Genomic DNA, 142,283 nt, shown 5'->3' with positions numbered 1-142,283 from the left:
CTGTCGCAGGGCCAACACACAGGGACAAACAACCATTCACACTCACTCGCACATTCACAGCTAGTGGCAATTTGGATTAATCAATTAACCTATCCCCACAAGCTGCATGTCTTTGGACGGTGGGAGGAAGCCGGAGTACCCGGAGAGAACCCACGCAAACACGGGGAGAACATGCAAACTCCACACAGAAAGACCCCGGCCTGATGGTGGAATTGAACTCAGGACCTTCTTGCTGTGCGGCAACAGTGCTAACCACCGTGCCACCGTGCACGGTGGCACAGAATAGACAATATAAACATATTTAAAATTAAAGGAATTCATCCACGTACACAGATTTCCTACACAAACGGATATACCTGTTGTTCCATATAGGGGTGTTGTGAGGAGTAAAGTTATGTTTATAGATTAATGTCCAGTCGAGAAGGACCTGCTGATGGAAAGCTGAGAGTTTAACAGGTAACGAACTGCAATCAAGGTCACAACGTAACAAAAAGTCTATTCCACCCGGAAGGTTGCCGGTTCGAGCCCTGGCTTGGACAGTCTCAGTCGTTGTGTCCTTGGGCAAGACACTTCACCCGTTGCCTACTGGTGGTGGTCAGAGGGCCCGGTGGCGCCAGTGTCCGGCAGCCTCGCCTCTGTCAGTGCGCCCCAGGGTGGCTGTGGCTACAATGTAGCTGCCATCACCAGTGTGTGAATGGGTGTGTGAATGGGTGGATGACTGGATATGTAAAGCGCTTTGGGGTCCTTAGGGACTAGTAAAGCGCTATATAAATACAGGCCATTTACCATAAAGATCGTCTAATTTAGTTTGTAACTCCATCAATTTATTCTTCTCTTGCACGTTTAGTTTTTCTTTACTACAGCACTGAGTTATTTCACGAAGTAAATTACTTTCATATTCCCGTTTTCCCTGTTCAGTTCTTTGCAGAATTTTATAGTGAATTCTCTGATTTTGAATTTAACAAATTCCCATTTCTGTATATTACCCACTACTGAGTCATCATTTTTTATATCTGTAATTGTATGTCTAATTTTATCACAATACTCGTCCTTATTTAAAAGGCTGGCATTAAATTTCCAATATCCCCTGCTACTACGTCTCATCCTTGTTGGTGCTTTGGAGATTTTAGATTGTGAAGTACACCTCAAAATTTAATCGCTCACTAACCAATAATCAATTCTTGACCTGCTTCCTCCATTAGGTTTAAACCATGAATAACTCTTAACTCCAGGATTCAAACTTCTCCAAATGTCTGTAAAATTATTATCACTAGAGACGTTCTCAATAATGTTATTCTGTTGCCTCCTTCCTAAGCGAGGAGGCCATCTGTCCATCCATTCATCTGGTGTCATGTTCCAGTCTCCTCCTACTAGGATGTAATCTGTGGGGTACATAACTTTAAACTCTGAAATAACTTTTGTTAGATTTTCCAATAGACTTTTATTTTGACCCTCGTTATTATGTCCATAAAGATTCATGACAATTAGAAATATACCTTTGCACTTCAAAACTACAGTCAACCAATGGCCCTCTCTATCAGCTTTGTAAGTTATGATCTCGCCTGGGAACTTATTAAAACAAATCGCCACACCTCCAGATCTGTGAGATCCACGACTGAAAACAATCTTTCTCCCCGCTGGCTGTTCTCACTATTCAATTCAATTTTCAATTCAATTTTATTTATACAGCGCCAAATCACAACAGCAGTGGCCTCAAGGATGACAAACCATCCTACTTTGGCAAAACGTCCTACCGTAAGTAGTTTATGCACATTTCTACTGTCACAGAGCAATTCCAGCACGAATTTAAGTAGGTATGATGGAGTGCCTCTCAACGTTACCCTTCAGAGTATGATTGTAGCCCATATTCATGAAGCCAGGATGGTTTGCCACTTCATTTTACCCGATAAAGTATGCTTGTAGGTAACATTCACAAAAGTAGCATGGTTTGGCACTTAATTTTACCCGTCAGAGAATTTTTCTAGCTGTTATTCACAAAGGTAGGATGGTTCGCCTCTCAATTTCGTGTTGTACGCATGCGCAGAAACAACGGGTAGGATGATTTGTCAGGTAGGATGGATTCCCAGAACACCACTTCCTCTGGAAAAACGGGACACATTACATCAGAAAAAGTGTATTGATGAATGACTATGAACACGGTGGTCTCAATGTTTTGGATTTTACTACTCTAAACAATACATTTAAGATTAATTGGGCGAAACATATCCCTAAAAATCAGGTCTCCATCTGGAATTGTATTCCTCACTACATTTTCTCTAAGTTTGGGGGTCTAAGTTTTGTCTTAGGTTGTGATTGTAATATAGATAAGCTTCCAGAAAAGCTCTCGATGTTTCACAAACAAGTTCTATTAGCTTGGTCCCTTATATATAAACACAACTTTACACCCCATACGTATTCAATTTGGAATAACAGGAACATAGTGCATAAAAATAAATCATTATTTTTTTCTAGGTGGGTTGAGAAACGGATTGTTTTAGTGAATCAGCTGTTTAATCCTAATGAGCAGCTTATGTCTTATTCAGAATTTTTAAACACCTATAAATTTCCAGCCACATCCAAAGACTATGTCATATTATTTGATGCAATACCTACGGGTATTATAATGCTTTTTAAAGGTATTCAACCTTGCATATCATCTGTTTCTCTCCCCAACCCTTTAGATTCACACATAGGAAGAATCTGTCTAACAAACCACAGTAAAAGTAATAAGAATATTCGTGCTTTGTTCCAGACAGAATCTCTAACTTTCCCACATGTGGTCTCTTATTGGAATTTCTTTGTCAGTGACATTAACTGGAAAAGAGTATGGACAATTCCTAACAAGTATCTGGTAACGAATAAAGTGAAGGAAGTCTCATTTAAAATACTGCATAAATTTTATCCTGCTAATCATTACATGACGAAGTTCAAAAGGGACATAAATGTGAACTGTGGATTTTGTGGAAGCCATCCTGAGACTGTGCAGCACCTCTTCTGGATCTGTTCATGCGCTGGAACATTTTGGAAAGACTTCAGTAGATTCATTGCTGGACATCTCTACAAAGACTTTACTGTGAAACGGGAAAATGTTGTATTTTGTTTCTTTCGAAGGCAAAAAAAAGAAGAAGTTTACTTTATAATAAACTTGTTAGTTATCTTAGCTAAATTTTATTTTCACAAATGCAAATACAGTAACAAAAAACCTAATTTTAAACATTACTATAATGATGTTTTATGTTACATAAAATTGATTTGTGGATCACTTAACAAAAAGGCTGTGAAAACTATTACTGTTTGTAGTAATTACAAATTATTATTTTTTTATAATTCAAGTATTTATTAGATTTTGCATTTTATGACAGCAAATACAGAGATGCAACAACCAAAAGCAAGAAGCAAACAAACAAAAACAAACAAGATAAATAACTAAAATAAATAAATAAATTTAAAAAAAAAACACAACGAAACAAAACAAAACAAGTGAGGTTTTAACATATGTTGTATTAAGCTCAAATGTCCAAGTCAGGTAGACATGTAGGTGCAAAAATTGTCCCACTGTTCCAGCGCAGCTTCCGTCACATGGTGTATTTTTCCCAGCATCTTTTCGCATGCAACATTCCCAATCATTCTGTCTTTCCACATTTTAAGCGTTGGAATATGAGAGTCCTTCCAGTGTTCCAAAATGACACGGGCACATGTTACCAATGCAGTACTTAACAGGGACGTGCAGGGGGGGGGGGGGGGCTAGAGGGCAGGGACGTGCAGAGGGGGGGGCTAGAGGGCAGGGACGTGCAGAGGGGGGGGGCTAGAGGGGCTTGAGCACCCGCCCCTTTCCTGATGGGTGCCCAAAGTGCCCTTTTGTTGAGGCAACTTTTAAATTTTTTTTATTTATTTATTTATTTTTTATGTGTGTGTGAGTGCGGAGTCCTGTCTGTGCCCCTCAACAATAATATTTAACTATTAATCACAGTTTTGCTAAATAAAAGGATCTGGCTTGCATCAGTCACATGATCACATTTAACCAATGATCGCCCTCGACGGCAGAACGCGCTGGTTACGAGCCGGGAACGAGCTCACAAAGAGCACGCGCTAACCCTAACCCGGTCCGGAGCTGTAGGAGAAACACAAGTTAACTCAGAGACACAGACTGATGCGACACAACCAGGAAGTAGGTGTACAGCGTGCACTGTAGTGTGTAGCACCCAGGAGTATTAGCTTATTACGTACACGTTGGTAAGCTGTCTTGTTGCAACTGACGAACTGAAACAAACGAGCGTGCTGTGTGTGCAACAGCGCGACAAACATTACCTGTCCTTTTATTAACTGCACATGTAGTGCTGGTCACAGCTGCTGGCTACCTGTGTAAGGCTGTCATGGGTCTGTAGCTCTGTCACCGTGTTAGGGAACATATTTAGTTTTAAAGTATTTAGAAACATATTTAGTTTTAAAGTATTTAGAAACATATTTAGTTTTAAAGTATTTAGAAACATGTTTAGTTTTAAATTAAGTTTCTGGGCATTTCCTGCCTTTCTGGAGGGATTATATTTCACTAAAAACGATCTAATATGCATGTCCACATAATTGTGCATTATTATAATTATAATATATTAAAAAACACACGCTGTATTTTAAAGAACATACATTAAGAAGCAGATTATATTAGATTTATATTTTAAATAAGACAAAAGTTGGATTTTACAGCAGTAAAATGATTGTATCTCTACAGTTTAAAGATGTAATAAGCTTTGCCCTGCACAGAGTGGATAGTGAAACAAATGGAATCATCATAAATACATTATTTCATATTTATTACTTCCCCCTCCTCATTGCTTTATTATTGTAGCTCTAGTAATAAATAATAATGTAAGGATTCTGGATCAGCACCATGATGCCCAAAGTATATACAGTATTCTGAAGAAGGTCTAAAATGTCACTGTGTGTGCATGTGTGTGTTTTATGTATATGGATTATTTTAAATTATTACTCATGATATAACATTGTGCAGACATGGCTGGTAAGGACATGAGGAGGAAACAGCAGGAGCTGTGTGAGGCTACTAAAGGCAGGGCTATAACATTTTTCTGTCATCATTTTATTATAGATTAAGTGCAGGAGTTGTTAGGTGTGGATAATTAGATTATAGTTTATTGCAATAGCAAGTTGTGCCTTGTTCTCACATAGACAGCAAGTGGAGAGTGATATATGAAATGATGGAAGGAAGGAAGAAGAGAAGCAAAGAGTGATTCACAGGCAGAGCCTAAATTATTTCTCACAGTTTGTTGTGTCCTTATGGTTCCAAGCGCTGTCACCAATCTTTGCATTTAGTTATTATCTCATGACACTTGTTTAATCAGCTACCATCTCTCCTGTGGACTTTTTACTGTCTACAGTCTCAGATCAACACAGCCCTGCCCTTCCCATATTAGATTCTTGATGAATGTGTGTTGTTGTTATTCAGCCTGGTTCAATGTGCCCCTTTTTAACTTTGAGCACCCGCCCCTTTAAACCTCTCTGCACGGCCCTGGTACTTAACACTCTAAACTGGTGTTTACTTAATTGCGGCACCTCTCCTTTGTCTCCTAGTAAACATAATTTAGGTGATCTGGGTAGGTTACAAAGTGTCCACCCCTGCAAATAATTCAGTACAGTGTTCCAAACTGGAAAAACCAGCGGGCATTCCCAGAGGGCATGTATCAGAGTACCTTTGGCTTTTTGGCATTTCCAACACAAGTCATCTCTACCAATCCCCATTCTATACAGCCTTGAAGGAGTATAATAGTATCTGTTAAGAATTTTGTATTGAATAAATTTTCCCCTGGCTTCCCTAATGTATAATCCATTGTTCGACAATATAGAATCCCATGTATCTTCATCCATTGTACGCCCTAGATCCCTTTCGCATACTTTTTTCAGGCTCTTATTTATATTGTTTTTAATCCATGGGCAAATATTATACCATTTCGCAGCTGTGCACAGAAATGGGGGTAGTAGCATGAAATTCTCTATCGAGTTACTTTCACATGTTATTGTAACTCCTCCTTTTAAACAGTTTCTTATTTGCAAATACTTCCAGAAATGACTGTTACCCTCTAAACAAAACTTTTTTTTAATATCCTCATACGACATGAAAACACCCCCTTCAAATAGGTCACTAACAGTTCTGATACCTCTTCTCACCATTGTGTCCAATAAACAGTCTGCTTACCAATTTTAATTTTAGGGTTATACCACAAGGAGGCATACTTCTGTACATATGGCACAAGTTTATATTTCTTATGCCCCTCCAACCACACCATTTTCGAAAATTTCAAAATAGGGTTTTGCGTCTTACCGTGATTATTCACTTTTTGTGATAAAATATCAATTGGTGTGAATGGAGATGCAAGCTCTTGTTCTATTAAAATCCAGTCTACATTATTTTTCCCTGCCCAATGTTTGCCTAATCTAGCCATTTCCAAAGAGATACTATAATACTCTATATTGGGCAGGGCTAGTCCCCCTTCTTTCTTAGATTGGGACAGTCGATTTATGTTAATACGGGGTTTACCACCCTTCCAAAGAAAATCTTTTATTATATTATTGTAGCTTTGCAACATCCGTCGCGGGATACACATAGGCAGCATTCCTGTATAATAGTTGATGAGCGGTGCCACAACCATTTTAACTGTGTTCACTTTTCCCCACAATGTCAAATTTAGTTTACTCCATTTACCCAAGTTTTTATTGATCTTGTTTAATAATTTTCCCGTACTGTTAGCCATAATATCCTCAATATTGGGGTCCAATTCAATTCCAAGATATTTCATTCCCTTGTCCACCCACTTAAAGTTAAAGCCCGATATAAAGTTATGACTGCAAGCCTGGGAAACTGGCATCGCCTCTGATTTATGCCAATTAATTTTGTACCCCGAAAACATTGAGTATGTATTAATCACCTCTAATAGTTTTGTGATAGAATTAGTTGGGTCTTGGTTTAATATCACCACATCATCTGCATACAGGAATAATTTGTGTTCTCTGCCTCCCCCAAATACACCTTTAATCTCTGCATTTTCTCTGATTTGAATAGCTAATGGCTCTAAAAATATTATAAATAGCAATGGGCTTAAATTGCATCCTTGACGTGTTGATCTGGAAATACTAAAAAAAGGAGAAAGTACCCCATTTGTAAATACAGCTGCTTCTGGACCAGAATACATGGTTCTAATCCATCTGCAAAAATTGTCACCTATTCCAAACTTTTCCAGGGCTGTGAACAGAAAGTTCCACTCCACCCTATCACAAGCTTTCTGTGCATCTAAAGATATAGCCAATACAGGATTTGTGTTATTTCTATTCAGCCACAGCAGGTGTAGTAATCTCCTCATATTATCAGAAGCAGATCTATTCTTGATAAACCCTACTTGATCTTGATGAATAATTTGTGGTATCACAACCTCCAACCTTGTTGCTAAAACTTTGGATAGAATTTTGCAATCCACATTGATTAAACTTATTGGTCTGTAATTACCTGGATCAGTTAAATCCTTGTCGCCTTTTGGAATTAGTGATATTACTGCCTGATTAAAACTTGCAGGGAGTCGTCCAAATTCAAAGGCTTCATGTAATACTTCAGTTAGAAAAGGACATATCAAATCTATAAATTTATGGTAAAATTCTGCTGGGAATCCATCTATTCCTGGTGACTTCCCAGCTTTCATTGCACGGATAGCTTCTTTTACTTCTACCTCAGTTAGTGGAGTTTCCAATTTGTCCCTACCCTCTTGTGAGATTTTTGGTATTTTCATTTTATCAAAGTATGTACTCAGCAGATCCATACTTACTTTGTTATCGGACGTGTATAAATCTTGATAAAATATTTTTAAAATTGTGTTAATCTCTGAAGAAGATGTAACTAATTTATCATCCTTTTTAACTGCCGTAATAACATTCTGATTGTCCATTTGCTTAAGTTGTCTGGCTAATAGCCTGCCTGTCTTTTCACCATTCTCATAGAAATTAGTTTTAAGACGAAAGAGGGCATACTCTGCTTTTTTGTTATAAATTTTATGAAGATCATATTTAAGCTGGCAAATCTCTTTAAATTTATTATCATCAAATTTTCCTGCTAATTGTTTTTCCAATTTACTTATATTTTCCTCCAAAGTTCTTATCTTTTCCTTATCTTCTCTATTTTTCTTAGAACTATAGCCTATGCACTTTCCACGAATAAATGCCTTCAAAGCATCCCATACAATAGCCAGCCTGTCCGTAGATCCAACATTCACCTCTAAAAAATATCTTATATCCTCTTTTAGGGTTGATACAAATTTTTCGTCCTGCAATATGCTTGAGTTTAGTCTCCACCTACCCGTTCTGTTCTTTTCGACATTTAGATTTATGTGCAATTCTACTGGTGCGTGATCTGTTAAAGCAATCACACCAATGTCACAGTTTACTACTAAATTGACACATGATTTAGAAATCAAAAAATAATCTATTCGGGAATATGTCTTATGCGAATGAGAGTAAAAGGTGTATTCTCTTTCCATAGGGTGAACAAGCCTCCAAATATCTACCACACTGAGATCTTCTTTTAAAGCATCTATCGCTGTCCCAGTTCTAGTACTTGAAGTTGCATTAATGGCACTTCTATCAATATATTCATCCATCACATTATTAAAGTCTCCACCTAACAAGATCTGGCCCTTCATGTTCCCTAGCATCTTGTTAACCTCATCCATAAAATTAGGTTCATCCCTATTTGGGGCGTAAATATTGCACAGAACAACCTGAACTCCATTAATGAGAGCCTGCAGAGCCAACACTCGCCCGTCTTCATCCCGGCTTTCCTTCAATAATACAAAGTTTAGTCTTTTATTAATGAGTATCATGACACCACTGTTAGGTATTTTAGTACCATGGTAGCATTTACTGGATATTGTTTTATAGTGACATTATGCAGGAAAACTCTGTCATTCAATAAGGCCCCTTTTGTTTTAGTTATTTTTCTCTTTGACCCAAGAATTGATGTGTGAGAATCACAGGCTGGTACAAGGTTGAAATACCACAGAGATCACTCCCTCAGCTACATTAGTTTCTTAATCTTTTAGACGCCTGTTGAAGGCCAAATGGTTTGTTTCAGATTTCACTAATGTAAGAACTCTTCGTTTTGTGCCTTGAAAATATGTCGCTGAGATAATCACAATTGTAGCTGAACTAATAAACTACACAAAGGATGCTTCTTCACCCAAGGGCAGGAAGACGCTGCCTTATCTTGGTCTGTACTGGTTTAAACTGATAATCTGCTGTCTCATGAATTTTACCCTCTATATAAACTGTTGTACTTGTGAATAAAGTTGAGTCACTTTGGGAAGACAATCTAAAGCAGTCTCTGTTTTCTTGTTCTCCCAAGCTGCTCCCGAGCTGCTCGTACTAACACGCTGAATGGCATGCTTGAATATTACTTGAGAATATATTTGACTGTGTTACAGACTAAGGGACATTCTCTGCTGATAGGTGAAGGTACATTCTCTGCTGATAGACGTCCACGCCTCGGAGGAAGCCGATCCACGGAGTAGGCCCTGGAAACAGTTTCCTTCAATTTTGGTGTCAGAAGTGGGATCCTGACGAAGGTAGGCACTTGTCTTTTTATTTTATAAGACTGTGTTATGCCTTTCTCAGTGATCCACATAGAAACGGGATACGCTGACGAGGCCTTCTTCAGTGGCCCACATAGTAACAAGTGGGATACACTGAGGAGCCTTATTTAGTGGCCCACGTAGAAACACAGGAAGTTGCCTGTTGTTTTGTAAATAAAAGCAGAAAGGACACAGGAAGTTGCCTGCTGTCATAAACTAAGAAGTTGCTCACCAGCAGAAAGGACACAGGAAGTTGCCTGGGGTCATAAAACGAGAAGTTGCTCGTTAAAAAGTGAGAAGTTGCTCACTAAAAACATAAAATTGCTAGCAAAAAATCAAGTAACCTCAGGTGTGCCACAGCAAAAATAAAAACTAACTTAAATCCTTCAAAGCGTCTAAACCCCTCTGGAAATCACTGACCATGGGTCAGAATAATTCAAAGACCTTAGACGGGTCCGATAAAAAATCAAAATTAACTGTAAAACCGAAAAAAATAAAATATAAAATCACAAATAGCGGCTCAGTACGACTCCCACTTCCGGTTACGTTTAACCCACGCTCGCGAATCAATGAAGACTTCCATGATTTTGTATCCAGAACATGCGGAAGTGCTTACGTGACTGATTTCGTCTCGAACTTAAGAACTATAACTTTAATGCATCCTAATGTATTTCCGGAGCCCTATCCCGAGCGATTATCGCCAGAAAACAGGTCAGTAGAAATGTTAAATACTATTTGTGATAAGAAAAGTAGGCTGATTAAAAAGTCCTGTAAAAAATATATGATAGAATGTCGTGATGTGACCAATCGCATGCTACCACTATGGAAAAAAGGACCCGAGCCAGACGTAAATGCTTTAAATCAAGCCAGTGTAGGCTCTAGTAAATCCACTGCAGAAAAAACTAGCCTTATATGCCCATCCGTTCAACCTACGGCTCCGCCGCCTTATGATGAAAAAACAGAATTAATAGCTGCTGCGGCGGCTGCACGTCATCAGCGCGTATATCCTGATATAACATCAGAATCCCAAAGGAGTGAGGAAGGCACTGAAATGACACTTAAATCAGAAGAAGATGACTGGTTTAACCTAGATCAAAGACAGGAACGAGAATACACTGAACGAGAAAGAGAGTTACAGGAACATAAAAAGCAAACAAAACAGTTAATGACAGAGTGTGAGGAAATCATGAAAGATCCTTTAACTGAACGTACGGAAGCTGAACTGCAGGAAGCCGTTTCTGTCATAGATAATCATGTTCAGCGCCACACTAGAGTAGCGAATGGTTTAACTGTGCCAAAAGCAATAACTAACACCAGAAATTTAATAAGGAACTACTTAAAGCAGAAAAAAGAGGAAAAAACTCAAGAGGGCCCCCACAAAAACACCCGTTATAAAGAAAAGCAGGGATCACAATTTAATGACGTCAGCACCTCCCTCCCGTTCATGATAATAGGGGACATGTGTTGCATTCAACCCCCTAAAATTTCAGAGTTAGCAGCAACCATTAAAGAACTTCCCGATCCTCTACAAAATCCTACAGCCTTTGTTTCTGCATTACAGAGAAGTACCAGATACCACCACTTGGGTGGGCCTGATTATAGATATATATTATGTCAACGAATCCCAGGTGTGACTGAATCTCAGCTTATTGAAGAAGTAGAGGAACTAGACCCTAAAAATGACCAAGCAGCCAACACCACCTCGTTTTTGTGGATAAATGATGACAAAATCACAGCCTTTTTTCAAAATCTAAAGAGATTTCTGCTCACAATGTCTAGAGATAAAATTGATTTAAATGCAGTAACCATGTGTAAGCAAAAGCCAGATGAATCCATTCTAGTGTTTATGAAACGTTTCACACACTGCTGGACTAATGAGGCATGCATGCCTGAAGGAGGAAATGATCAGATTTTCATAACAACATTCTTAAACAATATTCATCCAGAATGTTCACAACTATTGAAGCTGACTGCCACTGATAATCTCTATGACATGAAAATAAAGAACTTTATCACACTTGTCAAAACAAAAGCTGGTGCAGATCTTTTCCCCAACAGCACGAAGGCTAAAACTGTTAAGATGTTGTTGAACTTTGATGTTGAAGGCTCAGAGGAAAGTGAAAAAATGATGTATGCAGGGGCCCCGTCCCCTCAACAAGCGCAGCAGGGAGATTTCAGAAGGAGAGATAGGAGTGGAGACGTATGTTTTTATTGTGGAATAATAGGACACTGGAGGAGGGAATGCAAATCAGCGGCACATAGGTCTCAACCACAAAACACAGGACCAGCTCCTGCCACTAGGCGTCAGCAGAGCTCTTACAGACAAGGTAACTGGCAACGCAGACAGGAATCACATCAAAGAAACGGCCCCTTTGCACTTAGGCAGCAACCTTATAATCCACATTTTAATCCCCACCCATATGATAACGAAAGACTGGACCGACAATAGGGAGGCCCAGGTGATGATGAGGGACAGTGTGAAGCACTACACACGATGCTGCATTTGCAATTGTCCCGTAACACAGAAAGCTTGCCCATGTTAGATATAGAGATAGGTGAAAAGATTTATTCCTTTTTAGTTGACAGTGGAGCCACTAAAAGTTCACTGTCTGGAAAATTCTATAGTGGGCCTGTTTCCTCTGTGTGCATCAACACCATGGGAATAAACGGAACTCTAGTGCAATGCCCCAAAACTCATTCTCTAAAGACACGCTGGGGCCCAAAACCAGATGAAATTACATATCATCCATTCATAATTATTCCAAACTCGCCTGTGAATCTATTAGGCAGAGATTTAATGGCAAAAATGAACTTGTGTATTTCATTTAACACAAAGGGTGAAATGTTTGCAGATATTGATAACAGCTATGTTTTCTCTGCCCTATGCACCGACACCATGGAGAAGGAACATCCTCTGTGTCAGCTGGACGCCTCAGCGGAGAATGAACTCAATATCCATCTGACTGGTATCCCACGTCACACTCTGTGTCAAAAACATGTGCAAACACCGTTACCAGGTAGCCCCATGCCTGGAAGCCACATATTAGTTTCTCTCACACTGTTCAACAACATGATAACTGCTCACACCAGTGAAGGCCAAACAGTGGTTTTGTCACATAACTCAGACATAGGCTATGACATCACTGCACCATGTCAACACATAGATCTAACCTACCCCATACACTGTACTATCTCTGCTGTCACATTGCCAGCTGAATATCAAAACATGACATTATGGTCAAGAGGTGAGAATGATGTAGGATTTATCGACTGTACACCTTATCATGCTCAGCTGAAAAACAACAAGCCGGTATATGTCAAGCAATATCCCATTTCCGCTGAAAAAGCCGCAGCCTTAGACATCATCATAGGAGATTTATTGACAGCTGGAGTAATAAAGCCCACAGTATCTCCATATAACACTCCTGTCAATCCTGTGCCAAAGCCTAACAAACCTGGCGTATGGCGTTTCACACAAGACTTAAGGCAAGTTAATGCAGTCATTATGCCTCTGCCACCTATTGTCCCAGATGTTCCCAGCATACTGACATCTATTCCAGCAACAGCTACACATTTTACTGTGGTGGATTTGTGCTCCGCCTTTTTCTCAGTACCTGTGCATGAGGACACACAGCCGATATTTGCTTTTACACATAGAGATAAGCAGTACACATGGACTCGCTTACCCCAAGGCATGGTAGACAGCCCTGCGGCTTTCTCAATGGTAGTACGTGCTACCCTGGACGGCTTCACTCCTCCAGAGGGCTGTACTCTGATCCAGTATGTAGATGATCTCCTCCTCTGTGCTGAAAGTGAAAAACTATGTCAAACTGCCACACACATGCTACTCCAGCACCTCCAACAGACTGGCCACAAAGCATCAGCAAAGAAAATGCAGTACTGTCAGACTTCTGTTCAATATTTGGGATTTACACTGTCTCACGGACAACGTTCCATGACTACAGACAGGGTCAAAGCTGTGACCTCTGTCCCTAAGCCCACTACACAGAAAGAAATGCTGTCTTTCCTAGGCATGGTGAACTATTGCAGACAGTGGATACCAGACTGTTCTTTTCATGACCACATTCTGCGTGAATGCTGCAAAAAAGACAAGCCTCCTCGAATACTGTGGTCCACAGAAATGACTGCCTCTTTCAATGCATTACAGGGAGCGCTGACCTCCGCCCCTTGTTTGGGTCTGCCTGACTACCACTTACCGTTCCACCTGTACGTCACAGAGGACGGCACAACCTGTGCAGGTGTATTGGCCCAAGAGCATGGCTGTGGCTACCGTCCAGTAGCCTTCTACTCAAAGGTGCTGCCAGCAGTTGTTCAGGGGATGCCGGCCTGCCTGAGAGCAGTAGCAGCTTGCTCTATCATGATAAGGGACTGCGAGAAGCTCACACTCTCACATGACACTATTCTACACACCAATCACCAGGTCACGACCATTCTAGCAAACATAACTACACAACACATGACCGCACAACGTCGCTCAGGTTATGAAGCTACACTAACTTCAACAGCAAATCTCACTATAAAAGCAAGCAGCACACCCAATTCGCCAGCACACTTACTCATTCGTATGCTGTGTTCCTCTGACCGACAGGATGGTTCAGACGACCCTGACGATCATGATTGTATGACACGTATACAGGAATCCACAGCACCACGCCCAGACTTAGAGCAGACACCAATCCCAGACTCAGTCATTGTTTATGTGGACGGGTCCTGTTCAAGACCAAATGACAACTTATTTCTTTGTGGCTATTCGGTGGTGACATTGCCTGACATCATACTAGAGGCTCACTCATTACCATTTCACTCAGCACAAAAAGCAGAGCTCATGGCTTTAATACGCGCCTGTGAGTTACATGTGGATAAGCGGGTAACAATTTACACTGATAGCCGTTATGCATTCGGTGTGGTGCATGACTTTGGCACATTGTGGAGACAAAGAGGATTTAGATCTGCTGATGGAAAATCGATCGCTAATTCTGACCTTGTTCAAAGACTTTTGCAGGCTATACAGCTGCCATCGGCAATTGCAGTTGTTAAAACGAAGGGGCACAGCACGGCTGACACAGACGAAGCAGTGGGAAATGCTCTTGCAGACGTAACCGCGAAAGCAGCTGCTGCCTCACAGCAACCACCCAGAAGGGAAGTATTATCTTTGCCTTTACAGCTGCCACTTGTCACGCTCCCAGACTATTTAGAAACAAATGTTGACCTAAAATTCATACAAGAGCAAGCCTCTGCCTTAGATTACACTTACTGGGAAAGTAATGATTGTACCTTAGATAACAGAGACGGCTTATACAAAAACCTTGAGGGTTTGATTGCCCTCCCATCTTCACTACTGCCAATCCTTGTCCGCCATTTTCACGGTGTGAGTCATGTCGGACAAAGAGGGGTAATAGGAGCAATAAAATCAAGATTTGTAATCGAGAAAACATCACACGCAGTAAAACGCATATTAGCAACCTGTCTAACATGTGCACGAACTAATGTAGGAAAACCAAAAGCAAAACATCAGCATTTACCACAACCAGATTTCCCATTTCATACATTACAAATTGATTTTACACACATGCCAGCACAAGGAAGCATCAAGTACTTACTGGTAATAGTGGACCAATTTAGTAAATGGGTAGAAGCTTACCCAACATCAAAAGAAACTGCAGAAGTAGTCTGTCAAAAGTTGTGCAATGAAATAATACCCAGATTTGGAATACCTCACCAAATTAACAGTGATAGAGGACCTTCATTCACATCAGAAGTAATTCAAAAGTGTGCTAAAACTCTAGCAATAGACTGGAAATATCATGTGCCATACCATCCTCAGAGTTCAGGAGTTGTAGAAAGAATGAATAGGACCATAAAAAATCGCCTGACTAAAGCAATGATAGAAACAGGAATGACCTGGATCAAACTACTTCCTCAAATCCTCTGCGAGATTAGAATGACTCCATCCGCAGCAACCAAATTATCTCCATTTGAAATAATCATGGGAAGACCGTTTCCAACACCATGGTCAGCCTCCAGAGGGGCACCGCTATTGGAAGGGGACATAGACACTGCATTGTCTGACTATGTTCATAACCTGGTAGAAACACTGAATAATAACTATCAGAAAGTTTGTCTCTCTCAGCCTCTCCCTTCCACAGATCCAACCCATCCGTGGAAACCAGGAGATGCGGTGTTGGTAAAGTCGCTAAAACCAAGGGCACTCGGGGAGGCCGCGTGTTCCAGCCCCCAGACTGTACTTGCAGTGACGAGAACCAGCATCCTAACAGACGGACAACCTCAGTGGATTCATGCCAGCAGGGTTAAGACCAGCCCCACCAAACCACCTAAGGCGTCGGATCAAGTAGATGACGTCTCAGGCGAGCCAGCGCCCGGATTCAATACACCTATAGATGACGACTCAGGCGAGCCAGCGCCCGGATCCAATCCACCTACACACACACAATCACTGATTAACACACAACGCCTGAAAGAGCCAAGACTCAGAAAGCCCTTTGATCCCCCGCCTGAACAACAACAAGGTACTCGAACATCCAGCAGGAACAGAAAGCCTAGAGTACCACACAATGTCTAACCTGATAAAGATAGACTCGTTTCATCCTGATAATGGAGAAAATGAAATGCCCATTGTCATAACACGACGCTTATTCTGTGTCTCTCGAACCTGGGACCAGGCCAGGAGACGACTAAAGAACTGTCTTTTTTATATATTTAGGTTATTAATCATATCTACTGCATTAACCTTAGGATTTTTATTTACTATTTCGTATTGTAAAGTGCAACCCTGTTCACGTTCCTGCAGGCCACATTTTGCTGACAATACCTCATGCTCCACTTGGCAAGACACCCACCTAGTACACTCGTCACGTTCTCTAAAATCAGTAGAAAGCAACACAGACACCACCAATAAACCATCTTATGCACCCCCTAGAACAGGAACCAACGCCTGGTATGACAATGCCAGAACAGCCGCTCGTGACTTAGGAAACAGTAACTGTTATGTCTGTTCAAAGGGTAATCCAGAACAGGTCATAGTGGGATATCCAATTTCAGGTTTTCCCTTAACAAAGATGCTATTCAAAAATGATAAAAAGGGGCCCTTAACGGTAACCCTGATTGAAGCGCTGCGAGTAGAACTAAGTCCTTTAGATTGTTTATTCATATACACAGCACAAGTCTCTAGTAAGGATGTTAGCATGATTAATGATTCTACCCACCCCTGCAACCAAATGAAGCGCCCCGAAGACCGCACTGAACCTCTTTCGCCCCCAACACAGGTGCGCCATCACCCAAATATCTTGATGACATGCATACACCGACCAAAACTTGAAAACATAAATTATGACACACAAAACTATACGTTCTTTTCTGACTCTCCAGGAGCACGCTGTAACGAAACATGGCTAGCAGCGAGTGTTGACAGGACACAATATAAACATATGTTTTCTTATATATATGCATATATAAGTACGCATTCAGATAACTCAACAATCCTGCATTCGCCCAACACACTAAACGACTCGTACTGGGGAGGCATATTAAAAGGCTTTACGGCTTCGCGCCTGACCAGACCAATCCCACATGCTTATTGGATGTGCAATAATACTCTTAGATTAGCCTTACCTGTTAATTGGACCGGTACCTGCGGTCTAGTAACTTTAGCTCAAGAACTACTGATACAACAAACCTCGGATCTGCCTGTATCCAGCAGACGGACGGAACGCTCCGCTTATTCACATAACGTTTACATAGATGCTATAGGAGTTCCACGCGGGATACCAAATGAATTAAAGGCACAAGGAGAAATATCAGCAGGGTTTGTCTCAATACTACCGTGGATACAGGTGAACAAAAATGTAGGCTGGATCAATTATGTTTATTACAATCAGCAAAGACTTACTAATTTGACCAATACGGCCCTTAAAGCCCTAGGAGAACAGATGTCTGCTGCCTCCTTAATGACCATGCAAAATAGAATGGCCTTAGATATGCTGTTAGCTGAGAAAGGAGGTGTTTGTGCTATGTTTGAAGATGTTTGTTGTACTTTTATTCCCAATAATACCGCCCCTAACGGTTCATTTACACAAGCTATGAATAAACTTGAAGCATTGCAGATAGAACTAAGAGCCAATACAGGTCACGGTCAGTGGCTAGACAAGTGGATGCAGGACACGTTTGGAAAATGGAAGGAACTCATTGTAGCCTTTGTAACAGTTGTAGCATGTATTATTTTGTTTTTGATGATTATTGCCTGTTGTGTGATACCCTGTGTACGCTCAATGATAACCCGTATAGCTACCAGTACAGCTACTTCAATGTATTTGCAATTAGCACAAATTGATCCTGAGGATATGCCAGATGTTACCAATGATGTTCCTGATGTGTATATTGAACATTAGGTTGTGAACTATGACATTTTATGATTTGCTTTTTATATTATGTTATTACATTTGTGATTTTTCCTTTCTATTTGAGTTATTATTTTTAAAAAATAATAAAAGAGGGGAACTGTTAGGTATTTTAGTACCATGGTAGCATTTACTGGATATTGTTTTATAGTGACATTATGCAGGAAAACTCTGTCATTCAATAAGGCCCCTTTTGTTTTAGTTATTTTTCTCTTTGACCCAAGAATTGATGTGTGAGAATCACAGGCTGGTACAAGGTTGAAATACCACAGAGATCACTCCCTCAGCTACATTAGTTTCTTAATCTTTTAGACGCCTGTTGAAGGCCAAATGGTTTGTTTCAGATTTCACTAATGTAAGAACTCTTCGTTTTGTGCCTTGAAAATATGTCGCTGAGATAATCACAATTGTAGCTGAACTAATAAACTACACAAAGGATGCTTCTTCACCCAAGGGCAGGAAGACGCTGCCTTATCTTGGTCTGTACTGGTTTAAACTGATAATCTGCTGTCTCATGAATTTTACCCTCTATATAAACTGTTGTACTTGTGAATAAAGTTGAGTCACTTTGGGAAGACAATCTAAAGCAGTCTCTGTTTTCTTGTTCTCCCAAGCTGCTCCCGAGCTGCTCGTACTAACACGCTGAATGGCATGCTTGAATATTACTTGAGAATATATTTGACTGTGTTACAGACTAAGGGACATTCTCTGCTGATAGGTGAAGGTACATTCTCTGCTGATAGACGTCCACGCCTCGGAGGAAGCCGATCCACGGAGTAGGCCCTGGAAACAGTTTCCTTCAACCACGACTCTTGCTTGATCTTGAGTTATGAAATACTTTCCCAACCCAATCCCTTTTTAATTTCAATGCTTCATTTTCATTCGCAAAATGCGTCTCCTGGATGTATGCAATATCAGCATTATGAGACTTGAGGTAGCTAAGCACTTTTTTTCTTTTGACTGGTGTGCCACAGCCATTTATATTCCATGACACAATATTAACGTCCACATTCCCCATGACTATGCCATGTTAAGGTATCTATAAGCCTTATATCTTCCAACCCATAACCATTTAACCTGTGCTGATAACCCTGCTTGAACCAGAACATAAGTTTAAACAAGAACAGTACCTCACCTATAGAATCTCTACCAAAAAAATAAAAAACAACGAACATAAAAAAAGAAATAGCGCCGTCCAAAAAAGGAACATGACAGCGCAAAAGCCCCGTGGGCAAAACTGTCTCTGGTCCGTGATGGTCCCGTGGACAGTGAACTGCTGTCCTCCTGCTGTCCCGTCGACACCCCAGGGAGCCCGCCCCCGTCTTATGAAACTATTAACGATGCGCTCCCATGCACGTAATTTAGCTTATTAACCCCTTACTCCACCACTTCCTAAAAGTTCTCACGCACGAATTTCTGGGGAGAAAAGCTTCCTCTGCGCCGCTCGCTCCGCGGTCATATCTTCATAAAATGACAAACGACAGTTCTCCCACAGTATTCCTTTCTTCTGTTTAGCGGTCATGATAACTTTTTGTCGTGCAGTGTAACGGAGAAATCTCACCAGCACGACTCGAGGTGACTGACCAGGTCCCAGGCGTGGTCTCGTACTTCTGTGGCATCTTTCCAGCTCATATTCCTCCCCCCGTAGACCTAGGCCATCCGCGAGTATCTTCATCACATAATCATTTATGCTGCCACCACTTTCCAGACCCTCTTCCAGACCGATAAGCCGAACATTCAGTAATTACAAATTATTGAATGTATGTAATTCTTTGTATTACACCCCCTGGCATATGTTAATTTTGTTCTGGTTGTATACATGTTCTGTATACTGTTTCTTAATAAAGTTTAATAATTGAAAAAAAAAAAAAGGATTCCCAGAACACCTGTTGTTGGGTGAAAGCTAGATTACCGCGTGTGTGTGTTTGAGAGTGGGATCGGTAGAGGTGATGTGACGTCATCCTCTGACCCGCGCCGCTCTCCGTAGTCACGTGGTCGAACACGGAAGTGGCGTAAACACGAGGAGCGGCGCAGCACAGTCGGTCCAGAAGGTTCAGCGCTCACCTGTGCACGTGTAAGAGGCTTTGATGTCATGGCGGAGTCGGCGTGTGTACCTGGGCAGTTTGATGACGCGGAGGAGGACAGGTGAGTGAGTTTGTTTGTTTTGATAATGCGCTGTAAACAGTGAGGCTGTACCTGGCTAAATCACCATGGTAACGCGTCACCACTCCATAGCAGGATTCAGTCTTATCCAGGTAAGCTCAGGTGTAGCCTGGGTTTCAGCAGCTGATGCTCTGATGCTTTCATGTGTGAGCTTTTCTGTCGCGGTTACTGACGCACCTTACACACACACACTCAGTGTAAGTCTCCATGGCCGTACTGTTGGTGTTTCAGTCCCATACAGAAACCAGCCTCTCACCATCAGGGCTTCTTGTTTCAGGCCAATATTTGCAGGTAAAATTCATTAATATTTACTACATAAATACAATCGACAGGCTTCAGGGCACAAGAACAGAACCACAACTTTAACCCACAGAGGAGCTCTGATAGCTTCACAGAGGGGACCAGTTCACAGCTCGGGCCTCTGCCTTCCTGACCATCGGGGCACCAGGGCTGCCTCCTCTTTCATCATTACATCTTGTTTGCTGTATGAGTAACTTTCGCAGAGATTTCAGCAGCTCTGACTGTGTTTTTGTTGTTTGTTTGTTTTTGTTCTGCAGCGTCAAATCAGTGGAGCTGACTCGCATCAGTGATGCACTGCCTTCATCAGAGCAGCAGGATTTCAGTGAGGAGGATGAGGATGAGGATGATGATGAGGATGAGTGGGCCTGGAGCTCAGCAGCAGATCTGGCCAAAAGATATAACCAGGCAGCGGGTGGCTTTCAGGTAAGACAGGAAGTGAGTAGAGGTGGAAGAACCAACAGCCTTCCAGGTGTAAAAGGAGATCAGCTGATGATGTATGTGTTGAACGCCTGATTATGCAACAGAGGAGCTAACAGAGGAGCTAACAGAGGAGCTAACAGAGGAGCTAACAGAGGAGCTAACAGGGACTAACAGAGGAGCTAACACAGGAGCTAACACAGGAGCTAACAGGGACTAATAGAAGGACTAACAGAGGGACTAACAGAGGAGCTAACAGGGACTAATAGAGTGGCTAACAGAGGGACTAACAGAGGAGCTAACAGGGACTAATAGAAGGACTAACAGAGGGACTAACAGAGGAGCTAACAGGGACTAATAGAAGGACTAACAGAGGGGCTAACAGAGGGACTAACAGAGGAGCTAACAGGGACTAATAGAAGGACTAACAGAGGGGCTAACAGAGGGACTAACAGAGGAGCTAACAGGGACTAATAGAAGGACTAACAGAGGGGCTAACAGGGACTAACAAAGGAGCTAACAGGGACTAATAGAAGTACTAACAGAGGGACTAACAGAGGAGCTAACAGGGACTAATAGAGTGGCTAACAGAGGGACTAACAGAGGAGCTAACAGGGACTAATAGAAGGACTAACAGAGGGGCTAACAGAGGGACTAACAGAGGTGCTAACAGAGGAGCTAACAGAAGGACTAACAGAGGAGCTAACAGGGACTAATAGAAGGACTAACAGAGGGGCTAACAGAGGAGCTAACAGGGACTAATAGAAGGACTAACAGAGGAGCTAACAGGGACTAATAGAAGGACTAACAGAGGAGCTAACAGGGACTAATAGAAGGACTAACAGAGGGGCTAACAGAGGAGCTAACAGGGACTAACAGAGTGACTAACAGAAGAGCTAACAGGGACTAACAGAGTGGCTAACAGAGGGACTAACAGAGGAGCTAACAGGGACTAATAGCAGGACTAACAGAGGGGCTAACAGAGGAGCTAACAGGGACTAACAGAGTGGCTAACAGAGGGACTAACAGAGGAGCTAACAGGGACTAATAGCAGGACTAACAGAGGGGCTAACAGAGGAGCTAACAGGGACTAACAGAGTGACTAACAGAGGAGCTAACAGGGACTAACAGAGTGGCTAACAGAGGGACTAACAGAGGGACTAACAGAGGAGCTAACAGAGTGACTAACAGAGGAGCTAACAGGGACTAACAGAGTGGCTAACAGAGGGACTAACAGAGGAGCTAACAGGGACTAATAGCAGGACTAACACAGGGGCTAACAGAGGAGCTAACTGAGGAGATGAGTAGTTCCTTGGAGGACTGTTTCTGTGCAAAGCTAACTGAACCTTGCGTTATATTAACATAATTATAAAATGATAGATAGATGGGAATACAAATATGTCTGTGAAGGTTCTCATGGGAATACAAACTTTAGTCTATCTTTGTTTATACAGCTTGAATCAGAATAAAAAGCATAGAAATAAAAACAAGTCTCTATTTCCTGTTGCCTACATTGTAGAGGGGGACTTTGTCTCCAAACAGGAATATGTGTACAGTCAGAGGTTAATGTGGATTCAGCAGGTGGAGGAACCTTTAAATCAGCTGTCATGTCTCAGTGTGGGGGAAAGACTGAAAGTCATTTCCACTGAGAGCTCCAGTAGTTTCTTAGTGTGCAGGCTGTGATCAGCTGACCTGCTGCTCTCTGTGGATGTACACACCTGGATTCATCCAGATTTGAGCAAATGTAAAATTCATATTGTTGAGTCGGGGTTCTTTCCATTTTAATTCATTACTTAAACATTTAATTATTTAATGGGCTATTTAATTATTTTTGGTACTCCTGGCCCTCCATACCTTGGTATAAGCTAACTGTGAGCATGAACCCACAGCCGCTGTGCAGCAGTCACACACTCTACTGTAAACCCATCAGTGCAGCGAACTCACCTGTTCATCCTGCAGAGGATTCTCATGCAGCCTTTAAATGACAGTCTGCCTCAGTTTGATTAGTAGCAGGTTTATGAACAAACACAATGTGACAGATTTAAAACCACGAGGACTTCCATGTGAGCTTTAAATGAGCGTCCTTCTTCCTCTCCTGTCCTTCTTTCTAATCTGTCTCCATCTCTGAGTGAAGTAGCTTTCTGTCTTTTCTCTCCCTGTCAAATACAGCAGCTGGACCTTTAGCTGCAACACACTGTGAGACAAACTGCATGTTTGTTGAGCTGATAAGTGTCAGCTAATAGAAATGAGCTGACAGCGTTGCTCCTCTTCTGTAGTGCTAGCTCGATGCCAAAGAGTGTGTGTGTGTGTGTGTGTGTGTGTGTGTGTGTGTGTGTGTGAAATCAAATCAAATCACTTTTATTGTCACATCACATGTGCAGGTACATTGGTACAGCACATGTGAGTGAAATTCTTGTGTGCGAGCTTCACAAGCAACAGAGGTGTGCAAAATACAATAATGTAAACAAGCAAAATACAAGAATGGCTACATCTGAAACTAATAAATATATGTACAATATATAATAGTATATGCATTTCTGGATGTGTATACTAAATATTTTTCTACGTGTGTGTGTGTGTGTGTGTGTACACATATTTTACAAATTAAATAGAGTAAACAATAAATAAAATATATAAAATAAAATATACAGAGTTGAGACATGTGCAAAACAGTGGCGTTACTGTACAGTATGGAGTGCATAATGTTAAAGTTCCAGTAGTGAAGCTGAGGTGTCTATGACGTGTTCAGCAGTCTGATGGCCTGGTGGAAGAAGCTGTCTCTCAGTCTGCTGGTACGGGACCGGATGCTGCAGAACCTCCTTCCTGATGGAAGCAGTCTGAACAGTTTCTGGCTGGGGTGACTGGAGTCCTTGATGATCCTCCCCGCTTTCCTCAGGCAGCGCTTCCTGTAGATGTCTTGGAGGGAGGGAAGCTCACCTCCAATTATCCGTTCAGAGCACCGCACTACTCGCTGGAGAGCTTTGCGGTTGTAGGCGGTGCTGTTGCCATACCAGGTGGTGATGCATCCAGTGAGGATGCTCTCAATGGCACAGTGATAGAAGGTCCTGAGGATGCGGGGGCTCATGCCGAATCTTTTCAGTCTCCTGAGAAAGAAGAGGCGCTGCTGCGCCTTCTTCACTGTTTTGTTTGTGTGTACTGACCACGTAAGATCCTCAGCCAGGTGTACGCCAAGGAACCGGAAGCTGCTCACTCTCTCCACAGCAGCGCCGTTGATGGTGATGGGGGTGTGTACTTCTCTGCACCTCCGGAAGTCCACTATCAACTCCTTTGTCTTTGCGACGTTGAGGGTGAGATGGTTGTCTTGACACCAGTGGGTCAGGGCGCTGACCTCCTCCCTGTAAGCCGTCTCATCACCGTTGGTGATAAGACCCACCACTGTAGTGTCGTCCGCAAACTTCACAATGATGTTGGAGCTGTTAGTGGCTGTGCAGTCGTAGGTGTAGAGTGAGTACAGGAGAGGGCTCAGTACACACCCCTGTGGAGCACCAGTGTTCATCTCCTCCACACATCACTCACTCACTTGGACACTAGAAGGGGGAATTATGTTAAAATGCTCTTCATAGACTACAGCTCTGCATTTAACACCATAATTCCCTCCACACTCACCACCAAGCTGGAGCATCTGGGACTCAGCTCATCTATGTGTCAGTGGATCTCCAACTTCCTAACTGGCAAACCACAGGCAGTAAGGATGGGCGGACATCATCATCATCATCATCATCATCATCATCGTTTATTTGTATAGCACTTTAAGAACACACCAGGCAGACCAAAGTGCTGAACAACACAGATCAAAACAACAACCAAATTAAAAATACCATAAAATCATTACAAACAATAAAATAAATAAGAAGGTGTCAGTTTCCTACAGAGTTAAAAGCCAGGGAATAAAAATAGGTTTTCAATCTGGACTTAAAGACCTGCACTGATGACGCTTGTCTAATTTGGAGGGGAAGGTTATTCCAGAGCATCGGAGCCGCAATTGAAAAGGCACGGTCTCCTCTGCATTTCAGCCGCGACTTAGGGACCGACAGCAGCAGCTGCTCAGCTGAACGGAGCGAGCGAGGAGGAACATGTGACTTCAGCAAGTCAGTTAAGTACACAGGAGCCAGACCATTTAAAGATTTAAAAACCAATAAAAGGACCTTAAAACGAACCCTAAAATCAATGGGAAGCCAATGCAAGGACATGTCTCAGCCTCCACCACTCTCAGCACTGGAGCCCCCCAGGGGTGTGTTCTGAGCCCCCTGCTGTACTCTTTGTACACATATGACTGTGTGGCCACTACCAGCTCCACCACCATCATCAAGTTTGCTGACGACACCGTCGTGGTGGGCCTGATCTCTGATAACAACGAGACGGCCTACCTGAAGGAGATTAGGAATCTGGAGAACTGGTGCCAGAGGAACAACCTCCTTCTAAACGTCAGTAAGACAAAGGAGCTGATAGTGGACTTCAGCACTAAGCAGGAGAGGAACTACCAGACCCCCGTCATCAACGAGTGCCCAGTGGAGAGAGTGGACAGCTTCAAATACCTCGGAGTTCACATCACGCAGGACCTGTCATGGTCCTGTCACATCAACACCGTGGTGAAAAAGGCCCGACAGCGTCTCTACCACCTCAGACGCTTGAGAGACTTCCAACTGCCCTCCAAGGTGCTCAGGAACTTTTACTCGTGCACCATAGAGAGCATCCTGACGGGAAACATCTTAACCTGGTTCGGGAACAGCACCATGCAGGACAGACGAGCTCTACAGAGGGTTGTGCGGTCAGCTGAGCGCACCATCCGCTCCGAGCTCCCTGACCTGCACTCAATCTACAGCAGGCGGTGCCGGACCAAGGCCAGGAAGATCGTGAAGGACCTCAGCCATCCCAACAACAGACTGTTCTCTCTGCTGAGGTCAGGAAAGCGATTCCGCTCCCTGAAGACCAACACAGAGAGACTGAGGAGGAGCTTCTTCCCGCAGGCGATATGGTCTCTCAATCACACCACCACACAGTACTGACCCACACATACAGTTCTTACACACACACTGGACTTTCTGGACTTTGGTTTTGCACAACACTGGTCACTACATTCTTCATTTCCAGTTAATACTTGTACAGCTGCTGTTATTGTGTATATATTTATTTATATTTAGATTTCTTTATACATTCTTATATAGTTCTATATTGTGTATTTTGTTGTACAGTTATTTTATTTTCAACTTTAATTTATATTTTATCTTATTCTTCCCAGTTAAATTTACCCTTCATTCTAATTTGTGTTGTACAGTTATTTCATTTTTAACCTTAATTTATATTTTATTCCTTCATAGTTAAATTTACCCTTTTTAATTTTTCATATTTATTTCCTGTCTTATTCATAGCCTTTTCCTTTTTTGTTCTCTTTAGGTCACGAGCAGTTGTCCAAGCATTTCACTACATATCGTACTGTGTATGACTGTGTACGTGACAAATAAAATTTGAATTTGAATTTGGGGGATGAGGTGATGCTGCCCAGTCTGACCACTTGGCGTCTGTCAGACAGGAAGCTAAGGATCCAGCTGCAGAGGGAGCTGCTCAGTCCTAGATCCTGCAGTTTCCTGTCCAGCTTCGAGGGAACGATGGTATTGAATGCTGAGCTGTAATCTACAAACAGCATCCTCACATACGTGTCTCTCTTCTCCACGTGTGACAGGGCAGTGTGTAGTGTCAGGGCTATGGCATCATCAGTGGACCTGTTGTGGCGGTATGCGAACTGTAGAGGGTCCAGTGAGTCGGGTAGTGCAGAGCAGATGAAGTCCCTGACCAGCTTCTCGAAGCATTTGCTTACGATGGGGGTCAGGGCTACAGGTCGGCAGTCGTTCAATGAGGAGATGGTGGAGGATTTGGGTACAGGGACGACGGTGGCCATTTTGAAGCAGGCTGGGACTACAGACAGAGAGAGGGAAAGGTTGAAGATGTGCGTGAACACTCCAGCCAGCTGAGCCGCGCATGACTTGAGGACGTGGCCGGGAATCCCGTCCGGACCAGTAGCTTTGCGTCTGTTCACCTTCCTGAAGCACTTCCGCACATCCTCCTCAGACACAGTGTGCGCACTGACGTCATCCGCGGTGCGCACACTGTCCGGTCTCATGGTGTTCGCTGTGTCGAATCTAGCGTAGAATACGTTTAGATCCTCACACAGAGAGGCCGTGGTCTGCGGTGTGCTGGTTTTCCCTCTAAAGTCTGTGATCGTGTTTAGTCCCTGCCACATACTCCGAGGGTTGTCAAACTGTTGCTCCACCCTGTCCCTGTACTCACGTTTGGCTGCTTTGATCGTCTTCCGGAGTTGGTAATGTGCGTGTTTGTAGTCCGATGTGTTCGCGGAGGCAAAGGCGGTGCTCCGTGCCGCCAGTGCCGCGCGAACATCTCCGTTAATCCAGGGTTTTTGATTTGGGAAGGATTTAACTGTTCTGGATGGGACGACATCTTCCACGCATTTCCTGATAAATCCACAGACTGAGTCTGTGTATTCATCAATGTCCCTAGCAGCCACGTGAAACATTTCCCAGTCCGCGTGATCAAAACAGTCCCGCAGCGCAGACTCCGATTGGTCCGTCCAACAGTGCACCGCCCTCCGGGTTGGAGCTTCCTGTTTCAGCTTCTGCCTGTAGGTGGGCAGGAGCAGGATGGAGCGGTGATCTGATTGGCCGAATGGGGTGCGGGGGAGGGCTTTGTACGCATCCCGGAAAGAGGTGTAACAGTGGTCGAGTAGCCGATCTCCACGAGTGTTAAAATGGATGTGTTGGTGGAGTTTGGGTGAGACTTTCTTCAGGTTTCCCTTATTAAAGTCCCCGTCTGTGATAAACGCTGCCTCTGGGTGTGCGGTTTCCTCGCTGCTGATCGCGCTGTACAGTTCCCTGAGTGCTCGGTCAGTGTCGGCTTGTGGGAGAATGTAAACAGCCGTAATAATCACTGCTGTAAATTCCCTCGGTAGCCAGAATGGCCGGCACTTAATCATCAGGTACTCCAGGTCCGGTGAGCAGAAGGATTTGACCGGGTGCACGTTCGCATAATCACACCAGCTGTTGTTGATCATGAAACACACACCACCGCCTCTGCTTTTCCCAGTAAGATCCTGTGACCTGTCCGCGCGATGCACGGAGAACCCCGGTAGTTGTATTGCGGAGTCCGGTACTTTGTCCGATAGCCAGGTTTCTGTGAGGCAGATCACGCAGCAGTCCCGCATCTCTCGCTGGAATGAGATCCGTGCCCGAAGCTCGCACAGCTTGTTCTCCAGAGACTGCACATTAGCCAGTAATAAACTGGGTAACGGTGGTCTGTTAGTGCGCCGTCTCAGTCCAACCAGAACGCCAGATCTTCTCCCTCTGCGTCGGCGTTTGCGGCCTCCAGGGCCAGAGAACAAAGGCGTCTCAGGTGAGATGAATGGGAGGTCTGCAAACGGAGCGTTCGTGTTGCAAAACTTGAACTCCGGAAAGTTATAAGAAAGACCGTCTTTTATGTCCAGTAAGGTTTGTCGGTCGTACACAAGGAGACAAGTGCTGCTCGTGAAAAAATAAAGGAAAAGTAAAATTAAACACAGAAGAAAGCCGTTGCTTGGGGGAGCTCGCGACGAGGCTGCCATACTCGGCGCCATCTTGTTCTTGTATCTCAAATTCAAATTTTTTTATTTGTCACGTACACAGTCATACACAGTACGATATGTAGTGAAATGCTTGGACAACTGCTCGTGACCTAAAGAAAACAAAAAAGGAAAAGGCTATGAATAAGATAGGAAATAAATATGAAAAATTAAAAAGGGTAAATTTAACTAGGAAGGAATAAAATATAAATTAAGGTTAAAAATGAAATAACTGTACAACACAAATTAGAATGAAGGGTAAATTTAACTGGGAGAATAAGATAAAATATATAAATTAAAGTTAAATAAAATAACTGTACAACAAAATACACAATATAAGATAAGATAAGATAGAACTTTATTAATCCCTCGGGTGGGTTCCTCTGGGAAATTCGATTTCCAAAAAAGCACAGCACCGACAGAAGTTACAGAGTTATACACACACACATATATATAAATACAGAGACAATATAAATAAAATATACGAAGGGGATAAATAGAATAAATAGGAATAAAAATAAAAATAAAAATACAAGTGAAATATAGAACTATATAAGAATGTATGAAGAAATATAAATAAATATATACACAATAACAGCAGCGTGATTTAAGTAATGAAGTGAAACAATGTCCAGAAAGTCCAGTGTGTGTGTAAGAACTGTATGTGTGGGTCAGGACTGTGTGGTGGTGTGATTGAGAGACCGTATCGCCTGCGGGAAGAAGCTCCTCCTCAGTCTCTCTGTGTGTGTGTGTGTGAGACGTTATAACCTGAGTTATTTTTGTGCACAGAGTCTCCGACTGCAGTCCAACAGACAGAATCCGTCCAATAAGAAGCTGCCGTCATCAACGCCATCTGACAAAGCTCTGAGGAAATATGAACACAAGATCAACCTGGGTAAGAAACACACACACAATATGCAGATTTTGGTCCTCACAAAGATGGCTAGACAGGAACATACTCACACACAGCTTTTTAGTTTCGTGAAGCTCTTAAACGACATCGATGTGGCATTTCATCCGCCTTTCAGAGCGACCTGTCTGCTCACAGCTGATTGTCAGTATTGATTGTATTGATTGATCACCTGCACCCAACGGCCTGCTATAAGCCGCTGTGGAGGTCTGGAGCCAGTGAAGCATCATCGAGTCTGCGTCTCTGGTCCAACGTCGGTGTAGGCTTTGTAGTTATGATCAGGAATCGATTGAATCGACTGATCGTCTTTGTTTTCCGGCAGACAAACTGAACTACGCAGACTCAGTGATCAATAAAGTGACGACGATGCAGAAACAGAGAGAAGCCGACACGTGAGTGTGAGAGCAGCTGATGATGCTGCCATCAGCCGTGGTGTTCCTGCTGTGACTCACATCCTGATTGGCTTCTCTCCACAGGTACAGAGTGAGGGACAAATCAGATCGAGCCACAGTGGAACAGGTGAGTTCCTGTAGCGGCTCTGGCCTACAATCTAGAGCACCTCGAGGCGACTGTTGTTGTGATGCGATGCTACCACTTTTACTGAGTTCTTTAGGAAAGAAATGCCAGGAGGTGAAAGATAATCAATAAGGTGAAGATCAATAAGCAGCTGATGCTTTCTTCTTCTTCAGGTGTTAGACCCTCGAACTCGAATGATTCTCTTTAAGATGCTGAGTCGAGGAATTATCTCCGAGATCAACGGCTGCATCAGCACCGGGAAGGAGGTCAGACCATTCACTAATCGCTCGATCAATGCGCTGAACAGTTACACGTGCGCTGATCAATACTCGTCCCTCTCAGGCAAACGTTTATCACGCCAGCACAGCAGCCGGGGACAGCAGAGCCATCAAGATCTACAAGACGTCCATCCTGCTGTTCAAAGACCGCGATAAGTACGTCAGCGGGGAGTTCAGGTGAGTCCGGCACCACAGAAGAAGAGCGCTCAGGTACACCACGAGCACTTCCTGTTGCCTCCAGGTACAGCAGGAGACTCCTTCAGGAACAGTTTGTCCTGTTGGACAAACTGGCAGGTCCTGATGGAATACATGGAAAGGTTCTCAGAGCATGTGCTGACGAACTGACCGGAGTCTTCACTAAAATCTTCAACCTTTCCTTGTCATCAAACACCGTCCCGCCCTGCCTCAAAACCTCCACCATCATCCCCATCGCCAAGAAGACAGCTGTGGCCAGCCCAAATGACTACAGGCCTGTTGCACTTACGCCTGTAGTGATGAAGTGCTTTGAGAGACTGGTCTGTCAGCACATCAGGGCCGGTCTGCCTCCCACTCTGGACCCCCACCAATTTGCCTACAGGACAAATCGTTCCACCGAGGACGCCATCACCATAGCGCTCCACACTGCGCTGAGTCACCTGGAGCACCGAGGAAGCTATGTGAGAATGCTCTTTCTGGACTTCAGCTCAGAATTCAATCATATCATCCCGGAGATCCTGGTCCAGAAACTGTCTCACCTGGGACTCTCCACCCCCATCTGCCTCTGGATCAAGGACTTCCTGACAAATAGACCACAGTCTGTCAGACTCGGCCCCCACCGGTCCAGCACCATCACACTCAGCACCGGGTCTCCACAAGGATGTGTTTTGAGTCCCCTCCTGTTTACGCTCTACACATCCGACTGCTCCCCTACCCATCTCTCAAACACCATCATAAAGTTCGCGGATGACACCACAGTGGTTGGACTCATCTCAAGGGGGGATGAGTCGGACTACAGAGATGAGGTCAACAGACTGACTGAGTGGTGTTCAGTTAACAACCTCCAACTGAACACCACGAAAACTAAAGAACTTATCTTGGACTTCAGGAAGGGCAGAGCAGACCCGGCCCCACTTTACATTCACGGGAGCTGTGTGGAGAGGGTACACTCCATGAGGTTTCTGGGCGTGCAGATCTCTGATGACCTCTCCTGGACTGCAAATACTACAGCGGTGGTTAAAAAGGCCCAGCAGCGTCTCCACTTTCTGAGAGTGCTCAGGAGGAACAACCTGGAGGAGAGGCTGCTGGTGACATTTTACAGAGCCACCATAGAGAGCATCCTAACGTACGGCATAACAACATGGTATGCAGGGTGCTCAGCTGCAGACAGGAAAGTACTGCAGAGGGTCATCAACACAGCCCAGAAGATCACTGGCTGCTCTCTGCCCAGCCTGGAGGTCACTGCAAACTCTCGGTACCTCAGCAGAGCTGGCAATATCATCAAGGACCACTCTCACCCCAGCAACCAACTGTTTGAACTATTACCGTCAGGCCGACGGTACAGGTCACATAAAACCAGGACAAACAGATTCAGGGATAGCTTCTTTCCCAGAGCTATCACCGTAGTAAATAAGCACAAAAACAATTGAACCTATTCCATACCGTCACTGTCATTATATCATGCTGCTATTCATACTGTCATTATATTAATGCTGCTATCCTGTATATATTGTACTTACTATTGTTTGAGTACTTACGATTGTTTTTTTGTACTTTTTATATTTTACATTTATATTTATTATTTATCTTGCACCAAGGGAGTGGCACTCCAATTTCATTGTACTCTGTACAATGACAATAAAGGCTATTCTATTCTATTCTATTCTATTCAATTCTATTCTATTCTATTCTGCAGGTTCCGTCATGGGTACTGTAAAGGAAACCCCCGGAAGATGGTGAGAACATGGGCAGAGAAGGAGATGAGGAACCTCATCAGGTCAGAACCTTTGTAACCACACCCAGAACCAAACAGAACTGGTTCTGACTGGTAGAACCCAGTAAAGCCTGTGTCAAGCGTTAGAGATGCTCTTACTGATAACATGGACCCGCTCTGATTGCATAACCTGTTAAAAACATGGAACCTGTCCCGTTGTCAGAACTTGTTCGGATTGCTAGAACCCAGTAGAACTCGTGTGTGTGTTTCAGGCTGCAGACGGCGGGAATCCCGAGCCCAGAACCTCTCCTCCTCAGAAGCCACGTTCTGCTGATGGGGTTCATTGGAAAAGACAACGTGTAAGTATCGGTCCGATTAATAATCGATCACATCAGCAGAGTCTTACGCTGACTTTAAGGTGATTTTACAGGTTTTTTTGACACTTTTTATTTATTTAGGAACATTTTTATGCAACAAGATAAAATAGAAAAAGAAAAAACAGAAACAGTATGAGGTCATGGGAAGATAACATACGCCCGTACATACATCTGCACATCCACACATACATACGTCAGCAAGTCTGCATTACTAATTCTATGCATCAAAGGGTGCTGCCACAAGCTGTAAAGTCCAGCCATTTTCTCCACCGTCTCCTTCCCAAATCTCCCTGCAGTCGCAGAGTGAAGGTCATACATTCCATCAATTTGACGTCTTCCACTATAGAGGTAAAAAGTGTTACAGTGGGAGGATCTCTACAGAGCCAGCGTTTTGTTGTGGCCTTCTTCGCAGAAGCCAAGAGAACTTTCAGAAGATAAACATCATCTTCCGTCCAGAAGGGTCGTATGAGTGGGCAGGACCAGAATACATGACCGTAATCAGCCACGACTTCCCCACAATTCCTCCAGCAAAACGCAGGTGTAGCACTGAATTTAGACTTCTGTTTAGGCGTTATGAAATAGCGTATAATGTTCTTCCAGCAGAAGTCCCGCCACATGTTGGAGTTAGTCGTGGTAAACTGTGTCTCCCAGATCCGTGCCCACCCATCTTCTGTAATCACAATGTCCATTTCTTTTTCCCATTTCTGCTTTATGTAAATCGTTGAGTTCCCTTTGAGCTTAGTCAGACATTTATACAGTTTACTTATCAAGGCTCTGTTACTCCCAGAGTCATAAGCATCAATGAAAATATTAACAATCGAGAAGTCTCCACGGACACAGCTCTTCAGTCTTTTGCAAGTATCAAAAAAAGTCTTGTTTCTCGAGGTCGTAAGTCTTGCATAGGGTATCAAAAGCCATAATTTTAGATTCTACAATAACCAAACACCCAGCAGTGATTCCATGCCACACCCATGGTTCAAATCTACTATCGTGGGAAGCAGGTAAAAAATCAGGGTCATACGCTGGCCACCTCAGAAGTTTTATCTCTTCCTGGAGTTGTGTTCTCCTTTATTCATCGCTGTCTCTTTCATTCATGGGACAGTCCAGCCCCTCTGCTGAAGAACGCCTCACTTTCGGAGTCGAAGGCTCGGGAGCTCTACCTGCAGGTCATACAGAACATGAGGAAGATGTTTCAGGAGGCTCGACTCGTCCACGCCGACCTCAGCGAGTTCAACATGCTGTGAGTTGACTCTTTCAAAGTAAACTTCCTGTGGACCCTTCGGTGTGTTTGATGTATTTCGGCTGTCTGCAGGTATCACAACGGAGACGCTTACATCATCGATGTGTCGCAGTCGGTGGAGCACGATCATCCTCACGCCCTGGAGTTCCTGCGGAAGGACTGCAGCAACATCAATGGTGAGAGGGGTTCTTTCAGAATAACAGGTGAAAGTGAAGAGCAGGTTCTTCTGAAGATGTCGTGCTCTGGCCTCTGACTGCGCTGTCTTCTTTCCCAGAGTTCTTTGTGAAGCACGGCGTGGCTGTGATGACAGTCAGGGAGCTCTTTGACTTCATCACTGACCCGTCCATCACCAGCCAGAACATTGACCAGTACCTGGACAAGGTGCTAACAGCTGCACGGGTCATGTTTTTGCAAGAACGTGCAGAACTTGTTTGATTGACACTTATCGCACTTCTCTCTGATTGTTCAGGCGATGGTGATTGCAGCTGAGAGGACGTCGGAGGAGCGATCGAGTCAGGATGGTGTGGACGAGGAGGTGATGCCTCACAGCTGCTTACACTGATGAGTTTGCCCTTTCTGAGCCAGTCTCACTTCTGACCTCTGACCCCTCAGGTGTTTAAAAAGGCCTACATCCCCCGTACTCTGACTGAGGTGAGTCATTACGAGCGTGACGTCGACCTGGTGAGGACGCAGGAGGAAGAGTCGGCCATCAGTGGACAGAATGACAATGTAAGACCACGAACTCGATGATGCTGATGATGGTGATGATGATGCCGATGATGATGAAGGTATTTTGTGTCTCTCAGATCCTGTATCAGACGCTGACAGGGCTGAAGAAGGACCTCTCTGGAGTTCAGACGGTACGTCACACGTCAGGCGGCCCTTAGCGTAGCGTGGGCGTGGAGTATTTTAGGAGGAAGGTCTTGCTCTGTGGCCGCCATCTTAAAACCCCTCTAGGCAGTTAAACAGCTCCACAGCGAGGAGAGCTGATCAGATCCTGAAAGGGCCTCAACAGCTCAGGTGATCTCACCTGTCTGGTGTCTCCTCAGGTTCCCGCTCTCCTGGAGGACGACTGCTCCTCCTCACAGGAAGAGGAGGAAGAAGAGGAGGAAGAAGAGGAGGAGGAGCAGCAAAGTGAGGATGCTCAGATGGACAGAAAGGTGAAGCAGCGGCAGCAGCGGTGTTCGGGGTTTATCTGTTTGTGCAGCTGGCTCTTCTGTTCGACAGAAGGAAGGTTAGAATTAGCTAAGGGGCGAGTGTTTCGCCGTCAGGTGCAGCTGACTGTGGGGTGTGTCGACACCCTGCTGGGTGGGCGGAGGTTTGCACACCCAAGATTGTGAAAGCGACAACTCGAGATTGAGACGATGTCCACCAAAAATGTCTAACGAGTTTGAAGTGACTGTGAATTCAAGGTCAGAGGCCAGTTTTCTGATGTCACCTGGGATTTTACAAACGATACCGGAGCTGAACGTACCAGCAGGCTAGGAGGGGTTGCTCCGCCCACTGCCAGCAAGGTTAAACTGCTGACAGCCTGAAGGTCTGCGGCGCCTCCGTTTGTCAGAGAGAGGCTGAGCGTGTTTACGGGTCCAGCACTGATCAATGGCAGATGATGATCAGTTTTTGCTTCAGGGCTTCGTTTGAACTCGTAGCGCTCTGTGATCGTCATGGAAACATGACTAAAAATAGACCTGCAGTAGAAGCGTGTCTATGAGTGGCGTGTGACAAGCCCACAAACACACTGATGACACGGCAGCAGCAGTGATGTCATCATTTAATGAGTCTGTCTACACACGGTGAAGAGCAAAGAGGCGGAGCTTAAATGGCACGTAAATACAATCAAAGGGTGTTTCTGAGAAGTGTGAGTCTTCTTCTCCTCTTCAGTGTTTGCCTCCTGCGTGTGGAGCAGCCAACGCTTTGTGGCACATGTACAAACACAAGGCCGATTACAGGCGTAGCTGGAGGAGTAAATAACAAACGCACATACAGAGCTACATACAGGAAGCAGCAGGAGCAGGTTACTGCTCAGAAAACGTGGTTCAAACAGTCTTTCTGAGCACTGGGAACTGTCATGTTATTAATAAGAAGATGGCTGCTGCAGCAGGTCAGAGGTCAAAGTGTTGTGCGCGTCGTTCCTGACGTCACGTCTCGCCATGTTTCCTTTCAGGAGAGGAAGAAGATGGTGAAGGAGGCTCAGCGAGAGAAACGTCGAACCAAAGTACCCAAGCACGTGAAGAAGAGGAAGGAGAAGGTGGCCAAGACGAAGAAGGGCAGATGATGAGTGCCTCCTGCCTCAACCTCCACCTAACAGCCAATCACCAGCGAGCAGAGCTGAGAGCCGCTGCTAGTGAACTTTATGAACAACAGAAACTTTATTTGTACAAATTAACAGAATAAAGATTTTTTTCCCATGATGGTGTTGTCTTTGCAAGAGTCATGTGACCAAACTGCTCTCTGATTATTCATTGGTTGAAGCCCCACCCCCTCGCTGGGTTTGGTCTATAAATAAAGTCCTCCCCACCCTCTTCCTCTGACTCCTCCCCTTCTGCATCGATTAGTCATAAGTGGTGAGAGCTGGATTTGCCATGGCGAAGGAAGATGAGTCATGTGCGGGAACAGTGTTGGGAAAACTTAAGCCGCTGTGAGATGAGCTGGATCAGCCTGAATCTGTGATCCGGATTCACCTTGGACCCGCCCCTCTGTCCAGGTGAACTCGGACCCGGTTTGTGGATCCAAGTTGACCTGCTGAGGCTGATTAAGGTGATACTCAGGTGCTTTAAAATGCAGTCTGACATCATTTGATGACTGGATCTCAGTCTGCCATCACATGTGAGCATGAAATGTAATCAGATTACAGTTGGGCTGTCTGCTTTTAAAGCGTAAACTATATTTATGCCAGCTGTAGCAGAGCCTGTGCTTTAAACTCAGTCATGTGACAGGGCTGTCAGTGTTTAGCCCCTCCCTTCAATGACGCCTCTTTACACCTGAAGGTAAAAAAAACCTTTCAGATAGGACTCGGAGGTCCTACAGGAAGTCCTTCCTCCGGCTGTCATAAACACTACACTACCCATAATCCTCACACTCAGCTAATTCTCCCTAAACAGTCTGAATGGCCCAGAGGAAGCCCTCTATAATTCTGCTGCTATGGCACCAGCCATGAAGCACAGACATGAAGAGAAATGCACTCTGGGAGTCGTAGGCTGAACCTCCAGAGTCTGTCTGCCCCCAAGCTTCTCACACACAGGCTGTATCCAGTGTTGGTCAAGTTACTTGAAAAAAGTAATCAGTAACTAATTACTGATTACTTCCCCCAAAAAGTAATCCCGTTACTTTACTGATTACTTATTTTCAAAAGTAATTAATTACTTAGTTACTTAGTTACTTTTTAAAAACACAATTTACAACCTGAATAGGTGATAAAGCGATAGATCTTTCAGCCCAATATTACTTTTTCTGCATAATCCATCATACAAAATGTAATCAAATGGAAAAGTCTCTTTTTTTTAACTTGTTTTATTAGTTTTAATCTTTTAACTTTATGCATGAAGCAAAAATGTAATTATATGCAACATTCTCTGACTGGAAGAAATTAGTTTAACATTTAAACCTATTTTCTGCACATAATATAAAATATTTTTTGTGTTTACACTCAGTCTTTCAAATAGATGCAAGTAAAACACAGCAGAAAATAAATAAAGTCAAAGACTCAGCGGTCCTGTTGCTCTATTTTCACCTGTAAAGCGGGAGTGGTGTAGGCGGAGGTTTACCCTGGTGCAGGTGTGCCGCGGTCAGTGGAAGAATCCGCGAGTTTCTCTGTGAGTTTCTCATTACCTCGTTGCGCACTCGGTGCTTGTTTGGAAGTTTAGGGGTTTTTCGCTGCAAAAAGAAGTTTTCTTCCCACGCACAACGGACACTAATGTTTTTGTCACTTTTTATGGAATCAAACTCAAAGTAAGGTCAGTACTTCCAAGCTTTAAACGCTGCACGCTCATACTCTCTCCCACAATCGATATGTGATCCATTGTTGATCTGCACACAGCTGTTGTCACTAGCGGCGCACTCGCTTACGTCACTGTCATGAGACATTCTCGCAAAAAATCACAGTTTTAGTAACGCAGTAACGCAGCGTTCCTACGGGAAAGTAACAGTAATCTAATTACCGTTTTTGCAATAGTAATCCCTTACTTTACTCATTACTTGAAAAAAGTAATCAGATTACAATAACGCGTTACAAGTAACGCGTTACTGCCCATCTCTGGCTGTATCCCAATTCAGGGTCTGCAGCCTTAAAGTACGCAGCCTCAACGATCCTCAAGGGCCGCGTACTCAAAGACCGCCAAGGCCGGAAGTGCGAGGCTTGTGAAATGGGACGGTCTAGCCTCCGTTGCGCTGCCCAGGTTGCCTAGCAACCATGATACTAACAGCTGGAAACGTGTCATACAGCTGTGTTTGACAGAAATGAAGGAGAAAATCTTTTGTTCATTTGTTTGTTTCTACATGAGCTTTGATCATTCTCTGTAGGATTAAGCTCAGCTAATGAACGGCGTATATTTTAAAGTAAAGGTTTTAAAACCAAGTTAGTACAAACGTCACTAATGTCACATAACTTTGCCGACATGTGGCCAACAGTAATGTTTTAATGTTCTTCGTTATTAAATATTTGCACATAAATAAGTGACATAATATTCAGTACTTAGTTTACTAAGTTACTCTTCAGCCGATGTGCGCGCAAAGTTGATTGGGATATGCCAAACGGTTCTGCCTGCGGAAAAGGAAAAGTTTTCAGAGGTCTTAGACATCGCTCATCGAGTGGGGAAACCAAAACAAAATGACCCGAGACCCAGAGGGATCATCATCCGGTTCATCTCAAGGAGCATTCGTGATCCGGTGTGGAAAGCTGCCAAGAACAATACTTTCCTTCAAAATAATCATCTGCGGTTCACTGAAGACCTGATGAAAGAGGACAAAGAAAAAAGACTGAAACTGTGGCCCATTATAAAGAAAGCACGTACATATATATATAAAAAAAACAAACACCCAGCACGCCCCTGCGGGCGGTTTATCCTTCAAGCTCGGGTCCTCTACCAGAGGCCTGGGAGCTTGAGGGTCCTGCTCAGTATCTTAGCTGTTCCCAGGACTGCGCTCTTCTGGACAGAGATCTCCGATGTTGTTCCCGGGATCTGCTGGAGCCACTCGCCTAGCTTGGGAGTCACCGCACCTAGTGCTCCGATTACCACGGGGACCACCGTTACCTTCACCCTCCACATCCTCTCGAGCTCTTCTCTGAGCCCTTGGTATTTCTCCAGCTTCTCGTGTTCCTTCTTCCTGATATTGCTGTCATTTGAACCGCTACATCGATCACTACGGCCGTCTTCTTCTGTTTGTCTACCACCACTATGTCCGGTTGGTTAGCCACCACCATTTTGTCCGTCTGTATCTGGAAGTCCCACAGGATCTTAGCTCGGTCATTCTCCACCACCCTTGGGGGCATCTCCCATTTTGACCTCGGGACTTCCAGATTATACTTGGCACAGATGTTCCTGTACACTATGCCGGCCACTTGGTTATGGCGTTCCATGTATGCCTTGCCTGCTAGCATCTTGCACCCTGCTGTTATGTGCTGGATTGTCTCTGGGGCATCTTTACACAGCCTGCACCTGGGGTCTTGCCTGGTGTGATAGACCCCAGCCTCTATGGATCTTGTGCTCAGAGCTTGTTCTTGTGCTGCCATGATTAGTGCCTCTGTGCTGTCTTTCAGTCCAGCTTTGTCCACTGGTAAGATTTCTGGATATCAGCCACCCCCTCTATCTGCCGGAGGTATTCACTGAGCACTCGGTCAGTTGGGGCCATCTTCCCAATGTATTCTTGGATGTTCGTTGTCTCATCCTGGACTGTGGTGCTGACACTCACCAGTCCCCGGCCCCCTTCCTTGCGCTTAGCATACAGCCTCAGGGTGCTGGACTCCATGCATGGTAAGGAGCTTTCTTGTCTTTATGTCAGTGGCTTCTATCTCCTCCTTTGGCCAGCCTATTACCCCAGCAGGGTACCTGATCACGGGCAGGGCGTACGTGTTGATGGCCCGGATCTTGTTCTTACCATTCAGCTGACTCCTCAGGACTTGCCTGACCCTCTGCAGGTACTTGGTGGTTGCAGCTTTTCTAGCGGCCTCTTCATGGTTCCCATTTGCCTGCGGGATCCCCAGGTACTTGTAACTGTCCTCTATGTCTGCAATGTTGCCTTCTGGTAGTTCAATCCCCTCAGTTCTGACTACCTTCCCTCTCTTTGTTACCATCCGACTACACTTCTCCAGTCCGAACGACATTCCAATGTCATGGCTGTATAGCCTGGTAGTGTGGATCAGTGAATCGATGTCTCGTTCACTCTTGGCATACAGCTTGATGTCATCCATGTACAGGAGGTGGCTGACAACTGCTCCGTTCCGTAGTCGGTATCCGTAGCCAGTCTTGTTAATGATCTCACTGAGGGGGTTCAGGCCTATGCAGAACAGCAGTGGGGACAGAGCATCTCCTTGGTAGATCCCGCACTTGATGGTGACTTGTGCTATGGGCTTGGAGTTGGCCTCTAGTGTTGTACGCCACATCCCCATTGAGTTCCTGATGAAGGCTCTTAGGGTCCCATTGATCTTGTACAATTCTAAGCATTCCAGTATCCAGCTGTGGGGCATTGAGTCATAGGCCTTCTTGTAATCAATCCAGGCAGTGCACAGGTTGGTCAGTCTGGTCTTGCAGTCTCGGCTGACTGTCTACCAGTAGCTGGTGTTTTGCGCCTCTGGTATTCTTGCCAATCAGAATCAGAATCAGAATACTTTATTGATCCCTGGGGGAAATTATTTTTTGTTACAGTGCTCCATTTTAAACCAACATTAAGACAAGACAGACAATACGCTAACTAAGAATAGTACAATATATACATATATATACATACATACATACATAAGTCACTTATAAATAAATATTTGGAAAAGAAACATGTGTAGTTGTAGCAGCAAACAGTGTGTTAAGTGGATGCGTTGTACAGGGAGATGGCCACAGGCAGGAATGATTTCCTGTGTCGTTCAGTGGTGCTTTTCGGTAATCTCAGTCTCTCACTGAACGAGCTCCTGTGACTGACCAACATGTCATGGAGTGGGTGGGAGGTGTTATCCAACATTGTCTTTATCTTGGACAGCATCCGCCTCTCCGACACCACCTTGAGGGAGTCCAGCTCCATCCCCACAACATTGCTGGCCTTACGGATCAGTTTATTAAGTCTGTTGGCATCTGCGACCCTCAGCCTGCTCCCCCAGCATGCAACAGCATAGAGGATCGCACTGGCCACCACAGACTCATAGAAAATCCTCAGCATTTTCTGGCAGATGTTGAAGGACCTCAGTCGCCTCAAAAAATAGAGACGACTCTGGCCCTTCCTGTAAAGTGCTGTGGTGTTTTTAGCCCAGTCCAGTTTATTGTCAATGTGTACTCCAAGGTATTTATAGTCCTCCACAATGTCAATCCCTTTCTGTGTCCCGCTCATGTATTGACCCATGTGCCTGTTCATCTTAGCCGATATGATGCCTGACAGGAGCGTCCACGTGGTGCTGAGGCAGGTTATTGGTCGGTAGTTGGAGGGGACCGGTCCCTTCTTGGGGTCCTTGGGGATCAGGACCGTCCGACCTTCGGTTAGCCATTCCGGGTGTCTCTCGTTAACTAGCAGCTGGTTCATTTGTGCTGCCAGTAGGCGTGAACCATGTCGGGCCCTGGTGCTGTCCAACTCTTCATACTGGAGACCCTTTCTTGGATATCTGCCACTGTGATGGTTACTGGACCCTGTTCAGGGAGGTCGCTGTGGTCTGCCCTCAGATCCACTAGCCACTGAGCATTGCCGTTATGGGTTGCGTCCTTCTCCCATATGCTCTTCCAGTATTGCTCCGTCTCCAGCCTTGGTGGTGCTGTTCTCTTATTATTGTTCCCTTGCTACTGAGAGTACACCTTTGCTGGTTCTGTGGAGAACAGCTGGTTTATTCTCCTGCCTTCTATCTCTCTGGTGTACCTCCTCAAGCGGCTGGCCAAGGCTATGAGTCTTTGCTTGGCAGTTTCCAAGGCCTCAGGTATGGACAGCTTGCTGTATTTCTTATGCACCTTCTTTGTCGCACCTTTCTGCATCTCCGTTAGTTGGCTAACCTCCCTCCGTGCTACTTTGATCTTGCCCTCATATTCGTTGTGTACCCACTAGTGCTTTCAGGTTAATCTCGTTGAAATGACCCTAACGCCACAACACGGCAAATCTCCGTTAACGAGCTACCGCCGATCGCCCCGTGCATGGGGCTAGACGGCCAACACGTTAACGAGCTAACTGCGCTAACACACTAGTTCCCACCCATGTAATTGAGCATTGCATGGCACATCCAACATACTGTTTTACTTTAGTCCATGACTCGCTTACCTTCAGGGTCATACGTCACATGAAAACCAAAATAATTCCAAACGCCAGATCTGAATGAGGGTGGGGGAGGTCCATGTTGTAAGGAGAGCTTAACTTCTGTCTCGCTAGCTTGCCCTGCGCTCTTCCTTCTGACGATGCTGTCTGTGTTGAGCGCTCAGTGAATCTGCGTTCGACTACTCCGCCTAGGCTGCACTGTCGACCCTAGGCGGAGCAGTCGAACGCAGATTCACTGAGCGCTCAACACAGACAGCATCGTCAGAAGGAAAGTTGATAAAATAAATTACAAATTTTGTATTGTTCGATACATATGCGTACCGAACCGAAAGCACTGTATCGAACAGTTCAATATCGATACGAATATCGTTGCACCCCTAATATATATATATATATATATAAATTATATAATTATGTAATTATATAATAATATATTAAATATTAAATATATTAAATATTAAAGTCAGTCATACATACAGTGGGGCAAAAAAGTATTTAGTCAGCCACCGATTGTGCAAGTTCCCCCACCTAAAATGATGACAGAGGTCAGTAATTTGCACCAGAGGTACACTTCAACTGTGAGAGACAGAATGTGAAAAAAAAATCCATGAATCCACATGGTAGGATTTGTAAAGAATTTATTCGTAAATCAGGGTGGAAAATAAGTATTTGGTCAATAACAAAAATACAACTCAATACTTTGTAACATAACCTTTGTTGGCAATAACAGAGGTCAAACGTTTACTATAGGTCTTTACCAGGTTTGCACACACAGTAGCTGGTATTTTGGCCCATTCCTCCATGCAGATCTTCTCGAGAGCAGTGATGTTTTGGGGCTGTCGCCGAGCAACACGGACTTTCAACTCCCGCCACAGATTTTCTATGGGGTTGAGGTCTGGAGACTGGCTAGGCCACTCCAGGACTTTCAAATGCTTCTTACGGAGCCACTCCTTTGTTCCCCGGGCGGTGTGTTTTGGATCATTGTCATGTTGGAAGACCCAGCCTCGTTTCATCTTCAAAGTTCTCACTGATGGAAGGAGGTTTGGGCTCAAAATCTCACGATACATGGCCCCATTCATTGTGTCCTTAACACGGATCAGTCGTCCTGTCCCCTTGGCAGAAAAACAGCCCCATAGCATGATGTTTCCACCCCCATGCTTCACAGTAGGTATGGTGTTCTTGGGATGCAACTCAGTATTCTTCTTCCTCCAAACACGACGAGTTGAGTTTATACCAAAAAGTTCTACTTTGGTTTCATCTGACCACATGACATTCTCCCAATCCTCTGCTGTATCGTCCATGTGCTCTCTGGCAAACTTCAGACGGGCCTGGACATGCACTGGCTTCAGCAGCGGAACACGTCTGGCACTGCGGGATTTGATTCCCTGCCGTCGTAGTGTGTTACTGATGGTGACCTTTGTTAGTTTGGTCCCAGCTCTCTGCAGGTCATTCACCAGGTCCCCCCGTGTGGTTCTGGGATCTTTGCTCACCGTTCTCATGATCATTTTGACCCCACGGGATGAGATCTTGCGTGGAGCCCCAGATCGAGGGAGATTATCAGTGGTCTTGTATGTCTTCCATTTTCTGATGATTGCTCCCACAGTTGATTTTTTCACACCAAGCTGCTTGCCTATTGTAGATTCACTCTTCCCAGTCTGGTGCAGGTCTACAATACTTTTCCTGGTGTCCTTCGAAAGCTCTTTGGTCTTGGCCATGGCGGAGTTTGGAGTCTGACTGTTTGAGGCTGTAGACAGGTGTCTTTTATACAGATGATGAGTTCAAACAGGTGCCATTCATACAGGTAACGAGTGGGGGACAGAAAAGCTTCTTACAGAAGACGTTACAGGTCTGTGAGAGCCAGAGATTTTCCTTGTTTGAGGTGACCAAATACTTATTTTCCACCCTGATTTACGAATAAATTCTTTACAAATCCTACCATGTGGATTCATGGATTTTTTTTTCACATTCTGTCTCTCACAGTTGAAGTGTACCTCTGGTGCAAATTACTGACCTCTGTCATCATTTTAGGTGGGGGAACTTGCACAATCGGTGGCTGACTAAATACTTTTTTGCCCCACTGTGTATATATATATATATATATATATATATATATATATATATATATATATATATATATGTTCAACTTGTAGCCAAGCATCTCACTGATCACTGCTGCCGTATTGTAGATCAGCTTGTTAGTGTCGGTAATCGTGGTTGTAGGTATTGCCCGTAGTGCTGGGTGTTTGTGTTATATATATAAAAAAAAAAAACACCCAGCACGCCCCTGCGGGCGGTTTATCCTTCAAGCTCGGGTCCTCTACCAGAGGCCTGGGAGCTTGAGGGTCCTGCGCAGTATCTTAGCTGTTCCCAGGACTGCGCTCTTCTGGACAGAGATCTCCGATGTTATTCCCGGGATCTGCTGGAGCCACTCGCCTAGCTTGGGAGTCACCGCACCTAGTGCTCCGATTACCACGGGGACCACCGTTACCTTCACCCTCCACATCCTCTCGAGCTCTTCTCTGAGCCCTTGGTATTTCTCCAGCTTCTCGTGTTCCTTCTTCCTGATATTGCTGTCATTCGGAACCGCTACATCGATCACTACGGCCGTCTTCTTCTGTTTGTCTACCACCACTATGTCCGGTTGGTTAGCCACCACCATTTTGTCCGTCTGTATCTGGAAGTCCCACAGGATCTTAGCTCGGTCATTCTCCACCACCCTTGGGGGCATCTCCCATTTTGACCTCGGGACTTCTAGGTTATACTCGGCACAGATGTTCCTGTACACTATGCCGGCCACTTGGTTATGGCGTTCCATGTATGCCTTGCCTGCTAGCATCTTGCACCCTGCTGTTATGTGCTGGATTGTCTCTGGGGCATCTTTACACAGCCTGCACCTGGGGTCTTGCCTGGTGTGATAGACCCCAGCCTCTATGGATCTTGTACTCAGAGCTTGTTCTTGTGCTGCCATGATTAGTGCCTCTGTGCTGTCTTTCAGTCCAGCTTTGTCCAGCCACTGGTAGGATTTCTGGATATCAGCCACCTCCTCTATCTGCCGGTGGTACATACCGTGCAGGGGCCTGTCCTTCCATGATGGTTCCTCGTCTCCCTCCTCTTTCTTGGGTTTCTGCTGCCTGAGGTATTCACTGAGCACTCGGTCAGTTGGGGCCATCTTCCCAATGTATTCTTGGATGTTCCTTGTCTCATCCTGGACTGTGGTGCTGACACTCACCAGTCCCCGGCCCCCTTCCTTCCGCTTAGCGTACAGCCTCAGGGTGCTGGACTTGGGGTGAAACCCTCCATGCATGGTCAGGAGCTTTCTTGTCTTTATGTCAGTGGCTTCTATCTCCTCCTTTGGCCAGCCTATTACCCCAGCAGGGTACCTGATCACGGGCAGGGCGTATGTGTTGATGGCCCGGATCTTGTTCTTACCATTCAGCTGACTCCTCAGGACTTGCCTGACCCTCTGCAGGTACTTGGTGGTTGCAGCCTTTCTAGCGGCCTCTTCATGGTTCCCATTTGCCTGCGGGATCCCCAGGTACTTGTAACTGTCCTCTATGTCTGCAATGTTGCCTTCTGGTAGTTCAATCCCCTCAGTTCTGACTACCTTCCCTCTCTTTGTTACCATCCGACTACACTTCGGTAGTTGGAGGGGACCGGTCCCTTCTTGGGGTCCTTGGGGATCAGGACCGTCCGGCCTTCAGTTAGCCATTCCGGGTGTCTCTCGTTAACTAGCAGCTGGTTCATTTGTGCTGCCAGACGCTCGTGGAGTGCAGTCAGCTTCTTCAGCCAGTAGGCGTGAACCATGTCGGGCCCTGGTGCTGTCCAACTCTTCATACTGGAGACCCTTTCTTGGATATCTGCCACTGTGATGGTTACTGGACCCTGTTCAGGGAGGTCGCTGTGGTCAGCCCTCAGATCCTCTAGCCACTGAGCATTGCCGTTATGGGTTGCATCCTTCTCCCATATGCTCTTCCAGTATTGCTCCGTCTCCAGCCTTGGTGGTGCTGTTATCTTATTGTTCCCTTGCCACTGAGAGTACACCTTTGCTGGTTCTGTGGAGAACAGCTGGTTTATTCTCCTGCCTTCTATCTCTCTGGTGTACCTCCTCAAGCGGCTGGCCAAGGCTGTGAGTCTTTGCTTGGCAGTTTCCAAGGCCTCAGGTATGGACAGCTTGCTGTATTTCTTAGGCACCTTATTTGTCGCACCTTTCTGCAACTCCGTTAGTTGGCTAACCTCCCTCCGTGCTACTTTGATCTTGCCCTCTAGCCTCCTTCTCCATGGAGGGTACTGCCCCTTGTCGCTGTTCAACTTGTAGCCAAGCATCTCACTGATCACTGCTGCCGTATTGTAGATCAGCTTGTTAGTGTCGGTAATCGTGGTTGTAGGTATTGTCCGTAGTGCTGCATTAACATCATCTAGCAGACCTTCTGAGGGAACTTCACGTAATCTTGGTAACCGGCTACGCGGGATCCAAGTTTCAAGCTTGGCCATGATCCTATTTTTCAGGTCAGTTCCTCTCGCACTCAACGATCCTTCTCCTATCGCACTTGGGGCTATGTACCCAATCTCGGGTGGGGGTGATGATATCTCCCCCCTGACCTGGCGTCCTGACTCCTCCTTGCCGTAGCATTTGTGTTGTACCTCGTCAATCTCTAGCTGTGAGAGCAGTCCCTTCTTTCGAATGTTGGAACACTGACCTACTAGTTGTTTCGCCGTCATTGTGGATGTTGGGTATCGAAGAATCCATAGGTCCCTCATCCTATTCATGTAGCCCCTTCCGCCGGGGTTACTTGCATAGTAGCATTCCAACAACGCCCTGTTTTCGTCTCTTGCCCACCGATGCCTTCTTGTTCCAGTAGCCCACTTTTCGTCAGGGTGCCCTGGTTCCTCAACACCTGACGCGGACCTTGTTGATCCGGGCGACGTCCGAGCCGGCATGCCTTCATATTTATCTGTCTCGCTCATGTCTGCGGTAGTAAACCAGGCAGAGTAGTGCAAATAGGCAAATAGTGCAAATGGAGATCTAGTAATATACGGTAAGAGATAGTATAACAACAAAGTCTTATGAGGTAATGGCAGTCCAATGCTCCACAAAGTGACTGGTAACTGGTGCAGGCCAGTGAGTGAGTCAGAGAGTGTGTGTGTGTGTGTGTGTGTGTGTGTGTGTGTGTGTGTGTGTGTGACAGAGTTCAGTGAGACCGTGGAGGAGAGAGGGGAGAGGGGGCAGAATCGGGAGGGAGTTAAGCTTCCTGACAGCCTGATGGATGAAGCTGTCCTTCAGTCTGCTGGTCCTGGCCTGGAGACTCCGCAGTCTCCTCCCCGACGGCAGCAGCTTGAAGAAGCTTTGCATTGGGTGCGTGGGATCAGCCGCTATGCAAAGGGCTTTTTTAGTGAGACGGGTGCTGTAAATGTCCTGGAGGGAGGGGAGAGAGACACCAATGATCCTCTCTGCAGCCCTCACTATGCGTTGGAGGGTTCTATGACAGGACGCAATACAAACTCCAAACCACACAGTGATGCAGCATGACAGGATGCTCTCGATGGTGCCTCTGTAGAAAGTGTACATGATGGGGGCTGGTGCTCCTGCTCTTCTTAGTTTGCGGAGAAAGAAGAGACGCTGCTGTGATTTCTTGGCCAGTGCTGTGGTGTTGTACGTCCAGGAGAGATCCTCTGTGATGTGCACACCCAAGAACTTGGTGCTGCTCACTCTCTCCACAGACGCTCCGTCAATGGTCAGAGGAGCATGTTGGGTGTGCATTCTCCTGAAGTCCACAACAATCTCCTTCGTCTTCTCCACATTCAGAGAGAGATTGTTGTCAGCACACCACGTGGCCAGGCGTCTCACCTCACTTCTGTAGTCGGTCTCATCCCTGTTGCTAATGAGACCCACCACCGTTGTGTCGTCCGCAAACTTGATGAAGAGGTTGGAGCTGTATGATGGAGTGCAGTCATGGGTCAGCAGAGTGAAGAGGAGGGGGCTCAGCACACATCCCTGCGGGGCCCCCGTGTTTAAAATGATGGTGCTGGATGTGTTACTGCCGACCCGTACTGTTTGAGGTCTTCCGGTGAGGAAATCCAACAGCCAGTTGCACAGTGAGGTGTTGAGCCCCAGCTGGACCAGTTTTTGAATGAGCTGTTGGGGGATTATAGTGTTGAATGCTGAACTGAAGTCTATGAACAGCATTCGAACATATGAATCTTTTTTGTCCAGGTGTGTGAGTGCTGAGTGGAGTGCAGTGGAGATGGCATCATCGGTTGAGCGATTGGGCCGATACGCAAACTGGAAGGGATCCAGGGAGGGGGGCAGGACCGTCTTGATGTGTTGCATGACTAGTCGTTCGAAGCACTTCATCAGGATGGGAGTAAGTGCAACAGGACGGTAGTCATTAAAGCAGGAGGGAGATGACTTTTTTGGAACCGGAATGATTGTGGTGGCTTTAAAACATGTGGGGACGACAGCCTGGATGAGTGATATGTTGAAGATGTCTGTGAAGACATCAGTGAGTTCCACTGCACAGTCTCTCAGTACACGACCAGGAATGTTGTCAGGACCCGGAGCTTTACGTGCATTGATCCTGCTGAGGGATCTCCTCACGCTGTCCGGTGACAGAGTCATCACCTGGTCACCAGGAGGGGGTGGGGTCTTCTGTGCAGTGGTGCTGTTTTGGACTTCAAAGCGAGCAAAGAAAGTGTTCAGCTCGTTCAGCAGGGGGATAGTGCTATCACAGGTCTGTGGTGGGGGCTTGTAATCTGTGATGGTCTGAATGCCTCGCCACAGGCTCCGTGAGTCTCTGCTGTCTTTGAAGTGATGAGATATTTTCCTGGAGTACTGTCTCTTAGCCTCTCTGATGCCACGGGAAAGGTTGGCCCTAGCTGTCCTCAGGCTCGCCTCGTCTCCATCTCTGAAGGCAACATTCCGAGCTTTCAGCAGCCTGTAGACCTCTCCTGTCATCCATGGTTTTTGATTGGCCCGGACAGTTATGGTTTTCGTGACTGTTACATCCTCAATACACTTGTTGATGTAGGCAGTAACAGTCTCTGCGTACTCCTGGAGGTCAGTGGTGTTGTTATAGGTGGCAGCCTGCTTAAACATGTTCCAGTCTGTAGTATTAAAGCAGTCCTGTAGAGCCTCTGAAGACCCCTCTGGCCACACTTGTATCCGCTTACGAACCGGTTTGGTGGTTTTAACGAGCGGTCTGTAGGCAGGCATTAGCATGACAGTGATGTGGTCTGAGGCGCCGAGGTGGGGGAGGGGAAAAGCTTTGTAAGCTCCTCTCTGGGTGGTGTAAACAAAGTCCAGTGTGTTATTTCCCCTTGTTGGAAAGTCTATGTGTTGTTGTATTTTTGGAAACACGCACTTTAAGTCTGCATGATTGAAATCCCCAGCCAGGATGAGAAAAGCATCAGGATGGGCTGTCTGCTGCTCACTGATGTGCTGGTACAGTTCATTCAGTGCCTCATTCCTGTTGTTGACATTGGAGGAGGGAGGGATGTACACAGCGCACAGGAGTATATCTGTATATTCCCTCGGTAGATAGAATGGCCGGCACTTAATAACCATTAACTCCAGCACTGGTGAGCAGTGTTTGCAGACCGCAACAGCATCGCGACACCAGGCATCATTGATGTAAACACAAAGTCCTCCCCCGCGGGTCTTACCTCCCGCGACGATGACTCTGTCAGCACGGTAGCATGTTAGCTGGTCGAGCTGAATGGCGCGGTCCGGGACACTGTCGCTGAGCCATGTTTCCGTGAACACAAAAGCACAGCAGTCCTTTACATTCCTTTGAGATGAACGTAGCAGTCGGATGTCGTCCAGTTTATTTTCTAGCGAGCGTACGTTGGCCAGAACGATAGAGGGGATGGCGGGTTTGTGTGGGCTAGCCGCTAGCCTAGCTCGGATGCCACCGCGCTTACCCCTCTTCTGCTTCCTCTCACACCACTTGAGGCGCATCCATTGTGGGCGAAGTGCGGGAGTGGGGGTCGGTGATTGAGTAGGCCTTCGGAGCAGACCCAGATCTTTCAGCTTCTCGGTGTCCACAGAGTTTAACTTAAAAAGTTTGTTTCTGCTGATGTCGAGAAGAAGTGTTCGGGCATATCCTCGCTTGCACACAGATAGACGCGACAAAGACTTACAAAAACACTGCAACTTACAGGACAAAAAACACGAAAAAGTAGTTTGGGAGAGAGAGAAGCCGCTGCGTGTGCACGCGCCGCCATGTTGGATCAATTATATTATATATATATATATGTATATCCATCCATCCATTCGCTTCCGCTTATCCTTTTCAGGGTCGCGGGGGGCGCTGGAGCCTATCCCAGCTGTCATAGGGCGAGAGGCGGGGTACACCCTGGACAGGTCGCCAGTCTGTCGCAGGGCCAACACACAGGGACAGACAACCATTCGCTCTCACATTCACACCTAGTGACAATTTGGATTAATCAATGAACCTATCCCCACAAGCTGCATGTGTTTGGACGGTGGGAGGAAGCCGGAGTACCCGGAGAGAACCCACGCAAACACGGGGAGAACATGCAAACTCCACACAGAAAGACCTGATGGTGGAATTGAACTCAGGACCTTCTTGCTGTGCGGCAACAGTGCTAACCACCGTGCCACCGTGCTGCCCGTTAAAGTCAGTCACATATATATATATATATATATATATATATATATATATATATATATATATATATATATATATATATATATATATATATATATATATATATATATATATATATATATATATATATATATATATATATATATATATATATTCAGAAATGTTTAACGAATGAGCTGTCACAACTTTCAAGTACAAAGTTGTTGTAGCACCCTCAAGGATTGACGTACACACGATGTAGTTATAAAACAGGGTTTATTCTGGTCTTGGCAACCTGTGAGAACTGCTCACGGACAAAACAATAAAACAAAAACATCACATCAAAATGCACTCTTGTACGTAGTGCCAATCAATCAAAAATCCTTAATTACAGAAAATAAACATTTAAAATACACAAACCTCGTGAGCTGACATCCAGGAGGTACTAAATAGTCCTTTATGGCCTTATTGCCTTATCTTCCATCGTCTTTGTCAATTATTTCCACTCTTAAACGATATTTTCTCCATGTGTGGAGCTAACTGTGAGCTGCAGCATGCAGACACCATGTGCGCTAGCAAAAGAAAAGTGGCTGGGTGGAGACCCAAACAGCAAAGCTGTACCCTACACAGTTCACCACCAGAGGGCGTAAAGGAACAAAATCCAGACATACAGCTTAACAAATATCAAATGCAACAAACATCAAATGCAACAAACATCAAATGCAAAAGACCGTTACAGTTGTTATGAAGTCTGTCACATTCCCCCCCTTTTTTCTTTTTTTATCCTTTATTTATTTATCCTTCTTATTTCATTGTACTGTATATTGTTACTTTTATTTGCCTTGTATGTCTACTGTACAAACTGAACTGGAATGACTGACTGTTGGCTTTATAAGTTTAATAAAGTTTGGGGAAAAAAAAAACCTCTGGCCGCTCCCTTCTGCCGTATTTTGCGGCAAAATTCTCTACACCCACCGCCGCGCTATGAATTGTGGGATATATGGGACCATGAAGCGTGCACCGGACCACGCTTGATATTTGGGGAAATCGACGGCGCATTTGGAGTATGCATTTGAAGTACACTTCGAATTGGAACAGCCGTCGTCGCGTGGCGGTGACGTAACCGCACTTAAAATGCGTACTTCCAGCGTGCAGACCCTGAATTGGGACACAGCCACAGTGTGCTGTACTCTGTTCCTGATGCTGATTCTGAGCACGCTCAGTGTTAGTGCATGAGGTTGATATGAAGGGGAGGAGCCTGGTGCTCCTAGCAGAGCTAGCATTGGTCAGCTGTACTGCAGGTGGTGGGAGGTGAGCTCTGATTGGCTGTTTGTAGCATAAAACAGGAAAAAGCTGAGGTGTTTGCAACAGTTTTCTTCTTCATGTCACAGGTGTGAACACTGCTCCTCCTCCTCCTCGCCGTGTGTTTCAGTCTCTTCTTTCTTTCATCTTTTGATTTGTTCTTTTCTCTCTGGTTTCATTGCTTTCTCTCCTTCTCTTCGTGTCCTCAGTGTTGCTCCTCCTCCTCGCCAACACCGCTCGCTCACAATGGCCGACTGGACCGACTGTCTGAATTTCGGCATCTCCATTGCCAAACAGGCCAGTAAGGTAAGTGACACAGCAGCCAATCACAACACAGCACTGAGGTCACAGGTCATGGTGTGGCGTTTTTAATTGTAACAGGTGCTTCTGGTGTGAATCCTGACGGCTGCTCAGTCAGCTACAGGTGATGATGACACTGCGGTTCAGCAAGCGGTCAGGTTTCCTAGGAACATTCAGGAATGTCACGGAGCAGAGTTTACACACACAGGCGCGCACACAGATACGTGCATGAACGGACACGCGCGCACGCAAACGTTTGTGTGCCTTTACCTGCGTCTTTGCTACCAGGTGGTGCTGACAGCGTTCCAACAGGAGAAGGAAGTGAAGCTCAAAAGCTCTCCGGCTGACCTGGTGACAGAAACGGACCAACGAGTTGAGACGATCATCTTATCTGCCATCAGGAGCCAGTATCCTCAGCACAGGTTCTATTGAGTTCTACTGTCACACTGTCTTTATTTTGCTTCATTGTGTCACAGTCGACTAATGAATCCAGCATGAACTCTGGGGAGGGACCCGTTACACAAACTGGATTCAGATTGGACGCCCAGGTTGTAAACTGTTTTAAAGTCTGCCTAGTGACGGCGGGCAGGAAGTTAGCAGGTAGATGATATTACACCTGTGACCTCAGGTTCATCGGGGAGGAGTCTGTGGCTGCAGGTGAGCGTGTAGAGCTGACCGATCTCCCCACCTGGATCATTGACCCTATTGATGGGACCGTGAACTTTGTCCACAGGTGAGTGGCTCCGCCCACATTATGAACTCGCACACATACGGTGTCCCCAGTTTAAAACCCCACAAAGGTTTGAGAACCTGAAAACATGAAGTCTTAGGACCGTCGTTGCCCTCGGAGAACGCGAGGTAACAGAGGTTAGAGCAGTGCTTCCCAAGGCCCCCCTTTATTTTAAATTCTTACACCCCCCCCGCTTTGGGAAGCACTGCGCTGACAGATCCTTTGCTGTCTTTCATCAGGTTCCCGTTTGTTGCCATCTCCATCGCCTTCACTGTCAACAAGCAGGTAGGCTGAGCCATCGGTCTCCGGGGTCGGGGGTCAGAGTGGTCCGACTGACTCGTACTGCTGTTCTCAGACGGAGTTCGGGATCGTGTACAGCTGTGTTGATGACAAACTGTTCCACGCTCAAAGAGGAAGAGGGGCATTCCTGAACGGAGAGCCACTGCACGTCTCTGGACAGGAAGGTGACATCACACAGGACACCATGCTTGTGTGGCGTGCATTTATGGTGGATCCGGCTTCACGCTGACCTTTGTCTCAATCAGATATCAGCCAGTGTGTGGTGGTGACAGAGATTGGGGCAGAGCGTGATGACCTTGCGTTGTCCACCATGACATCCAACATCTTCAGACTGCTGAAGCTTCCTGTGCACGGGTAAGGCCCTGCCCCCGGGCCCCCCTGCCCCCCCTGGCCCTGCTTTTTGAGCATGCTCAGTGCACCTGCATTGACTCTGAGGTTTGAATCCTGATTTTCTTTCTTCTTAATTTCATTGGTGTGCTGTATAAATAAAGTTTGAATCAGCACACCAATGAAATTAAGAAGAAAGAAAATCAGGATTCAGAGCGCTTCATTGATCACTGATTGGATCCATCACAGAGCAGCTCGAAGTGCAGCAATAGCTGAGAGGTCAGAGGTCGGTCTCGGGGTTGGTGTGGTGTTCAGGTCCAACCGACCTTCCTGTGGGCTTCACACCCAAAGCTTTCTTAAAAGATGTGAAGGTCACATGACCTTTGCATGCTCTCTGACCTGTTGGCACACATGTACCGACCTACTTTCCTCTTTGAACGAGCCTGGAAGAGACCACAGCTCTGTCTGCATTTTGAACTTTTTTGTTTTTTCGCGTTTGTGTTGACGTGTTGTTGCTTGCGTGTTTCAGAGTGCGTGCACTGGGCACAGCAGCGGTTGACATGTGTCAGGTGGCGACAGGCGGTGCCGACGCCTACTATCACATCGGGATGCACTGCTGGGACATCGCTGCCTCCGCCATCATTGTCCGGGAAGCTGGAGGAGTTGTCAAAGATACAGACGGTCTGTATCTGCCGCATGATGTCGTGTCACCTTTTTTAGCTGCGAGGCGTCGTCTAATTGGTCCGTGTGTCCTCAGGCTCAGAGTTTGACATGATGTCCCGAAGAGTCATCGCCGCCAGTTCCGCCGCCGTAGCCAGTCGCATTGCTCAGGTGATCCGGCCGTTCCCCTGTAGCCGTGACGATGATGACCAACACAGGTGTGTGTGTGTGGGGCGACCGGTGTGACCAGACTGTAGGTCAGCTGACAGGAAGTGTGCTGCTGCAGACGATAACGTATTGAAAGCGATTAGTGACACTTCTGTGATCAATGAACCAATAAAAATCTGCGTGCAAACGTTCCTGTTCTTGATTGGTGAGCTTAAACCTTCTGAACACACGACTGATTTAGACTAAACAAGTGTGAGCTCTCAGATGACCGTGGTGATGTCAGACTTGCTCAGGCCGATCATCAGACGGAAGGCGGAGCTTAAGACGGAAGGCGAAAGCCGTTGTTAACAGGAAGTTTTTATTGAAAGTGTGTTTAGCAAACTGATATGCCAGTGCTGAAATCAGCACAATGAAATCTCCGTGGAAAGCACATCGCTGTGAGTTGCTGAGGGTAATTCTGCAGCGTCATGTCGGAACACCTCATCCACATCAGGCAACATCTTCCCTGGGAATGTGATCCAGCTGTTCACATCCTGTGTGCCACAGAAGCGTGAGGAGAACCCCGCTGTTATGCTGCAGCGTCTCCGCCTTCCCCTCGCCAGTTTAAAGCCTGCTTCATCTGTGACGGTGTATTCATGGGGCCTTTCCAGGTTTCTCTAAAACAGACGCGCAGTAGTTTCCTGTAGGTGACACAGAGACTTTACAGTAGAGGCACTCCAGATTTATGTACATTACAATAATGTTTACAGTTCAGTAAAAGCAGCAGAGGCTGCAGTAACAGGACAGACATGGATTACAATAGCTGACTAAATATCATCAGTGATGATTGTTCTTGGTCTTCTTCATTCCCCTCCTCTTCCTCCTGTGCCTCGCTGTCTGTCCACTGTAGATGCACCTGTGCGCTCTGAAGTGGCTCTTATCCTGATCACCTGTTGCTGTGGGTAACAAACAAATACGCTTCATTCACTGTTTGTTTCACAGTTTAAGCAGGATGCCTGTAATCACCTTCATCACCACCAGCATCATTGTTATCACCTCCACCAATCAGGCTTGAAAATGCTGAGCGATGCTAGGGAGTTAACCTTCTTGATACTGGTTCAGAGTCGGCCATTAAAGTGGCGAACCGTGTCTGACGTGGAGCGATACGGTCGAGGATGGAACCGGTCTCTCTTCCACAGCATGTCTTTATCCTGTCTTCCTTCTCTCACCCCAACCAATCACAGCAGATGGCCCCGCCCCTCCCTGAACCGGAGGTTTCGTCCTGTTTAAGGGAGTTTTTCCTTCCCACTGTCGCCAAAGTGCTTGCTCACAGGGGGTGATATGATTGTTGGGTTTTTCTCTGTATGTATTATTCTAGGGTCTACCTTACAATATAAAGCACCTTGAGGTGACTGCTGTTGTGATTTGGCGCTGTGTAAATAAAACTGAATTAAATGGAAAATCCTGATTCACACAGATGTGTAGTTGTGAATGGGAGAAGGCGTTTCACAGCTCTCAGTGCCAGACATGGGTACTCCTTTGAGACAGGACTCCAGCCCAGGTCCAGTTTGCCCCACTGCAACTTTAGAGTGCTGTCGGTGGAAACTTCCCGAAGCTGGGATTCCAGATGTGAGGGCAAAGCAACATCATTTTCCGTGGTATTCACAGAAAATGGGTCCATAAATCCACACATGCCCTTCTCAGGGATCATCAAATGACTCTGTCAGTTGTGAAAGGTGCTGACAGGCTGAGTCACTGACCTTCACCTGAGGGGAGTTTTCTGAGGTGTGGGACAAAAGTGGAAAGATGTCCATCGTTTTCTCCTGGGCCCTCTTAGTCCACAAAGCAAGTTTCTCTCTTGAAGTGAGATGTTCAGCAGTGAGAAAACGTCACAGAGGTAGACAAGCTCAGCTGTGACCTTTGAGTTGGCATGATAATGTCTAAGAGGAGACTCCTTTCTTCTTTGTTTTCTTTTCTTTTCTCCGTGTGATAAGAGAAGACCTCGTTCCTCAGTTCAAACAAACACTTGAGGACCAGTCCTGTCCCATCTCACCTTACTGTGGTAGAGCAGCTGGACATGATCTGCTTCCATGTCCTCACAAAACATCTGGAGTTCACAGCATTGTTTTCAATGAAGTTGATTGTTTTCACTTCCATCATCTTGTGGAACTCTGGTCACATCGTTTCTAGCTTCTGGTGCACGATCAAGAATCAGCATAATGACGCCCTGACAGCTGCCAGTCATTGAAGCTGCAGCATCACTGCACACCAGTTCTGCCAGTCCAGGTCATTCTCAGTGAAACATCCTGAGTGTTGGTAGCTCTCCAAAACAGCCAGTCTTCATGCAAACTGCTGTCCCAGCAATAACGAACAGAAACCAGTGTCAGGTGGCAATGGTGACATCAGTGGACTCGCCTAGTTGCAAAGAGACAAATGGACTCTTTTTATTCTTCCCAGAAACCGATGCTGTATGTCTCAGGCCCTGTCTGTGATACGGCAGCTCAGTGTCGTTTGTCACTTTCATCTTCATCTTTTGTTTTAAGAACTTCTCCATATCTAACTGTAAATGGCAGACAGCGTCTTCTTCTGCTTGCTTATTGAGCTGATTAAACACCTCTCACCAAGCAGTGGGGAGCTGTATTGTAACTGAGATTTTCATGGGTGAGAGTAGTCCCCGGTGTCTTTGATTAGTAACTTATGATATCACGCGGTCCACAGGTGTAAAACTAAACTCACGGTGTGGCTGGCGGCATATCCATGGTTAAGAATCACTGCCCTGCACCATTTACTGATCACAAAGTTATATCAATTAAAATAAACATATCCACCATCTCTGAACCTGCTACTAACTCTGGTTACTGGAAACCCAATAGCTCACTATTAAACAATAATCAGTTTCAGACAGAAATAAAAGACTTGATCTCCACGTTCTGGACAAAAGATACTGATTTTAGAAGGAACTGATAACTTTGTAAATTTGAAACATGGTTGTTAAAAAGTTCAAGGAAAGCCTAAGAGGCTAATATTGTAGCAAATATTTTCACTATTTCCAATAAAAGACCAGAAACTTTATTAGAGGAAGAAGAAATGGAATTGGCAAATCTTCAAGTTAAATTAGACGACCTGTCAGAAAGCGATGGGAGCTTTGAAGATGAATCTTCTCAAAAATAACAAATCACCAGGAACAGACGGTCTATCTGCAGTTTTATCAGGTTTTTGCTGCTGAGCTGGGCCCGCGTTGGGACTGCCCTCTCTCATTCGCAAACCCAATAAAGATCGTTTACTTCGAGATAATTGGCGCCTATTTGTCTGCTTAGTAATGATTACAAGACGTTTGCTCTAATTTTAGCAAAGAGGCTCAAAATGGTCCCGAGCTCCCTCATAGATGAACACAATCAGGTTTGTGGCTAACAGACATAACCAACAATATCAGATCAGTGCTGGACATTTTAGACTACTGTCAACTTTTTGATGACAATGGAGTCGTGTTATTTTAGGTTTTTGTGAAACACCAGTTCACAGTCCTGACATAAACTTGGCTTTGGAAGTGACTTCATCCGCAGAGAGACTACAGAAACGCTAACAGCTCAGTGACACTAGCTGGTGGAACCTGTCCTAGATCTGATCTGTCGACAGGCATCAGGCAAGGATGGCCTGTTTCTCCGTACCTCTTTTTACTAGTCGCCCAACTCTTAGCAGACCATATTAGATCCAGTAAAATTCAATGTATTTCTCTGCTGGACAGAAGTCTGATCATCACTCAGCTGGCTGGTGGTACTACCCTAACCCTTATTCTGAAGAACAAAAACCAAATGTTGCAGCTCTGGAGTCAGTGAAAGCGTTCTCTGGAGCTTCTGGCTTAGATCTGAATATTAACAAGTGTGAACAAAGTGCTGAAGTCTTTATTTTGGAAGGACATCTTACAGAAAACTACAGATCTACAAAAGAAGCCTGACACAGTAAATATAACTGACCTGATTATGGCCAAGTTTTATATACATAAGTGTACATTCAGAGGCACTAACCCTGCATTATGTTCTCTAAAGATGAATTCAAACAGCACATTCAGTGTGTTCAACCATCACAAAACCTGAAGGCAATTAAAGCTGTAGAAGCCTCTTTCTCTAGTCTGTTATCGCCCCCTAGTGCGAAACAACCCTGCTGTAAACTGCTCTTTGCATAGAATTATTTTATTTTACTTGTTTATGTTTGTCTTTTTTCCTCCACTACAACATTCATGAGTGTGACCACGAAGAGCGTTACTTTACATCATTCCCTTACCTTTATTTCTCATATCAGTGTCATATCATCTTTAATGTCACCTGCCTGGAGCTGGACTCTCTCAGGGTGGTGTCGGAGAGGTGGATGCTGTCCAAGATAAAGGTGATGCTGGCGAATACCTCCCACACACTCCATGACATGCTGGTCAGCCACAGGAGCACGCTCACTGAGATACCCATAATGCACCATGGAATGACACAGGAAGTCGTTCCTGCCCATGGCCATCTCCCTGTGCAACTCCTCCATCTAACACACTGTGAACACTGCAATAGTTACAGCCTTTTCCACACGCTCTTTTCTATTTTACTGTAATATTCCTGTCAGTGTTCTTGATGCTTATTTATAATCACCTCTGTCAATCCTTGATGTACTGAGCCCTCTCCTGTACTCACTCTACACCTACGACTGCACAGCCACTAACAGCTCCAACATCATTGTGAAGTTTGCGGACGACACTACAGTGGTGGGTCTTATCACCAACGGTGATGAGACGGCTTACAGGGAGGAGGTCAGCGCCCTGACCCACTGGTGTCAAGACAACCATCTCACCCTCAACGTCGCAAAGACAAAGGAGTTGATAGTGGACTTCCGGAGGTGCAGAGAAGTACACACCCCCATCACCATCAACGGCGCTGCTGTGGAGAGAGTGAGCAGCTTCCGCTTCCTTGGTGTACATCTGGCTGAGGATCTTACGTGGTCAGTACACACAAACAAAACAGTGAAGAAGGCGCAGCAGCGCCTCTTCTTTCTCAGGAGACTGAAAAGATTCGGCATGAGCCCCCGCATCCTCAGGACCTTCTATCACTGTGCCATTGAGAGCATCCTCACTGGATGCATCACCACCTGGTATGGCAACAGCACCGCCTACAACTGCAAAGCTCTCCAGCGAGTAGTGCGGTGCTCTGAACGGATAATTGGAGGTGAGCTTCCCTCCCTCCAAGACATCTACAGGAAGCGCTGCCTGAGGAAAGCGGGGAGGATCATCAAGGACTCCAGTCACCCCAGCCATAAACTGTTCAGACTGCTTCCATCAGGAAGGAGGTTCTGCAGCATCCGGTCCCGTACCAGCAGACTGAGAGACAGCTTCTTCCACCAGGCCATCAGACTGCTGAACACGTCATAGACACCTCAGCTTCACTACTGGAACTTTAACATTATGCACTCCATACTGTACAGTAACGCCACTGTTTTGCACATGTCTCACTCTGTATATTTTATATATTTTATTTATTGTTTACTCTATTTAATTTGTAAAATATGTGTACACACACACACACACACACACACATTTAATATTAACATTTAGTAATGCATACACTCTTATATTGTACATATATTTATTACTCTCAGATGTAGCCATTCTTATATTTGCTTGTTCTTACGTTATTGTATTTTGCACACCTCTGTTGCTTGTGAAGCTCGCACACAAGAATTTCACTTGCATGTACTGTACCAATGTACCTGCACATGTGATGTGACAATAAAAGTGATTTGATTTGTTATTTATTATTGAGTGATTTGTATATATTGTGCTTTTTCTTAAATCTGTAACATATTGTATTGTTAAATAGTCTGTTTCTGTTACTGTACTGGAGCAACTGTAAACCACATCGTTTCCTGAGGGATTAACAAAGTATGCTGATTGTGATTCTAACATTGCTTATCTGGATATGTACAAGATCTTTGATCTGTAATGTTCTGTGTTTGAAATAAAGTACGGAGCTACGGCTGTGCAGGTACCGTAAAAGTACCAGGTACTATGACCTAATGCAAAACCCTGAAAACCGTGCCACGCCAGTAGGTAGTAGTAGGCTTTAGTGGTGTATTTGTGTGGATGCCTCAAAGGCACACTGTTGAGTTCCTGTTTCTCTTTATTCTTTATCCTTTATTATTGGGTGGATGCCGTAGGCATCCACACTATTGAGATCCTGTTTCTCTTTATTCTTTATCCTTTATTATTCTAGTTGCTCCGTTTCTTTGCCGCTTAACTACTCCCTCAGTTTTCAGCCGATTTTTACCATTCAAACTCTAAACTGTTCTGCTATTTCTGCTTTCGACTGCTATATCTTTTGGTACTTATTACTATTATACTTTTTAAAATATTACACTTTTTTCCTTTAATTTGTCCCATTGAAATGAATGGGAAACTTCTACAATTCTGCTAAAACTTGCTTGTCTTTGAAACTTAACTACTTCCTCATACTTTCACCTAGAAACTCCATTCAAACTTTAAAACGTTCTCAGATGATTGGGCTATTCCTGTGTGATTCAGCTTTTTCATATCTGTTACCGTTTTCATGTAATGACTCTTTAAGTTTTCAGTTACAACTTTGTGATTTTTCAGAAAATACATGTGTTGCTATGGTTGCTATGCAATTAACTCCCACTGCACACTCGTCCGTTCTGAATTTTCTCTTCATGTCTGAACAACTCCTTGCTACTCGCTCAATTTCCACTCAACTTCCACAAATTATACATCAAAACGTAGGTATTTTTGCTGGCTTTAAGACAGTGTCACTATAATTATTGTGAGAGTTACGTTTTTTTCACAATTTGCCTCGAAGTGACACATGGTCTAAAAACTCCCCATTCAAAGTCTATGGGGAGGTTGTGAAACTCAGAGCTGAAATACTGAAACTGAAGGCATTTTCAAATCGTCATATCTCCTTAACGAAGCAAAGTTAAGACATGAGGCTTGTCCCTGTATATCTTCAGACACTCCTGACACTCACAATTCAAGAATTATTTTCTCACCTATTACCGTTCTGAGATGAGTTAGACTTGTTTGAGGGGTGGAAATCTGTCCTCCTCTCATTTTTCAAATTCCGAAAATGAAGCCGTTTCTTCTCTCGTCATATCTCCGCGACGGAGATACAAAGAGCTATGTAAATCGCAGTCAAAGTACACCAAAGTCCGCTGATTCACCCAGTGCAAGAATTATGCTTCTATCCCACCTAGTTTTTGAGTTACACGACGTTTTGTAACTCCAAAAAACGGCGTTTTTCGCGTCTCACCGCGATCTAATTCTGACTCCTCATCACCCTTTTTTTCAAAGCGCCCGCCCCCTTAGAGGTGGCGCGATTGGTAATGACACCGCTCTTCAGACCAGAGGTCGTGGGTTCGATTCCACCTTGGCCCACATGTTTTTTTTTTAACTACAAATTTATACACTATCACAGACCGGTAATTCATATTGATAATTTATTACAATTCTGCAAAGTTTAATGATTTTAGCAGCTTTTCTAATATGGACCTCAGATTCTGGTTAACAGTCTATGGCAGAAATACATACAAGTACACAGCCTGATGAAGCAGACAGAAGCAGTACCTCTGATTGGTTCCGCAGTTTCACCTCTTATCAGCACAAATCTCACCCTCTTCTGCTGTTTTCACCTCTTTTCTGCTAATTTGAGCTTCTGTTCCACAGTGCACTCAGCCTCTTCTGCTGTTTTCATTAGAATTTTAAGCTTTTCCACCTTTTTTCAGTTACGTGAGAACCAGTTTGGCTCAATGAGTAGCTGAAAAATATCAGCCTCTTCTGCTGTTTTAGCAGGATTTCAGAGTTCAGCTTTTTCACTTGTTTTAAGCACAAATTTCAGTTTCTTTACCTCATTTCACAACAAAGTTCTTCCTCTTCACCTCTTTTCTGCTAATTTGAGCTGCTGCTCCACAGTGCACATTTTCCCTCTCATCATATCTTTGCTTGTGACCAGAACTCATTTGGCTCAGAGGGTAGGGCATCTGTCGTGAGACCCGGTGGCAGAGGTTCGAATCCTACCTGTGACAGCTGCTACACATGTTCACTGCTTGCATGCGCTCTGCTTTCTTGACACTCTCCAGTGTGTCATTACACATACAGCCATCTTCAGCAAGCACTTCTGCTTCTACACTTCTTTTCAACTCGGCTTTTTGCTTCTTTACCTCTTTTCAGCAGAAATTATTCCTCTTCACCTCTTTTCTGCTAATTAGAGCTCCTGCTCCACAGTGCACTTAGCCTCTTCTGCTGTTTTCATTAGAATTTTAAGCTTTTCCACCTTTTTTCAGTTACGTGAGAACCAGTTTGGCTCAGTGAGTAGCTGAAAAATATCAGCCTCTACTACTGTTTTAGCAGGATTTCAGAGTTCAGCTTTTTCACTTGTTTTAAGCACAAATTTCAGTTTCTTTACCTCATTTCACAACAAAGTTCTTCCTCTTCACCTCTTTTCTGCTAATTTGAGCTTCTGCTCCACAGTGCACATTTTCTCTCTCATCATATATTTGCTTGAGACCAGAACTCATTTGGCTCAGAGGGTAGGGCAGCTGCCGTGAGACCCGGGGGCAGAGTTTCGAATCCTACCTGTGACAGTTGCTACACATGTTCCCTGCTTGCATGCGCTCTGCTTTCTTGACACTCTCCAGTGTGTCATTACACATACAGCCATCTTCAGCAAGCACTTCTACACCTCTTTTCAACTCATCTTTTTGCTTCTTTACCTCTTTTCAGCAGAACTTCTTCTGATTCACCTCTTTTCTGCTAAATGTTTAGCCTTTTCACCTCTTATTAGCACAATACTAAGCAGCTTCTGCTAATTTCACCAGAATTGTCAGTCTCTCCACCTCTTCTTTGTAAGAATCAGTTTGGTCCAGTAAGGTGAGACGCCGCCTATAGATCAGAAAGGCCAGGTTCGAATCTCGCTCAGGGCAATGTTTTTTGTTTTTTCAACTTTTTCTGCTTTTTTCAGCAGAAATCTTCAGCGTAAGGCATCCACACAGCATTTTCGCAGGAAATGCAATTTTTTCTAGTTCTAGTTGCTCCGTTTCTTTGCCGCTTAACTACTCCCTCAGTTTTCAGTCGATTTTCACCATTCAAACTTTAAACTGTTCTGCTATTTCTGCTTTCCACTGCTATATCTTTTGGTGATGATAACTTTTATACTTTTTGAGATATTCAGCTTTTTATGCCATTTTTTGGCCCATTTTGCTGACAGGTACCACATTATCAGTGTGATCACTAGTTTTGCTGCTGAGTTGTGTTTTAGCTCAGTGAGATGAGCAGCCGTTCTCAGAGTAGGAGGCGCGGGTTCGAATCCCGCTTATGGCAACATTTTCTTCAGTTAACACTTCAACTGTTTAAACTTTTCCACACAAATTTCAGCTTTTTCACCTCTTTTCAGCACAATTTTCAGGTTCCTTATCTCTTTGTTGCTGAACATTCAGCATTTTCACCTCTTTTCTGCGCATTTAGCTTCTTCTGCACAGTGCACGTTTTTTTCCTCTCATCATATCTTTGTTTGGGACCAGAACTGGTTTGGCGCAGTGGGATGCGCAGCTGCTGTGAGATCTGGTGGCACGGGTTCGAGCACTACATGGGACAGATGCTGGACATCTCCCCTGCTTGCATGTAATCTGCTTTCTTGACAGTCTTCAGTGTAGTCTTTCAAATAAAGCAGAGTTCAGCTTCTACACCTGTTTTCAACAGATAGCTGTCCTGCTGTTTTCAGATTCCACTACACGGCGTTCACACTGCATTTTCGCAGGAAATGCAACCTTTTCTAGTGTTGTTGTTGTGACAGTCAATGTCCAGTAGGAGGCGGCAGCGCTCAGTCGTAGAACGTAGAAGAAGAAACCCGAAAGTGGAGCTGCTAACCCGTTACGGATTACCTTCAGACCGACCTCGAGAGCCTCAGGTGCGTTTTCAGGGTTCGCGCTGTTCCTCTTTACTTGTTTTCGAAACGTCTCGTTGATCCGCCGCCTTACTTCCGGTTTTGGAATTTGTGGCGGGAATCAGCGGCGTAGTACTTCCGTTCAGAAATCAGCTGATTTCATACGGCGCGGCAGTGCCGGTGGGCACGCGCACGGAAAGGTGTCGGCGCGCTTGACACTTCGTCACGTGCCACCAGGTAACGCTCATTGATAATCAGTATATACTCGGTTAGTGACCGTAAACTCGATGAGAGGACGCGCTGAGACAGCCACTTAGCGGTCACCTGTGGCCAATTCAGGACCCGCTGTGATAGGTCAGGATTGGTGTTACTGGATTATCGATCCATCACCTCCCAGATTGATGTTATTGATTACTGATGTGGTTCTTATGATGAGGACTCTGGGCATTCCTGGTGCATTCCAGAAGTCCCTCATGTCTCCTATTCCTGACGCTCTTCCTTGACCTCGATGAAAACGTCACTGAGGTCAAAGGTGAGAAGGAGAACTGCTGAGGACTCAGGAAAAGGGAAGAGGCGTGCACTTAGAACCGGAACAACCTTACACTTTTTTTTTTAAACTTTATTTAACAAACAATGAGTATACAACATACGAACAGATGAAGTATACAAAACAACAGAACATGAACACACAAAGCCAGGGGTAAAGAAAAAGGTAACAATTATAAGAATACACGCAAAAATTCACAAACATATATTGTTTTGAGCCTTTTTGTTGGTGGAGTCTGATATTGATTGTATGTACATTTCCACATCCTTAAGTTAATGACAGAAATATGGTGTTTTATTAGTAAACTTACATTTATGGATAAAAAATTTAGCTAAAAGTATTAACAAATTTATCAGGAAAAAACATTTATCATACTTCTTGGGGAACTTAAAGAAACATGAACAACCTTACACTGGTGTCTCTTTAACAGGAAGTCTGGCGTGTTGAAACTACAATGTGCAGAAGACGAACTACAAAAGGCTGGTCTAGCTTCACCACAGTGTGTGTTCTTGTTTTATGGAGGTCATAGAAACGATAACAGTCTGTAAAGCATATCTTTCTGGTGTTTTAAAGGAGGAGGAACATTTTCTGCAATACTGCTAAAATGATGATATTACTAAAACTTGTGTCCCAAAACTCTTCATCAGTGTCACGCTGAGCGTTCAGAGGCAAGCCCACTTATTGGTCCTCAGTAACTGTTTCCATGAAACAGCAGAAATGAAGTGAACTCAGCTTCTGTTTCTCAGCAGTGCTGTAATCTGTAGTGGAATACATTTTTAAAGTAACCTTCCCAACACTGGACATTACTAACGATCACTGATCATACAAGCACACTTTGATCAGTTCGTATAGATCATAATGTTGCGCTCATACAGCGTTCTGTGTTCTTCATGTGACGCTCAGGGTTCAGCTGTGAGTTTCACTGCTGCTGATTAAAGCTATAAATAAATATATATACAGGTTCTGAATGAAAAGAAAAAACACTTAGAATTTACATGATCTGCTCCGCTTTGGTTACTGCGATTATGTTTTCATGAATGGTCGGATGGATAACGAATTATGGGACGCCATTTTCTCCTCCCTTTTCATAAAGACGGTCCAGTGTCTCTGCTAAAGGAGGTCATAAAGGAAGCATTGAAGCTGCTTCCCCTAGTGTATGGACAACTGAAGCGTATGTCAGTGAGGAACCTTCCTGATCAAAGTGGAATATTGGAACACACCTCACGCAGTCTTTCCTCTTTCCACAGGAAGTTCCTCCTCCAACATGGCTGACCCCTGGCAGAACGCCATGGACCACGCTGTCGCCGTGGCACGAAAAGCTGGAGAGGTCAGTCGTCATCTTCCTTTTTCTTTCCCACCTGAGACTCACCTGTCAGGGCCTACAGGTGATTTCATTATGAAACAGAGGAGTCTCAGGAAGTTCATTCTTTTCACCTGAACGTCACTCGCCCATGTGACCTTCAGGGTCAGCTGACGACTGCTTGACAGTGAGCCGCACGCCCGTCACGACTGCAGAATCCGCTTCCTGCCATTTCTTCACTTACTGAGCACGCTCCAAAACAGAGGGGGTGGAGTCACTTTCTTCTTCTCTGAAACGTTCTGAGCGCAAAGAGGAAACAAAGGCTTTTATCTTGAAATCTCAGGTTAACCCCAGATGACAGACTTAGTAACTGAAACTATTGGCTGATCAGCTTCTGATTGATAAGCTATCAGTGCATTGATCAGGAGTAAATATTGATCAGTTATTGGTGCCTTGATCAGGTGGTGTGTGACGCTCTGCGTGGTGACAGGGCAGTGATGACGAAGAGTTCGGTGGTGGATTTAGTGACGCAGACCGACCAGAAGGTGGAGCAGCTCATCATCCAGTCAGTGAAGGAAAAGTTCCCCACCCACAGGTATGAAGCTCCACCCCCTCTGTGCATGTCCAGTCGGATTATTGATCATCAGTTTACAAAGATAAGCGTTATGATCAGATCCAGATGTTCAGGGATCCAGCTGTGTGCTGCTGAGGAGTAGCAGAGATGACCTGCTGGAACATCTCTGGCTGCCGTCTCGTGGCTCTTCCTCGTTCAGCGTGTAACGGCTTCACCTGTTCTGTGCGATTCAGGTTCATAGGGGAGGAGTCAGTGGCTGCAGGTGAGCCCTGCGTCCTCTCTGACTCGCCCACCTGGATCATCGACCCCATCGATGGCACGACCAACTTCGTTCACGCGTGAGTTTGCACTCTCTGACATCATCATTGCAGCTTCTTTGTTTCCTGTGGGCGCTCAGAGATAGTGCTGGGCCATACTGTTCACGGTAGCACCGGTGTAATGTCGGGCAACGATAGGAAAATGAAAGATGGCGATAGAATATGGGTAAAACGCGCATGCGCAGTGCCTTTGTTTTCATATGCACATGCCGGTGTCGTGCCAAACTCGGTATCCCCGACAGAATTTGTTTCCCCTGCGTCGGGAGCACACGCTGGACTGTCCAAATCACGGACAAACAGTATCCCACATTGTTGATTTTGTTGATACTCCTGACATTTTTGAGATCTTAGCTCTTTATACAACGAAGTTATAGTGGGACACAAATAATATCAGGCTGATCCTGCCACAATTTGTTCCCCCTGTGTAACTCACGGACAAACAGTCTCCCACATTGCTGATTTTTCGTTCACAAACACTTCTTATTATGACGCATTACTCCTGAAACTTTGGAGGATTTATCTCTTTATATAGTGAAGTTACAGGAGAATAAAAATAGTTATCAGCCAAAATGTTAATGGTTTATTAAAATAATCCCATCTGATACCCCGTGAGCAATAAATATATCATTTTCTGTTGTAACCCTCAAACTGAATGGTAATGTAACGATGCTAATTTTTCACAAAATGAAAACATCAGTACTTCCTGCTCCCAGCACAGGGGAAACAAATTCTGTCGGGGATACCTACTTTGGCACAACAACGGCTATCGTAGGCGGAGCCTCGCGGAGTGATACGTGCTGTGCTTCAGCATAATGTTACCGTGTTGTGTGTGTTTAACCTCTTTTTAAGTGTTGTGGATGTTATACATGGTTATGCTGAGGATGTGTCGGCCAGTTTCCACTGGAAATGCCTTTTGGTTAAACTGTCAGCGAGGAGTTTGCACTGTTACATTTTATATAACTTTAATGCAGATAAAACAGCTGCTTGTTGAAGTGAAAATACATTGATGGGTTTTTGCACTAATAAAGTTGTGGAGTTGTAAAGCATTTTGTCTCGTGTCAGTTATATCGTTATCACAAATTTTCAAATGTATATGGTGATAAATATTTTTGGCCATATCGCCCTGCTCTACTCAGAGAGTGAGGCGGGGTCTACGGCTCTTCTGATCGATTACCTCCAGATCTGAGGTTTATTTGGTCCAACTGACTCAGAGGGAATCGATCAGAGAGTCACTGAGAGATCGATGAAGGATGATCAATGTTCAGCTCGAGCCGTCCCTCAGCGGGTAGATCGATGATGTGATCATCATGAACGTTAGGATGAACCTTTACTTTGAAGCAGATGACTTCCTGTTTGGCTTGGTGTTCGGCACACTGAATCAGCTCATTTAAAACGCTGATGGGCACTGGTTACCGTGGTGACCTAACAGGTAAACAGACCTGCTCTGCAGGAACACGTATGACGGTGCCAACACGTTAACTTCCTGTGTCTGTTTCTCCTTCACAGGTTTCCTTTTGTTGCCATTTCCATCGGATTCGCCATCAACAAACAGGTCTGAGTCCACATCAGCACCATCCTCCTGACCTTTGACATCAGCAGCGACATCACAGGGCTGCAGCCCTGACTTTAGTAGTCGATTAATCAGATAAGAAATCCTTCTGTCTTATTAATGAGCAGCAATAAATACTGAAAAGTGAAAACGGGGCCGCTAACCCCACGCAGATTTTTCTATGCGTTTGCACCTTTCGTCCACACGTAAACGGCGTTTTCGGTCACTGAAAACGGAGATTTTTAAAAACTCAGATTTTGCGTTTACATGTGGACGAGGAACACGGAGAAAACGCAGCGTCAAAGGTGTGCGCCTCGTTTGACATCACACTGTGCGCCATGTTTTTGTGAAATGAATTTCTACAATGTCAGACTTGGACAAAATACTGTTAATTTTACTCTCTGCAGAGTTTACATGCTTACAAACAGTTACTGTCCCTCCACACATAGGACTCAGTTCTGCTTCTATGCCCCGACTTTGTTTACTCTTTCCCACCCAGGCTTCTGATTGGTCAACATTCCTACACGGTTAGGAATATATCGCCAACTGCTGCTTTGGCATGTTCCTAGCTGCGTTTTCCTTCATTTTTGCGTCTGTGGAAGGGATTTAAAAAAAGAAAAGAAAACAGAAAATCTCCGTTTTCAAAAATCCCCGTGTACGTGCAGACGTAGCCTCAGGTGAGCCTCGGTTACTTGAGCCCGGGTCTCATCCCTCTGGTGGAAACTTTTCAGAGTGGCGCCATTTCTGGTTTTATCTTTCTTCAGTTGAGCTTCGCCCTGGCTCACAGGCGCAGCATCACCACTGTCTGCTTCACCTGGGAGTGTTTCCTTAGGTGGAGAGGTGGCGTGGCTGTTCCCACACACGCGTTAGCAAGCGATGGTGCTCCACCTGCTGCAGCATATAAAATGACCAAAAGAGTAAACGCGGCACCTCACCTGCTCCTGACTAGGAGAGGTGCTCAGCATCTGTTACCATGGCGATTTGGCAGCTAAAAAGAGAAAATCAGAATCAGCATACTTTATTAATCCCTCAGGTAATGTGGGTTACAGCTGCTCCAGTACAGAAACTGCTACAGATTTAAGAAATAGCCCTAATATATAGAAATCCCTCAATAATAAATATCAAGGATTAACAGCAACATCAGAGTAGAAAGAGCGTGTGCAAAAGGCTGTAACTACTGCAGTGTTTACAGTGTGTTAGATGGAGTTGTACAGGCAGATGAGTGTGGTGCATTATGGGTAATCTCAGCTTCTCACTGAGCGTGCTCCTGTAGGTAGCACGTCATGGAGTGGGTGGGAGGTATTATCCATCATTGTCTTTGCCTCTCTGACACCACCCTAACGAGTCCAGCTCCATCCCCACAACATTACTGGCCTTGCGATCAGTTTACTGAGCCTGCTGGCAAAACGTCAGCGCTCTCTAAACACTAACAGGTAGCTTCAGGTGTTCAAGCCACCTGAGGATGAGCATGAACGACCTCACCTGTTGACCTCACAGTGGCCTCTACTCTTCTTCCCCTCCCTCAGGTGGAGTTTGGCGTTGTCTTCAGCTGTGTGGAGGACAAGATGTTCACGGCGAGGCGGGGAAAGGGAGCATTCTGTAACGGCGAGCCGCTGCAGGTGTCCCGGCAGGAAGGTCAGCGCTCAGCGAATCGATAACCAATAAATCAGTGACATCACTTATGCGGGCGGTCGATCACCTGTTTGTTTATCTGTGTGTGATGTCATCAGCCGTGGAACAGGCGATGGTGGCCACGGAGTTTGGATCGGACAGAGACGCCGACGTTGTTGATAAAATCTTCCAAAGCCTCCGAAACATCCTCTGCCTCCCTGTTCACGGGTAAGGCTGCCGCCACGTTGACATCACTGCACGCTTGTTTTCCCATAGCTGACGTGTCCATCCGTCTCAGGGTGCGCGGGGCGGGTTCCGCCGCCATCAACATGTGTCTTGTGGCGTCGGGCTGTGTGGAGGCGTACTACGAGATCGGGATCCACGTTTGGGACGTGGCTGCCGCGTCGTTGATCGTGTCCGAGGCTGGCGGCGTGCTGATGGACGTCGATGGTAAGCTAACCCATCAACAGCACATTTCCCTGCTCAGGTGTTTCCAGCTAACGGTGTCTCCGTGTTCAGGTGGCGACGTGGACCTGATGTCCAGGAGGATCATCGCCGCTAACAGCAAAACAATCACAGAGCGACTCGTCAAAGCGATCGTCCCCTTCAGTCTGCCCAGAGACGACGCCACACCACCGAAGAAGAGCTAAACACACACTGACAGGTGTGAGGAGCACACCTTCCTGTTTGGAAAGTTTAAATAAAAGTTTTCTATGAAAGCACCCGCGTGTTTGTGTGACTGACGGCAGGTCACCATTGTTAAGGTTCAAAATACTGGGGATGGAGACAAGAGAAAAAAACCACAATAACAACACTGGTCCGGCCGGGTTAAGTCAAACGATGATTTTAATGAACACACGCGGGAGATGGACACTGTATGCAGACAGCCTCAGATCTCAAAATGGTGGAGCATTAATCAAACTCTTATAGCCTCTGGTGCCTCCACCTTATCATAAAAGCCTAAACATTCACATGCTTTTCTCTCACACGGCGCCTAAGCTACGACCTTGGCTCCCCGTTTATCTGCTCCTGCTGAGTTGGGGCAGAAAACTCCAGCACACTCTGTTCTCTATAAAAATGTTCAAACAATTTTTTTTTTTTTTTATGTTAAAACTCAACTTCCCATGGAAACGGAAGACAGGACGCCGAGGTGTGTTAGGACAGCTTTTATTCATTAAACTTGGTTAAACAGGTAAAGTGCAGCGAACAAAAACAGGATGCTCAAACTCCGCCTCCTGAAGTCTGCTCAAGACATGCTAACAGATGCTAAAACTGGCAGCTTCCATCGTTAGCTTGTTAGCTGAACTCTGATTGGCTGCTCATATTTGGTCCCTAATTAGTATATTTGTGCTGAGCCAATCAAAACACAGGGCCGCCCTGTCATAGCAACTGATGGGTGTAGTGGGAGGTCATACTTTAGGAGTGGGTGGAGTCAATCGCTTAGCAGCACATGAGGGGGCGGGGCTCCAGCAGGCACGGTGACGGGCAGAGGACAGAGGTTGTTAATGCGTTTAACCGGAGAGCAGCGCTGTTTCCTGAGAGGAGTGCAATTGGTCAGCGTCTGCAGAGAGACAGAATTCTGCACTGTGATTGGCTGAAAAGAAACATGGTTGAAACAGCGCATCAGACTTTCAAAATAAATCTCAGACGTCATTGTTGATGACGAACAACACCATCTGGTGATGTCACTGACCATGCGGAGGCGATGAGTGTAGAGTGGCTCTGGCTCCTCGGGTTTTCTGGTCGGAACGGTAACATGCCAACGCTGAAGCTCCGCCTTTATTTCTGCCAGACTGAAGAGGACCGCTGGGTCAGCATGGTAACGGTTAATCAGCTCCACCAAACGCTCCTTATAGTGTGACCTGTCAGGAGAAAGGGGCGGAGCCTCTAAGACCACGCACATCTGGCAGAACATCTTTACTGGGAGCTGTGGTCTTACTGGCAGTATCCTCGGTGTTCAGGTAACGCAGGTCGACCACAGGGCTCCTCCCTCTGGCTGCCATCGTCTCTCAGCTCCAGCACTGGACAGGATGCTGGAACGGGAACACACCTGTCAGTGACTCTAGGACAAAGGAGATGCCAGGTAGACAGGTAGAGGTCTCACCTGGCAGAGCGGTGTCAGGTGAGCTGACCTTGGGCGGTTCCAACCAGGAGGGAGACACTCTGTAATGCTGAGACAGGAGACAGCACACCTGTAAAGTACTGATCACAGAACAGCTGGGAACACCTCAGGTTGATCTGCTGGCTCTCACCTGCAGCAGCAGGTGGAGGCGGGTCAGGCTCCAGTCCCTCAGGTAGTACAGGCAGTCTCTGGGGTGGTGAGCATGAAGACCTTTGCTCGTACAGTCTGCAGAGAAGCCACAGGCCTGCAGAGGTTAAACAACACAGGTGTCAAGTCTCTAACACACCTGTCTCGTGCACCTGGCAACTTCGGTGCTGGAAGCCGAACCATTTTCTTGTTAACTTCAAAAACATTAAAGAACTCAAATTATCAGCACGATGAATAATCAGAGCAGGTGCCTTTACTCATAATCAGACCGTTTATAAGGTGAGACGCTGTGATTGGCTCGTTTGATAACGATGTAAATATGAAACCGAGGAACAACTTTCAGTCGTCTAACACTCGTTACCCACAATCCATCTCTCTCTGACCAAACACCTGGAGCTCCACTTACACACAGCACAGCTGGAACTCACCGAGCCCAGAACGAAGCGCTGACTGCAGCCGCCGCAGAACTGATGACCGCACTGACTGCAGGTGAAGTGGAGACACCCCCCTTTGGACAGGCTGAAGACCAGCTGGCAGTTTGGACACTCTGAGGACACAGAGGGAAACGTTAGACCAGGACGGACCAGGCTGAGCCTTAGTGCGACTAAACCTCATTCGTCCAGGTGGGGAAATCGCTGGTTTGAGCGAGGAGTCGAGTGAAAAGACGTAAGGCCATCTCAGAGTTGAGGAGGGGGCCACCATCCTACCTACAATGCTGTGAATGCAGCCAACTCTCGTTGAATGGGACTCTTTGATCAGTGGGCGTGGCAATCTGCATATTACTAATGATCATAAACTGACCTCACAGCCCACTGGTCATTCAGTGGGCTGGTTTCAGCCATTATGTAAATATAATATATTTAATATAAGTCTGAAGTCTACACTTCAGACTGTGTGGCCACCCACGGCTCCAACACCATTGTGAAGTTTGCTGACGACACAGTGGTGTTGGGTGCCATCTCCAACAACGATGAGGCGGCCTACATGGATGAAGTGAAGAATCTGGCATCGTGGTGCCAGGACAACCACCTCCAGCTGAACGCCGGCAAGACCAAGGAGCTGGTGGTGGACTTCAGAAGGGGTCAGCACAGAGACTACAAGCCCATCATCATCAATGGAGCTCCAGTGGAGAGGGTGCAGTCCTTCAAGTATCTTGGTGTCCACATCTCCTCAGACCTGACATGGGCTGCCCACATTCAGGTCCAGACCAAAAAGGCTAGGCAGCGCCTGTATCACCTACGACAACTGAGGAAGTTCAGGGTCTCTCCAAAGATCCTCAGGATTTTCTATACAGGCGCTGTGGAGAGCATCCTCACACAGAACATGACATCGTGGTTCGGGAACAGCTGTGTGAAGGACCAAAAAGCTCTCCAGAGAGTGATCCATACAGCAGAACGCTGCTGCAGGATTGCTCTCCCCCCGCTTCAGGACACCTACACCAGGAGATGCCGGACTAGAGCAGCGCAGATACTGAAGGACCCGTCCCATCCTGGCAACAAACTGTTCCAACATCTGCAATCTGGTAGAAGGTTCCGCATCTTCCGGGCAAGGACAGAGAGACTCAAGAGGAGCTTCTATCCCCAAGCCATCCGTGCCCTAAACACACACACCCGCCCTCTCACATCATCTATAATTGACTGAGTCAGGACTCTTCCAGACACTAAACCAAGGCACAATGTACATTTCAATTCCTTTAATTTTAAATATGTTTATATTGTCTATCCTGTAAAATAGTCAGATATCTATTCATATTAATGTACAGAATTCACCTGCTTGCTGCTACTACTGCACATTCACCCAATGTGTGTGTGTGTGTGTGTGTGTGTGTGTGTGTGTGTGTATGTATGTGTATGTATGTATATATATATATATATATATATATATATATATATATATATATATATATATATATATATATAATGTTCTTCCTCTACACCCCCCCCCCAATTTTTGCACATGTCGAGGAGCGTGTCAGGCTACATTTCACTGTGTGTTATACTTGTATAACTATGCATGTGACAAATAAAGAACCTTGAAACCTGCAGTCAGCTGACACTGAAGAAGTCACCTGATGGTGGAAACGTCCAGAAGGACACAATCAACATTTGGACAGTTTGTAAACGGATGTTCTTATACTTCATTCACACAAGCACTTTTTCTGAGCTGTTAGCGTTAGCGTCTAACATGCATCACATTCACTCTAAGATGGATGCGTCGCAGAGCAACATGGTGTCCAAGGATATTTGGCATGCAGACTACGGGAAAGCCAGGAATCAAACCACCACCATTCAGTCAGTGGATGACCTGCTCTACCGCCTGAGCAGCCACCATGTCCTCTGTTCGTGGATGCTAAACGTTAATGGAACAGCTGGAGACCAGGACAGACCAGGTCCCGGCATGTCAGCTCAGAGCCCCCAGGCATTGCTTTCTGGGTTTTTTGGCGAGAACACCCACGCCGATCGTTGACTGGACCGGGTCAAGTCCTCTCAGCGTCACGCTTTCGGTGATTGAAGGCCTCGTGTGTTAGTTTGTAAACAGCAAGAGTAAAAAAGCCTTCAGTCACATGCTGACTGCTTCCACTTCTACCTGCTTGCTTATAACCACCTGAGTGATGGGGTGAAACATTAGGTTCAGGTCCTGCAGGAGGCCCTCAGAGTCTCCTGGACCTGGTTCTGGGTTCGTACCGATGCTGCTGTACAGCTGGGAGGTGCTGTGAGGGTCCGGCTGGTTCTGCTGCTGCCACACTTGGAACTGCTCACAGGACAGACCCTGATGCTCGGGGGACCACTGCAGAACACAGGGACTGTGGTCAGGACCCGATCTGAGGCTGGTTCACCTGTGTGTGTGCGTGAGAGAGTGTCTTACAGGTGATCTGCACTGAGAACAGGTGCTCTTCTTACAGCTTGGACAGTCCATCCTGAGGCGCTGGGCCTCGTGCAGCATCCCGAATGAACACTGAAACACCAAACAACAGTCGTCTCAACAAGGTTTATTCTGTAAGGTCAACGGCCCACAGTAATACAAAGAAACCCAACGAACAAGCACTCAGCGACAGCGGGAAGGCAAAACTCCCTTATAACAGGAAGAAACCTCCGGCAGAGCTCAGGGGTTTGGTTGGGGGTCGGGGGAGGAAGAGCCAGAGATGAATAATCACTAATGATTAAATACAGAAGGGTGTATAAACACATGTGAGTGAAGAAGAAACACCCAGGGTTGGATCAGGTGACCCTGAAGCCTCCCTTATTTATGCTGCTATAGGGCTAGGCTGCTGGGGGTTTCCCATGATGCACTGGGTGTATGCTTTAGCAAAAAGGAAAGTTTGAAGCCTAATCTTGAAAGTAGAGATAGTGTCTGTCTCCTGAATCCAAACTGGAAGCTGGTTCCACAGAAGAGGGGCCTGAAAACTGAAGGCTCTGCCTCCCATTCTACTTTCAAATACTCTAGGAACAACAAGTAGGCCTGTCGAGTCGTTTGGTACCGGGCCGCGAAAGTTGAGGCTCAGGTGTGAAATGTATAGTTTTCAGGGTTTTTATCGGTTTTCAGCGTTATTTTGTTATCGTTTTGATCGTTAACTCAGTTTTCCTGGGTCTTTTCACGTGTGTTATGAATAAATCTTCTTTTTTTCGGTACTGGTACTAGTTTTATTTTGTAGTATTTATCCGCGACACCTTAAAGGCCGGTCCGTGAAAATATTGTCGGGCATAAACCGGTCCGTGGCACAAAAAAGGTTGGAGACCGCTGCTCTAATGGTTAAGATTTTATTTGTCATGAAGTCATGGCTCAGGACAGGCTCTGACAGCCACGCTGCAGAGACAAAAAGTATCCCACAGCGGGTCTGAGGACCGAACGTCACGCAGCAGATGATCACAGTTTGTATCGATACTAGCAGCGGTATTCATTTCTTGCTTCTGTGAGCTTCTGGACTGCGAGGCTCAGATCGTTCGGGTTCTTACGTGAGCACACCAGCAGAAGTTGGGCATCTCCTGCAGAGCTCGGTCTCTGAGTTTCCTCTGGAACAGCTCGTGGACGTCGGCAGGCAGAAAGTGGCGGATCTACACCGACAAACAGACACGTGTCAGAACTGGTCATCGCCACGTAAACTAGGCCGGAACGCACCTCACCTGTGTATCCAGCAGGTTGAAGTAGTCCATGGACTCTTCCAGCCCGCCCTGACCTCTGACCTCCGGTCGGCCACACTGAGGGCAGACCAGCTGATCGACATTGCGCTCCTTAATGGCCGTTGTGAAGAACATCTTGAAGCACGTCTGACACAGGAAGCAGGAGCAGTGCGTCATTGTGATGATCTGCGGGGAAACACAGAGAGAGAAGAAGAACATCAGCCGGCTGCGCGCGCTCTGATTGGCCGGTTCAAACCTGTGGCTCACCTTGCTGAAAGACACCTGCTCTTGACAGATGGGGCAGCTGTGGCTCAGGAACCTGAGAGCTGATGCGAAGTCTCTGTTGATCTGGACCGCCTCCAAGACATCGGCCAGACTGAAGCTCCGCCCCTCCATCGCCATCAGAGACAGAAAAACCGCCGCCTGGTCCGGAGGGAGCCGCGCCGCCATCCGGGACACAGACTGGAGAAGCTGCCGAGACGCCAGAGTCTGGCTCACCTGGTCCGCTTGTAACTGAGATCTCTGAGGACGCTGTAGCTCGGGTGCTGCGGCGGATGGCCGTCTCGTAACTGGACGGCGTCGCTCTGCTTCTGATTGGACAGATCGTGCAGACGAGTCTCCATCTAGCCTCAGCTCACCCATCATCCTGCTGAGGGGTTCTGTACCTGCGGGAACCAGAACCAGGTGGGTTCAACTTTTCTCACGTTCACCTGGAGCTTGTTCGTGTTTTCTGAGACTCACCTGAGGAGGAGTTTAGGAAGGGGTTGGTGTGGCGGTTGGAGGTGAGAGGCAGAGCACTGAAGTCAATCCCCAGCAGTTCATCGGTGTATGACCTCGCTGCCCTCACCTCCCCACTCTGCTCACGCTGGCTGGAGTGGGCGGGACTTTGGAAGGTGACTTCAGAAAGTTGGCGACGCTGCGGGGAGGAGGAGGTGCAGATGTGCAGGGGACTTTGGAGGCTGCAGAAGGAGAAACCACTCTCGTCAGTCCATCTACGTAACCGAAACACTGACTGAACACACAGTGAGGAACTGACCTGTCAGCTGACACCTGTTCACCTGCAGGGGGCGGAGTTTGCACAGGGCACCTGCTATAAAGGGGGGTATCCTTCTGGAAGGCCCGCCTCATCTCTGACACGAGTAGTGACAGGTTGGACACGCCCTAGCAATAAGTGGCATAAACATAATGTTTAGAGTGTGTTTTAGCTCCACCTTCTGCCTGTGTGGAGGCTCCACCTTCTTAAACATGTGTTTTCAGGTATATTTTCACTAATAGTTAGTTTTCTGTTGGGTCAGACCTGTCCACTGAGCCAGCTGACTCAGCCCCACTGAGCATGCTCAGTACATCTTACCTCAGCCCAGTTTGTGAGCGCGTCCAGCCTGATGTTCCCGGCAGCGTCCACGCACGGACAGGTCGGGTTTATCACCATGGAGACCGATGGGCAAACATAACAGCGAGGCCTCGATGATGGGTGCGTCTCGTGGAGCCAGATGCATACTGGGATATTATACTCACTTCCTGTATAAAAACCAAAGCGCCAGCTTGACCTTCATGATGTCACTACAAACAGTAAACAGACAACATGGCCGACAGCTCGGAGGCTCACCTTCGTACTGAACAGGAAGTGTCCCGGCGAGAAACAACAACTTCTTCTTTTGTTTATTTGGGAAACCTGAAACACAAACTCTTATTCTGAAACAGGAAATTGCCCTGATTTACCAAGCCAAGTCTCAATATGCGTACTTGTGCGTACTCGTGATACGCCATCAGTCGGAGACCAAGTACTGTTCCTATTTAAAGTACGCATCAAGCCGAGAACGCGAAAAAGTCCCGGATGTGTTCTCGCTCCGCCCGTTTTATCGAGCGTGCATCGGTGGTGACTTGTGTGGACTTGGTACAGTTAAATATCCCAGAATGCATTTCGTCCAAAACTGAAACGCGGCAATGGCGGACGAGCGCGGCTAAAAACTTTTAAATATTCCTCTTTCTGGGTCACAAAATAAACTTTTAAGTTATTTTCAGGCGAGAATGTAGCTGTGTAAGCTTCAAATATCTGCTCGGTTTATCAAGATATCATATTTCCGAACGTGCGACGTTTCAGAGACGTCTGTGACCCGCCAGCTCCATAGCAGACAGCGAGGTCGAGGATCACTAGAGCCGGCGAGAACAGCGGACTCCCGGCACATCGTTCCCCCCCCCCGTGGTCTTTCACTACTCAGGTTAAACATGATATACAAGTCTCTCAGGTAACTTCAAAATGTCAATTTTTTGGTTTATTTCAGTGTTTTATTTGCTCCTGTGTTTTGGCTGAGATATGTTTCAATTCAGGAGTAAAGTTTTTCACCAGCATGTTAATATGTGGAGATTCTGAAGGCTGTTTCAAAATGATCAGATTATAATTTAAATATTTGTTCAGTTCTCTTCCAAACCCCAGCAGCTGTCTGTAATGTTTGAGTGTCCACTAAAATAAAAGTGTTCTAACAGCTCACCTGCTTTTTATTAAGGCATGCATGTACACTGATTTTATTAATAGAGATTTTGCTACTCAGGTTAAACACGATCTATAAGATACTTGGATCACTTCTAAATACTAATGTTCGGTTTATTTCAGTGTTTTATTTGTTCCTGAATAAATCAGTTTGGCTGTGATTGAAGTTAAGCTTCATAACATATTAATCACAGTTAAATTAAGAGGCTCCAGACCTGTGATATCATCAAGTACGCTGGCGTTCCAATTGTACAAATCGCGAGAGAACGCGATCACGGACTCGTGCGCTTCAGAGTTGAGAAAGGGCCTGACAAAATAAAACAACAGGAAGTCATTTCTGAGGTACTCACAGTAAAAATCAACGTAGAGACGAAGATCAGGGAACAGAGACTGAACCGAGTGAAGGTCACACAGGGTCTCACCTGGATGCAGGTACCCACACTGAGGAAGACAGTGAGGAAGAGGAGGATTAAACCACAGTGATAAGGATGCATTAGCCAGGGTGAGGAAGAAACATTAGCTAGAGTAAGGAAGAGAAGGAAAGATGAGCCAGAGTGAGGAAGAGGAGGAAGAGACAACAGCCAGAGTGAGGAAGAGACAACAGCCAGAGTGAGGAAGAGGAGGAAGAGACAACAGCCAGAGTGAGGAAGAGGAGGAAGAGACAACAGCCAGAGTGAGGAAGAGACAACAGCCAGAGTGAGGAAGAGACATTAGCCAGAGTGAGGAAGAGACATTAGCCAGAGTGAGGAAGAGACATTAGCCAGAGTGAGGAAGAGGAGGAAGGATAAGCCAGAGTGAGGAAGAGGAGGAGGAAGGATAAGCCAGAGTGAGGAAGAGGAGGAGGAAGGATAAGCCAGAGTGAGGAAGAGGAGGAAGAAACATTAGCCAGAGTGAGGAAGAGGAGGAGCTTGCTTTTAGCATGTAGCTGCCGAGCTAACCCCAGTTGACCGGCTAGCAGCAGCAGAAAGTTGTTATCAGACTTATAAAGTTTGATTTTGAAGCTCAGGGGCAGCTTCACGGTCTCGTTCTCACCTCCGTCAGAGTGCGGAGCTCCGCCTCCCGCTCGACCTGCGGCATCTCCCCCACAAATGCCTCTCAGAAGCGGGGAAGAGCTTGAACATCCAGCCGCTCCCACAGTCACATGCTAACAAGCTAACTGACCCGACTGGAAAAACAGACGCGCCCTCTTCCGCCCACAGAGTTTCAGAGTAAAGGCATAGCCTCGCAGCTGGAGGGTTACTTTATTTAAAAAGGCTCGTGGTTTCAGTGAATTGATCAGTACATATACTTTATTGAGCAGATACATATACAGGAAGTTTAGGCAGCACGTGACCACACAAAGACTCAAACTAAAGTTTTCCATTTTTCTCTCCTTTCTTTGAACTAAACCTTTTTTCTCCACAATGTAAACTTTAATTTAAACCCAAGCTTTATTGACACTGATGTCTGATCAGCCTGATTGATTGAAACCGTCTGCCGCAGATGAGTCAACTGTGGGCGTGGCCTCAGACGGGTGTGGCCCTCCACTCTTTGCCCTCGGTCAGCGCTCTTGGCTGGTGGATGAACACGCTGTACCGGACGCCCTGATTGGCTGCCGCCCGCACAAAGCGGCTGTTTGCTGTCATGGTAACGGCCCTCAGCCAGTCTCCGGTGCCAAAGATCATGAGTGAACGGCGGTTGATCTTGGCACTGGGCGTGAGGTGCAGAGTGCGCTCCGACGGCTGGTCATCCACCACGTGGAGACGGGCCAGCAGCTTCTGAGCGCGCTCCTTCTCACCAGGCCCGCCAAGCGTGTTCAGAATGACCTGGAAGTCGTGGACGGCGGCACGGCAGGCAAACAATTCCTTGCCCTCCATAAAAGCGTCGAGCTGCGGAAGCACCTGCTGGCGGCATTCCTGGGCGGCTTGCTCTGTCAGCACATGCTCCCTGAAAGCGAAGTGGCACCGGCCGTGGCTGAGCGATGACACGTACGTGATGAGTGTCGTGATGTCCAGATTCACCCGCCGGCACTCTTCCACATGCACTTGTGCTGGGAACGCCAGGCTGGCCACCACTGTGCCGCGGTCAACCCGCGTGAGCTCTGACGTGTCCTCCTCCTCCTCCTCGTCCACCTCACCATCCTTGTCTTCCTCAGCTTGTTCCTCCTCCTCCTCCTGGTGCTGCTCTTCCTCCTCCTCAGTTGCCACAGCATTCACAGCCACGATGTCACCGCGGACGGACACGCCCATGTCCCGCAGGTGGTCAGCCATGGGGCTGGAGACGCCGTTGTAGAAGGCGAAGATGACGTGCGGGTGGCAGTAGTGTACAGGCTGCTGGCGGCTTGCCTGCAGGAAGTCCTCGGCCTGCCGTATGATGCTCTTGTCGCCATACTGGCCCCGCCCCTGCCAGATGTTGTGAAGAGCCTCCGCCTTCCTGCCCACTGCCTTCACCCAAGTGTGTCCCCCGTTGGCGACCACATCAACCACCAGGGTGCGGCGGTGCCCGGCAGAGTCCTGGTAGGTGAAGACGTGCAGCAGCGCTGTGATGTCATCCAGACTCTGTGCAGAGTCCACGATGGCTGTCAGGTGGGTGAGGTTGGTGCTGTGCAGGTGAGACTCCTTCACGTGCACCTCTCCTGCCTCTACCCGCTGCAGGAAGCGCAGCTCGGCTCGCAGTTTCCCACACAGCTTCTGGTGACCCTCGACACCCAGACACAGCGTCTCCGCCCGCTGCAGCAGCTGCTGGGCAGAGCTAATCCTCTGTTGGAGCACAGCCTGCAGGGACATGGCATCTGCATCACACCTGAGGACACCTGAGGACAAAGAGTGTATCAGAGAGGTCACTTCCTGTTTGTAGCCAAGATAACGACTCCAAACGAATCATTCAAAGTGCATCTTCCCGATTCACCTGCACAGGTCAGGAAGATCACCTGCAGTGACAGGAAGTCAGGTAGCCAGTGACTAAACCCAGTCTAACCTGTTTTATGATGTCATCGTAAGTGTTTATTTCACTCTCTGTTTACACCCAAAACCTTTGTACGGCGCCCGTCTGACGAGACACCACCTGCTCCGCCTCATTTCACCTAGCACTGATATTGCCATCCTTCTACGCTCACCGCCTGTCACGGTTGGGGACAGTGGGTTTAAAAGTAAAAATTTTTAGTTTGTTTTTGTGACATCGACTCATTGAATCTGTTTTAAATGTATTTTGATTCTCAGCTTAAAGCTCACAAAACTACTTCAACAACAGCAAACAGCAGGTACACGCATTCCACACAAAGACGTTCACAGACGGGCTGAAAGTCGACATCTGACAGATTCTGCAGGTTTCCTCACGCTGAGCTAAACTGACTGAACCAGCAGCCAAAGAAGATCCAAAGTACGCTTCAAACATCCTCATTCATCCCCTCGGAGTTTGGCTCTTACTTCCTGCACAGCTCTCTAGGGCTGTTCGATATAACGATATATATCGGATGATGATATAAAAACATCTCTCGTTTTACGCTATCGTTTGTTTCGTGGTGTCGCAAAATAAACTGTTTACAGTAATATTTTTTCATGGCTTTGATGTCACTGTAGAGGCTATATTAATTTCTTAAAGTTCTCTCTTTCTCTTATATATAACCACCCTACAGACAGACAAGCGCTTGTTTTTATGCGTTGTCGTTAGCAACAACAACGGTACAACCATCGCGTGTCCGCTTGTTTATTTTCCACATACACCTTTCACAATAAAGCTCAAGATCCTGTTGAGACTTTTCAAAATAAACTGAATCACGTGAAAGATGCAGAGTGTTTACGGATGAGAAGTAAAAAAGAGTCGCCAGGTGCTAAAAAAATAAACCTTAGACTCAAACGTTAGAGCAGGCTTTTCCCCGCAGCACGCCGTGTAATAAATACTCACAAAGAAAACGGCGGCTGTTACAACTTATGTCTAAAAATGTATCGTTTCATGCATCGGTTAAAACACTGGACTCTAGAAGCCCAGCTGGAAACACTTCACGCAAGTCGAGCTGCCCGAGATTCACAGAATATGTTACATTTTTGTGATTTATATCATTATCGGACGACAGATGATTTATATCGGGATATGAGATTTTGGTCATATCGCACAGCCCTACAGCTCTCTCTCTCTCAGTGTGCTCACACACCAGTTTACCATCAAAGCTCTGCTATCATCATGAACCAGTCGCTGCTGTGTTCAGTGTGTCGGCCTCTGACGTCACAGCCCCATTTCTGCTCTACAGTACTGAACACACGTAAACCTCAATGACTGCTCAGCTGTGTCTGTAATCAAACCTCTGTAACTTTGCTTCCCTTCAGCAGCACCAGTTCATGTTCACATGGTGATTCATGGTTTTCTTCAGTTTTTGTTCTACTGCAGAATATTTTAAGGTCATCTGCTATAAAAAGCCAGGCCAGGAACATCTGCTTCATGTTTTATCCTCAGTTACTTTGACACAAAGCTGTGATGCTCACACCTCTGATGAAGTCTCACAGCTTTGTTTGTATACATGGATATAACTGATAAATGAATTATAATATTTCTGTCTGAGGCTAAATTGAATGAGGACCTTGTGAATCAGAACCGCAGATTGTAGAAACCAGCGATACGCAGACCTAGCTTTGGGGCACAGAGCTTGTACTGCTGCCATAATCCCAACTCTACCCTTTGAGTGGATTACACATGAAGTCTGATGACGTTGTCCTCTTATTCAAACACTACAATGAACGAAGCAGCTCTCCGACCACGTCACAATTGAGACACATCTGTCGACTTCAGCTAACCTGAACAAACATGAACCCTCTGCAGGGTCGCGCCTTCAGCATCACCCCATCAAAGGTCGGGCAGTTCTCCAAATTCTTCCTCACCTCGTGACTAACCCATCTATACTGTACTGTAAGCGTTACTCACAGAGCTCTTCCTAAAGGTCAGAGGTCAGGAAAGTTTGATGACGTCAGCTGTTGTACAGCTGCTGCATGCTGCTTACACAGGTGTTTATATCACACACGCTGCTGATCCGGTCTATTCACTACTGATAATTGATCGCTGTCCCGTGACCTTTGACCTGGACCGTGCGGCTTGTTCTTCTTGAAGCTACCCACGTGATCTGAATGCAGGCGATATTTCTGAGGTGCTCTGATTGGACAGCTTTGGGTTTTCCTTTACTCGACCCTTAAAGCTGAAGTTTGTACAGGTATGAACTCACCTGTACAAACTCGCATACCTTTGAACGTTAGCTATGATGCTAACATGACGTCAGCCCGGTATTAAACGTTGATCTGTGACGTAATTCATATATATATATATATTTTTAAAAAGTCCAGAAGCTAAAAGGAAACTTTGACGTTACTTACGGCAGCAGTGACGTGTGCGCGGCAGAAATGTGCTATCTGCGAGGCTAATGCTAACGCTAACTGACAGCAGTTTTTTCCTCTGCGGCTCTGCTCAGCTGGCAGGAAGAGCCCGGCCGCTTCCGGCAGGATTTTCAGAACAAAGGCGGAGTTCAAACCTTAAATAGAAAATAAGAGCTCGTAATAAGAGAGGCTTGCACAGACCAGGTTCCGGTCACTGCTGCTGTTATGGATGTGATCCCAGGTGATTACCGGTGCTAGCGCTTGATGCAGTGTTTTGATTTTGTTGCCACTCGTACCTACAATGCAATGCGCGAAAGTCACGTGGTCTGTCAATCTCTATAAACGCTGTACTTTCCACAGCGCTTCCTGCTGCTTCATTTCTTTGTCAGTTGGTTACCTGGTTACCATGGAAATATGCATCCATCCATTCTGATTCGCGGCTGAAGCCTATCCCAGCTGTCTTAGGTAGAAACACCCTGGTCAGGTGTTGCTAGCACAGAGAGGAAGACAAACATTCACACCTGTGGGCAGTTAGCCACTCAGACACGGGAACATGTTAACCACACACAGACAGACCGCGGCCTGACGGTGGAATTGAATAAGCATAACCTTATTGATCACTTCAGCATCTACAGGGCACTGATCTGTGAAAATGATCAATAAAATAATATTGTAATACAACATTATCAACTGAGTTTGATCAATATTTTAAAAACGTGTTAAAGAGCAGAACTCAAACTATTGACCACAGGTAAAGAGGAAAAGAAATCAGACGTTTATTTCATGAGCTGATCAGTGCCGATGACAATCAATCAATACGAAACAAGGTTTTATTGTAAATATTTCAGTCAAAGAAAAACAAATAGGCAGCTAATAAATACTGTTTATTGATGAGTAAACACGTGATTGGCTGAAGAGAGATTAAGGCACATCAGACTGTGAGGTCACTTCCTGTTTCACACACACACACACACACACACACACACACACACACACACACACACAGCAGAGGGTGGGGCCCAAAAGCAAAGGCGTGACCGGCTGATGATCACAAATCAGAATATCGATCAGTCGATTGATATCACACAGAATTTCTGATCAATGCTGTGAGCATGCTCAGTCTGGAAGAACGTCTAATCAATATTCTGATCAGTTATCTGTGTGTGTGTCGCCTCGTTGTCCAATCCTCTAAGTGCTGTGATTCTGTCCAATCAGGAGGCAGCGGAAGGTCACCTGACCAGAGGGGGTGGAGTCATAACCTTGCATCAGCTCTTGGCTTGTTTCCTCTTCTGAATGAGCTCAGCGAGGATCTTATACCGGATCATGCACTCCTCCTGTAATCGATACACACAATCCGTCAGTCACCATTGTCAAATTTTAGAAAAATACAAGTTTTTAAATTTTACTAATTTCAAATTATTTAAATCTGCCTGTCTAATATACAAAGTTATACATGGTCTGGTGCCTCCAACAATGAGTGATTTTATTAAACAAAAGTCTAGCAGTGTTGCCGGGTCTCGACTGACTCGAGCCACTGTTAGAGGTGATTGTGAACTGGCACTCAGGCGGACCACCTTTTCACAGATGCTCTGTCATATCAGGGAGTGAGCTTCTGGAATAGTCTTCCACTGTCAGTGAGGGAAAGTACAAGACTACCCATTTTTAAGAGTCACTTAAAAGGGCGGCTGAGGGACACAAACATGTAATCATGTTTAATAATCATGTTTTATATTGGACGGGAAAAAGAGTTAGTGTATTACAAAAAGGGAAACAACTGTTAGTGCAATGGGTGAACACAATATCACGACGGTCAGGGCATGTGCAATACTGGGGTTTGTGCAATATAATTGATGTGTTTCCGTTATTGTTATCCGTCCTCTGTGTCCACTCTCCTTGTCATTGTTTGTTCTAGTATAATGTGATCACTGTTTTTGTCCTTGTCACATGACCTGTAAATAGTGTCTCTGTATGTTTTTACTAACTTGTGTTTAACACCAACCTGCCAGAGGGTCTGCAGATGGAAATTAGCCCAAGGCTATAATCTGGCATATTTACATTTGTTAAAATGTTCATTAATATGTATTGCCCCTCTTTCTAAAAAAAATAAATAAATAAAAAAAATAAAAGTTATTGATCGCCTCTCAATCGCTTGTCGAAAGTTCGCCCGCCCCCACCTCACCTTGCTCTTTCCCGGGACCACCTTGGCAATGCGGTCCCAGCGCTCGGGCGTCCCGCGAGGGAACTGCTGCAGAGCGAGTTCCAGCAGTTTCTGCTGGTTCTGAGTCCACACGGTGGGCTCCGCCTGAGGCTCCGCGTCCTCCTCGTCCACCGTCGCCGGGTCAAAATCTCTCTGCCGACGACCTCTGACCTTCACCCCCCCCCCATCCGAACACTTCCTGTTCCTCCTGCGAACCGTCGGTGCCTCCACCTCCTCCTCTTGTTCCTCCTCACAAGCCTCGCCCTCCCTCTGAGTCATCATGCTGTCGTCCACATTATGTGACTTCACAGGAAGAGGAGGCGCCTTTAGCTGCGACAGCTTTACCAGACCTGAAACACGAGAGAATCGGAGTACGACTGATGAAACCGGACAGAACCGACAGTAGAACCAAAGAATAGAACGTGACTGTCCTATAAGGAACTTGGACACATATGGAGACGACTGACATTATCACTGGTGTCAAAAATGTAACAACATATTTTTACAGCGTCTTATTTGGTCATCTACAAACTTTGTTCACGGTAATCAGTAATCAAAGCTACGCCACAGAAACACGACCTGGAAAGTTTATCGACGTTGAACTGCAGCGACATTTTTGTCCAGAAGGCAAGCTGGAGGTGGGCGGAGTTACCTGAGGTGTGGCTCACGCTGTCTTTCATCTGTTTGACTTTAGCCGTCACCTGTAGAAGAAACAGACTCTGTTACAGGAAGCAGAGAAGGTCCAGGAGAGTATGTCCCTGTTAAATGACGCCTCTCTGTATTTAATTATTAGTGATTATTCATCTCTGGCTCTCTTCCACAGCACGTCTTCCTCCCCCCGCCCCTCCCTGAGCCTGGTTCTGCTGGAGGTTTCTTCCTGTTAAAAGGGAGTTTTTCCTTCCCACTGTTGCTCATAGTGCTCATGGGGGTCATATGATTGCTGGGTGTTTCTCTGTATGTATTATTGTAGGGTCTACCTTACAATATAAAGCGCCTTGAGGTGACTGTTGTGATTTATGTGTAAATAAAACTGAATTGAACTGAACTGATTGGAGAAGATGATGACAGGACAGCCTTCACAGCAGAGTGAAGACCAAACACACTTACATCGCTGACAGATCGACCCAGCTCATGAACAATCTTCTCCCAGCGGCCCGGAGTTCCACCTGGGAATTTTACCATCAACCTGCTAAGGAGACTCAGCTCGTCTTCAGTCCAATCGGCAGCCTGAGGACAGACAAAGAGCGTTCACAGAGGCTGGATCGCGTTTAACAGAACCAGAACAGGTCCTCTTTAACACCTGATGTGAGCAATCAATACGCGATCAATAACCTTCTTCTTGGGGGCTCTGCGGTCCTGCAGCCAGTCGTCCATCTGCTCCTCGATGTCCTCGATAGATGTGGCCGGGTCATAGCTCTGGGTGTGGTTCTGGTTCTCTGCCGATGGCTCGTAAATGGGAAACTCCACCTTCGGCTTCTTTACCTTCGGCCGCTTCTCTCCTAGGAGGACGGGTCAGCGATTACTGATTGATTACTGATCACTCTGAAGGCAAACTGGCAGCTTGAAAACTGATTATTGATCAGCTGTTCTTACGTGGAGCCACTTCCTGCTCAGCTTCAGCCTCTCTCTGCTCCTGCTTCATCTGCTGATAGTCCTCATAGTACTGCTTCACCTCCTGCAACAGAGAGACTGGGTCAGAACCAGGAGCACCAGAGCCGGGACCAGAAGGGATTTCCACTGCTACGTCATCAGGCTGTGGGACAGGAAGCTTTCATATTTCCATGGATACAGCTCTATCTTGCAGCTGTCACCTTTTCCCGCTCTGTGCCAAAGATCGCCACATTAACCAGCTCAAAGCGTACCGGTACCGAGGGTGTGTTCCCGTTACATCGGTTGTAACAGGAGTTACAGGCTGTGTAAGTCCCGGCGTGTGTGGCATCCACAGGAACCTCTGAATCTCAGCTACAAGCTCGTATGAACTGTTTCTACGAACACCAAACAGCGAAAACAACAAACAGTTAACGGTCACATCATTTCATGAAATGTCCATAAACAAGCAGAACAGAGCCTCGATAGCACGAGCTACCCGAGCGAACAGTACATTTTCTGAAAGCAGAGATTTCACAAATTCCTAAACTGCGAGTTTCGTCACGCTCCAACGAAGATTTACCGAACCAGCCGCAGAAGCAGACCGCTCATGAAGTCAGACTTTTCCTGTTGCTTTCACAGAATAAACATCCAGCTTGTTTCCTTAATAACTCAATCTCCCACAATGCCTCAGAGCCGTTTCCTGTTAAAAAAAAATCCAGTTTTCTGCCCAGTTACAGACATTTGATTGGACGAGGATCTTAAATTTAGTAACACGTGTACTTTTCGTGTTGCAACTTCTGATTGATGGAACTGACGTAAACACGACAACGATACCGTGATTCTATTGGCTCAACGATTAAAAAGAGGTGTCAATCATGCAAACCGGCCAATAGAAGCCAGAGTTACAGCCGCTCAGACTTTAAATGGAAAAGGTGTACCTGAGAGTGGAGGCGACTCTTGACAAACACTCAAACCAAACATTTTTAGGTGTGTAAATAAACTTCCATCATTTCTGCTTTCATCTCTAAATGTAACTGACAGATGTGCCAAACGCTTGGTTATCATCAACAGTAATCTCTCACTGCTTCACAGCACAAATCTTTGCACAGATGATGAATATATTTCCTGTCGACTGAAGCATATTTTCAAAGAGGCTCTATGCAATAAAATGCAAAAATCAATGAGGCGACCTACTTTCCTGTGTCCCAGCCTCTTTGACACCGTAACATCTGCTGTGATATTTACAGCTTTGTAACTGCAGAGAAACACTCCACTGATTTCAGCAGGAAGCCCAGGAGGGCCCTCGGGGCTCAGCTGGTTCTGTGCTGACGGTCGTCATCTCTGACGGGGTTTCATCGACCAATCGTATCACTGGAAAATAGTGTCATCATTCCTGGAAGATCCCACTGTGGTTAGAGCATTAGGGTGTGAAGCATCTGACACGATCCTGCTACAGTTTAATTGTTCTGGTCCTAAAACACCGGCTGAGCTGGGGTCAGATCTGCTCTGAATCCAGAGCGTTAAACTTTAAAGAATCCCTCAGATCACAAATGTGACCCTGATCAGTGTGGGCACATCTCACAGCTGTGGATTCAAACAGGCCAAACTTTATTGTTATAGTGGAGCTTTTCCTTCCTCAGCGCTGCTCAGTCTGCAGTCGCTCTAATTACATCTAGCTTTGTGATTGGCCCAGACTGCTGCCATACCCGCGCCCCCTCACGTCCTGATAGGCAGAGGCCTTGTGGCTATGGCTTACTGAGGAGACCAGCCCACTCTTACCTGCACGGCCTGGGGGAGGTTCTTAATGGACAGGTAGATCCAGATGCTGAGCTTCAGAGGGAGGATGTCCTGCCAATGAGGTCGCTCGTGGTCTCTGAAACACACACACACACACACACACATCAGACACACACACACACACAAAGGAACTCCACAGGTGATGATGTCACACCGTACCTGTCAGCCCGCTCCTGACTGACACACCTGAGCTCCTCTGCAGGTTTGGAGTTCAGCTTCTTCTTCTTCTCCTTCTTCTTCTTACTTAGCAGCTCATCCTGCAGACAGAAGACCGGCCCTCATTGGCTATTTCTATCTGCTCCTTTCGGATTGGCTGCAGCAGATATACCATGACCTCGCTCTGATTGGCCAACTCACCAGCTGTTTCTCCAGGTAGATGGACCAAATGACGGCGTAGTGCCCCACGGTGAGGATGACGAAAAGGAGGAAGCCCAGCTCGACGTTGCTCATCTTCCTCACCCGTCTGTAGTAAAACACCGGCTGCCTCCAATCAGGGAGCCCGTTCAGCAGGATGTCATCATACCTGAGGAGTCACACACCTGTCAGAACGCCAAGCTCTGATTGGCTCTCACTGACTGACGTAAACAGATGTAAACACTCACTTGCGGCGCCTCTCCTCATCCTTCAGGACTTCATAGATGGCCACCAGCTGCAAAGACACACACGCTAACAGTCATCAGGTCTCACGAGTGTCGTTTGTGCTGCTGTTGTGTTTAAGGTTGTTGTTGTTTGTCGTTGTTCCCACCTGTCTGAACTGTGTCTCTGCGTTTTCGTCCTTGTTCTTGTCGGGGTGCAGAATCAGGGACAGACGGCGGTACGCCTTCTTTATCTCTGCTCCCGACGCCTCCTGAAGAGAGACAGAGGTCAGAGGTCAGCGTTGGACACCTGAGACCAGGTGATGTTTGCTCTGACAGCAGTGAATGAAGGCCCGTGTGATGGTGTAGAACACGACGCTGATCTGCTGCTGAGTCTCTGTCACGGGGCTGAGGAAACACAGCGGCGGCACTCGGAGCCTGTGGCAGAGAGCCCGGGTTAACGGAGACGGCGGACAACCACCGTGGCCACAGACATCATCTCTGATGGCATTTGAGATAACTAAGAGAAAACCTGCACATGATGAACTTCCTGTGACTCGTCTTTATTTGAACATTTACTTTCTCGCAGCTGATTCCCACCAGGGTTCCTGTGATGTCACAGATGTTGAGCACCTGCATTAGAATCAGTCAAAGCTAGATAAAGGCACCTGCTGACCAATCAGAGAAGGCCTCTTCAGCCCGTTTATTAAAAGAAGAAGAAGAGTCATTGTGTTTTTTTTTTTTTCATCGCCCTTAAAAACACCAACTTCCTCTGAGCAGCTCAACGCCGCCTGATGTCAGAGTCCGCCGCCGTCTGCATCACAGAGCAACCTGCTGCTGTGCGAACTGCACATGCTCAGAAACACAGCATTACATTAATAAGCAACCAATAACGGACCAATAACAGCCTCCCCACCCACCTGGCTCCACCTGCTGCAGGTTCTATTGATCAGGTTAAAAAACACATGATCAGGTAACATCTGGTCTGATTATCGATCACCTTCTCTAACGGATCTATCAGCTGTGATCGTCGCAATAATCTTTCATTATGACAAGAGTTAACCAGACCCGGCTCGGCACGGACCTGCTCCACGTTCAGGAACTGGTAGAAGGTCTGCGGGATCTCCTCCACCAGGTCCAGCAGCTCCAGGTCCTCGTCCCATGCGCTAAGAGGGGGGACCGCGGAGACCAGCAGGGCCAAGCAGACCAGCAGGAGCCCCATCCCCGAGGACCCGCTCCTGGATCCGGCTACAGAGACCATAGAGACCCGGGCACCCGATCGCTTCGACAGCCACCTCACACGGTCCGGAACATCCGGCTCTTCTTCTTCGTCTGTGGCGTTCATGGCTGCGAGGAGCAGCGCCCCCGCGCGGGCCCGCTGCAGCTCCGCGCGCCTCTTCAATCACGTGATTATGCTCCGCCCCGTTGGAGTACTGACGTCATTTCGTTTTACCCTGTTGGAGCTTCCTCTTGTTAGCAGAGCTGCTCTGTGCAGCGTTATGGCATAATAATTTTAAGGGAGAATAAAAAGTCGACACACATATCTCATTCTTGACGGAGGACTCTACCACTACACCTCTCCAGTCCATTCACAGAGTCGTTGCATGGCAAGACATGGATAGGAAGTGGGCGGAGCCTTTTACCGTCATTTTATTACGACGCAAAGTACAAACACCTGTGGACACACAATCCAACACCCCCACTTGTACACAGGTTGGGGAAAAACAATCCTCCGGAAAAAACATCTTACATTCCAAACACAAATACAGAGAATTTTTCTAACTTAGACTTTGAAACTGGTTTCGTCATCATATCTGCTACCATTGACTCAGTTGGACAGTAATCAATGAGCACTTTCCTTTCATGTACAGCTGACCTTATAAAATGATATTTCACATCAATGTGTTTACATCTTTGTCTGTTCACTGGATCTTTTGACAAAGCGATTGTTCCCTGATTGTCCTCCAATATCATAGGTATTTCATACTCAAACTCATCAAGATCTTGAATCAAATAAGTCAAATACATACATTCCTGAACTGTTGCTGCTAATGCCATGTATTCGGCTTCACATGTTGATAGTGCTGTAGTTGTCTGCTTTTTGGTTTTCCATGATATCAAAGGACCATTTTCATTTAGGCTTACACAATAACCTGTCATACTGCGTCTATCAGAAACATCGGATGCCCAATCTGCATCACTGTATGCTTGTAGACCTAGTTTTCCACTTGAACGTTTCCTAAAACACAGTTCTTTTCCTCGACTACCTTTTAGATACCTCAGAACATGTTTCACTGCTGTCCAATCATCAACAGTTGGCGCATTGAAATGTTGTGACAGTTTGCTGACAACATAGCTTAAATCAGGTCGCGTACAATAGCTCAGATAAATAAGACATCCTACCGCTTCACGATATCTCCTCACATCTGGTAATGTCTCGGATTTATCAGAATGAGTCCATTTCTGTTCACAGGGTGTTAACCTTGGCTTACAGTTTTGCATGTTAAATCTCTTTAAAATGTTCTCAATATATATTTTCTGTGACATTCTGACACATTCTTTTTCTTGAAGAAAATCTATTCCTAGAAAATGGTTAAGTTTCCCCAGATCTTTCATTTGGAATTTAGAAGAGAGCATTTCTTTCACGCCTGAAAGCACATTTTCATTGTTAGCTGCAATGAGTAAATCATCCACCCACACTATGATGATTACTTTTTCACTTTCAGTTTCTTTTGAATACACACAATGATCAGCAATATTTTGTCTAAATCCACAACTGCTTAAATAGTCATGTAAGGTTTGGTTCCAGTTACGACCCGATTGCTTCAGCCCATAAAGTGATTTCTTTAGTCTGTACACCAGTTTATTAGTCTCACTTGATTCTGTCTCAAAACCTTCTGGTTGTTGTATATATATTTCTTCATTTATTGGTGCGTGTAGATAGGCGGTTTTTACATCCATCTGGTGAACCAACATATCATCCTGAACCACTTTCTGCATCAAAACTCTCACACTCGATAAGTTAGCAGTCGGTGAAAAAGTCTCCTCATAATCAACTCCTTTTGTTTGACTAAAACCTTTAGCCACAAATCGAGCGTTATATCTGTCTGATCCGTCTGAGTTCTTTTTAACGGCATAAACCCATTTACCCCCCACTGCTTTCTTACCCTCTGGTAAAGTGGTTAAAGTAAATGTGTCATTCTCCTTAAGGGATTGGATTTCTTCATTCATCGCTTTTTCCCATTCTTTTGACTCACTTGACACAATAGCTTCGCTAAATGATGTGGGTATTTCACACAACAATCTGTAGCAATAATCAACACTGGTTTGCATCTGTTCATTTTCACACTCTTTCACATCCGTGATATAATCACTCAAATAATCAGGTCTCTTTCTGATTCTGGATGGATAACGTGTAGCTCCAGCATCTACTTTATCCTCAGTTTTAACCTCGGACTCAGTTTGACTGCTTTCACTACCATCTGGAATATCCTCATCCTTCGTCTGTTTGGGTTCACCATCTTTTCTGGATTCATAAACCTCATCTTCATACATCTGATCACTCTGTGTTTGTTGATCCATTGTCGCGGGATTTAGTATTTTTATCAATCTGTGCTTTTCAACTTTCCCAGTTTTTGGGAAATAGATCAAATATGCTGGACTATTTTTGTCATATCCCAAGAAAACACCTTTGTCGCATCTTGGATCCAGCTTTCCCCTATTTTGTTTATAAGCATAGCACAATGATCCGAATTTTTTCATTCTAGAAAGATCAGGTCTTTTTCCAGTTAACATCTTATACGCTGTCTGACCTGTGCGTTTGTTAAAACATCGGTTCCGAATCACTCCCGCGGTTTGTACTGCATATGGCCATAAAGACTTTGGCAATTCGCTCTCAACTAACATGCATCTCGCCATGTCAAAAAGTGTACGCCAGTTCCTCTCTGCTGTTCCGTTTTGATGAGGCGAATATGGCGCCGAAGTTTCCTGCCTAATGCCGTGTCTACTTAATAAATCTCTGAACTGTCTGCTTGTAAATTCAGTTCCATTATCAGAACGAATGCACTTGATTTTCCCATATGACGCCACCTCTGCAATAAATCTTTCAGTTGCTTGAGTTGTATCACTTTTGTGTTTCAGATTATATACAAATGTTGCACCTGAATAATCATCAACAAACGACAAAACATACTTAAACCCTTCTTTAGAGTTTGGCGTAATCGGACCAGCTAAATCCGTATGTACCAACTCTAATGCTGCCCTGGCCTTTTCATCTGGTTCTCGGTTCCTAGTTTGAGTAAACTTCCCTTGTATACAGGCTTCACATTGCATGTTTTTGTTGATTTTACCCTTAATTTCCATTCCATCAACGACATTTTGCAGATTTTGAACATCCTCATAATTACAGTGTCCTAGAATTTCATGCCACGTTTGCATATCAAAACATCCATTACATTTCTCTTCAAACTCTTGCACAGTGTTTATAAAGAACAGTCTCTCGTGTTCATATATAGGGAATTTTGTTCCATCAACATGTTTAAGAAAACTGTCCCCGTGTTTGAAAACCACAGTGGCTCCGTTACTAGTAGCTGCTTTTACTGACAAAATGTCCTGTGGGAACGATGGAATGTAGAGTGCTTGTTTCAATGTTACCTTGTGACTGCGTCCTTTACTGTCAATCATACTTCTCTCAGCATCTCCTCGCCGCTTTGCAGCTCCTCTGCTCCGCCTTCCGTCAGCCAACTCTACACAATGAGCCTCGGGTCGAAATGTGTCATCAAAAGTCTTAAAACTCTCGATCTTCGTAAAGATATGTGACGTCGCTCCCGTATCCACCAGTAGCTGGTTATTCAGCATCTCTTGGCCGCCGTCCGGGACCCTCTGGGGTTCGGAGCCCGTCTTGAACGCGTAGTCCTTCTCCACAACCCCTCTCGCTTCATCCCGTCTTAGCTTCCTTCTACAGGTCGCATCTTTGTGTGTACTACTCCGGCAAAAACTGCACCATACTCTGGATCGGCACGTTCTTGCAGTGTGTCCCTTTAGTCCACATTTAAAACACACAATCTCATTATTCTTTGATCTTCGGTAATCTGCTCGCCATGAAGTAGAATCCTGGTCTAATTGCACTTTTGTCCTCATTACGTTGTCATCAGTTACAGCCGCACGCATTCTCTCGGTTTCTTCATAACTTCTGAGTTTTACTTTAAACTCTGAAAATGTGATTTTTGCTTCGCTCTGTGTAACGTGCACAATCAGGGGTTTAAACGTCTCTGGTAGACCTCTCATTATCATTGCGATCAGAAGTCCATCAGTTAATGACTCACCCGCATTTTTTAACGCTGTGATAATTGCTTCTGCTCGGATAATATAGTCCGTCACACTTTCATTCTTTTCATTTGTGAGAGAAGTAAGTTCGGTGTACAGACTTATGATCCTTGGCTTGCCCACTCCTGCATAATGACCTCTCAAAATTTTTAGGGCTTTCCGTCCGTCATCAACTGCATCTCTCATAACTAACGATAAACTTTTGTCATCCAGAAATTGTATCAACTCTGCATATGCTTCTGCATTTTTGTCATCATCTTCACCATCGGCTTCTTCATCACCCTCAGCCTTTAAGATGACATCTTTCAAACCTTGTAGTCTGAGATGACCAAGGAACTTCGTTTCCCATATCTCATATTTCCTTTCATCTCCATCAAACTGCAAACGGGAATATCGACTGCCCGACTCTGCCGTGCGTCTGCTCATGATGCACAAAAACGCTTACTCACTCAATCGTGCCAAACTTTTAACACCTGCTGGTAACTTGCGGTTTCAGGAAACGCTGCCCTTCCTTTGGCAGTTACAGGATCTCTAGGATCTCTTTACTGCTGCTCTGGGCCCATAACCTGTTAGCAGAGCTGCTCTGTGCAGCGTTATGGCATAATAATTTTAAGGGAGAATAAAAAGTCGACACACATATCTCATTCCTGACGGAGGACTCTACCACTACACTTCTCCAGTCCATTCACAGAGTCGTTGCATGGTAAGACATGGATAGGAAGTGGGCGGAGCCTTTTACCGTCATTTTATTACGACGCAAAGTACAAACACCTGTGGACACACAATCCAACACCTCTAAACCCATGAGAGCGATATAGAAACATTTAGCTTTACTCCGGTCTCGTGGAAACAAGTCGCTCGTTTCTGACGGCGTCTGATCAAAACGACTGACTGAGAGACTCGCTCATCTGAAGTTCTCAGACTTTCAGCACAGAAACAGAAATCTACAATTTGTTCCTCACAACAAGAAAACTTTGAAAACCATTCATATTTGTAATATTTTTAATGTCTTTATTTAATTATTTGGCGTCACTGTATCTCTCACTGTTTTTCCCCTTTAATCGGTATTTCTTCCTATGTGTTTAATTATACACACCCATCTTTGTCTGTATGATAATTTTACACTACAGTTGTATGATGCTGGTGGTCGTTAAAAGTTTCTGTTGAAATAAAGTTGGAGGTAAAAAAAAGATGCATTATATCTGTAATACTTGGTTTGTTCCAGCAGCGACTCACAGTCACTCATTTCAGTTTCAGTGGACAGCAAACACTCTTTCCATTTAACATACCAGATGTTTTTTGTATGGTGGAAAGCATCTCTGTGCCCCGCCCACTAAGCTTGTCACACGTGAGCACACGTGAAGAACCATCAGTGGTTCAGTCTGGACTCATCAGAATCTTAAAAAAAAATAAATCAAAGTGAGTCACAAACTAAAAACATTTTTGCTGAAAAGTTTTTCCTCCAAATTCAGAGTTGTGCATACGTCACAGGACGACGTCAGCATGGAGAGGCTGAGCGTTTGGGACGTGTTACAGCAGTAAAAACAGCAGCTGCAGTTTTCATAAATTCAGTTTTATTTCTGTTGTTACACATTCAGGCTTACAAAATAAAAGCAGCACAACTGGCAAGCTTTTATTGTGAAATAACAACAGCAGGAAATATTTCACAGTAACTACGTAAAGGTCCAGTCAGGCAGCTCAAGCTCGAGCTGGCTGGTTCCAGGTCCAGCTGCCGGTACTTCTACAGGTTCTGCTCTGGTTCAGGGTGCTCAGAGCTCCTGGTGTGAGGACTAATCCAGTTCATATGGGCTAAACAGACCACACACCTGTTGCCGCAAGGCGTGCACTCTATGAGGCACCACCTCCCTTGCGGTCTTTGTAGAGTTCTGCAAGCTTCCGAAACTTTGGCCCCCACTCACTCAGGAAGTGGTAGCTCTGCTCCGACTCCAGCGAGGTTAACGAGCTAAACGAGCTCAGCGACACAGCAGCTGACCCGCTGCCCTCCAAAGCGTACGTCTGCACAGAGTCAAAGGGTGGTGCCGTCATGTCCAGGTTGGCCTCCCGGAGCCGGTCCTCGATGAACTCCTGGAACAGTTGGTGTTTATCTTCCCTGGATGGCGGGGGCTCAGGGGCGGTGACATGGTAGCTCCGTTTGGTCTCGTTCAGGTGTCTCAGCGTGAACATGTCGAAGGCCTCGGTGTCCTCCTCGCCACCGCCCTCATCGTCATAACAAACAATATTCTCACGAACATCTCGCTCATCGTCAATAATCAGAGGCTCCTTCCTTCTGCGTCTGATGGCCCCTGTTACCATAGCGACACCTAAGGGCAGACGAAGGGGTGGAGTCATCTTAAAAAGTTTACAAGGCAGAGGTGATGGCGGCAAAGTCAAGTAATTTTAAATGAAGTTCTGCAGCACGACCCTGGATGTGGAAGTTTTCATCTTCCTGAAAGTGACATGGGTTCAGAATTCCACACACACAATATCAGAATCCTACTTTACTCCTTGTGTGATATTTGTTGTTGTTCTCTGCACTGGTAGAGTTGTTTGCTTCCCTGCTACAGACCAACGAACAGCTTCCAGCTATCTTCATAGATAATTGGCAAGCCTTCTGGAGGAAACCTGGTCTTGCATCCATCCCACTTTGGATGGAGCAGCTCTTATTTCTAGAAATATGGACAAATTTATTAAACCCCCCAAAATATGACTATCCAGAGTTGGGACCAGGAAGCAGAGTTGCAGTCTTACACGCCTCTCTGCAGCTTCTCTCCTCCTGCTACCCCCCAAACCCATCTCCATAGAGACGAGCATTAAAAGGTCGTCTGTTGTAACCCTTTCTATGTCAGAAATTCTCCAAAGACCACTACAGGTTTTCTTATGCAGCGTCTGACTGGCAGCTGATTCGATCGTTTTCACAGACCCCACCAAACCCTGACAAGATGGTACAGGTGACGCTGAGAACAGCTGGTCGGGGTAATGTTCCTGGCAGACACGTGAAAGCTGAGCCCGTCAGTGTCCCAATGAAGTCATCATCATTTATAGAGCACTCCACAGCTGACACAAAATGCTCTACACTGGAACTAAATAATAAAAAACAAACATAAAATATACCCAATAAAATAAAAAACAGGAGAAAAACTAAAAGCTCGCTGCTTTCAGGTGACTTCAGATTTGGTTCTAGTTTCATCAGTTTGATGATCTACTCCAGCTTCAGCTAGTTTTTTTATTCTACCTCATGGACAGAGGTTCTGGATCAGCTCTAAGCCAACCAGGTTCTACTTCTTGTTTCTGACTTTACTGAGTTTAACTTGAAGAGGTGCGACGTTGTCTCAGGTCATACCCAGCAGTGTGAGGAGACCGGTGAGGAGGACAACAGCGGCGAGGCTGAGGCCTTCTGGCAGCAGCAGCGCTGACATCTCCTGGACGCAGCTGCGACGATTTCCATGAAGATCGCACTCGCAGACGGTGACGGTCAGCGTGTTGGTGCTGCTGAGAGGCGGAGTCCCGCAGTCTGAAATCACCACCGGCAGGAAGTAGAGCGGCCGCTCCCGCTGCAGGAACCCGGCCCGCCACGTCAGGACAGACGCCGTGTTGTCTGAGGACAGACAGACAGATCGACGTCATCACCAGCAGCTTTTAAGGTGGAACACAGAGTGCTATCTAAGGGGGTGCCATGCCAAGCAAAGAACTAAAACGTGTGGGAGGAGCTACAGCGAGAAGCTCATGGATGATTGGCAGCTGGAGATCCTGTGAAGGTTTTTGCTTTGTGGTAATGGGTTAGAAAGAGATGGCACCGCTCAGTGTGTTCGCTGAAACCACGAGGGACAAACACACACAGACGGGACAACGTGGGACACCAACCGGGCGGTCCGCTGAACCAACAGGTCACACAACTCAAACGGGCCGTCCTCCACACAGTCCTCACTCACAAAGTCTCTCCAAAGGGAATATTACGGCTAATGGGCGGATCCTGTTTCAGTGCAGGTAGCCACCAGTGAACAACAAGGACAGGCGGTGCATGACGTCAGCTTGTTAACATAAAATTCACTGTTGCAGCACTAAAGTGATCCCCTTACACCCAGTTTAAGGGCCCTTATTTTCCTCATGAACCAATGAGTGACAGGTTCCAATGTGACTACCAGCCACAACATCACTGACACAGGAGGCGTTAAACCTTAAATTCAGGCTGGTCCATGTACACCACAGAGCTGCTCTGTTTCATTGAAGTTATCTTTGGTTTTAAGGTGGACTGCACAGTTCTGCTGTATACTGATTAAGGTGGACTGTACCGTTGTTGTCTCTCAGGACGAAGCTTTGGTTCCAGGCAGCCTTGGCAGCCAAAGAAAACAGGAAGTGATGTCCATTCTTGGCTTCATCCAAATCCACGGCGCTCAGCGTCACAATGATCTAAAGGTCAAAGGTCAAACAGAGGCAGAAAATCAGAAGCACATCCAGTCACCAACGCTCATGTGACCTGAGAAGGGACTTCTGGATCCATCTCAGTAACAGATTACAGAGATTTCACAGACGATGCTCATTAAATAACGGATATCAGTGACATCACAGCCACAGCAGCTGTATTTACCTGTCTGTCTACACACCTGCTCACTCGCCTTCTGCTCACTCGCTCACCTTTCTGTGAACACCTGTCTGTAAGCCACAAGTGAGCCTCACCTGTCCCGGCTGGGCGTCCTCACAGACGGATGTCTGGTACTCGACGGGAAAGCTCGGAGCGTTGTCATTGACGTCTGTCACAGAGACCAGAACCACGGCTTTGCCCACCTGAGAGTGATCCACTGAGACAGACACACCTGTCAGATACACCTGCTGCTCGCAGGAAGACAAACTGATGTCATGTGACTTACAGCTCTCTGTGGCGAGCACAGTGATGTTGTGCAGAGCGCTCAGCTCTCTGTCCAGACGTCTGCTCGTCCGGATCACGCCTGATTGTCTGTCAATGTCAAAGTAGTTCTCCACGTCCGACTTCCTGTCGATGGCGTACCTGCAGAGGAGCACAGGTGTTGTCTTTGCGTTTTGGTGGAAATGTGTTTGCAGTGATTTTACCGCCTCGCGTCTTACCTGATGGGACAATTTGAGGCGTCGGGGTCGTGTGCTGAAACCGATCCCACCTCAGTTCCCACCGGCGCTGCCTCTGAAACCGCCATCTGGCTGATGCGGGGGGAAAAACACGGAGGCTCGTTCACGTCCTCCACCTGCAGCCGGACTGTCGCCACGTCGCTGAACGGCCCAGCTGACAGAAAGCGGGTGTCCATGTAGCGATTGGATGCCTCGACGCGTAAAGCGTAGCTGGTCTTGGTCTCAAAGTCCAGAGTCTGAGGAGGAGGGAGGACATGACATCACAGGTGCCTCTGAGTGCAGGCTGGTCTCCCTGGAGATCCGAGTACTTCTGAATATTTAGCGTAACAAAAACGCCACGATGCATTAACTGTTTCTGAAGCGCTGTGGATGCTCCTACAAAGCTGAGCCGCCTGACAGCACACCAACAGATGTTTGAGCTGCACCTCATCAAGAGGGGCCTTCATGGGAATGGAGGCCAGAGCTATGACAGAGTCTGTGCACCACGGTCCAGCTTACAACATTAGAAACGTCACATTGGCAGCAAATAGGAAAAGAACTACAGCGTAATTATTAAGAGAGCTGCGAGTCAGACGAGAACACGGCTCTCCAACGTAATCAGAAGGTAAAAACCTCAGGAGCTTATTTCACCTACAAACTCAAATCAGTTATTTTCTGTATAAAGAAAACTGAAGCTACCAGGATGTTTCTGCCGTCTTACACATCCTGCTGGCGTTTTCTCTGCATCGCTAAAGAACAGAAATTATATCCTGCTGCATTTAGTGTTCATTAACATGAAATTTACCAGTAAGGGAAAGTGACTTTTAATCAAACTGCTGAATGTTTCAGTCACAGCACAGAAGCTGCTCTCATAAATGTGTTAAAAGATGGTCACCTGAAAACAGACCCCGTTACTGTTACACCTCAGTACAGGTGAGAACTCAGGTGTGCTTCTCAGACAGGTAGAAGGCAGGAATTAGCTCCATGCCTCATGGAGGCTCGAGGGTCAGTCCTCCAGTCCATTATGTCATGAATGCAGGGTGGGTTACACAGACGAGTTGGCTCTGTCCACAAAAAGGTCTTTTTGTGGACAGTTGGCACTTTAACAGAGACAAGCCTGAGATGTTTTATGTGTCCAGCAAGACTTGAGAGGCTTATTCGTGTGTACAGGGATGACGATGCTCTACTTACTGGCTTCCTCTAAGGCTGGAAAGACGGCTGCAGTTAGAAAACAGAGCACATCACTCCAACTCCCTGTCTTAGCTTCCAAGAAGTATTGCTAATGGTTTAAAAGTCGGAGGATGGCTCAGGCCCTGATGTATCTGACTTCATATCAGCAGGGCTTTCAGTTAGTGGTGCCCAGATCTGAAACTACACACGGGGAGATGATTTATCTGCTGCCCACCGCTGGAGCCAGCGACACATGGAGGTCAGACTGACCGAAGCTGGAAACCTATCTACTTTTGTTCTCCTTTGTAAGTCATGTTACTGGGTTGAATAAACTAGCGTGGCCATCAGTAAAACGTGGTCATGCGATTATGTGAAGGTGACACCCACATTTATTCTCATTGTGCTGGAACAGACACGACTGCTGACAGAAGAGAACAGAAAGGAAACCTTTATCTGAGCGATGAATCTAAAATCAGAACAATAAAAAAAATGTCATCTGCAAGAGACGCAGCGAGCTAAATTTAAACAGCTGTGAGCAGCTGCCGAGCAGCAGGGACGTCCTCTGGGACGCACACGAGGCCAGTGCTAACGCGATGATGCAACGATCACAGGGACGCGTCCCGAGAAGACTCGGAAGAGTTCACAGTGGACAGAAACATCAGAACCAAAAACTGGAGATTTCTGTGACCTACAAACAATCCAGAACCTTGATCAGGATGACCAGTCCTTCCTGTGTGTGGGGGTCTGTGAGCATCCTGAAGGTTCCCAGTCCATCCCCGTCCAGGATCCTGTAGTCCATCTCAGCGTTTGGACCCGCGTCCGCATCCAGAGCTTTGATCTTCGCGACCACCGCTGACACCAGTGTGGATTCTGGGACGCTGAACTGGTAACTCTCTGTGGGTCACAGAGGATGAAGCCTGAATGAGTGCCTGCAGCGCCCCCTTCAGTTCAATTCAATTCTTTATTGTCTCTGGGGAAATTAGTGCAACAGCAAGCGCAGTCACAGCGGGGTATGTGTTGTGAACAGGACCCAGAAGCAGGGAGAGGTCAGGTGAACAAAAAAACGAGCCTTTATTTGGCTGGTGGCAGGAGATAAACATGAAAACTATGAGAGACTATGGTGGGGATCACAGATGACCTGACAATGAAACACAGAAAACAGAGGACGTAAATACACAGGAGGTGATCAGGGGAAGTGGGGACACATGGGGAAACAGCTGACACAATGGCTGTATCCCAATTCAGGGTCTGCAGCCTCAACGATCCTCAAGGGCCGCGTACTCAAAGACCGCTAAGGCCGGAAGTGCGAGGCTTGTGAAGTGGGACGGTCTAGCCTCCGTTGCGCTGCCCAGGTTGCTTAGCAACCATGATACTAACAGCTGGAAACGTGTCATACAGCTGTGTTTGACAGAAATGAAGGAGAAAATCTTTTGTTCATTTGTTTGTTTCTACATGAGCTTTGATCATTCTCTGTGAGATGAAGCTCAGCTATTGAACGGCGTATATTTTAAAGTAAAGGCTTTAAAACCAAGTTAGTACAAACGTCACTGATGTCACGTGACTTTGCCGACATGTGGCCAACAGGAATGTTTTAATGTTCTTCGTTATTAAACATTTGCACATAAATAAGTGACATCATATTCAGTACTTACTTAAAGTTTACTCTTCGGCCGCCCCTCATCCGCCGTTTTTTTCGGCAAAATTATCCACACCCACCGCCGCGCTATGCATTCTGGGATATGGTGGGCCACGAAGTCTAAACCACCACGTCCTTAAAATTCAGGGGAATGAAGGACGCATTTGAGGGCTGCATTTCGAGCAGCCTTTGAATTGGGACAGCCTTCGGCGCGTCGCTGTGACGTAATCGGCCTTAAAATGCGGCCTTTAAGGCTGCAGACCCTGAATTGGGATACAGCCGAGGTGGAAAGTCACAATGAACAAGAACGCACCAGACTCTTTCAAAATAAAACAGGAAACATGGAGACGTAGACATGACAACACAATACACAGCCCTAAAACACATGAAAGACAAGAAACAGAATTTAAAAAACTCATGAGACAGATGATAATAATGGCAAACCAAAACTCAACTAAACCTTAAATAAGAATAACAAAGGAACTTATCATACAACCTTAACATAAGAGACTCAAAAATACAAAATAAAGCACTGGGTCAGAGAGGCAGCCTGTGACCAGTGCAACAATGAGAATAAACAAAACAATAATAAAAAGCCACAAGACATTTATTTTCCATTAAGAAGACAGGTTGCAGTCGGGATAAAAGAAACCAGGAGTCTTTGGTCGTCCTCACAGGTACTCTAAAACAACGGCCAGAGGGCAACAAGTCAAACTCAGTGTGAAGTGGATGGTTCAAACGGTTAACAGAATGAGCCTTCCTCAGCACATGCTTGTTACAAATGGTCAAAAGTCCGTCTTGCCAAACGCCCTGAGAGTTCGCTGCAAGTTTTTACCCAAAGTCCCAACCGATTCTTGTTCTTCAGAGTCATGTTACCAAACCAAGCAGATAAATGATTCAATAAAACTTCTGTAAAACAAGGACAAAATTTCAGATAAGACATTAAAAGATCTCATTTGCCTTAAAAAGAACAGTTTTTGCTGAACTTGTTTGGTAGTGGCATCAGCATGAGGCTCAAAACACAGTTTGTGGTCAAGAACAACCCTAAATACTTGTAACACTCCGCAATCTCAGGACATCATGTTGGAATAAGGTCACGACGCTCTGCAGGCTCACTGTTAAAAATCCAGCAGGCAGAGGGAGGAGCTGTGATTTCTAAAGAAACTCTGTTAGGTTTGAATCCAGAAGGACAGGAAAAGGAGAGAGTCAAATATCAATGAACAGGTGTTAACAGGATGCTCTCAGGTGAGACTCACTGCGGGGGAAGCGAGGTGGGTTGTCGTTGACATCAGTCAGCATCACAGTGACCGTTGTGGTTCCTGACAGACCTCCCATCTGACCAATCATGTCTTTGGCCTGAATGACCAGCAGGTAATGGTCCCGCAGCTCCCGGTCCATGTCGGGCAGGGCTGTACGCACCAAACCTGCAGACAGGTGAGACATTAGCACAGTCTGAAGGTGAGCATGAGCGCCCAGATGACAAACATCGGAATGTGACATAATCAACATGACGCATTCATAATTGATCCACATGCTGACATTAAAAAGGTCACAGGTGTTGTGCGGCGCCGACACAAACCGATGTGAACGTGACATCATGTGGCCTCATTTACACACAGTAAATAAAGCGGCTTCAGGCGAAGAGGCCGAAGCTGCTTTAATCCGCTTTAATCTGCTGCAATCTGACTACATCTGATGTGTGAAGCAGCAAAGGAGGATTCAGAGAGGAGGCGTGACCGTGTCACCTTCAACACGAAGGTGGTTACAGACAACTCTGCAGCCAAACGCTCATGGGTAAAGTCAGTCATGGTCTGTAGCAGTTTAATCCCAACTGGTCGTGGCGTCACCAAGTGCTCTCTGCGTTTCACAGCCACACGCTCACCTGACTTTGGCTCCACAGAGAAATATGGCTGCCCCTGCAGGATGCTGTAAACCAGGTGGGCGGAGTTTCCATAGGTCGGATCATCGGCGTCTGTCGCCACCACGGTCAACACAGACGTACCTGTACAAAATCAAACTTTATTCAAACAGCGTCTCGTAGAAACGCTGTCAAACCTAAATTTGGATTTGCTCCAACTAGTGAATTCTGAGATGGTGTCTTCATAAAACAAACCAAGGGACTTAACTGAAGTCTTAACGTTTCAGGATCAACACTAGTGAGCATGTGCAATGGGACCAACAACAGGAGACTCACCTGGAGGACAGAAAACCTGTCCAGGTGTTTCACAACAAGAACCTGCTCAGCTCTGGTTTGTACATTGCCTGTTCAACCTCAGACTTTCACATTAAAAGCCTGCATGACATCAGGTTTTCACGTTACAAGCAGAAGTCTATGAAAATGGCTTCTGCTTGCTGAATCGCTGCTGATCTAATTCACGTTCAGCTGAGGTGACTTCAGTGCAGATAGAAACGAGTGGACTGTAAAAAAGCTAACTCCACTCACACATGAAATCTGCCTGTTCACACGGGACTATGTGAAGACAAAAGCTGGTTCTGGACTCACCTACAGGTGACCTCTCAGCCACCCGGGCCACATACGGTCCATCCAGGAACTTGGGCTCGTTGTCGTTGATGTCCTGGACCTTGATGATGAACTGGGACTCGGGTTCGAGCGGCAGGTTGGTATTTCGGTCTCGAGCCTGAGCTCTCAGTGTGTAGTACGCCTGCTGTTCCCGATCCAAGCTTTTGGTGGTGTGTATGTCTCCGGTGTCCTCATCAATGGAGAAGATGGACATTGCTCCTTCGCCGCTCAGGACGTACCTCACCTGTCCGTCACCTTTATCCAGGTCAGAGTGGAGCTGCAGGAAACCAGTTGAGTACAACAAATATTTCTTATTGTTATTTTCGAGAAAATGAACCTTCAAAGGTGGAGCTCGCCGTGAAACAAAGCAAATGTGCCCGTTTCACTTTAAATAAGCATCACCTGTTTCACTGTTTTGACCTTTGAACTGCACAATCAACAAACTGGTGTTTTTATGCCACATTTCTTACTACAAGCCTGACTCAGTGCTGCTAACATTCACACAGTACAATGGACAAGTAAGAGCTCAGTATACGCCAGGGATTAAACCATCAACCTCCCAGTTAGGAGACGTCCCACTCTTACTCCTGAACCACAGCCACACTGTACCAGGTTCACCAGGTACATCCATCCACACCATAAACTCAGAGTGGAGTTCCTCCTGATGTCCTTTAGTTCCCTCACTCTGTTCCCTTTCGTCTTTGGGCTTTCTCCAAATGAACGCTTTCCAAATACCAGTTTGATATCCGATGTTCTTGGAAAAGTCCTAATCCAGTACCCAGAAGAACTTCCTGATTAAAGTTTGTCATATTTTTAATCCACTTTAGATTCAGTAGAATTACCGCTAGTTTTATGTTTCTTAATTTTTTCCCTGAAGAATTTTGTTTATTCATTATTGGTTTCTGTTTGGACTTCTGGGTCTGTGACATGCTTAAAGTTCTCATCCAAAACAAAAGTATGAGCTATGAACTGCTGCTGGGAACAAAAACGAGTTTCTGTTCTGGTTCAGAGACACTTTAAATCTGCTGCAACAAAGCTGCACAGAAACATCTCCTTCGCACCGACACATCTGAACCCCACATCTATGATGCAGAGCCAGGACGTAGGCCCGGACCGGTACGGGCACCTGCACGGGCACCTGCACGGGCCCTGGGCCTGGAGCCGTCATTTAAACTAAATCTGTAAATCTACAGTTCGTACCTTTCCGATGTAGAGCGGCTCGTCTCCCGTGTACTCCTCCAGGACGAAGAACTGGTTCCACACCCAGCTTCTCCTCCTCCTGCTCTGGGTGGAGTAGACACCCGCTCCCCCTCCTCGTGTTCTTGCTGACACCTGAAGGAGGGCCGTGGAGTTCAGCGTCATTGCCCCGCAGCCGGACGTCTCCCACAGGGAAAGGATGATTACAGTGAGCATGCTCGGGAGACGCAGAAAGCTCATCTCTGAGGTTAACAGGCGTGGCCAGCAAAAAGATGTCAGTGGCAGGAGCTGCTGGTGGGATCGTTTGAGCCAAAGAGAATGAAAGTTTACGGTAAGCACCTGTCCTCTCTTTTAATATTGATGATGTCATTAAACTCTATCAGGGCATGAATGAGTTCTCAGCTCACTTTGAATTTTTAACAAAATCCTGAGACAAATGAATCAAAATGTAACTCAGTCATTTTCCAATGATCAGTTTGGTAACATTACTGCGATGTAAATGAGCTCAGTTTGAAGGATTTATCTCAGAGTGCTGCTGCAGAGCATCTCTTTGTGTTACCCTCTGAACTTTTTATGAAGCAAACGTACAACGTTGGAGAAGTGTGATTATAGAAACATATTTTAGCCCAGTTTAAAGGATTTTGTTAATCTGAAGCTCCTCTTCATCCCGTTAAATCTGCTCTAGTAATCTGAAAGCACTCTCCTCACTCTTAAATCTGCTGTTTTTGCCAACTCTGACCTTAAATACACAAACCAGCAGTCTTACCTTCCAGCTGCTGATCGGACCGTCCCCTGTGGATCTGTAGGTTATTGACAGCAATTGCATCAGATGACGATGACTGATTATTGATGAAAGAGTAGCAGCAGCTCCGACGCTCTATCCCTCTCTGCCACTCTCTGTCTGTCACACAAACCCCGCTCCCTTTGAGGAGGGGGTGTTAGGCTCCGCCTCATCAGCAGGGGGGGAGGAGTCAAATGACTTGGACCGAGGACGGCAGCTTCTTCATGTGTTGTTTTAATGAACATCTTCTCAATAAGTGCTCCTCAATAAGCCTGAACACTTGTAATGAGGACTTTGTCATTTTGAAGTTTTTACGGGTTTTTGAACCCTGCCGAGTTTCTGTGTTGGACGGAGATGGAGCACAAACGTTATCCCTGCAACTTCTAACCCTCCAGGTTTCCTCAGCTCACCGTCATGCAACATTTTCTCCTCCCATTACAAAAATCTTCATTGTCTGAAACTCCTCCTGCTCCTCTTCCTCACAGTTTCTCGCTGACATTTACAGAGATATTTTTGGAAGAGATCATTTTTAATAGGAACAAGTTCCTAACAAGGATAGATCACAGCAAAGCATTCCTCAAACATGTTCATTTAAGTGCTGTATGTTTGTCCCAGGTCTCTAGAGCAGCTTTGTATGATTCACAGTTCAAAATGATCCTTCTGATACTGACTCTCCACTCAGTTTCTTCTGACTGAAGGTTTGGACAGGTGGGTGGGGCTGCTGTGCCTGAGATGGCCACATAAAGATTAGAGATGGACCGATCCGATATTACGTATCGGTATCGGTCCGATACTGACCTAAATTACTGGATCGGATATCGGAGAAAAATAAAAAATGTAATCGATCCATTAAATATCACGAAAGCACCTCACAAAACTTGCAACACGCCGTAACTCACCTCAGAACGTTCGCACGTCGGAGCAGTATGCATCACGTGATAGAGCGGCTGTGGCATGCGGGACCTGTGGTGGTCTGGATCAGAGGCGGAGCCAGACATTTGAAACACCCGGGGCTTAGCCCTAAAGGGTAGTATGCATGTGGGATTTTTTTTTTTTTTTTTTTTTTTGGGGGGGGGGGGGTGTTTAGAAATGACTGAAAGATTAATTGGCTCTGTTTTGAGTTTTGTTCAATAATGAATGACTTCATATAGGGAAAAATATATATCACATGTGCAGGACACCTTAAACTAGTTTTTTAATTAAGCAGCAAGGCAGAACAAAGTCGGGGGTGTATCAAGACACGAAGACTAAACCCCAATTCAACCAGACCCAGAACTGATCCGGAATTAAAACAGGACTACAAGAGTTCAAAATCAGGACTACTTAGGACTTAACAAAGACAGAACCAGAATCAGAACTAGATGATAGTAGCACTAAAAATCATCATAGACCTGCACTACACTTATTTTTTTAATTCTACCAAAGTACAATATTTAGATTGAGAAAAGTTTATATAATTATTTAGCCTTGTTGTGCAAAAAAGCCTGCATAACTTAATAAATATAGAATTTGAAAAATAACAAACCTAAAAAGAAACACTAGGTACGAGATACATGAGGACCTATGATACGGTGATACTTTTGGTAAACAACCATTTGACTAACATGTATGTCTCACCTGCTCTTCTTCATCTCTGTTCTGTCCTCATTCTCCATCTCCCTCTCTGTTCCTCTCTCTCCCTCTTTGTGCTGACAATCATCAAATATACAGTTGAAACCACATATTTATGTACTCTTCAGATCAAAACACAAACACTTTTTTAATTGTAAGATCAAATCAAACTAAATGTTTATTTTTTTAGATTGATAAATATAAAAAACATATTTGTTAACTTTAAGAGTAAAGAGAGAAACTATCTGTATTTCTTAATTGCAAATGGCACCAAATTGTATTCAAACTTGAGCCACATTTATGGAGCTCCACAATTCTTTTCCTGGTGTTTTGGTTGACATCTCTTGATTTTCCCATTTCAAAGAAACAGGCTCTGTGTTTTGCCTTATATGCATCCACAGGTGTGCCACCTGTTTACTCACATGGACTCTACTAACCTATCAGAAGCTTCTTCAGCTCAGAATGGAATCGTCTGGAGTTTCTTATTAATTAACAAACTTAGTGTACATGTACTCCTAAATTGGATCAAAGTGATAAAAAAACAGAAGGCTCTGTCTCTCTTTATTCTGACATTAAACTAATTCAAAAGATATTTCAATATTTATCTAACAAAAGTTTACTCTAAATTGATGTTGTACAGTAAAAAAATTTTCTCCCTAAAGTGTATGTAAATATCTGGTTACAAATGTGAATATCCTGCTGTGTACTGAAACCCCTCTTGTTTTGCATAGAAATATACTGAACAACATACAAAGCATAATATATAAAATAACATTTACCAGAGTTTTTTCTTTGAAAGAACCCTCTAATGTCCATTCTTATATTTCAGTACATAACTGAAACCGATTTAGTCGGGGAGGGTAAGAACTGAAAATATGAAATAAACACAGGTAAGCTAAGACTCTTAAAAAAATTGCATTTGTTCGCTTTTCATTTCGCCATTTGTTGATTCACTTGAAGAGCAAGTAACGTAATATGGGTCAAGTGATCAGTTTGATATCAATCTTTCGTGATTCACCGTCATATTTACATTATTTATACGGTACGAATGATTTGCTTTGGTACCTGGTCAAACTTAAGCTCTCCTTAGTATGGCTGGCTCAGTTTCTCCAACAGCGCACTCACAGGCAGCAGCTGCCCCGCCCCCTCGCTCAGTCGCTTAGTGCCTGAGCTCGGATCATACCAATATCAGGGGGGATTCACGCACAGTCGTAAATTCCCACAGTGTGCACTATGTGCTTCGAATATTGTGTGTACTTTTTCTTTTATACAGTTGTCAGCCAGACATCTAACTATGAAAAATTACACTCCAAAAGACCCCGGGCTTCTGACAAAACAACCCGGGCTTAAGCCCAGTAAGCCACCCCCAGGCTCCGCCCCTGGTCTGGATAGCATTTGGAGCTTCGCTAGCAACCCGGCATTTCATCTCCGACAAAGTTATCCCCGAGAGAAGTAAAGCAAGTGTGTAAGTCCATCTCTGAATGTTTGTAAAGCATTCCTGCATTAAGCTTAACAAGCGATATATGGAGCGACTGCCTCTCCTGCTGCTACTTCAATCATGAAACTGATCAATGATCAGCTGATCGGCTTTTCTGTCGCGAGTCCGTGTCTCTTGTTTGCTTTTGGCCCACTTTGCACCAGAAAGAGGAAACCAGCGGCTGAACAACAGCAGCACGTTTAAGCTTGATCAGCTGTTGTTAGAATTTATTTATTATTACTTTCTACTCGAGGATCTTTTTCTACAGCTGACGTAACTGTGCAGGGGCGGATCTAGCAAAGTTTAGCCAGGGGGGCCGATAGGGCATGAACAGGGAAAAGGGGGCACAAAGACATACTTTTCTTTCTTATTCTCATTTAAAATGTCGAGCTTTTAATAAATAATTATCTGACACCCAAAGTTTTAATCTGAAGTAAAATGAATAGAAGTCAATTACTGTATATAGTGACTATTAAGTCTAATATATATACCCTAGTAAGCTATAGTACTTTTTCCTTTGGGAAGGTACCATCTGTGCAGTCTGCAATTTTGTTGAAGAAAGATGTTGAATCTATTTAATATTTCTTGAAAAATAATTGATTTCTGTGCATTTTTTTTCACACTGCATCAAATTAAGGTTGATTACGTCGATTAAGCATCATGAGGTGGAGCGTGAGGGGTGGTTCCCCATTTTTTATTTATTTATTTTTGTTGCTGGGAGTTGGAACCCTATTAGTTAGGTTGCTTAATATTTCTGCTAAGTACTCTTTAAAATACCAGAATAGGGAGGATGGTGTAGGTTTAAGTTTATTAGATTGATCAGTATTGCTGAACTATGAAATTTTTTTTTTGCATACAGGTATAACAGAATAGCTTTAGTGTAGTTGTTGTTTTAAACTTGAGTATGAACTTATACAAAATGCAGCAAGATATTTAAAAAACAGTTTTGTTGATTAAAAAACACTATATCGGATTCATATCGGTATCAGCAGATATCCAAATTTATGATATCGGTATCGGACATAAAAAAGTGGTATCGTGCCATCTCTAATAAAGATGCTGTTACTCTCGCTTTAATATGAAAATCCAGCACTGAAACAGGAGATAGATGACAGAAAGCAAGGAGAAGCTGAACCTCTGACAGACTCTCAGTGAGAATGAAAACTCACAGGGGAGGCCTCAAGTCAAAACTCAAAGCTTAAACACAAAACAATGTTCAGAAAATTGAATTAAAGGGCATCAGGGCCTGTTATTGATTACTGACTGATGTGTGATTAATCAGACTGTGGATCAAATGACTGAAAAGAGTCCTGAGGTGTGAAGAGATCGTGATGGATGTCTGATGGAGGACTTTCCTTTTTGCTAAAGCATATAGTTAGGGCTGGATCAGGTGACCCTGAATCCTCCCTTATAATAATAATTGCATTTATATAGCGCTTTTCAAGGCACCCAAAGCGCTTTACAATGCCACTATTCATTCACTCTCACATTCATACACTGGTGGAGGCAGCTACAGTTGTGGGGCAGACTGACAGAAGCGAGGCTGCCATATCGCGCCATCGGCCCCTCTGGCCATCACCAGTAGGCAAGTAGGGTAAAGTGTCTTGCCCAAGGACACAACGACCAGGACAGAGAGCCCGGGGATCGAACTGGTAACCTTCCAGTTACAGATGCGCTTCCCAACCCCCTGAGCCACGGTCACCCCTTAGTTATGCTGCAATAGGTGTAGGCTACTGAGGGATTCCCATGATGCACTGGGTGTTTCTTCTTCACTCACTATGTATTAATAGACCTCTCTGCATTGAATCATATCTGTTATTAACCTCTGTCTCTCTTCCACAGCATGTCTTTATTCTGTCTTCCTTCTCTCACCCCAACCAATCACAGCAGATGGCCCCGCCCCTCCCTGAGCCTGGTTCTTCCTGTTAAAAGGGAGTTTTTCCTTCCCACTCTCGCCAAAGTGCTTGCTCATGGGGGTCATATGATTGTTGGGTTTTTTTCTCTGTATGTATTATTGTAGGGTCTACATTACAATACTCTCCACTCCACCTAACTGTAGTAGCAAAGGGGTGGAGTGGAGAGAGTGTGGACCCAAATGCAAACACTGGCAACGGACTTAAACTGAAAACACACCTTTTGTTGAGGCAGAAGAAACACAAACACAGCGCAGTAAGATAATGACTACACTGACAAAAGCTAAACAGGAAGGAAACTAGAAACATGTATAAACAACTTTAAAACCTTGAGATGTGAAAACTGAAAAATAGGAAATGCACTGGGAAATACGTAGATGATCTGGCGACAAACAGAGGAACACGAGGGCTTAAACACACAATTGACCCCTCTGAGGGGGTCATATGATTGTAGAGGGATAACGAGGAAATGACACACAACGAGGCTGGGGGAAGCAAAACTGAAAAGTAAAACAGGAAACGTAAGGCAGGCACTCGAGACTGTCAAAGTAAAACAGGAAACATGACACAACTGGGTCAGACATGACCAGTGTTGGGCAAGTTACTTTAAAATAGTAACTTAGTTACATTACTAGTTACTTCTCTCAAAAGTAACTCAGTTACTTCAAGTTACTCGTTACTTTCAAAGTAACTAGTTACTAGGGAAAGTAACTTTGGTTTTACTCAGAATTCTCTTGTTAATGTGTTTCTTCCATAACTTTGCCAGTCTTCTAGCTTGCTTACTTGCCACAGTGCACTGTGCCACCTACCAATAGAAAGGAAAAGATACTGTGCATATTTCCACGAGAGAAATCCCACACCTGGACCGTCATTGACTGCTGCCATGATTCTAGCCTACGTCACAGCGTCATGTGCGCCTTTTACATCCAACACAAAAACTGCAGTCGTGGTGCTTTGATTGTACTCAGAACTCGGAAATTCTGCCTTCTGAATAGGAAGATGTAGGTAACACCAGACTGCAGATGAGCTGCATACAGAGCTGGACTGGGACAGAAAATTGGCCCGGACATTTTAGACACCATTATAGGAAAAATCATAAAGCCTTTGAATGAAAACAAACGCTGTTGTGACAGTGATGTACACTGTTTTGATGGTATATATGCATCAATCTATCAATCGTTTGTTGTAAGATTCAGATAATTATTTTTTAAAAGCTAGAAATTTTAAATGAGAATAAGAAAGAAAAGTATTTCTTTGTGCCCCCCTCTCCCTGTTAATGCCCTACCTGCCCCCCTGGCAACACTTTGCTAGACCCGCCCCTGCACAGTTACCAGCTGTCAGCTGCTTAGAAAAGGATCCTGGTGTTATTTGTCTCTCAGAAACAGTTCATAACTTCAACTCATCCATGTCACCTAAAGGGTAAACCTGTTTCTCCATCACCTGTTCAGCTCTGATGATTCAGTAAGGACATCTCCTGGTTTCATCTTCATGTTTCCCTCTCACCAGATAACCAAACCATATCATGACCAGCAGCTTTACAGCTGTGGCTCCAGCAAACATCAGCTGATACTAGAAATTAATATTAAATACATTCTAACAACAGCTGATCAAGCTTAAACGTGCTGCTGTTGTTTAGCGCGACATCTGCTGGTTTCCTCTTTCTGGCGCAAAGTGAGCGATAAATAAACAAGAGAGCCGATCAGCTGATCATTGATCAGTTTCATGATTGAAGTAGAAACGGGAGAGAGAGGGGGAGAATGAGAGAAGAAGAGGCAGCTGTGCAGCAAAGACACAGAATAACTGCAGCTTTGTGCCTTTTTCATTGCAGCTGAATTACGGGACAAACTGTTCCTTTTCACCTCAATAAGAAACGCGTAATATTTTCTCTGAATACCAGACGGGACGGTTGGCAACTCTAATAACTTATGAACAAAATAAAGTTCAACATCATTAACTTCATAGCACCACCCAGCTGTATAGAAACTCCGTCATGCTAGCTAGCACGCAGTACGGAAAAAGTCAGCACAACGAAAATAAACTCAGAATCAGAATCAGAATCAGAATGGGTTTATTGCCAGATGTTGAGGTTTACAACATTAGGAAATTGCTGCGGTGCTTCAGTGCAGACAATAAGAATTAAAGTGCTATGTAGAAAGAAAGATATGTGCATGAGATATATACATGAGAATAAGAATTATGAGTGCTACGTAGAAAGTGCTACGTACTCCACCTAAACTTGGTTTATATCTGACCCAGAGAGACTGCAGGTCATAACTTCTTACCTGAAGTTCAGTTCACACTTGGACCGGCGGCTGCCTCGGGTCTCTTTTCCTTCTGCATCCCCTTTCTCCAGCCCCAGAACGTGTTGCTTTCTCTCATCCACCTGCTGGCCTCCACCACTTGCTAATGTTACTGAATCTGTGGAAGCTCCGCGATAGCCACCACACGAAGTAACGACCCTATCTAAATCCCAGTAACGACTAACGCGTTCCTGATTTTGGCATAATAACTAGTTACCGTGCTCGTTACCACAATAATAACGTAGTTACTGTAACGCGTTACTTAATAACGCGTTAGTCCCAACACTGGACATGACACAAGGAACTCAGGGGAAGCACAGAGACAGAAATTAAGAGACTAGAAACGAAATAACAATGAAATCAAAGACTATTCATAATTCAAAAACACAAAATGCTGGGTCACAGACCCCGGACCGTGACGAATAAGGACTGATAAAGGTCTGAAGGAGCTCTGATGGGCTCCTGTAGGGCCCAGTGTGAAGATGCTTGTTTGACATTTACACCAGACAGCAGGAAATAAGAATAAATAACATATAAGCTGCAGGAAGTCCAAATCAGAGGTGAAGAAGAAAAAACCACAGGGAACTGTTCTGTTGAGCCTCGTTTCCAAACTTCCGTCCTACCTGTGCTCATCACCTGCCTGAATGATCGCTGCTCTTGGTCAGCTGATCAGTTACTGGAAATGAACCAGTACATTTTCCTGAGCTACTTGAGTAAACAGAGAGAGAGAGAAAGAGAAAAGGCTGACTTTGTCTACTGAGTGGGAGTCTGCCTGCAGGAGCTGCCACAAGATTTTATCAAGCTTAAGTCAAACATCACAGGAAGTCTACCACCACGCCACCTTCATCAGCATTATCCTCTTCATCTTCTCATGTCGGTCTCAGCAGTTCATCAGCAGATCAAACTCTGCCGTGGTTCATCTGCAGGTTTATGACATGCAGCTCACAGGACAGCTGTTTATATTTAGAATGAGAAGAAGTGTGTGTTTCCACTTTGAGAGGAACAGCCAGGAACTGAGCGATGACAGTGCTGCACAGTTTAAAGCTTGGTGAGGCTGTGGTTATGCTGTTGTTAAGTGGACAAGCAACTGATATAGGACAGAAAACTGTCTCAGAGGTCAAAGGTCAGTACTGCAAGGTAATAGGTACCTAATGTGAATCTTCCGTTTGTCTAAAGGGGTGGGGGCGGAGCCACAGAGACCCGTGAGTCTCAGGTGTTCTGATCTGTGACAGCCTGCAGCTGCTCTGAGCTCAGGTGTTCACAGGAAGTGAATCAAGTGCTACTGAGGGCAACACACACACACACACACACACACACACACACACACACACACACACACAGCTAAAAAAAAACACTACCGCATGAAACCATGACATCAGTGAGAGGACAGCTGATGTCACCAGGACTGCACCGGGCAGAGAGCATGCTGGGAAACATCTCCTCGCTGTGCTAAGTGGAGCGGAGGACAAGCTGATTGTTTCCAGAGATAAACAAGTCCTGCAGACAAACAAGAACTCACAGCTGAGCTCTGCAGGTTTGACTTAAGGACACTTCTGCAGCAGTTCAAACCACAGCAGAGTTACTCAGGTGTCAACAAAGGGTCATACGTCTGCTTCAAACTTAAATTTACACAGGCCCAGACTCTTCAGTTCACATTTATTTGAACAACAAGATCAACAGACACAGAGAGAGGTGACACAAACAGCCAAGAACAGACAGGTCAGCAGGTAAGAACAAGGTCAGTGACTCCATCGTCTGTGCTGATGATTCAGAGATTCATGAAGCAGAGCTCAGAGGTTGGTGATGTTCATACCCTCAGAGCTGTGGACCATGCCTGAATACCTTCAACATGAACACAGCTCATCCACAAACAGCAGAGCATCATCATCATCATCACTTTTATTCATAAAGCACAAAGTGCTGTAGATTTGAACTAAATAATAAAATTACATAAGATATAAATAAAATAATTAAATAAATCACACAAAAAAAATTCCATCCATCTCAGTTGACTGAAAACAATTCTCTCTAAAGCCTTGGAAAGTAAAGGCATCTTGGAAACATAATTAGCTAAGGCTGTGTGATCAAGGCAGCGGCTGCACTGCTGCATGTTTGAAATTTGCAGGAACCACAGCAGAGGACACACTGCCCTAGAGCAGCTGAAGCTGGCCTTCAGACTGACACACGACAGTGGACACAATGACATACAACAACAACAAGCAAGAACAGGAATGAGAACTGTGAAGTGCTTCCTGCTTCCTGTCACAGATTCCCACTGTGAACTCGCCGTGGTCTCCAACTACAGACAAAGACAGAACTGACAGGGCTTCAATGTGTTTAGTGCTTTAAATGCATTTCTGTATAATAACTGTGCTGCAGTAACACCTGTGACAGGTCTGAACCTGAAGCTGGAGGCTGTACTGTGACGCAGGACCTCGTCTTATCCGGATACCTTCAAGGTTAAGCTTGGGGCTTCTGGACTGTGAAGGTGGTTCATTTCTTAACATGGCGATTTACTGATGTTTCCATCACCACCTGCTGACCAATCAGTTCTCCAGAAAATACTGTCGCCATTCCTGGAAGATCCCTCACAGCTCTGTGTGTGAACAGTCGGAGGCTGTGAAGTTTTTACTAGTGTGATGTTTTAATAAATAATAAGTTCATTATTATTTCTGTCAGCAGCAGTGAGCAGCATTAATATCTGCTCCTGAAACAGGTCCGCTGCACCGGCTGAGCTCAGATCAGATTTGAGTTCACTTTGTTCTTTACTGTCAAACAGCAGCGAGTCTGCAGCTGAGAGCGCGCAAAGCTGCGAGGGGAGGTTGTGCAGCCGTCGCCTTAAAAACCAACCGCAGCTCTGAGTGCGCTCAGTGATAAAACCGTTAACCAGAGTTAAAAGGTTTGTTGTGATTAACTGAAGAATTTTTACTGCTATATTTTCATGATCTCTGTTGTCACCATTTGATAACGTGTGGAGCAGGTGGCATTCACGAGGATCGTTTCTGTGGAGGAGGGGTCATGCGACCTGTGAAATGCCCCTTTGTGATTGGTCAGATGCTGGGTTGGAGATCATCATATACTTCAGGAGAACTTACACCCTGCACTAACCATCAATGGTGCTGCTGTGGAGAGGGTAAGCAGCACCAAAGTCCTGGGTGTGCGAGAGCCTCAACCCCCATAATGAGCACATGGAGAGCATCCTCACAGCTGCTTCTCTTCCCTCTCTCCAGGACATCTACTGCACCCACCTCACCCAGAAAGCCCTCTGCATTACAGGTGACTCCACCCATTCATTCAACAGCTTCTTCACTTTGCTGCGATGAGGAAAGAGACTGAACCTGAGCCTACCTGGTATTAGGAACAGACTGAGACAGCAGGCGCATCGCGCACCACTGCCCAGTATCCTACTGGCCAATGTACAATCCATGGAGAACAAGCTCGATGACCTAAGAGCAAGGGTCACCTTCCAACGTGACATGAGGGACTGCAACATTCTGTGCTTCACGGAGACATGGCTGACCCCCACCGTGCCGGACCAGGCCGTAACTCCGTCGGATTCATTCTTTGTGCTCCGCGCGGACAGAACGGCAGAGTCGAACAAAACCAAAGGTGGGGGAGTGTGTTTCATGGTAAACAGAAAGTGGTGTGATGCCAGGAGCACTTCTACTCTCTCCAGCGGCTGCTCGCCACATCTGGAGTTCCTGAGCATTAAGTGCCGCCCTTTCTATCTGCCCCGTGAGTTCACCTCGGTCATCGCCACGGCGGTCTACATCCCACCCCAAGCGGACACAGGTATGGCTTTGTCCGAATTACATGATGTGCTGAGCTCGCTTCAAAACAAGGACCCGGGCGCAGCCCTCATTGTAGCAGGAGACTTTAACAAAGCGAACCTCAGACAAGTCATGCCAAACTTTTACCAGCATGTCTCGTGTCCAACGAGAGGGGATCGGATTTTGGATCACTGCTACACGCCATACAAGCAGGGCTACAAAGCTGTCTCACACCCGGCTTTTGGGAAGTCTGACCACAACGCCATCTTCCTCATCCCCCAGTATAAACAAAGCATACGGAGGGAAGACGTGACCACGAGAGAGGTAAAACGGTGGACTGCCCAATCAGAAGCTACGCTACAGGACGCACTCAACGACGTAGACTGGGACATGTTCAGAGCATGCGCAGTCGACATCAACGAGTTTACGGAAGTAGCAGTATGCTTCGTCAGTATGCTAGCGGAGGAGATTATCCCCACTGCGAGAGTCACCACATTCCCAAACCAGAAACCGTGGATGGACAGATCGATCCGCACTGCAGTGAACGCCAGAACCGCCACCTACAACGCGGGTCTCGCCGCTGGCGATATGAGCGCCTACAAAGCGGCCTCATACGGCGTGCGGCGCGCGGTGAGAGATGCCAAACGCAGGTACCGGGAACGTGTGGATTCCCGCTTCCACCAGGGTGACACACGGAGTATGTGGCACGGACTACGCACCATTACGGACTACAAAGCCAGGGACACTGCGCCGATCAACGCCGACTCTGCATTCACCAACGAGCTGAATCGGTTCTACGCCCGTTTCGAGGTTAGCCAGGCGGCTAATGCTATCTACCGCCTGACTACCGAGATCCACCATCATCCCTGTGCCCAAGAACAGCAAACCCTCATCCCTGAACGATTACCGGCCAGTTGCACTGACCTCGGTAGTAATGAAGGTGTTTGAGAGGCTGCTGAAGAACATCATCTCCTCCTCCATCCCAGACACCACAGATCCGCTGCAGTTCGCCTCCCGATCCAACAGATCCACAGAGGATGCCATCGCCCACGTCCTACACACCACTCTCAGCCACGTGGACAAGAAACAGGGTAACTATGTGCGAATGCTGTTTGTTGATTACAGTTCAGCGTTTAACACAATAGTGCCCTGCAGACTGTTCACAAAGCTCAGGGATCTGGGACTTAACAGCCGTCTGTGTGCATGGGTGTTGGACTTCCTCACTGGCAGAACTCAGGTGGTGAGGGTGGGCAGGTGCTTCTCCAACAGCATCACCATCAACACAGGAGCACCTCAGGGATGTGTCCTCTCGCCACTGCTCTACGCCCTCTACACTTCAGACTGTGTGGCCACCCATGGCTCCAACACCATTGTGAAGTTTGCTGACGGCACAGTGGTGTTGGGTGCCATCTCCAACAACGATGAGGCGGCCTACATGGATGAAGTGAAGAATCTGGCATCGTGGTGCCAGGACAACCACCTCCAGCTGAACGTCGGCAAGACCAAGGAGCTGGTGGTGGACTTCAGAAGGGGTCAGCACAGAGACTACAAGCCCATCATCATCAATGGAGCTCCAGTGGAGAGGGTGCAGTCCTTCAAGTATCTTGGTGTCCACATCTCCTCAGACCTGACATGGGCTGCCCACATTCAGGTCCAGACCAAAAAGGCTAGGCAGCGCCTGTATCACCTACGACAACTGAGGAAGTTCAGGGTCTCTCCAAAGATCCTCAGGATTTTCTATACAGGCGCTGTGGAGAGCATCCTCACACAGAACATGACATCGTGGTTCGGGAACAGCTGTGTGAAGGACCAAAAAGCTCTCCAGAGAGTGATCCGTACAGCAGAACGCTGCTGCAGGATTGCTCTCCCCTGCTTGCTGCTACTACTGCACATTCACCCAGTGTATATACTATATATATATATATATATATATATATATATATATATATATATATATATATATATATATATATATAATGTTCTTCCTCTACACCCCCCCCCCCCCCCCCCACACCCCAATTTTTGCACATGTCGAGGAGCGTGTCAGGCTACATTTCACTGTGTGTTATACTTGTATAACTATGCATGTGACAAATAATAAAGAACCTAGAACCTAGAACCTAGAACCTACCTGAAGGAGATTAGGAATCTGGAGAACTGGTGCCAGAGGAACAACCTCCTTCTAAACGTCAGTAAGACAAAGGAGCTGATAGTGGACTTCAGCACTAAGCAGGAGAGGAACTACCAGACCCCCGTCATCAACGAGTGCCCAGTGGAGAGAGTGGACAGCTTCAAATACCTCGGAGTTCACATCACGCAGGACCTGTCATGGTCCTGTCACATCAACACCGTGGTGAAAAAGGCCCGACAGCGTCTCTACCACCTCAGACGCTTGAGAGACTTCCAACTGCCCTCCAAGGTGCTCAGGAACTTTTACTCGTGCACCATAGAGAGCATCCTGGCGGGAAATATCTTAACCTGGTTCGGGAACAGCACCATGCAGGACAGACGAGCTCTACAGAGGGTTGTGCGGTCAGCTGAGCGCACCATCCGCTCCGAGCTCCCTGACCTGCACTCAATCTACAGCAGGCGGTGCTGGACCAAGGCCAGGAAGATGGTGAAGGACCTCAGCCATCCCAACAACAGACTGTTCTCTCTGTTGAGGTCAGGAAAGCGATTCCGCTCCCTGAAGACCAACACAGAGAGACTGAGGAGGAGCTTCTTCCCGCAGGCGATACGGTCTCTCAATCACACCACCACACAGTACTGACCCACACATATGGTTCTTACACACACACTGGACTTTCTGGACATTGTTTTTGCACAACACTGGTCACTATATTCTTCATTTCCAGTTAATACTTGTACAGCTGCTGTTTTTGTGTATATATTTATATATATATATTTATATATATATTTATATATTTATTGATCTTATTCTTTCCCAGTTAAATTTACCCTTCATTCTAATTTGTGTTGTACAGTTATTTCATTTTTAACCTTAATTTATATTTTATTCCTTCCTAGTTAAATTTACCCTTTTTAATTTTTCATATTTATTTCCTATCTTATTCATAGCCTTTTCCTTTTTTGTTCTCTTTAGGTCACGAGCAGTTGTCCAAGCATTTCACTACATATCGTACTGTGTATGACTGTGTACGTGACAAATAAAATTTGAATTTGAATTTGAAGAGCCTCCAGGCCAGAACCAGCAGACTGAGAGACTTCGTCCATCAGGTTGTCAGGATGCTGAAGTCTCTCCCTGCTCTCACACATGAACTCCAGACCTGCATCCACCTCTTCCCTCTGAACCCCCAAACATACACACTCTGAACCACCACCACCCTTCACTGACTGCCCCACACCATGTGCACACAAATTCTTGGATTGTGTTGGACTCTATAAGATTTTTACTTTTTTATCTTTATGTTGTTTAGTGTCACACTGAGGGCCGTGGTAACATTGCAATTTCAAATTCCTGTGCATGATCTGTACATGCGGTTTCTGACAATAAAGCTGACTTTGGCTGCGTTCACTCTGCAGGTTTTAATGCTCAATTCCAATTTTTTTAAAAATCAGATTTTTTTATCTGCTTGTTCACACGATAAATAAAATGCGACGACAAACGCGCTCTAGTGTGAACCCTCAAAGCAGCCGCATGCACAAAAGAAGGCGTCACACACAACACACTCTGTTTAGACCCAGAGCAAACAATGTTTGACTTATGGCCTTAATATAAAGACTTGTTTACATTTCCCAGTTTTGCTTTAAGTTATAAAGTTTTTGTGTTATCTACATTTGGCCTAATAATGATCCTTATTGCTGTTTAAGAGAGGAGCGGTGCTTCGAAGGATAGTTGCAGATTTCTGTCAGACTCTGCAGATTATACAGTACAAATAAAATGTTCACGTTTCTCCAACATTGTCTTCCCAACAGTTTCACTGGATGGACAGGAAGCGTTCACGATGTCTTATCGAGCGCTTCTCCGGCGCTGATAATTGGCGTCTGTCTTGTGTCAGTGATGTAAAAGACGGATTTAATGCAACGTGACCATCAAACAGCAGTCGCTTTCTAAAACATCAGATATGTATCGGATTCAGCACCACATACAAAAGTGACCCAGATCGGATTTGAAAATATCGGATTTGCGCCGTTCACACTGTCACCATGATCGGATATGGGTCGCATAGGGTCAAAAAAGTTGGATTTGACGCGCTTTCACCTGCAGTGTGAACGTAGCCTTAGTCTTTAACACCAAAATCTGAGCTCAGACTCTGACACAGTTCAGCTTCTGAACCACGGGACGATCCCGACGCCTCGCTGACCTGCTGGAAACTGTTTTTAAACAAGATGTAGGACCTGATGCTTTCAGCTTCAAAATCGCTAATCTGTCATCTTGTGTTTTGCTCAGTGTTCAAGCCTTTGGTGTGACTGCAGATTTCAGATTATTGACTGTTAGAACGTCTGGATGTTTAAAAGCACAACACCAGCATGAGTACACACACACGCACACACACACACGCACACACAGTCAGTGTAATATCAGGTGACAGTTTCAGAGGTTTGGCATTTCAGAGTGTCCTGCTTCAGCCTAAAGGTTGCAGTTCGGGGTGACACACACACGCATACCATCAGGTGGTTACCAGCTGACAGGAAGTGACATGACTTCATGTCTGGGATGCAGCTGATTAAAACGTATTGACACACATAAATAAATAAACCTTGATAGTGACTGTGTGACATCATCTGTGTCTCTGAAACTGTGAGTCATCACAGATTCATGTTTTCTGCTCAACTGTGTAAGGGTAGGGGATTCAAGACCCTATTGGGAACACTCCCACAGGGATGACTGAGAACCCTCACAGATGGTCAGGTCCTCATGTGTATGCTCTATCTCTATAGTAGCAGCTTATCTACCACCAATTTATTCCACCACTTTTGCACCATAAATCTAAAAGTGCTGTACGTGTTGGTACTAGGGATGTAAGAAATATCTCCATATTTTGTGTTGTCATACTGAATCAATGTTCAAAAGCAGCGTTTTGGTATTTTCATTGAGAATGTCCATCCATTTATTGTTTATTTCTTATTTCTGTGTGGTGCAACCGCTAGTTGTTGGCAATTTTCACCACCTTCACTCTGATGGAACGTCGAGGTTCCTGGCTAGTTTGCCAAACGGAGAAGTAGAACAGTGGATGTGTGACAAATAGTGCTAGCTCACTGATGACTGAAGAGGACAGGATGCAGCAGCCCCAGCAGCTTTTTTGGATTCAGGACAAAAGAAGGCAGTAAAGACTATGACAAGAGCTATGCAGTCTGTAAAATCTGCACCGCCAGGGTCAAATACTCGGGTAACACGACATTTTTGCGAGCACATGTATCTAGACACCAGATCAACATAGCATCAAATGCTAACTTTAAAGACAGGTGATCCCATGCAACAGACAACAGAAGAAGTTCACTTTTGGAAACTAGCAGCAACTTTAGCTCGTGCAACCAAAATAAAGCAGTCAGTACTTGTTTTTATTTGCAAAGACATGTTGTGCTGTGGAGAATAAAGGATCTTGTAATATGATTTGTTATGAAGTAACAGTAGGTTAGCAGCGTTTTGACCACCAGGGGGCAACAGTGTTTTTCTTTATGACCCAGTTCCGGTAATAAAAAGATGACTGCGAGGTCCAAATAGTCTCCGTGGGTCCTTACCGCTTGGAACATCACACGATTAAAACGCCCCGTTACACCAGTCCTTCCCAACTGTCACGGTTTGGCAGGGCAAACCGTGGGGATGTGGGGAAAGGAGGACCCAGGCGCGGTGCTCTGTGTATAAGCAGTGCATTTATTTACAGTGAATGGAACTGTGGTGTAATTGCATTGTACAGTAGATATTAATGCAGCCGGTTAGTGTAGTTAGGCTGACGGCAGCTAGAGGGCGAGACCGGGGAGTTTGGAATGTAATGGTATGGTGTGTGGGGAGCAGAGCAGGAATGGGAAAAAATAAACAAGGGTTATGAATCGTACAGTGGACCCGCGTATAATTGAATAACACGACAGGAACAATAACAGTAAATCCCCGTGCTCTCCCGTGACTCCCGTGTCGTGTCTTCCTTCCCAATAAGTCCGTGTCTTGTGGTCTCTGCTCCCGTGTGTCTGGACTCCCCGTGCTCGCTGCTCTTCCATTTTCCGTGCTCTCTCTCTCTCAGAACCAAAACAAGCAAAAACAACAAAATAACAAACCCTCCCAGGTCACAGTCCCAAAGTTAGACCGCGCATCCAACAGCGGTGCAAAAAAAAAAAAGAAACCCCCCCACAAAACAGTCCCCGGCGGCAACAACAATAACAGAGTTCAGGAGGCCTACCTCGGGTCCCGTGACAGCAGTAGGACGCTTTAGGGGGCCTACCTTGAGTCCAGTTGTGACAGCCTTGAAGCTCCTGCGGGCAGCCATGGGTCCGGCAGCAGCGGCAAAACGGTTCCGGCGGCCTGGCCCGGGTCCAGTGGCGGCGACGCTGCTCCTCCGGCGACCTGTCCCGGGTCCGGCGGCAGCGGCATGGCAGCTCCGGCAGGCGACAATTTAGCACAACCCATGTTACGTGTCTGCAGGCTGCATGTTTTCTTTCCCTCTCCTTTTGTTTGCCGTTCCCTTAGGTCGCAGACTGCAGGCTGATGTCAATCTGGGGACGTCCAACTAATTAGAGGAGGGAGGCCCTGATTGGACAAACCAGGAGTGAACACCTTGATAAGGAGACTCACCTGTGGCTGGGTGTGGTGCTCTTCCCTCCTTTGAATTGTTTGGCACATGTGTGACGGTTTTCCTGCCGGCTTTCTTTTGTTTGATGATTGTGGTAGGAGTAAAGTGGACTAGGTAAGTTTGGGGACCCCATACACTTACTCACATAGAGTCTTTTTGTTAGAAACACTAGGTAAGTAGGTTGGTGCCACCCATGTAATTTTGAGCTTGTTTTAAGTTAAGGTTCAGGGTCTTTCTCTCCTGTTTGTTGCTTTTCTAGGATAATAGCTCAGCTCAGCTAAGTTTTGGTTTTGTCTTTTTGGTGTTTTTTTTGGCACAACCTAACTGTCCCTTTTCCCCCCACATTTGTTGTTTGAATCTGGGTTGTTTATTTTGTGACAGCGCTGCCATTAAACCTTTTTCATAACACCTGTACCGAGTTTCCGGAGTTGTTGTGTTATCCCCTCCTGCCCTCAAGGAGACGTAACAACCCACTATTCCCGATGTGCTGGCTGTGCAGGACGTGGCCATGCCGGATGTAGACGTGGCAGCCATGTTGCTGGTTGCGGAGGACGTGCTGGTCCCTCTGGCTTGCAGAGGTCTTCAGCGGCCAGCGCGGGCTCGTCCCGCTCTCCGAGCTCCTCAGCTGGCGGCGCATGTCCCTCCTCCGGTGGCGGTGCGGGCTCCTGCCGCTTGCTGAGCTCCGGCTCGCCCTGCTCCAGCTCCGGCTTGCTGACCTCCTCCGGCAGTGGCGCTGGCTCCCCCGGCTCACTGAGCTCCAGCTCCGGCTTGTTGAGCTCCTGCGGCAGCGGCTGAGCAGGTCCGGGTGGCGACGTAGCAGGCGGTGAAGAAGATGGCAGAATGGTGGCTGCAGGCAGATGAGACGACGGCGGCGATGCTACCTGCTGGCTTACACCAGCGTCAGCGTCCACTGCAGACACACAAACAGATGGTGAGGAAAATGAAAAATTGTCTGTATTATTACGTATTACCACAGCCGGCTCTTGAGACGTCCGGGAAATCGGCTGCGGTGAGGAACGCCGGCGGCGCGAATGTCGTTTCCGTGTGTCAGGCTGTGAATCCACCAGCTGTCTGGGCTGATGAGTTGGAGAGTGGAGGTGGAGGGTTGAGAGCAGTAAGTCCAGGACAACTGAATTATGGGAATCCACCAGACAGGGGAATTTAAACAGCGTTTCCTGTAGCCGTCTCTCCATGGCGCGACGCACCACTTCCCCGGGTTTCTCCCACCACAATTCACACAGTCTGTAAACTCTGTCCATAACCTCCCTCCTGAGCCTCTCCTCAGCTGGGTCAATGCTGGGCGGGATCATTCTGTCGCGGTTTGGCAGGGCAAACGGTGGGGATGTGGGAAAAGGAGGACCCAGGCACGATGCTCTGTGTAAGCAATGCGTTTATTTCAATTCAATTCAATTTTCTTTATATAGCGCCAAATCACAACAAAAGTCGCCTCAAGGTGCTTCATAGATACAGAGAAAAACCCAACAATCATATGACCCCCTATGAGCAAGCTCTTTGGCGACAGTGGGAAGGAAAAACTCCCTTTTAACAGGAAGAAACCTCTGGCAGAACCAGGCTCAGGGAGGGGCGGGGCCATCTGCTGTGTTTGGTTGGGGTGAGAGAAGGAAGACAGGATAAAGACATGCTGTGGAAGAGAGACAGAGGTTAATAACAGATATGATTCAGTGCAGAGAGTTCTGTTAACACATAGTGAGTGAGAAAGGTGACTGGAAAGGAAAAACTCAATGCATCATGGGAATCCCCGGCAGCCTACGTCTATTGCAGCATAACTAAGGGAGGATTCAGGGTCACCTGGTCCAGCCCTAACTATATGCTTTAGCAAAAAGGAAAGTTTGAAGCCTAATCTTGAAAGTAGAGATAGTGTCTGTCTCCTGAATCCAAACTGGAAGCTGGTTCCACAGAAGAGGGGCCTGAAAACTGAAGGCTCTGCCTCCCATTCTACTTTTAAATACTCTAGGAACAACAAGTAGGCCTGCAGAGCGAGAGCGGAGCGCTCTAATAGGGTGATATGGTACTACAAGGTCATTAAGATAAGATGGGGCCTGATTATTTAAGACCTTGTATGTGAGGAGCAGGATTTTGAATTCTGGATGTATAAAACCCCTGTGATTTTGTGTATATAGACTGTTCCACGGACCCCTCTAACCACTGCTAAGATGGTACATTCCTCCCATCCTTTGTTTGTGTTTGCGCTGGTTCACCGTGATAGCGCTGGTGGAGCTGGGCTGTTGTACTGAACATGTGTCGTGCGTGTGCGTGATGATAAGTAAGTGCCTTGTATTTGTTTGTTCTATGGTTGTAACTTATCATATACTTGCCTATGTACATTGTGTGATGCTTTTATAGAGTTTTCCAGCGGTTTGTGTAGCCACGAGACAATGTATATTCACGCTGATTTGACCAAAATGGTGCTACCCTTGTGAACTGAGCTGCCCAAAGTAAAGATGGAGTCTATCCCTGTGCAGCAGCCCATTTGTGTCCACCAGGGGGTGGTGTTTAGTCATTTTCGAATTAGACTTTCTGTTCAACCCTTTCTGTATTATTTAGACCAGCTTGGTTGACTTTAATTGTTTGCTAATTGTAATTTCTGTTATTTTACAGAACCACACACATACATATACTCACACGAATTTACTTCTGGAGACGTTTTGGATTAAAGGAACCCTAATTCCCATTGCTGTGGACCCTCTCTTTCATCATATAAGTCACCTGTGCCTTCTGACCGAGAATAGGAAAATCCTGCTGTAATTTGCCAGTTTATTAAGCACACACATGTCCAGTTCACTGGATTTAACAGGAAGCCAAAACAGGAGAAATCTGCTCTCTCTTTCTAGTCCCTGTCAGGACTCTTGCTGCAGCATTTTGGATTAGCTGAAGGCTTTTCAGGGAGTTTTTAGGACTTCCTGATAATAATGAATTACAGTCGTCCAGCCTGGAAGTAATAAATGCATGAACTAGTTTTTCAGCGTCACTCTGAGACAGGATATTTCTAATTTTAGAGATGTTGCACAAATGGAAGAATGCAGGCTTACATATTTGTTTAATATGTGCGTTGAAGGACATGTCCTGGTCAAAAATGACTCCAAGGTTCCTCACAGCGTTACTGGAGGCCAAGGTAATGCCATCCAGAGTAAGAATCTGGTTAGATACCATATTTCTAAGCTTTTCAGGGCCGAGTACAATAACCTCAGTTTGATCTGAATTAAGAAGCAGAAAGTTAGCGGCCATCCAGGTCTTTATGTCTTTAAGACATTCCTGCAGTTTAACTCATTGGTGTGTGTTATCTGGCTTCATGGACAGATAGAGCTGGGTGTCATCTGCATAGCAGTGAAAATGTATGCTATGTCTTCTAATGATGCTGCCTAAGGGAAGCATGTATAATGTAAACAGAATTGGTCCTAGCACTGAACCCTGTGGAACTCCATAATTAACCTCAGTGTGTGAAGAGGACTCTCCATTTACATGCACAAATTGGAGTCTATTAGATAGATATGATACAAACCACTGCAGCACAGTACCTGTAATACAAATTCAAATCAAATTCAAATTTTATTTGTCACGTACACAGTCATACACAGTACGATATGTAGTGAAATGCTTGGACAACTGCTCGTGACCTAAAGAAAACAAAAAAGGAAAAGGCTATGAATAAGATAGGAAATAAATATGAAAAATTAAAAAGGGTAAATTTAACTAAGAAGGAATAAAATATAAATTAAGGTTAAAAATGAAATAACTGTACAACACAAATTAGAATGAAGGGTAAATTTAACTGGGAAAGAATAAGATAAAATATATAAATTAAAGTTGAAAATAAAATAACTGTACAACAAAATACACAATATAGAACTATATAAGAATGTATGAAGAAATATAAATATAAATAAATATATACACAATAACAGCAGCTGTACAAGTATTAACTGGAAATGAAGAATATAGTGTCCAGTGTTGTGCAATCCACATTATGTGTTGTGCAGTGCAAATATGCTTAAAGTTATTTAAGTGATGAAGTGAAAACAATGTCCAGAAAGTCCAGTGTGTGTGTAAGAACCATATGTGTGGGTCAGTACTGTGTGGTGGTGTGATTGAGAGACCGTATCGCCTGCGGGAAGAAGCTCCTCCTCAGTCTCTCTGTGTTGGTCTTCAGGGAGCGGAATCGCTTTCCTGACCTCAACAGAGAGAACAGTCTGTTGTTGGGATGGCTGAGGTCCTTCACCATCTTCCTGGCCTTGGTCCAGCACCGCCTGCTGTAGATTGAGTGCAGGTCAGGGAGCTCGGAGCGGATGGTGCGCTCAGCTGACCGCACAACCCTCTGTAGAGCTCGTCTGTCCTGCATGGTGCTGTTCCCGAACCAGGTTAAGATGTTTCCCGTCAGGATGCTCTCTATGGTGCAGGAGTAAAAGTTCCTGAGCACCTTGGAGGGCAGTTGGAAGTCTCCCAAGCGTCTGAGGTGGTAGAGACGCTGACGGGCCTTTTTCACCACGGTGTTGATGTGACAGGACCATGACAGGTCCTGCGTGATGTGAACTCCGAGGTATTTGAAGCTGTCCACTCTCTCCACTGGGCACTCGTTGATGACGGGGGTCTGGTAGTTCCTCTCCTGCTTAGTTCTGAAGTCCACTATCAGCTCCTTTGTCTTACTGACGTTTAGAAGGAGGTTGTTCCTCTGGCACCAGTTCTCCAGATTCCTAATCTCCTTCAGGTAGGCCGTCTCGTTGTTATCAGAGATCAGGCCCACCACGACGGTGTCGTCAGCAAACTTGATGATGGTGGTGGAGCTGGTAGTGGCCACGCAGTCATGTGTACAAAGAGTACAGCAGGGGGCTCAGAACACACCCCTGGGGGGCTCCAGTGCTGAGAGTGGTGGAGGCTGAGACATGTCCGCCCATCCTTACTGCCTGTGGTCTGCCAGTTAGGAAGTTCTTATGGCCTCTGACAGTGGACTCATCTCTGTGCTTGTCCTGCTAGACCTCAGTGCAGCGTTCGATACTGTTGATCATAATATCCTATTAGAGCGATTAGAACATGCTGTAGGTATTACAGGTACTGCACTGCAGTGGTTTGTATCATATCTATCTAATAGACTCCAGTTTGTGCATGTAAATGGAGAGTCCTCTTCACACACTGAGGTTAATTATGGAGTTCCACAGGGTTCAGTGCTAGGACCAATTCTGTTTACATTATACATGCTTCCCTTAGGCAGTATCATTAGAAGACATAGCATACATTTTCACTGCTATGCAGATGACACCCAGCTCTATCTGTCCATGAAGCCAGATAACACACACCAATTAGTTAAACTGCAGGAATGTCTTAAAGACATAAAGACCTGGATGGCTGCTAACTTTCTGCTTCTTAATTCAGATAAAACTGAGGTTATTGTACTTGGCCCTGAAAATCTTAGAAATATGGTATCTAACCAGATTCTTACTCTGGATGGCATTACCTTGGCCTCCAGTAACGCGGTGAGGAACCTTGGAGTCATTTTTGACCAGGACATGTCCTTCAACGCACATATTAAACAAATATGTAAGACTGCTTTCTTCCATTTGCGCAACATCTCTAAAATTAGAAATATCCTGTCTCAGAGTGACGCTGAAAAACTAGTTCATGCATTTATTACTTCCAGGCTGGACGACTGTAATTCATTATTATCAGGATGTCCTAAAAACTCCCTGAAAAGCCTTCAGCTAATCCAAAATGCTGCAGCAAGAGTCCTGACAGGGACTAGAAAGAGAGAGCAGATTTCTCCTGTTTTGGCTTCCCTTCATTGGCTTCCTGTTAAATCCAGAATTGAATTCAAAATCCTGCTCCTCACATACAAGGTCTTAAATAATCAGGCCCCATCTTATCTTAATGACCTTGTAGTACCATATCACCCTATTAGAGCGCTCCGCTCTCGCTCTGCAGGCCTACTTGTTGTTCCTAGAGTATTTAAAAGTAGAATGGGAGGCAGAGCCTTCAGTTTTCAGGCCCCTCTTCTGTGGAACCAGCTTCCAGTTTGGATTCAGGAGACAGACACTATCTCTACTTTCAAGATTAGGCTTCAAACTTTCCTTTTTGCTAAAGCATATAGTTAGGGCTGGACCAGGTGATCCTGAATCCTCCCTTTGTTATGCTGCAATAGATGTAGGCTGCCGGGGGATTCCCATGATGCATTGAGTTTTTCCTTTCCAGTCACCTTTCTCACTCACTATGTATTAATAGACCTCTCTGCATTGAATCATATCTGTTATTAACCTCTGTCTCTCTTCCACAGCATGTCTTTATCCTGTCTTCCTTCTCTCACCCCAACCGGTCGCAGCAGATGGCCGCCCCTCCCTGAGCCTGGTTCTGCCGGAGGTTTCTTCCTGTTAAAAGGGAGTTTTTCCTTCCCACTGTCGCCAAAGTGCTTGCTCATAGGGGGTCATATGATTGTTGGGTTTTTCTCTGTATCTATGAAGCGCCTTGAGGCGACTTTTGTTGTGATTTGGCGCTATATAAATAAAATTGAATTGAATTGAATTGAATTGAAGTTGGAGATCTACTGACACATAGATGAGCTGAGTCCCAGATGCTCCAGCTTGGTGGTGAGTGTGGAGGGAATTATGGCGTTAAATGCAGAGCTGTAGTCTATGAAGAGCATTTTAACATAATTCCCCCTTCTAGTGTCCAAGTGAGTGATGTGTGGAGGAGATGAGAGATGGCATCGTCTGTGGAACGATTTGGACGGTAAGCGAACTGTAGTGGGTCCAGTGTGTCTGGTAGTGAAGAAATGATGAAGTCTCTGACCAGGCGTTCAAAGCACTTCATCACTACTGAGGTGAGGGCTACAGGGCGATAGTCATTGAGAGAAGCAGGGTGGGGTTTCTTCGGGACAGGAACAATGATGGACTCTTTGAAGCATGTGGGGATCACCGACTGAGATAAAGAGATGTTGAATATCTCAGTGAACACAGGAGCTAGCTGGTATGCGCAGTCTCTGAGGATACGACCTGGGATGCCGTCTGGTCCTGCTGCTTTCCTGGTGTTCACTCTTTTGAAGGCTCTCCTTACTTCATGCTCGGAGATGACGAGCACGTTTCCGGTGCTGGCAGTATCTTCCTGTCTGCAGCCGTTAGCGCCGCTAGCACTAGCATTGTTGGAGTCCTTAGCTGCAGCCTCGAAGCGAGCATAGAAAGTGTTCAGCTTGTCTGCCAGAGTCACGGCCGCGTTCGTCATACCGGTTGTTGGTGCTTTATAGTCCGTTATTGTCCTTAGTCCCCGCCACAAGCTCCTAGAGTCACTCTGTTGGAGTTGTGACTCTAGTTTCCTCCCGTAGCGCTGCTTCGCCTCTTTCACCGCCCTCCGCACGTTATATGACGCAGCTTTGTACAGGTCCATGTCCCCCGTCGTGAGTCCCGTGTTGTAGGCAGCAGTGCGGGATCTCAGAGCGTCGTGGATGGTTTTATCCACCCACGGCTTCTGGTTGGGAAACGTTGTGATAGTCTTTGTCTCCACGGTATCATCCGCTAGTTTCCCGATGAATCCCACAACAGTAATACCTACAGCATGTTCTAATTGCTCTAATAGGATATTATGGTCGACAGTATCGAACGCTGCACTGAGGTCTAGCAGGACAAGCACAGAGATGAGTCCACTGTCAGAGGCCATAAGAAGATCATTTGTAACCTTCACTAAAGCTGTTTCTGTGCTGTGATGAGCTCTGAAACCTGACTGAAACTCTTCAAATAAACCTCTGCAGATGATCTGTTAGCTGTTTGACAACTACTCTTTCAAGGATGTTTGATATAAAGGAAGGTTGGAGATTGGCCTATAATTAGCTAAGACTGCTGGGTCTAGAGATGCTTTTTGAGTAAAGGTTTAACTACAGCTAGCTTGAAGGCCTGTGGTACATAGCCGATCATTAGAGATAGGTTGATCATATTTAAGATCGAAGCATTAATTGATGGCAGGACTTCTTTGAGCAGTTTTGTAGGAATGGGGTCTAAAAGACACGTTGATGGCTTGGAGGAAGTAATTATTGAAGTTAACTCAGAAAGATCAATTAGAGAAAAAGAGTCTAACTTAACATCAATGGTACTAAGAGTAGCTGTAGATAATATTACATCTGTGGGATGATTACTGGTAATTTTTTCTCTAATGATAAAAATGTTATTTGTGAAGAAGTTCATGAAGTCATTACTAGTTAACGTTAAAGGGATGGTTGGCTCAACAGAGCTCTGACTGTTTGTCAGCCTGGCTACAGAGCTGAAGAGAAACCTGGGGTTGTTCTTATTTTCTTCAATCAGTGATGAATAGTAAGATGTTCTGGCTTTGTGGAGGGCTTTCTTATAAAGCAGCAAACTATTTCTCCAGGCTAAATGATGATCCTCTAAATTTGTGACACGCCATTTCCTCTCCAGCTTACGAGTCATCTGCTTTAGGGTACGTGTTTGAGAATTATACCACGGAGTCAGGTACTTCTGACTAGAGACCTTAGTTTTCACAGGAGCTACAGTATCCAGAGTCGTACGTAGTGAGGAGGTGAAATTATTACCAAGATGATCGACCTCTGTTAGAGTAGTGTTCAGATAGCTGCTCTGCTCTGTGTTGGTACAGGGCATTGGAGATGATAACAGTGGGTGGATTATATTCTTTAACTTAGTTACAGCGCTTTCAGAAAGACATCTACTGTGATAAAGTCTACTCTCCACCGCTGTGTAATCAATTATTGTAAATGTAAATGTTATAAGGGAAATGATCAGACAGGAGAGGGTTTTCAGGAAACACTGTTAAATGTTCAGGTTCGATGCCATATGTTAAAACAAGATCTAGAGTGTGATTAAAGTGGTGGGTGGGTTCTTTTACATTTTGAGAGAAGCCAATTGAGTCTAATAACAGATTAAATGCCATGTTGAGGCTGTCATTTTTAGCATCTACATGGATGTTAAAATCACCCACAATAATTATTTTATCTGAGCTCAGAACTAAATCAGATATAAAGTCTGAGAAATCAGACAGAAACTCTGTGTAAGGCCCAGGTGGACGATAGATGATAACAAGTAAGACTGGTTTCTGAGTTTCACAGCTGGGGTGGACGAGGCTAAGCATCAGGCTTTCAAATGAATTAAAAGTCTGTCTTGGTCTTTCATTAATTAATAGGCTGGTGTGAAAAATTTCTGCCACACCTCCCCCTCGGCCTGTGCTTCGAGGTTTCTGGTAGTTAGAATGACTCGGGGGTGTTGATTCATTTAAACTAACATAATCATCCTGCTGCAACCAGGTTTCTGTAAGGCAGAGTAAATCAATTTGTTGATCAATTATTCAGTCATGTACTAACAGAGACTTTGAGGAGAGAAACCTAATATTTGAAGGCGCCTGTAAACAAGTATTCGCAGACACACCTGCATCCATACACACACACACACACTCATATCTGCAAACAGGGGGAAGGAGGACAGCACTACCAAAAATACATATAATAAAAGATAAGTCCATCGCTGCTCAGGGAGCCTGGGTCACTCCTCTCGCTACCTAGCCTGACCTGTCAGCTAAATCCACATCATCCTCTTCATGCATGTTGTCTTACTCCAAGCTGTATAGGCTCGAAAGCCTACTACCAATTAAGCATATTAGGTGATGTGCATCTCTGTAATGAGAAGGGGTGTGGTCTAATGACATCAACACCCTATATCAGGTGTGCATAATTATTAGGCAACGTCCTTTCCTTTGGCAAAATGGGTCAAAAGAAGGACTTGACAGGCTCAGAAAAGTCAAAAATAGTGAGATATCTTGCAGAGGGATGCAGCAGTCTCAAAATTGCAAAGCTTCTGAAGCGTGATCATCGACCAATCAAGCGTTTCATTCAAAATAGTCAACAGGGTCGCAAGAAGTGTGTGGAAAAACCAAGGCGCAAAATAACTGCCCATGACCTGAGAAAAGTCAAGCGTGCAGCTGCCAAGATGCCACTTGCCACCAGTTTGGCCATATTTCAGAGCTGCAACATCACTGGAGTGCCCAAAAGCACAAGGTGTGCAATACTCAGAGACATGGCCAAGGTAAGAAAGGTTGAAAGACGACCACCACTGAACAAGACACACAAGCTGAAACGTCAAGACTGGGCCAAGAAATATCTCAAGACTGGTTTTTCTAAGGTTTTATGGACTGATGAAATGAGAGTGAGTCTTGATGGGCCAGATGGATGGGCCCGTGGCTGGATTGGTAAAGGGCAGAGAGCTCCAGTCCCACTCAGACGCCAGCAAGGTGGAGGTGGAGTACTGGTTTGGGCTGGTATCATCAAAGATGAGCTTGTGGGGCCTTTTCGGGTTGAGGATGGAGTCAAGCTCAACTCCCAGTCCTACTGCCAGTTTCTGGAAGACACCTTCTTCAAGCAGTGGTACAGGAAGTCTGCATCCTTCAAGAAAAACATGATTTTCATGCAGGACAATGCTCCGTCACACGCGTCCAAGTACTCCACAGCGTGGCTGGCAAGAAAGGGTATAAAAGAAGAAAAACTAATGACATGGCCTCCTTGTTCACCTGATCTGAACCCCATTGAGAACCTGTGGTCCATCATCAAATGTGAGATTTACAAGGAGGGAAAACAGTACACCTCTCTGAACAGTGTCTGGGAGGCTGTGGTTGCTGCTGCACGCAATGTTGATGGTGAACAGATCAAAACACTGACAGAATCCATGGATGGCAGGCTTTTGAGTGTCCTTGCAAAGAAAGGTGGCTATATTGGTCGCTGATTTGTTTTTGTTTTGTTTTTGAATGTCAGAAATGTATATTTGTGAATGTGGAGATGTTATATTGGTGTCACTGGTAAAAATAAATAATTGAAATGGGTATATATTTGTTTTTTGTTAAGTTGCCTAATAATTATGCACAGTAATAGTCACCTGCGCACACAGATATCCCCCTAAAATAGCTAAAACTAAAAACAAACTAAGAACTACTTCCAAAAACATTCAGCTTTGATATTAATGAGTTTTTTGGGTTCATTGAGAACATGGTTGTTGTTCAATAATAAAATTATTCCTCAGAAATACAACTTGCCTAATAATTCTGCACTCCCTGTATACTGTGTTCCCAGATGAATCTTGAACAGCACATATAGTTGTTTTTTTCTTTATTTATTTTTAGCTGGTTTGCTAGAAATTGACTGGATTTATTACCATGTTCATTATTTTGTAAGTGTAGTCTTTGTACAAAGAATTTTTATTTTTTATTTTTTTATCAATTATCTCATTTAAATCTAGTTTTGTTTTGCGTATTTTGTTCAATGTTTCCTGATCTTGGTGGGACGCGTAGGCTTCTTCTAGTGATTTGATGTTTTTTTCTAATTCCTGAATATTTTTGTTTTCTTTTTTCTTTTTATGTGATGAGAAAGAAATTATTTTACCTCTCATCACAGCTTTCCCTGCTTCCCATAGAACAGAAGCTGATGTTTCGGGAGTGTCATTATAGTCCAAATATGAAGTCCACTCTTTTTTAAAATATTTAATAAAGTCTTCATCTTTAAGTAGTGATATATTAAATCTCCAGTTTTTTCTTGGTGTAGTATTATTCTTGTGCATTAGTGTTAAAGATACAGGACCATGATCGCTGACAGCTATAGGGTGAATCTCAGTGTCTGAAATGTCGTTCAGCAGTGAGCTGCTGACCAAAAAATAATCCAGACGAGAGTAGGAGTGATGGACATGTGAGAAAAAAGTATATTCCTTACTGGTGGGGTGAAGGGAGCGCCATGCATCGCAAAGACCAAAGTCGCTCATATACTGTTTGATTATATTTGTGGACTGCCAATTACGCTGAGTTCCCGCTGTATTGAGCCTATCCATGTCTTCATTTAGTCCAAGGTTGAGGTCACCTCCAAGAACAAGTGTGCCATCTAAGTGTTCAGAGAGTGCACTGAAAAAACCGTGAAAGAATGAGGGATCATCAACATTTGGACCATATACACTTGCAATACATAGCTTTTTATCACGTATAGATAGTTTAATGATTAAGAATCTGCCCTCTGGATCTATAACTGTATCGAGTACTGTGAAATTAATATTTTTATGTATTAAAATTGCTACTCCCCTTTGTCTAGAATTATAACAAGCTGAGAACACATTAGGAAACTCAGGTGTTTTAAGTTCATTCGAACCTCTAAGAGGTCTGTGGGTCTCTTGTAAAAGGACAACATCTGCCTGTAGTTTTTTGAGTTGGTTAAATATTTTTAACCTCTTTTCTCTGGAGCCAGCTCCGTTTATATTCCATGTAACAAACCTCAGTGCCCCCATAGATGACTGTGTATAACTAGGGATGTATGCTGTGTGCGTTGCTTAGACAGGTGGAGAGAATACGTCACTTATTCGTAAATAAAGAGAAGGAGAGAGAGAAAAAATGTGTGGCGAGATGCTCCCTGAGTTTGACTATGTGTATGCATATTTACTAATATGAGTACGCTTGGCTTAAGTGTGTGTATCCTAAACGACTGTGTGCGCTGTCTGACTGATGCAAATGTGCTGCTGTTGAGCGCATGACTATGCATGATCGTGCTGTGCGTATGTGTCGAAATAAAGGATGTTGTTTGTGGATGAGTCTGGAAGCAGGTGATCGAAGTAGTGAAAGAAAATAAAAAGAAAGAAACCAAGGACAATGGTGAGCAGCATAAAAAAGAGGGGGGGCGGGGGAGAAGAAAACCCCCCGGAAACATTCCAATTAAACCATTGACGGAGAGTGACGGTGTTCATTCTGCTATGAAATCACACTTAAGATGTGATTGATGTGAAGGATGATCAATGTTCAGCTCGAGCCGTCCCTCAGCGGGTAGATCGATGATGTGACCAGCGTGAATGTTAGGATGAACCTTTACTTTGAAGCAGATGACTTCCTGTTTGGCTTGGTGTTCGGCACACTGAATCAGCTCATTTAAAATGCTGATGGGCACTGGTTACGTGGCTGCTAGGGACATTGATGAGTATACAGACTCAGTCTGCGGATTTATCAGGAAATGCGTGGAAGATGTCGTCCCATCCAGAACAGTTAAATCCTTCCCAAATCAAAAACCCTGGATTAACGGAGATGTTCGCGTGGCACGGAGCACCGCCTTTGCCTCCGCGAACACATCGGACTACAAACACGCACATTACCAACTCCGGAAGACGATCAAAGCAGCCAAACGTGAGTACAGGGACAGGGTGGAGCAACAGTTTGACAACCCTCGGAGTATGTGGCAGGGACTAAACACGATCACAGACTTTAGAGGGAAAACCAGCACACCGCAGACCACAAACAAACAAAACAGTGAAGAAGGCGCAGCAGCGCCTCTTCTTTCTCAGGAGACTGAAAAGATTCGGCATGAGCCCCCGCATCCTCAGGACCTTCTATCACTGTGCCATTGAGAGCATCCTCACTGGATGCATCACCACCTGGTATGGCAACAGCACCGCCTACAACCGCAAAGCTCTCCAGCGAGTAGTGCGGTGCTCTGAACGGATAATTGGAGGTGAGCTTCCCTCCCTCCAAGACATCTACAGGAAGCGGTGCCTGAGGAAAGCGGGGAGGATCATCAAGGACTCCAGTCACCCCAGCCATAAACTGTTCAGACTGCTTCCATCAGGAAGGAGGTTCTGCAGCATCCGGTCCCGTACCAGCAGACTGAGAGACAGCTTCTTCCACCAGGCCATCAGACTGCTGAACACGTCATAGACACCTCAGCTTCACTACTGGAACTTTAACATTATGCACTCCATACTGTACAGTAACGCCACTGTTTTGCACATGTCTCACTCTGTATATTTTATTTTATATATTCTATTCATTGTTTACTCTATTTAATTTGTAAAATATGTGTACACACACACACACACACACACACAGAAAAATATTTAGTATACACATCCAGAAATGCATATACTATTATATATTGTACATATATTTATTAGTTTCAGATGTAGCCATTATTGTATTTTGCTTGTTTACATTATTGTATTTTGCACAACTCTGTTGCTTGTGAAGCTCGCACACAAGAATTTCACTCACATGTGCTGTACCAATGTACCTGCACATGTGATGTGACAATAAAAGTGATTTGATTTGAATAAAAGTGATTTGATTTGGTTACCGTGGTGACCTAACAGGTAAACAGCCCTGCTCTGCAGGAACACGTATGACGGTGCCAACACGTTAACTTCCTGCGTCTGTTTATCTATTTTGTCTCACATCAATTATATCGTCAGTCATATTGTTATCACAAATTTTCAAATATATCTAGTGATAAATATTTTTGGCCATATTGCCCTGCCCTATTCCTGAGAGCCGACCACATGGACAAGCTTGTATTTCTGCACACTAATGTGGAAACTGAAAGGTAAGCACTGAGAAAACACTCCAACATGTAACATTTAATAAGTAAATTCCCTTTTTCAGGTTGCACAAAGTGTTCCACTGCAGGGCTGCATGTGTAGTTTTTAGCACTTTATGTTGTTGCTGTGTTTACGTGGATGAATCCTTCAAGCTGTTTCATTTGGATTTATTTCTAAGTTGCAGAGAGCATTTTTATTATTATTATTTTAAAATCAAAGTACTCAATAAGTAAGAGCTCAATGTTAAATTGTTTACATATTTTTCATGTTAAACAGAAGAGTTGATTTTTCATGAATGTAGTTTTTGATTGACTTCTGATAAGGCAGATGTGAACTTGTCCACGTACCCCTCAGTTTCATTTTAAGCATAGTTTGGACTGTTAACTGTGAGTTTTCCTACAATTAAATTCAGTCTTAACGTAATATTGCCTGGCTTTTAGTATTGTCTCCCCTGTACTGTCATACATACTGCATATTCTTGCCACTACACACCCAGTGTTGCTGCTGTCGCTATCGTGTGTGCTCGTTGTTCTTTAAATAACCCGAGCCCAGTTCCTTGTATGTGCATACATACTTTTGTCATTTTAAATTATGCAGAGCACAGAGTCGATGCGGATCACCTTTTCCTTTTCTTTTCAGAGCTTAAAGAACAAACGAAGATTTGAAGAAAAATTTTAACTTTTTATATTTTAAAAACTTAAAACTTCTTTTCACAAACAGTTTAAAAACAGTTTTTAAAAAGGTTAAAACATCTGACTAAAAACTTCAGTTCGTCTCATCAGTTATTGATCCTTGCTGGTGATGTCATGTGGTCACCACTTGTAGTATTTCCAGTCATGTGATCTGCCTGGCAGCAGCGGCATCCACGGTGGTTACGGGCTGCAGATTTTTCCACGGATCCTGCATCATAGACGGGCTGAAGTATTTCTGCACAGGCGCGTCTGAAGACTGAAACACACAGCAATGACACGTTTAAAACACGTCACAGACACACGTCTCTCACATGTCCCAGTTTGTTTGAAGAACTTCGGTCACGTGACAAATCTCGCTAACGGAGTCAGCTTTGCAGGAAGTTTTGGTTTAACATCTATTTATTAAACACTCACTACATCTGCTTCTCTCTGCTCTGAGATTACAGTGAGAGTGACGCCCCCCCCTCCCCGCAACCTCCGCCTGTCCTCGGGTGGACGACCTCTTGCTGATCATGACCCCCACCCAAGACAAAGAAGAGTCACCTGAAATCGATCTTATTAATGATCAGGCGGACTTATGAATGACTCACGGATCATCTGTACCGATCAGGCTGTCTGATTGGGAGTGCTGCCAGTTCTGATCCAGCCTCGGATCCTTACCTTGAAGTTCGGAGCTGAAGTTGGACTGAGGGACTGTGGCCGCCGGAAACCGTCCCCTCTGCGCCGCATCGGACCCCCGAAACCGCGCGAGCCGCTGCCGAACGCGGCCGGAGAATCTCCGAACCCCCCGGAACCGTTTCCGAACCCGGCTGGAGATCCGTCTCTGTATCCTCGATTAGAACCCGGAGAGTAGCCTGGAGATCCCGGAGAGTAGGGGGAGTAGCTCCGCGAGGAGCCTCCGTATGGGGAGCGGGGGAAGCCCCAGCCGGACGCCGGTCGTG

The 142,283-nt window shown here is 45.5% G+C and overlaps 6 protein-coding genes, 1 long non-coding RNA gene and 2 pseudogenes across 21 annotated transcripts in view; 4 read left to right on the top strand and 5 right to left on the bottom strand.

Moving 5' to 3' along the window:
- Positions 1-9,747: 9,747 nt before the first annotated feature.
- Positions 9,748-18,641, top strand: LOC309693740. 3 transcript variants are annotated; one of them, XR_014272695.1, is made up of 3 exons: positions 9,748-10,331; positions 12,526-13,935; positions 14,634-18,641. It is a non-coding gene; the product is annotated as an uncharacterized lncRNA (long non-coding RNA). The 3 variants fall into 3 exon arrangements; XR_014272696.1 differs by having other exon boundaries at positions 12,523-13,935; XR_014272697.1 differs by lacking the exon at positions 9,748-10,331 and having other exon boundaries at positions 10,686-13,935.
- Positions 18,642-20,023: 1,382 nt separating this feature from the next.
- On the top strand, positions 20,024-36,203 carry riok1 (RIO kinase 1 (yeast)). Its single transcript, XM_082513244.1, has 17 exons — positions 20,024-20,200; positions 20,776-20,941; positions 29,352-29,457; positions 29,795-29,864; positions 29,949-29,991; positions 30,162-30,254; positions 30,331-30,443; positions 32,158-32,238; positions 32,448-32,534; positions 33,655-33,792; positions 33,865-33,968; positions 34,067-34,173; positions 34,262-34,327; positions 34,405-34,521; positions 34,599-34,652; positions 34,842-34,952; positions 35,957-36,203. Exons 1-17 carry the CDS (start codon positions 20,148-20,150, stop codon positions 36,065-36,067), a joined length of 1,620 nt encoding a protein of 539 aa, XP_082369370.1. The 5' UTR covers positions 20,024-20,147; the 3' UTR covers positions 36,068-36,203.
- Positions 36,204-52,049: 15,846 nt separating this feature from the next.
- LOC309694772 (inositol monophosphatase 1-like) lies at positions 52,050-54,789 on the top strand (annotated as a pseudogene). Its single transcript, XR_014280778.1, has 9 exons — positions 52,050-52,142; positions 52,343-52,439; positions 52,722-52,855; positions 53,062-53,166; positions 53,403-53,448; positions 53,519-53,627; positions 53,709-53,817; positions 54,320-54,471; positions 54,548-54,789. The product of XR_014280778.1 is annotated as an inositol monophosphatase 1-like (transcript).
- A 9,642-nt stretch (positions 54,790-64,431) lies between these two features.
- LOC309694410 (inositol monophosphatase 1-like) lies at positions 64,432-71,137 on the top strand. Of its 5 annotated transcripts, none has more exons than XM_082514485.1 (10): positions 64,465-64,544; positions 65,498-65,566; positions 66,315-66,394; positions 66,829-66,962; positions 67,175-67,279; positions 68,765-68,810; positions 70,334-70,442; positions 70,538-70,646; positions 70,717-70,868; positions 70,938-71,137. In XM_082514485.1, exons 3-10 carry the CDS (start codon positions 66,332-66,334, stop codon positions 71,066-71,068), a joined length of 849 nt encoding a protein of 282 aa, XP_082370611.1. In that variant the 5' UTR covers positions 64,465-64,544; positions 65,498-65,566; positions 66,315-66,331; the 3' UTR covers positions 71,069-71,137. The 5 variants fall into 5 exon arrangements, with proteins under 5 accessions (XP_082370609.1, XP_082370611.1, XP_082370613.1 ...); XM_082514487.1 differs by lacking the exon at positions 64,465-64,544 and adding an exon at positions 64,551-64,757; XM_082514486.1 differs by lacking the exon at positions 64,465-64,544 and adding an exon at positions 65,102-65,232.
- Positions 71,138-71,569: 432 nt separating this feature from the next.
- LOC309694408 (E3 ubiquitin-protein ligase RNF31) lies at positions 71,570-80,477 on the bottom strand. Of its 3 annotated transcripts, none has more exons than XM_082514475.1 (17): positions 80,326-80,477; positions 79,644-79,734; positions 78,412-78,477; positions 78,157-78,323; positions 77,842-77,966; positions 77,547-77,764; positions 77,073-77,470; positions 76,809-76,991; positions 76,641-76,739; positions 75,553-75,642; positions 75,372-75,474; positions 73,116-73,234; positions 72,671-72,784; positions 72,523-72,589; positions 72,358-72,451; positions 72,112-72,280; positions 71,570-72,012 (listed from the first exon to the last, which is right to left on the bottom strand). In XM_082514475.1, the coding sequence occupies exons 1-17, from the start codon at positions 80,368-80,370 to the stop codon at positions 71,851-71,853; spliced, it is 2,310 nt and encodes a 769-aa protein (XP_082370601.1). In that variant the 5' UTR covers positions 80,371-80,477; the 3' UTR covers positions 71,570-71,850. The 3 variants fall into 3 exon arrangements, with proteins under 3 accessions (XP_082370601.1, XP_082370603.1, XP_082370602.1); XM_082514477.1 differs by having other exon boundaries at positions 71,570-71,979; XM_082514476.1 differs by having other exon boundaries at positions 77,073-77,464.
- Positions 80,478-80,564: 87 nt separating this feature from the next.
- cUnh7orf25 (chromosome Un C7orf25 homolog) lies at positions 80,565-85,100 on the bottom strand. Of its 5 annotated transcripts, none has more exons than XM_082514481.1 (2): positions 85,027-85,100; positions 80,565-82,084 (listed from the first exon to the last, which is right to left on the bottom strand). In XM_082514481.1, exon 2 carries the CDS (start codon positions 82,056-82,058, stop codon positions 80,799-80,801), a length of 1,260 nt encoding a protein of 419 aa, XP_082370607.1. In that variant the 5' UTR covers positions 82,059-82,084; positions 85,027-85,100; the 3' UTR covers positions 80,565-80,798. The 5 variants fall into 5 exon arrangements, with proteins under 5 accessions (XP_082370607.1, XP_082370606.1, XP_082370604.1 ...); XM_082514480.1 differs by lacking the exon at positions 85,027-85,100 and adding an exon at positions 84,831-84,897; XM_082514478.1 differs by lacking the exon at positions 85,027-85,100 and adding an exon at positions 84,630-84,777.
- Positions 85,101-85,494: 394 nt separating this feature from the next.
- dnajc1 (DnaJ (Hsp40) homolog, subfamily C, member 1) lies at positions 85,495-92,190 on the bottom strand. The gene is made up of 12 exons (XM_082514073.1): positions 91,873-92,190; positions 90,959-91,060; positions 90,816-90,862; positions 90,571-90,736; positions 90,373-90,470; positions 90,196-90,289; positions 88,420-88,501; positions 88,159-88,325; positions 87,934-88,053; positions 87,479-87,527; positions 86,809-87,176; positions 85,495-85,963 (listed from the first exon to the last, which is right to left on the bottom strand). The coding sequence occupies exons 1-12, from the start codon at positions 92,131-92,133 to the stop codon at positions 85,895-85,897; spliced, it is 1,623 nt and encodes a 540-aa protein (XP_082370199.1). The 5' UTR covers positions 92,134-92,190; the 3' UTR covers positions 85,495-85,894.
- Positions 92,191-97,670: 5,480 nt separating this feature from the next.
- On the bottom strand, positions 97,671-109,437 carry LOC309693737 (cadherin-7-like; annotated as a pseudogene). The gene is made up of 12 exons (XR_014280777.1): positions 108,480-109,437; positions 107,717-108,004; positions 106,499-106,793; positions 105,878-105,997; positions 105,252-105,419; positions 103,066-103,253; positions 101,193-101,446; positions 100,979-101,115; positions 100,788-100,909; positions 100,403-100,520; positions 99,454-99,708; positions 97,671-98,434 (listed from the first exon to the last, which is right to left on the bottom strand). The product of XR_014280777.1 is annotated as a cadherin-7-like (transcript).
- Positions 109,438-141,310: 31,873 nt separating this feature from the next.
- The window catches only part of mplkip (M-phase specific PLK1 interacting protein), a 1,143-nt gene continuing 170 nt past the window's right edge, over positions 141,311-142,283 (bottom strand). The window contains exons 1-2 of the mRNA XM_082513079.1: positions 142,003-142,283; positions 141,311-141,598 (exon numbers count right to left, since the gene is read on the bottom strand). The exon at positions 142,003-142,283 is cut by the window's right edge and continues 170 nt beyond it. Coding sequence (XP_082369205.1) covers positions 141,485-141,598; positions 142,003-142,283 — 395 coding nt within the window. The 3' untranslated portion in view covers positions 141,311-141,484. The remainder of the gene's footprint in view (positions 141,599-142,002) is intronic.

Source organism: Aulonocara stuartgranti (assembly GCF_965226115.1).
Source record: "Aulonocara stuartgranti genome assembly, chromosome: 18".
Classification (NCBI taxonomy): Eukaryota; Metazoa; Chordata; class Actinopteri; order Cichliformes; family Cichlidae; genus Aulonocara; species Aulonocara stuartgranti.
The sequence above is the reverse complement of the archived record's forward strand: the minus strand, read 5'-3'. Positions and strand labels throughout refer to the sequence as shown.

Bases quoted from the DNA above. Each gene is read 5' to 3' on its own strand.
- dnajc1 (XM_082514073.1), bottom strand. From the start codon at position 92,133: ATGAACGCCACAGACGAAGAAGAAGAGCCGGATGTTCCGGACCGTGTG. The intron at 90,290-90,372 runs GTACGGTGTGAC...TGTGTGTTTCAG, and splicing joins AGTCAGGAGCGGGCTGACAG to AGACCACGAGCGACCTCATT. The intron at 88,054-88,158 runs GTTATTGATCGC...GTCTGTCCTCAG, and splicing joins GCAGAGCCCCCAAGAAGAAG to GCTGCCGATTGGACTGAAGA.
- cUnh7orf25 (XM_082514481.1), bottom strand. From the start codon at position 82,058: ATGTCCCTGCAGGCTGTGCTCCAACAGAGGATTAGCTCTGCCCAGCAG.
- LOC309694410 (XM_082514483.1), top strand. From the start codon at position 66,332: ATGGCTGACCCCTGGCAGAACGCCATGGACCACGCTGTCGCCGTGGCA. The intron at 67,280-68,764 runs GTGAGTTTGCAC...TCTCCTTCACAG, and splicing joins ACGACCAACTTCGTTCACGC to GTTTCCTTTTGTTGCCATTT. The intron at 70,647-70,716 runs GTAAGGCTGCCG...CATCCGTCTCAG, and splicing joins CTCTGCCTCCCTGTTCACGG to GGTGCGCGGGGCGGGTTCCG.
- LOC309694408 (XM_082514475.1), bottom strand. From the start codon at position 80,370: ATGCCGCAGGTCGAGCGGGAGGCGGAGCTCCGCACTCTGACGGAG. The intron at 75,475-75,552 runs GTAAGACACTCT...TGTGTTCTGCAG, and splicing joins GTTCTCAGTGCAGATCACCT to TGGTCCCCCGAGCATCAGGG. The intron at 72,590-72,670 runs GTGAGAGCCAGC...CTCCTGTCTCAG, and splicing joins GCCTCCACCTGCTGCTGCAG to CATTACAGAGTGTCTCCCTC.
- riok1 (XM_082513244.1), top strand. From the start codon at position 20,148: ATGGCGGAGTCGGCGTGTGTACCTGGGCAGTTTGATGACGCGGAGGAG. The intron at 33,969-34,066 runs GTGAGAGGGGTT...CTTCTTTCCCAG, and splicing joins GGACTGCAGCAACATCAATG to AGTTCTTTGTGAAGCACGGC. The intron at 34,653-34,841 runs GTACGTCACACG...GTGTCTCCTCAG, and splicing joins ACCTCTCTGGAGTTCAGACG to GTTCCCGCTCTCCTGGAGGA.